Source organism: Cyprinodon tularosa, unplaced genomic scaffold (assembly GCF_016077235.1).
Source record: "Cyprinodon tularosa strain WSP-4 unplaced genomic scaffold, ASM1607723v1 ctg926, whole genome shotgun sequence".
Classification (NCBI taxonomy): Eukaryota; Metazoa; Chordata; class Actinopteri; order Cyprinodontiformes; family Cyprinodontidae; genus Cyprinodon; species Cyprinodon tularosa.
The window spans coordinates 84,459-217,054 of record NW_024039703.1 but is presented as its reverse complement, the minus strand read 5'-3'; the positions used below and the strand labels follow the sequence as shown (position 1 = coordinate 217,054).

The following is a 132,596-nucleotide window of genomic DNA, read 5'->3' as shown; positions in this document are numbered from 1 at the left end:
GACCACAAAAAACGCCAAGGACCAAAAAGGGACTACCCAAAGGGCCGTTTAAGACCAGCAAAAACTAGCCAAGGGACCAAAAAGGACTAGCCAAGGACCACAAAGGACTACCCAAGGACCAGAGAAGGACTAGCCAAGGCCCCAAAAAGGGACTAGCCTAGGACCCACAAAGGACTACCAAGGCCCAGCAAAGGACAACCGGGGGACTAGCCAATGACCAAAAAGGACTCCAAGGCCACCGAGGACCAGAAAGGACTAGCAAGGCCCAGCGAAGACCAGAAAAGAACACCCTAGGACCCCAAAGGCTAGCAAGGGACCAGCAAAGGACAACCCAAGGGACCAGCCAAAAAGAAAGGAAAAAACCCGGGACTAGCCAAGGGGACCAAGCAAAGGACAAGCCGGGGACAAACCCAAATGCCAGAAAAGGGGGGCTACCAAGGCCCAGCCAGGACCAAAAAGACTAGCCAATGCCACCAAAGGACTACCCAAGGGACCAGCCCGAGGACCAGAAAAGGACTCAAGGACCAGCAAAGGACTAGCCAAGGGACCAGCTGAAGACCAGCAAAAAAACACCCAAAGGGACCGGGGAAAGGATAGCCAAGGACCACTGAAGACCAGCAAAGAACTACCAAGGACCAGCAAAGGACTCCAAGGACCACAAGGACTACCCAAAGGACCACAAAGGACTAGCCAAGGCCCACAAAGGCCCTAGCCTAGGACCAGCAAAGGACACCCAAGGACCAGCAAAGACTAGCCAAGGACCAGCAAAGGACTAAGCCAAGGACCAGAAAAAGGACTAGCCAAGGACCAGCAAAGGACTACCCCAAGGACCAGCAAAGGACTAGCCTAGGACCAGCAAAGGACTAGCCAAGGACCAGCAAAGGACTAGCCAAGGACCACAAAGGACAAGCAAGGGACTAGCCAATGACCACAAAGGACTAGCCAAGGACCAAAGCCGAGGACCAGCAAAGGACTAGCAAGGACCAGCTGAAGACCAACAAAGAACTAGCCTAGGACCCGCAAAGGACTAGCCAAGGACCAGCCAAGGACAAGCCAGGGACCAGCAAAGGACCAGCAAAGGACAAGCCAAGGACCAGCCGAGGACTAGCCAAGGACCAGAAAAGGGGACAAGCCAGGGACCACCCAAGGACCAGCAAAGGACAAGCCAGGGACCAGCAATGGACAAGCCAGGGACCAGCCAAGGACCAGCCAAAGGACAAGCCAGGGACCAGCAAAGGACAAGCCAGGGACCAGCCAGGGACCAGCAAGGAAAAAGCCAGGGACCAGCCAAGACCAGAAAAAGGACAAGCCAGGGACCAGCAAAGGACAAGCAAAGGACAAGCCAGGGACCAGAAAAACGACAAGCCAGGGACCAGCCAGGGACCAGCAAAGGACAACCCAGGGACCAGCAAAGGACAACCCAGGGACCAGCCAGGGACCAGAAAAGGGGACAAGCCAGGGACCACCCAAGGCCCAGCAAAGGACAAGCCAGGGACCAGCAAAGGACAAGCCAGGGACCAGAAAAGGGAAACAAGCAAAGGACAAGCCAGGGACCAGCAAAGGACAAGCCAGGGACCAGCCACGGACCAGCAAAGGACAAGCCAGGGACCAGCCAGGGACCAGCAAAGGACAAGCCAGGGACCAGCCAAGGACCAGCCAAGGACCAGCAAAGGACAAGCCAGGGAACAGCAAAGTACAACCAGGGACCAGCAAAAGGACAAGCAAAGGACAAAGCCAGGGACCAGCAAAGGACACGCCAGGACCAGCAGACCAGCAAAAGGACTAAGCCAGGGACCAGCCAGGACCAGCAAAGGACAAGCCAGGGACCAGCCAAGGACCAGCCAAGAACAGCAAAGACAAGCCAGGACCAGCAAAGGACAAGCCAGGACCAGCAAGACAAGCCCAGGGACAGCCAAGGACCAGCAAAGGACCAGCCCAACGGACAAGCCCCAAGGTCAAGCCAAGAAAAGGGGGGGGGGGGGGGGGGGGGGGGGGGGGGGGGGGGGGGGGGGGGGGGGGGGGGGGGGGGGGGGGGGGGAGCCGAGGACCAACCAGGGTCCATCCATGAAAGTGGGGAATTTTGAATACTACTACTGTTTTATCTCAGAGTTTTTTCAACAGCTGGTTTTCAACACAGATGCGCGAGAGCGCGAGTGTGTTTTAAACGTGTTTTTTCAACATTTGTTAATGCAATACCGGTTTTTTGGAAAAAACCCCCCCCCTTTGATTTAAATAACACCACTGACCCTCCCCCTGTTTCAAAAGGCAGCAGCCTCCACTGATAAGCGTGCATTTTGCTCTCCACTTTAGAACAGGTTTTTCAACAAATGGGCCCCCACTTACATGCCACTCGGTTATCCAGGTATTGCTGAAGAGTAAATCAGGAACTCTATAAGCTGTTACCAACTGAAAAATAATGGCTCAGAAGGTTTCATGGCTGCTTTAAATTTGGTGCACTGCAATAGCAGAAATACTTTATGTGGCTCTATATCTCTCAGATCTTTCATATTTATTTATTTTCAGCGTTATCTCTCTGCTGGCGTGAATCAAGACTTGCTCTCTGGGCAGAAAAGCACATCGTCACCGCTACACCTCCTCCCAGCCAGAGAACTGCTCTCTTCCCCTTGCCTCCTCCACTAGAGTCCATCAAACCCCATGCCTGTTGGCCACAGAGGAGATTATAACATGTTACCATAATGGCCAAGGGGTCATCTTCTGCAAATGCTCAAGCAAGCAACAACAAACTCTGAGTTACAAGGTGGAACTCGAGGCAGGGATGGTCCTGGGATGGGATGAAGGATGGCCACACCCAGATAATGACATCCTCTGCTTACTGGAGCGTTAAAAGGGTCAGAGGAAGAGGTGATGTTCAGGACGTGGCCAGTAGGAGCAGCAGTCAGGCACAAGAGGATTAGTACGCCTTCTGCCTACACAACCTGACAGAACCTCTCTGTATCAGCCATGCAGAATGTTCCCATGGAGAAGTCTGGTTTTCGCGCTGCTCCAGGAACAAATGCTGTATAAATGTGTGAAGCAGGGGTAGATCAAGGACTGGGTAAAGAAGAGAATCCTCTTCCTCATGGTCTTCCCTGTGAAGTTCTTCCATTAGATGAGAACATACGATGATCTGGGGCAGATAGTCCTTATATTCCCACCAAAGATATCCAAAATGTTTGCCTTTGGTCAGAAAAAGAAAAAGGGAAAGCCATGATAAAGAGGATCATGAAGATCATGTTGACACTCACCATCCCACCTCCTGGGCTTCCTGAGATGTCGTGTCATCGATGCCAGGAGTGCGCAGCCCGCTCAGCACGGGGAGCTCTGAGGTTTTCCTCCCTTCAGGACCTCCACCTCTTCAGCTCAAGAGTCTCACTTTAGAGATGAGGGAGAATCATCCACTTGGCCAAACTAAGGCAAGCAAATGGCTCAGGGCACACAAGGCAGAGTACCAGAGCAGATTGAGAGTAAGGAATTTTTGCTGTATATGAACGTTTAACATCCATTTGTCCCCCTTTCCTAATTACCCTCTATGACTATCCTCACAGAACTTGCCAAGGTCTAGAGGTACCCCACCACTTCTTACTAATAACATGGTAGGAAAAACAGTCCCATGTCTGTCCTGACACACACACACAAGAACTTTCAGCGCGTGCGAGGTACACTACAAAAGAAGGGTTCAAACCTGTGTTTGAAAAAGGCATCTTAACAAGTAGTTACAAAACTCAAGGAAGGACATACATTCGAAATCTAGTTTAATTTATCAAAAAATTAGTTTCATCATCCAGAAAAATGTCTTTGGTTGGACTCAGTGCTGCCCCAACTTGTTTTTTGTTTTTTATTCTTTATTTTCGAACTTGCAAGAGTAAAAACAAAAAAAAACAATAAAACAATGTTTAAAAACATTGGGAAGAGAAAAACAACAAACAGGTGCCCTTCCTTTCTAAATAAATATACCTCCTTACATGTGCGAAAAGAGTAGGAAGAAAGTAAACCTTATTGTACTCCTACCCTTTAATACTTGTATTATCTTTAATTTACAATATATATAATTATGTTGCTTATAATATCCATAATAAATACATACCGCCTACACATATACATACATAAATATGTAACAACAAACCAAAATAAAAATTTTTCAAGATGATTTGCAAAGTTAAATGTGACTCTTTTACCATCATTATAAAACTAATAAAAATTAAGTCTAAGGAAGTTATCATCAGAATTTGTAGAATTGTAATTTTAATAGGGTAGAGCAGTACAACTTCTGGCCCTTAACTTTTTTCTCCTGCATTACATTACTTATTTTTATACTTGATGTAGTTTTAAATAATAGTAATTTAATTTTTAAACTAGTAAAAAGCTGAAGTTGATTCTGTAAAGAATCTATAAAAGCCTTTTAAACAGCAGATTTATATTTTTCTCTTGAGTAATTAACATCAAAGCTTCCTCTGTCATTAACATTTTTGAAAAGGCTGATAAGGGTGGTAAGCTTCACTGCTACGACGGAGGTATGGAAGGCCACACATGAAGAGAAAAAATATCTTTGCCATGACGAGTTAAAGTCGACACGTCACATTAAACTCACATTCGAGAATAAAGTTGAAATGTCATGTGAGTTAGATCTCGACGTGGTCGACACCTTTAAACTCGTTTTTCCCCCCCACCACCCATGGCAAAGATAGTTTTTCTCTTCATGTGTGGCCCTAATACTCCGTCGTAGCATGAAGCCTTAACCACCCTTATCAGCCTTTTCAAAATGTTAATGACAGAGACGCTTTGATGTTATTACTCAAGAGAAAATATAAATCCTCTGGTTTAAAAAGGCTTTTATAGATCTTACAGAATCAACTTCAGCTTTTTACTCAGTATAAAAATGTAAAGTACTATTTTTAAAAACTACATCAAGTATAAAAATAATGTATTGCAGGAGAAAAAGTTAAGGCCAGAAGTATGTTACTGCTCTACCCTATTAAATTACAATTCTACAATTCTGGATGATAACTTCCTTAGACTTAATTTTATTAGTTTTATAACTGATGGTAAAAGAGTCACATTTACTTGCATCAATCTTGAAAAAACTTTTTATTTTTGGTTGTGTATACATATTTATGTATGTATATTGTAGCAGGTATGTATTTATATGGATAATATAGCAACATAATTAATAATATTGGTAAATTAAAGAAATACAAGAATTAAAGGGGTAGGAGTACATAAGTTTACTTCTGCCTACTCCATTTTCGCACATGTAATGGAGTATATTAATTTTAGGAAAGAAGGGCACTTGTTTGTTGTTTTTCTCTCCCAATGGTTTTTAAACCATTGTTTTATTTGGTTTTTTTTTTGTGTGTTTTACTCTTGCAAGTTCGAAATAAAGAATAAAAAAACAAAAAACAAGTTGGGGGCAGCACTGAGTCCAACCAAAAAGACATTTTCTGGATGAAAACGAATTGGTTTTGATAAAACCAGATTTCGAATGTATGGTCCTTCCTTGAGTTTTTGTAACTACTTGTAAAGTTGCTTTTTTCAACACAGGTTGCAACCCTTCTTTGTAGTGTACCTCGCCTCCTGAAAGATTTCAGCAATCAATCAGGACGACAATGGGACTGTTTTTATCCTACAGTTATTTAGAAGAAGTGGGGTACCTCAGACCTTGGCAAGTTCTGAGGAAGTCATAGAGGTAATAGGAAAGGGGGACAAAATGGATGTTAAACGTTCATATAACAGCAAAAATGTCCTTACCTCTCAATCCTGCTCTGGTACTCTGCCTTTTGCTGACCATTTGCTGCCTTTATTTTGGCCACCAGTGAATGATTCTCCCTCATCTCTCATGAGACTCTGAAGCTGAGAGGTGGAGGTCCTGAAGGAGGAAAACCTCAGAGCTCCGCCGTGCAGAGCGGGCTGAAGCTGATGACAGAACAGGAACCCGGAGCTGGGATGGTGAGTGTCCAACATGATCTTCATGATCATCTTTACATGGCTTTCCCTTTTTTCTTTTCTACCCCAAAGTGCAACATATTGGATCTCTTTGTGGAATATAAGGACTGTCTGCCCCAGATCATCGTGTTCTTCATCTAATGGAAGAACATCACAGGAAACCCATGAGGAAGAGGATTTATCTCTTCCTTACCCAGTCCTGATCTACCCCTCTTCACACATTTTCAGGCATTTGTTCCTGGAGCAGGCGAACCGAGACTTCTCCATGGGAACATCTGCATGGCGTGAGACAGAGAGGTTCTGTCCCAGGTTGTCGTAGGCAGAAGTGCGTAACTAATCATCTTGTGCCTGACTGCTGCCTCCTACTGCCACTTCCTGAACATCACCCTCTTCCTCTGCCCTTTTAAACGCTCCATAAGCAGAGATGTAAATCTCTGGGTGTGGCCATCCTTCATCACCATCCCCAGGACCATCCCCTGCCTCGAGCTTCCACCTTGTAACTCAGAGTTTGTTTGTGCTGCTTGAGCATTTGCAGAAGATGACCCTTGCCATATGGTACTTGTTTATAATCTCCTCTGTGGCCAACAGCATGGGGTTTGATGGACTCAGTGGAGAAGGCAAGGGGAAAAGCTGTTCTCTGGCTGGGAGGAAGGTGTAGCGATGACCAGGTGTCTTTTCTGCCCAGAGAGCAAGTCTTATTCACCGCCAGCAGAGAAGATACAGCTGAAAATAAATAAATTTGAAAATCTGTTTATAGAGCCACATAAAGTATTTCCTGTATTAGTGCACCAAATTTAAAGCAGCAAGAAACTTCTGAGCCATTCATTTTTTCAGTCTGGTAACAAGCTAATAGAGATCCTGATTTAACTCTTCATCAATACCTGGTACCAGTGCATGTGGCCCATATTTTTGGAAAAGCCTGTTTCTAAAGTGGGAGCAAAACTGCACGCTTATCAGGGCGCTGCTTGCTTTTCTGAAACAGGGATGGTCAGTGGTGTTATTTAAATCCAAAGGTAACAGTTGCATTAACAAATTTTGAAACACGTAAACACATTAATGCATCTGGTGAAAACACTGTTGAAAAACTCTGAATAAAACAGTAGTAGTCATCAAAATTTCCCCACTTTCATTGATGGACCCTGGTGGTCCTCGGCTGGTTCTTGGCTTGACCTAGGCTTGTCCTGTGGCGGTACCTTTGCTGGTCCTTGGCTGGTCCCTCGGCTTGTCCTTTGCTGGTCCCTGCTTGTCCTTTGCTGGTCCCTGGCTTGTCCTTTCTGTCCTTGGCTGGTCGCCTGGCTGGTCCCTGGCTTGTCCCCTTTGCTGGTCCCTGGCTGGTCCCTGCTTTGTCCTTTTGCTGGTCCCTGGCTGGTCCCCTGCTTGTCCTTATGCTGGTCCTGGCTTGTCCTTTGCTTGTCCTTTGGCTGGTCCCTGGCTTGTCCCTTTGCTGGTCCCTGGCTGTCCCTTTGCTGGTCCTTGGCGGCCTTGGCTGGTCCCTGGCTTGTCCCTTTGCTGGTTCCCAGGCTGGTCCCTGCTTGTCGCTTTGCTGTTCCCTGCTGGTCCCTGGTCTTCCCTTTGGCTGGTCCCTGGCTTGTCCTTGCTGTCCTTTGCGGTCCCTGGCTTGTCCCTTTGCTTTCCCTGCTTGTCTCTTTGCTGGTCCTTGGGCTGGTCCCTGGCATGTCCTTTGCTGGTCCCTGGCTGGTGCCCTGGCTTGTCCTTTGCTGGTCCCTGGCTTGTCCTTGCTGGACCCTGCTGGTCCCTGCTTGTCGTTTGCTGTCCTGGCTTGGTCCCTTTGCTTGTCCCTTTGCTGGTCCTGGCTGTCCTTTGCTAGTCCTTGACTAGTCCTTGGCTGGTCTTTTGCTAGTCCTTGGCTGGTCCTTGGCTGGTCCTTTGATAGTCCTTGGCTGGTCCTTTGATAGTCCTTGGCTGGTCCTTGGCTGGTCCTTGGCTGGTCCTTTGCTAGTCCTGGGCTGGTCCTTGGCTGGTCCTTTGCTAGTCCTGGGCTAGTCCTGGGCTGGTCCTTTGCTAGTCCTGGGCTAGTCCTTGGCTGGTCCTTTGCTAGTCCTGGGCTAGTCCTGGGCTGGTCCTTTGCTAGTCCTGGGCTAGTCCTTGGCTGGTCCTTTGCTAGTCCTGGGCTAGTCCTGGGCTGATCCTTGGCTGGTCCTTTGCTAGTCCTGGGCTAGTCCTTGGCTGGTCCTTTGCTAGTCCTGGGCTAGTCCTGGGCTAGTCCTTGGCTGGTCCTTTGCTAGTCCTGGGCTAGTCCTGGGCTGGTCCTTTGCTAGTCCTGGGCTAGTCCTTGGCTGGTCCTTGGCTGGTCCTTTGCTAGTCCTGGGCTAGTCCTGGGCTGGTCCTTTGCTAGTCCTGGGCTAGTCCTTGGCTGGTCCTTGGCTGGTCCTTTGCTAGTCCTGGGCTAGTCCTGGGCTGGTCCTTTGCTAGTCCTGGGCTAGTCCTTGGCTGGTCCTTTGCTAGTCCTGGGCTAGTCCTTGGCTGGTCCTTTGCTAGTCCTGGGCTAGTCCTTTGCTAGTCCTGGGCTAGTCCTTGGCTGGTCCTTTGCTAGTCCTGGGTTAGTCCTTTGCTAGTCCTGGGCTAGTCCTGGGCTGGTCCTTGGCTGGTCCTTTGCTAGTCCTGGGCTGGTCCTTTGCTAGTCCTGGGCTAGTCCTTGGCTGGTCCTTTGCTAGTCCTGGGCTAGTCCTGGGCTGATCCTTGGCTGGTCCTTTGCTAGTCCTGGGCTAGTCCTTTGCTAGTCCTGGGCTAGTCCTGGGCTAGTCCTGGGTTAGTCCTTTGCTAGTCCTGGGTTAGTCCTTTGCTAGTCCTGGGCTAGTCCTGGGCTGGTCCTTGGCTGGTCCTTTGCTAGTCCTGGGCTGGTCCTTTGCTAGTCCTGGGCTAGTCCTTGGCTGGTCCTTTGCTAGTCCTGGGCTAGTCCTGGGCTGATCCTTGGCTGGTCCTTTGCTAGTCCTGGGCTAGTCCTTGGCTGGTCCTTTGCTAGTCCTGGGCTAGTCCTGGGCTGATCCTTGGCTGGTCCTTTGCTAGTCCTGGGCTGGTCCTTTGCTAGTCCTGGGCTAGTCCTTGGCTGGTCCTTGGCTGGTCCTTTGCTAGTCCTTGGCTGATCCTTGGCTGGTCCTTTGCTAGTCCTGGGCTAGTCCTTGGCTGGTCCTTTGCTAGTCCTGGGCTGGTCCTTTGCTAGTCCTGGGCTAGTCCTTGGCTGGTCCATGGCTGGTCCTTTGCTAGTCCTGGGCTAGTCCTGGGCTGGTCCTTTGCTAGTCCTGGGCTAGTCCTTGGCTGGTCCTTTGCTAGTCCTGGACTAGTCCTGGGCTGGTCCTTTGCTAGTCCTGGGCTAGTCCTTGGCTGGTCCTTGGCTGGTCCTTTGCTAGTCCTGGGCTAGTCCTTGGCTGGTTCTTGGCTGGTCCTTCGCTAGTCCTGGGCTAGTCCTGGGCTGGTCCTTTGCTAGTCCTGGGCTAGTCCTTGGCTGGTCCAAGGCTTGTCCTTTGCTAGTCCTGGGCTAGTCCTGGGCTGGTCCTTTGCTAGTCCTGGGCTAGTCCTTGGCTGGTCCTTTGCTAGTCCTGGACTAGTCCTGGGCTGGTCCTTTGCTAGTCCTGGGCTAGTCCTTGGCTGGTCCTTTGCTGGTCCTTTGCTAGTCCTGGGCTAGTCCTTGGCTGGTCCTTTGCTAGTCCTGGGCTGGTCCTTGGCTGGTCCTTTGCTAGTCCTGGGCTGGTCCTTGGCTGGTCCTTTGCTAGTCCTTGGCTGGTCCTTGGCTGGTCCTTTGCTAGTCCTTGGCTGGTCCTTTGCTAGTCCTGGGCTAGTCCTTGGCTGGTCCTTTGCTAGTCCTGGGCTGGTCCTTGGCTGGTCCTTTGCTAGTCCTGGGCTGGTCCTTGGCTGGTCCTTTGCTAGTCCTTGGCTGGTCCTTGGCTGGTCCTTTGCTAGTCCTTGGCTGGTCCTTGGCTGGTCCTTTGCTAGTCCTGGGCTAGTCCTGGGCTGGTCCTTTGCTAGTCCTGGGCTAGTCCTTGGCTGGTCCTTTGCTAGTCCTGGGCTGGTCCTTGGCTGGTCCTTTGCTAGTCCTTGGCTGGTCCTTGGCTGGTCCTTTGCTAGTCCTGGGCTGGTCCTTGGCTGGTCCTTTGCTAGTCCTGGGCTGGTCCTTGGCTGGTCCTTTGCTAGTCCTGGGCTGGTCCTTGGCTGGTCCTTTGCTAGTCCTTGGCTGGTCTTTGGCTGGTCCTTTGGTAGTCCTTGGCTGGTCCTTGGCTGGTCCTTTGCTAGTCCTGGGCTAGTCCTGGGCTGGTCCTTGGCTGGTCCTAGATAAAGTCTGTTGTGTCTGTGGGGTTGGGTCTGGGGTGGGGTGGCCCGTTTGGATGACACAGACTGGAGGTCCCCTAAAAGTCTGGTTCATGTACAAATTAGCAGGTAAATGTGTTTAAACAACATTTCTACTGCATAAATTCAGCCTCTTGTTTAGAACTAATGGGGTAAACTGTAACCAGAACCGGACAGCTCCAGCTGGACCTCTGAGACCAGAACCTGGACCTCTGAGATTAGAACCTTGACCTCTGAGATTAGAACCTGGACCTCTGAGACCAGAACCTGAACCTCTGAGACCAGAACCTGGACCTCTCAGACCAGAACCTGGACCTCTGAGACCAGAACCTGGACCTCTGAGACCAGAACCTGGACCTCTCAGACCAGAACCTGGACCTCTGAGACCAGAACCTGGACCTCTGAGACCAGAACCTGGACCTCTCAGACCAGAACCTGGACCTCTGAGATCAGAGCCTGGACCTCTGAGACCAGAACCTGGACCTCTCAGACCAGAACCTGGACCTCTGAGATCAGAGCCTGGACCTCTGAGACCAGAACCTGGACCTCTGAGACCGTCTGTCAGAACCAGCATAGATAAAGAACATCTCTGAGCTCTGATAGCTTCAGCCTCTGAATACAAAACCTCCAATAAGTGTTAATAAGTATCAGTGATTAAATATGAATCAGAAGCAGCACTGTGTGACGGCAGCCACTAGGGGGCGCTTCTGCTGCTAAACATGTTCAAAGGCTTATTCTTCTGATTCCAAAAGTTGATATGTCATATCGTGATATATTTGTGTGGAACTGCTTCCTGTTTATCGTAAAGCCGTATGTTTGAAAAAGAAGCTCGAGGCGGAGAAACAGCTAGAATAGAAAAATGCTAATTTCAACAAAAGTAACTGAAAAACGAGGAATTCAGGACATGGCTTCAGCATGTAGTCTAAAGACTAAGAAGGATTTTGCTGTATTCTATGAGTCACAGGAACTTGTTGAGGGCATTAAAATGATTTCTAAGAGCATTAAATTAGAGTAACCCTGTATAAACCCTGTTAATGTAGCTGGCGGGTAACGGAGTTGCCACGGTAACGGTGCTGTGATGTTAGCGTGACCTGAGGGCGGCTAAATGAAAGGCTGTAGGTTGACTGTGTTTATGTACCAGGACCACGCTCTGGGTTACGGCAAGAGGAACAGTCGCAGCAGCGTGTTTCGCATCGTTCCCAAGTTCAAGAAGGAGAAGGCGGCCAAGAAGATGAGCCCTCAGTCAGGTACGGACGCACACGGCCACCTGGGTCAAAGGTCAAAGGTTCTTTACTGACATGGAGGACAGAGGATGAGTGTCATCATGCATAACGTTGGTGTGGTTGAAGTGTTACATCCCACCGTGTCACCCCCCCCTCCCCCCTCCTCATTCATGCTCCCATGGAGTTTCTGGAAGGAAGGTCTGCGCTCCGATAGACTGTCTGAGTTCATATCCGCTATGCAGACAGAAAGGGCCAAAGGTCTTCCTCTCATCTCCGGCTGAACTTCCTGCAGACCAAACAAGCTTCTGCCTCCTTTGACCTTTTGCTGTGTTCAGTTGGAGACATGCATGAGCGCCTCCTCCTCCTCCTCCTCCTCCTCCCCTCCTCACCGTCAGCCTCTCCATCTCCTTCCCTGCCAGCCGCCACCTCTGCTTCCTCCTTCCTCCTTCCTTGCCTGTAATTTACCACAGCCTGTGTCCATCTGTGAGCTCCTCTGTGTGTGTGACACAATTTCCATACCTGTGTGTGAAATGAGTGAGGATCAGGTGAAGTGGTTCCTGTGAGGCGCTCTGAGCCCCCCTCTGCTCTGCTCTGTGTGTGTGTGTGTGAGTAGTGGAGAGGTGGGGCACAGAGGAGGTGGGCGTCTGGCTGGAGCAGCTGAGTCTGGGCGAGTACAGAGACACCTTCACACGGCACGACATCCGAGGCTCAGAGCTGCTGCACCTGGAGAGGAGGGACCTGAAGGTAACCCCCCCCCCCACCCCCATCCCGACCACACACACAGCAGCTCTTCTGTCTCCTCTTTCTTTTGTCCCGTGGTCTCTTCCACGTCTCCCTGTTTTTGCCGCCTCTTGCATCGCTGTGCTTGGCTTTGAGCGCCTGATCGCTGCTGTAACCCCCTAACGCTGTGTCTGCCGCCCAGGAAGGGAGTCCCAACCTAGCTGAGCTGTTCGTAGGGCGTCCAGCGTTCATGGCTGCATACGCCACGTTAATATTTACTCTTATTTGTGGTTCTGGTGGGGAAATAATCTCTGAAGGATCAGAATGAGCGAGTTTCAACTGCTCTCTCACTGTGCAATAACCCATTCCAACTACTGTGCAGTCAGTGAAATAGTTCACTTATTTCAAAGCTCAGTGCATCTCTGCAGTATAAGTGCAATAACCCAAGCCAACTACTCTGTAGTCTTTCCGTAGCTCTCCTACTGTGTAGATACACTATATTGCCAAAAGTATTTGCTCACCCATCCAAATTATTGGAATCAGGTGTTCCAATCACTTCCATGGCCACAGGTGTATAAATTCAAGCACCTAGGCATGCAGACTGTTTTTACAAACATTTGTGAAAGAATGGGTCGCTCTCAGGAGCTCAGTGAATTCCAGCGTGGAACTGTGATAGGATGCCACCTGTGCAACAAATCCAGTCGGGAAATTTCCTCGCTCCTAAATATTCCACAGTCAACTGTCAGCTGTATTATAAGAAAATGGAAGTGTTTGGGAACGACAGCAACTCAGCCACGAAGTGGTAGGCCACGTAAACTGACGGAGCGGGGTCAGCGGATGCTGACGCGCATAGTGCGAAGAGGTCGCCAACTTTCTGCAGAGTCAATCACTACAGACCTCCAAACTTCATGTGGCCTTCAGATTAGCTCAAGAACAGTGCGCAGAGAGCTTCATGGAATGGGTTTCCATGGTCGAGCAGCTGCATCCAAGCCATACATCACCAAGTGCAATGCAAAGCGTCGGATGCGGTGGTGTAAAGCACGCCGCCACTGGACTCTAGAGCAGTGGAGACGCGTTCTCTGGAGTGACGAATCGCGCTTCTCCATCTGGCAATCTGATGGACGGGTCTGGGTTTGGCGGTTGCCAGGAGAACGGTACTTGTCTGACTGCATTGTGCCAAGTGTAAAGTTTGTTGGAGGGGGGATTATGGTGTGGGGTTGTTTTTCAGGAGCTGGGCTTGGCCCCTTAGTTCCAGTGAAAGGAACTCTGAATGCTTCAGCATCCCAAGACATTTTGGACAATTCCATGCTCCCAACTTTGTGGGAACAGTTTGGAGCTGGCCCCTTCCTCTTCCAACATGACTGTGCACCAGTGCACAAAGCAAGGTCCATAAAGACATGGATGACAGAGTCTGGTGTGGATGAACTTGACTGGCCTGCACAGAGTCCTGACCTCAACCCGATAGAACACCTTTGGGATGAATTAGAGCGGAGACTGAGAGCCAGGCCTTCTCGTCCAACATCAGTGTGCGACCTCACAAATGCGCTTCTGGAAGAATGGTCAAAAATTCCCATAAACACACTCCTAAACCTTGTGGACAGCCTTCCCAGAAGAGTTGAAGCTGTTCTAGCTGCAAAGGGTGGACCGACGTCATATTGAACCCTATGGATTAGGAACGGGATGTCACTTAAGCTCATATGTGAGTCAAGGCAGGTGAGCAAATACTTTTGGCAATATAGTGTATTTTGTATATCGAGGAGGAACAGATTCCAGGACATTACAACTGTTTCTTTTTTATGCCTTTTTGTACTGTATACACTATTTTTATATTGTCTGTTATATTTTTTATCTTTAATGGCATCTTGCTTTAACTCTTTGTACTCTACATAAGCTACTGGAAGCAGAATGTCCCTGAAGGAGTAATCCCAAGGGATAAATAAACCTTAGTCTGAGTCTAAATGTTCTCTTTCTGACTGGAATAAATATGAAAACGATCAATTCATCCATCCTTTTATTAAAGAACCAATTAAAGTAGAAATTATCTGAATTTGAATGATTAAAAAGCAGAACTAAGCAGATTAAAGTAATGAAAAACCTGAAACAATGTTTACACGCTGCTGTTTCACTGCAGAAGTTTAAAATATGCTAGGAGCGAACCAGTCTGAGCCAGCGGTTACGAGTCTGAGCCAGCGGTTACGAGTCTGAGCCAGCTGTTACCAGTCTGAGCGAGCTGTTACCAGTCTGAGCGAGCTGTTACCAGTCTTAGCCAGCGGTTACCAGTCTGAGCCAGCAGTTACCAGTCTGAGCCAGCAGTTACCAGTCTGAGCCAGCGGTTACCAGTCTGAGCCAGCAGTTACCAGTCTGAGCCAGCGGTTACCAGTCTGAGCCAGGTGTTACCATTCTGAGCCAGCAGTTACCATTCTAAGCCAGCGGTTACCAGTCTGAGCCAGCAGTTACCAGTCTGAGCCAGCAGTTACCAGTCTGAGCCAGTTGTTACCAGTCTGAGCCAGCGGTTACCAGTCTGATCCAGCTGTTACCAGTCTGAGCAAGGTGTTACCAGTCTGAGCCAGCTGTTACCAGTCTGAGCCAGTGGTTACCAGTCTGAGCCAGGTGTTACCAGTCTGAGCCAGCGGTTACCAGTCTGAGCCAGCAGTTACCAGTCTGAGCCAGCGGTTACCAGTCTTAGCCAGCAGTTACCAGTCTGAGCCAGCGGTTACCAGTCTGAGCCAGCGGTTATCAGTCTGAGCCAGCAGTTACCAGTCTGAGCCAGCGGTTACCAGTCTGAGCCAGCAGTTACCAGTCTGAGCCAGCAGTTGCCAGTCTGAGCCAGGTGTTACCATTCTGAGCCAGCAGTTACCATTCTGAGCCAGCGGTTACCAGTCTGAGCCAGCAGTTACTAGTCTGAGCCAGCTGTTACCAGTCTGAGACAGCTGTTACCAGTCTGAGCCAGCGGTTACCAGTCTGATCCAGCTGTTACCAGTCTGAGCCAGCGGTTACCAGTCTGAGCCAGCTGTTACCATTCTGAGCCAGCAGTTACCATTCTGAGCCAGCGGTTACCAGTCTGAGCCAGCGGTTACCAGTCTGAGCCAGGTGTTACCATTCTGAGCCAGCAGTTACCATTCTGAGCCAGCAGTTACCAGTCTGAGCCAGCTGTTACCAGTCTGAGCCAGCAGTTACGAGTCTGAGCCAGCGGTTACGAGTCTGAGCCAGCTGTTACCAGTCTGAGCGAGCTGTTACCAGTCTGAGCGAACTGTTACCAGTCTTAGCCAGCGGTTACCAGTCTGAGCCAGCAGTTACCAGTCTGAGCCAGCAGTTACCAGTCTGAGCCAGCGGTTACCAGTCTGAGCCAGCAGTTACCAGTCTGAGCCAGCGGTTACCAGTCTGAGCCAGGTGTTACCATTCTGAGCCAGCAGTTACCATTCTGAGCCAGCGGTTACCAGTCTGAGCCAGCAGTTACCAGTCTGAGCCAGCAGTTACCAGTCTGAGCCAGTTGTTACCAGTCTGAGCCAGCGGTTACCAGTCTGATCCAGCTGTTACCAGTCTGAGCAAGGTGTTACCAGTCTGAGCCAGCTGTTACCAGTCTGAGCCAGTGGTTACCAGTCTGAGCCAGGTGTTACCAGTCTGAGCCAGCGGTTACCAGTCTGAGCCAGCAGTTACCAGTCTGAGCCAGCGGTTACCAGTCTTAGCCAGCAGTTACCAGTCTGAGCCAGCGGTTACCAGTCTGAGCCAGCGGTTACCAGTCTGAGCCAGCAGTTACCAGTCTGAGCCAGCGGTTACCAGTCTGAGCCAGCAGTTACCAGTCTGAGCCAGCAGTTGCCAGTCTGAGCCAGGTGTTACCATTCTGAGCCAGCAGTTACCATTCTGAGCCAGCGGTTACCAGTCTGAGCCAGCAGTTACTAGTCTGAGCCAGCTGTTACCAGTCTGAGACAGCTGTTACCAGTCTGAGCCAGCGGTTACCAGTCTGATCCAGCTGTTACCAGTCTGAGCCAGCGGTTACCAGTCTGAGCCAGCTGTTACCATTCTGAGCCAGCAGTTACCATTCTGAGCCAGCGGTTACCAGTCTGAGCCAGCGGTTACCAGTCTGAGCCAGGTGTTACCATTCTGAGCCAGCAGTTACCATTCTGAGCCAGCGGTTACCAGTCTGAGCCAGCTGTTACCAGTCTGAGCCAGCAGTTACCAGTCTGAGCCAGCTGTTACCAGTCTGAGCCAGGTGTTACCATTCTGAGCCAGCAGTTACCATTCTGAGCCAGCGGTTACCAGTCTGAGCCAGCAGTTACTAGTCTGAGCCAGCTGTTACCAGTCTGAGCCAGCTGTTACCAGTCTGAGCCAGCGGTTACCAGTCTGATCCAGCTGTTACCAGTCTGAGCAAGGTGTTACCAGTCTGAGCCAGCTGTTACCATTCTGAGCCAGCAGTTACCATTCTGAGCCAGCGGTTACCAGTCTGAGCCAGCGGTTACCAGTCTGATCCAGCTGTTACCAGTCTGAGCAAGGTGTTACCAGTCTGAGCCAGCTGTTACCATTCTGAGCCAGCAGTTATCATTCTGAGCCAGCTGTTACCAGTCTGAGCCAGCAGTTACCATTCTGAGCCAGCGGTTACCAGTCTGAGCCAGCAGTTACCAGTCTGAGCCAGCTGTTACCAGTCTGAGCCAGCTGTTACCAGTCTGAGCCAGCAGTTACCATTCTGAGCCAGCGGTTACCAGTCTGAGCCAGCAGTTACCATTCTGAGCCAGCTGTTACTAGTCTGAGCCAGCTGTTACCAGTCTTAGCCAGCGGTTACCAGTCTGAGCCAGCTGTTACCATTCTGAGCCAGCAGTTACCATTCTGAGCCAGCGGTTACCAGTCTGAGCCAGCAGTTACCAGTCTGAGCCAGCAGTTACTAGTCTGAGCCAGCAGTTACTAGTCTGAGCCAGCTGTTACCAGTCTGAGCCAGCTGTTACCAGTCTGATCCAGCTGTTACCAGTCTGAGCAAGGTGTTACCAGTCTGATCCAGCTGTTATCATTCTGAGCCAGCAGTTACCAGTCTGAGCCAGCAGTTACCAGTCTGAGCCAGCGGTTACCAGTCTGAGCCAGCAGTTACCAGTCTGAGCCAGCGGTTACCAGTCTGAGCCAGCAGTTACCAGTCTGAGCCAGCGGTTACCAGTCTGAGCCAGCTGTTACCAGTCTGAGCCAGCAGTTACCAGTCTGAGCCAGCAGTTACCAGTCTGAGCCAGCTGTTACCAGTCTTAGCCAGCGGTTACCAGTCTGAGCCAGCTGTTACCAGTCTGATCCAGCTGTTACCAGTCTGAGCAAGGTGTTACCAGTCTGAGCCAGCTGTTACCAGTCTGAGCCAGTGGTTACCAGTCTGAGCCAGGTGTTACCAGTCTGAGCCAGCGGTTACCAGTCTGAGCCAGCTGTTACCAGTCTGAGCCAGCGGTTACCAGTCTGAGCCAGCAGTTACAAGTCTGAGCCAGCAGTTACCAGTCTGAGCAAGGTGTTACCAGTCTGAGCCAGCTGTTACCAGTCTGAGCCAGTGGTTACCAGTCTGAGCCAGGTGTTACCAGTCTAAGCCAGCGGTTACCAGTCTGAGCCAGCAGTTACCAGTCTGAGCCAGCGGTTACCAGTCTGAGCCAGCAGTTACAAGTCTGAGCCAGCAGTTACCAGTCTGAGCCAGGTGTTACCATTCTGAGCCAGCAGTTACCATTCTGAGCCAGCGGTTACCAGTCTGAGCCAGCGGTTACTAGTCTGAGCCAGCTGTTACCAGTCTGAGCCAGCAGTTACCAGTCTGAGCCAGCGGTTACCAGTCTGATCCAGCTGTTACCAGTCTGAGCAAGGTGTTACCAGTCTGAGCCAGCTGTTACCATTCTGAGCCAGCAGTTACCATTCTGAGCCAGCGGTTACCAGTCTGAGCCAGCGGTTACCAGTCTGAGCCAGCTGTTACCAGTCTGAGCCAGCTGTTACCATTCTGAGCCAGCTGTTACCATTCTGAGCCAGCAGTTACCATTCTGAGCCAGCGGTTACCAGTCTGAGCCAGCGGTTACCAATCTGAGCCAGCGGTTACCAGTCTGAGCCAGCGGTTACCAGTCTGAGCCAGCAGTTACCAGTCTGAGCCAGCAGTTACCAGTCTGAGCCAGGTGTTACCATTCTGAGCCAGCAGTTACCATTCTGAGCCAGCGGTTACCAGTCTGAGCCAGCAGTTACTAGTCTGACTCAGCTGTTACCAGTCTGAGCCAGCTGTTACCAGTCTGAGCCAGCGGTTACCAGTCTGATCCAGCTGTTACCAGTCTGAGCAAGGTGTTACCAGTCTGAGCCAGCTGTTACCATTCTGAGCCAGCAGTTACCATTCTGAGCCAGCGGTTACCAGTCTGAGCCAGCGGTTACCAGTCTGATCCAGCTGTTACCAGTCTGAGCAAGGTGTTACCAGTCTGAGCCAGCTGTTACCATTCTGAGCCAGCAGTTATCATTCTGAGCCAGCGGTTACCAGTCTGAGCCAGCGGTTACCAATCTGAGCCAGCGGTTACCAGTCTGAGCCAGCAGTTACCAGTCTGAGCCAGCAGTTACCAGTCTGAGCCAGCAGTTACCAGTCTGAGCCAGCGGTTACCAGTCTGAGCCAGCAGTTACCAGTCTGAGCCAGCAGTTACCAGTCTGAGCCAGCGGTTACCAGTCTGAGCCAGCAGTTACCAGTCTGAGCCAGCAGTTACCAGTCTGAGCCAGGTGTTACCAGTCTGGGCCAGCGGTTACCAGTCTGAGCCAGCGGTTACCAGTCTGAGCCAGCAGTTACCAGTCTGAGCCAGCAGTTACCAGTCTGAGCCAGCTGTTACCAGTCTGAGCAAGGTGTTACCAGTCTGAGCCAGCGGTTACCAGTCTGAGCCAGCAGTTACCAGTCTGAGCCAGCAGTTACCAGTCTGAGCAAGGTGTTACCAGTCTGAGCCAGCAGTTACCAGTCTGAGCCAGCTGTTACCAGTCTGAGCGAGCGGTTACCAGTCTGAGCCAGCGGTTACCAGTCTGAGCCAGCAGTTACCAGTCTGAGCCAGCTGTTACCAGTCTGAGCGAGCGGTTACCAGTCTGAGCCAGCGGTTACCAGTCTGAGCCAGCGGTTACCAGTCTGAGCCAGCAGTTACCAGTCTGAGCCAGCAGTTACCAGTCTGAGCAAGGTGTTACCAGTCTGTACTGTACCAGTTCGTAGTGGCTGGAAGTGAATAGAAAGAGTTTTTTAAGTTTTGTGTATTTTTCATCAGCAGGTTTTAACATTTCTTGTTAATTTGGGTTTTTATAAACAGTTTCTCCATAGTTGATAAAAAAATCTTTTAGTGCAGCAATAATGATCAGAGCTGCTCTCTGTTCCTTCTTCATAGCAATCAATTCTTTCAGCTTTATTTAACCTTTGGAGTTTAATATTTATTTAATTTTCACATGCAAAATGTCTGCAGACGCGATGACAGCTTGCAGGTAGAGTCCGTCTCCCCCGAAAACTCCTGCATCAGCTCTTCTGATTGGTTGATGCTCCGGCATCCAGCGGCTTGGATGCGCCGCTGGACCTCTCTACACCGTCCACAATAGACTTTGCATGTAAACCAGAGTCTGTGACTCCCAGAAGGCGCCCAGTGAGAACGCAGCATTAGTTTGATCAGTGGACGTTTTTACACAGGATTCCTACTCAAATGGCAAAGAAAATATTATTTTTGCTTATTGATTAATTAGTGAACTTTTTTTATCATCTCTATTATTGTTTGGATAGGAACTAAATAGCTGAACCAACTGAAGCTAGATAGAATCTAAAATAGAGAATAAAACGGGACGTCAGAGCCTGGATAGTGGTAGTGATACCAGTGACTGGTGCGGAAACTGGTTTCAGTGGTGGGACCGTCTGGCCTGGCCGGGAGCGCAGTCTGACTCTAACTGTTTTATGGTCTGGATGTCCTGCTGAGCAACGATCCTGGATTCAGAAAAGCAGCCAGTTTAGCGGTGATCATGAAGTTTGGGTTATTCTAAATGAGGAAATCTGTTTTATCCTGATAGAATCTCACCTGATAAAATCGCTTCTCCTTCTTTGTCTCAGGATCTGGGGATATCGAAAGTGGGTCATATGAAGAGAATTCTCCAGGGAACTAAGGAGCTGGCCAAGGCCTTCATGGTTGACCTCTGACCTGGCAGTAAACCCAGCAGAGAGGGGAGGGGGGCCCCGTTCCCCAACGCGCCTCGGAGCGACACAGAGGATGGAGGATGCTGAACCCCTCTGCTGCCACGGACAGAACCAGGACCCGTTCATGCTTCGGTGTCAGGATGGCGTTCCGGAAAAGTCCGACAGCGAGTCGCCATTCTTCACCACAACTTAAGCTTTCTGAGAGTAAATCTGCTCTCACAGCCGTCAGGAAACCATCAGGCATCCAGTGATCCGGGCTGCGGGGAACCAGTAGCATAACTAAGGCTTCCAGGGTGACGGATCGCAGCCGCATCCGAGCGCGACAGCAAGCGGCTGGACTCTGCTGCCGCTTCGCCATCCGCCGCTGCATGCTACGCTTGCTAAACCTTAAGTATCTTTTACTGCATGATAAGTGTCTTGATTTTTTTGGTGTGTGAGAAAACACTTGAAGTATTGCGACGCCATTCGTCACTACTGAACCCGACCTGATGGGTCTGAACCCGCGTGTCGTTATTTATTTTTGCTTGCATGACGGTGACGTGTCAAAGGTTCCTGTGGAGTGCCATACGTTCAGTGGTTTATGGTGAAACATGCTTTATCTCAACCAGGATGTGAAGATGAAGCCAGAAAGGTTTGGTTTCTGCTGGGGGGCCTGGTTCCCGGTGGGACCAGCAGAATCCCGTTCCAGGCGGTTCCCAGTAGACCTGTGGGTCTGTGCCATCAGAGTCGCTCGGTATTTTTTAGGAATACATAAAAAGGCACTTTTCACATCTTGCTTTATGCAAGAATAAATCCTCATATCATTATTTAGAATAAAAAGTCACCTCAACTTTGTACCTTTTGGCCGATGGCTGATGTACGGAAGTGTACTGCATTCACCAAAGAAAAAAATCAGACAACTTATCTCATTATTATGAGAAAAGATCTCATTATAACGAGTTCTTGTGAATATATGGAGTCATGAATATTTGAGCCAGTAATGAAGCATCGCTCAGAAAACTGGTCTTCATCATTAACTCTTAAATTCGTAGGGAAGCGGCTGTTCCAAACGTCGCATTTCCGAATTCTCCCTTAGTGGTGCCCGACTTTACACGAGTGAATAAAGTGAATGTGATCGGTCGATTATCAAGGGGGCGGGATTGTTGTGGCGGAAGGTTCGCAATCAAGTCTGGTTTTGGTCGGTTTGCTGCTAACCAGTTAGCAACTTAGCGCTAGCAGGTTCCCAATGGGAAATTTCATTGGGACCAAGTAGCACTAAATAGGTGACTTAGAAACGACGCTGTCAAGGAACGCTATGGACAGAGGAAACACGCAAGAGGAGGAGAGTTTAGTGTCGGATGGATGAGTCTCCTCCGTCATCCATTTTTTATTTAGAGGAGGAAAGCGGGGACGAAGATGTTGTGGAAGAGGACGCCAGGGCGGCAGAAGCTTGGTTTGGTGTAGAAGGCTTCCAGCCGTACATGTTTGAGCCCTTGCCTCGCAACGCTGCCAGTTCTGTTAGCTCTACGCCTGCCGAAGACACAGACGTCCATCCCCGTGAACACTGGGACGCAACTCAATGGGAAAGGAAAGGATTCTGGTTTCAACCGTTGCGTATATTAGCTGCGACAGATGAATCAAGATGCTATGACTGAAAAATGTGATTGACAGATGACCGTTGATATATGATTGGATGAATTTAGGTGTTCAGGCTGACGTAGAACTAACTGGCCTGCAGAAGATAACGGAAAAAACACAGATTTTAAACCAAATTTTGAAATAGAAATCTTCTAAGTTTTGGGACAATCTGGTCTGATAAAGAGAACATTTATATCCATGTTTAAGCCAGAACGATTCGACATTTAAATATAATTTCCCTACAACTTTAAAATCTCTGCATCTGTTTCACTGAACAGTCTCTCTGTACCGAGGTCTGATCCGCGTTGGAGCTCCGCTCCTGTTTTTCACTTCGTCTGTAAAGTACGCAGCTATAACCCTGGATTACCACTAGTGGAGTTAGCATGCAGCCTTTTAACCATGCATGAAAATCTGTCAACAGCTCCATTAATCCAGATTCTGTTTAGTTTTAGTTTTTCATATGAATCGACATGCTGCATGATATACTGGTATATTTAAACGATGCTGAAGCCTCAGCTCTAATCCTTGAGGATCTTGGATTTTGAGAAGGACAGTTCTCTGGATGCCACCAAGCCAGCTGGAGCATTTCAGATGCATTCATTTATAGCCATAAAGCATCCAATGCTGCTTTAAATGCTCCTGCAGGAACAGAGCGACTTCCAGCAGGTCAGAGTAGAGTGGACCTACTGCACAATGCTCACAAATAAAACTAATTCCATTCACACTAAGGAAACTCAGGATTTCCCAGCATCGCTCCACTAAAAGGAAATAAAAGCAGATTAAATCTGACAATCCACTCATTGTTCATGTTTCATGTAGCGTAGCTCAGCAATGACTGTCCTTCCTCATCTCCTAAACATAACATATTATAACTATGAGATCTTTTCTCATAATCACAAGATAAGATTGCATGATATTGAGATCAGGATCTCATAATTACCAGATACCGACCTTTTAACAGGTACAGTCTAATGGTGCATATCTACTGTAGTTGACTTTATTTTCTATAACTTGTCTGTGATGCAGGAATTTTCCTGATAAGTTGAAATAAAATTCCTGCCAACATCACATCTATATGTACAGAAGAGGATTAGGGCCACTGAAAAAATTAAAAAAGTTAACAGATTTTTTAATTTTATTTCTGTATAATATAAGAAAAAAGTCAGAATTCTGTGAAAAAAGTCAGAATTCTTAGAAAAAAGTCAGAATTCTGTGAAAAAAGTCAGAATTCTGAGATTAATTCTGAGATAAGCTGTCTGATTGTTTTTCTATGGTGAATGCGATATGCTTCCATATTAATGCAAATAGAAAGCGTTTTTTTGTAAGGAAGCGGCTGACCTGCAGCCTGCATCACGTTTGCTCAAGTGCAGCTTTTCTTCTTCTTCTTACACCTCGATAGAAACTTTAACCTGCTAGTTTCTGACTGATGGCGTTACAGGGTATATTTCTAGGTGTGATGCTACGTTTGTACATACTTATGCACTGTACATACAGTAAATAAGTGGATGCAAACCATGTTTGTAGGTGTTGTAGCCTTATGCATTTTGTAGTTTGCTGACCTGGCATGTTCCTCTTTCGGACAGAGTATAAAACTCTAACAGTTGTGCATCGCTGGTTTTCCTTCTAAACTCTCTTACTTAACATTGTGGTATTCTAATGGTGCAATATATGATCTCTAGTTTTGTTCTCTGAAGCTTTGCAAAACGACTTTTATCTGTGGGAGAAATGCAGAGTGTTTGCTTTCTATTTTCTATATTTCTGGGTGAGGATTTGTAAAGTCAGTTTCCTCCACATTTCTTCCAGTGGTTGATTTTTTTGGTAGATTTTCTCCTCTGTGCTTCCAGGATGATGCGCTACTAAGACTGGGGGGGGGTGTGGGGAATGAGACGCCGAGCGGACCTGACTGTTGTCTTATGTGATGATTTAATGTGGTTTTTAGGACAAACGGTGACGGTTTGTAGCACGTTCAGCTGAAAAGCAATCCTACTTTGTTTGGTCTTTTTACTTTTCCTAACAAATATTCTCAGTGTATTAAATTATGTAACATTAGTGCAGACAGTAATAACAAAAGATATTTATGCTATGCTGAATTCTATCTTTTATGCATTCCTTTATTGCAGACCTATTTTAGTAGAAGAGAAATCCCCCAAAGACGCCATTTTGGGAGATAAAAACCAGCTGATCCTCCGTTACAACCATCAATGTGTTTGATTCAAAGTTTCTGTGATGAACCAACAGGAAGGACGCCTGTTTTAACACCATGCAGTCTGAAAAGTGCGGCATGTTTTTCTACTCCGCCTCCTGAGACGATCCTTTATAGAAGCTGAGTCATAAAATCCATTTTTAATCCTAAATGTTGGTCTGATGTGACCAGAACCCCCGTCTTCCATGTTTGATGCTGAAGGAGGTTTTCTACTAATTAATTTTAACAGAAACGAACGCATTAAATGCACCATGAGGTCCCCTTGGTGAGGAGTTTGTTGGGCTGCGGTTTTATTTTGATTATTCTATCAGAGTTTAGCCCTGCAGATTTTTATGTGTAAAATGTTTTCCTGATTTACTTTTCTTAGCGCAGATAAAGACGCCCTTCTTTCTTTTCTTTCTTTTTTATACCTGAAATCCTGATAAAAGGAGCTTTAATGAGGTTTAAATATAAAATGAGACTAAATATGAAAAACTAAAGCTTTGGAAAAAGGGCTGAAACAATTAATTTAATTAATTAATTATTGAAACAATCATTAAATAATTAGAGCTCTATCATTAACTGGAGTATAGAGACTCTAAGAAATGCCTTAAGCTGACAGAGCGGCCCAATTAGAGCAGGAATTATACCAAAAATGTGAAAAAATATAGAAATATTTTGCATTTAAGATAAAAAATATATATTTTTCCTCTGTCAGTCTGCTCTATCCAGAACTCCTAAAGTGGAAAAGATTTAGTTTAACCTGTTTTAATTAAGTAAAAAGTCTTTGGCTATCTGATTATTTATCAATTAATTGAAAAATTAATCGACAGATGAATCTATTTTCTAAATAACGGTTAGTTGCAGCCCTAATTAGTCGTTTTTTCAGAGCGCAGTAAAGACACGTCAAATTTTAGGTTCATATTTTCTGCTCATAATTTATGCATAAATAAAAATCACAAAATCAAGACATTATTTTTTAATAAATCTGGTTGGGCAGTCCTCATCATGTGTTAGCTATAATCTCCCAGCAGGGGGCGACATTTCCCAGCTTCAGCTCAGTTTCCTTCAGAGACAATCAGTTCAGTTGACCGGAGTTGCTCCCTGATTTGATAAAACAAACTAATCTGTGTTTTCCCTTCCTGTTAATCAGCCAAAGATCTTTATTTATGAGAAATGACGTCATATTGCAGGAGATGGTTTCAGTAGTTTAACTAAACAATGAATTTGTACATATTATTGATAAAATGTCTCCTTCAGATCCCAACCTTCTGTTGGTTTATTCTCTCCAACCCTGGCATCATGGCGGCCCTCTGCCTGCTCAGACCAGAAAGCTCCTCCCCTTCCTGTTCACTAGTGGGAGTGGCCTCGTGCCTCCCAGGCTGTGTTTCCCACTGGTCTGTAAATAATGCTGCAAACTGCCTGGTTTTAACAAACCCACACAGATCCAGAAAAAGATGCTGTGTTTCCCTAAAGGAGAAGTTTCATTTGTTTACATTATGTTTACAACGGCACAGGTTTCCTTTTTAAGACTATATATGTAGCTACAGACATATTTGCATATTTATTGCCTAAGGTTTTAATGATATAACGCGTATTGTGTTTTCACAGTTGGAATATAATGTTACAGTTCTCACCTGTATTACTATCTGGATGATTTTGGTAAAGTAGTTGATCATTTCTATGACTACTATAAGTAACTGTTTTCTGTGCCTTTTTATGGTTAGAATGCATGATTACCTATTTATTACCATTTGGAGTCACAGATGTGTATTTTTGTATTGGGAATTAATAAATGATTCAGCCCTTGTTGTATATTTTAGGGTGCCTTGAAACAGGCTACTTGTTCATATTTCTCTTTTCAATAAAACCAAATATATATGCACCATGTTTTTCTGTCTCCTTCTGTTCAGACCGGGGTGGGGGTGGGGTTAGGGGTTTACCATTAGGCAATACTAGGCAGCTGCCTAGGGCCCCAAGTTCCTGGGGGCCCCATAAAACTCTGTTTCCATGTATGGTTAATACAACTATTCCTTATTTCTGCACATTAATTATGTTTTTGAGAAAAATCCTTTCCTCAAAATGCCATCAGAACGCTGATAATATTAACTGTGTCTCAGCCCCCCCCCTTCAGTGTCCACCATATTGGATCAGTCCATTTGCTGCACATGTTCAGAAAGGTCCAAACAGACAGCAGCAAACCATTTGAAAACAAACCATGCAAAGAGCAGTGTTGCCAACTTAGCGCTTTAGTCGCTATATTTAGCCACTTTTCAGACCCCTCTAGCACTTTGATTTCTAAAAAGCTCCTAGCGCCAAATCTAGAGACTTTTTTCTGCAACTGGAGACTTTGGAGACAACATCTAAAAGCAGCGAACTCTGCTCTCCAGAGCGAGTAGATTGGTAACCCCGCCTCCTGCTCTCCTCTATCTTGTCTGCTGTCATGATTCATGCAGCTATTATTTCATCCAAATGAAACATGGAGAACAGATAAGCAGATCATGGCTTGTCTACAGTGAAAAGAAGGACTGGGTTATTTACTTTGGCCTTTTTGGAAACACAGGAAGGAGCAATCAGCTAAGTGAGCTTAGTGCTTGGAAAAAATCTTTCATTCCTTTAGAGACAGCATGAAAAGTCAGCTGAGTACAAAACATAGAGAGGAAAACAAGAAGAAAAGGGACAAGAAGAGAGGGACACAACCTAGAACAGATAATGGATGTCTATTCTATTAACATTTCTCTATCTGGAGAATGGGGCTGTTTGATGTGTTGTCTTCTCTATTCAGAGGGCCCCCTGCCTGTCTTTGCCTAGGGCCCCAAATTTTCTAAATCCGCCCCTGCTTATCACTCCCAGGAAAAGGACCAGAACCGAGTAAAACCAGCTGGTTCTGAAGATGCTGCAGTTATCAGCTGCTTTCAGACGGATTATACTAAAAGTCCTGGACAGAAACGTCACTCATGGCTCATTTTGTGAAGTCAGCTGTATAATTCCGGTCGGGACCTTTTATGGGATCCTGTGGATGGTCAGGCCAGAGGAGGGTTGAACCTGCAGCTTCTCCATTTCCTGGGCAAAAGCTTACAAAATAGAAAAATGGAGCATAAAACTTCATGGCAAACGACTTCATGAAATGACAAAAAGCATAAAACCATCATCTTAAATGAAGAGTTGTCTTATCAATTCAGAGGGCCCCCTGCCTGTCTTTGCCAAGGGCCCCAAATTTCCTAAATCCGCCCCTGGGCTTGTTTTGCAATGACCTCCTTATAATAAAGTATTCTAGAGTGTAGACAGCTACAGTTTGACCCAAACGAGGTCATCAGTGTGACATCGATCCCAAAGAACAGCATCGTATTTATAACAGACACGCTGGAAGAGAAATAAACATTTTAAACCTGAGTTGAATGCTGTGTTTGGACCTGAAGGACGCACTTCTGTACCTCCCAAACATTCAGCTTCATTTTATTCTACATTTATCAAGTTATTATTAACAGTTTTTATTAAATAAAATTGGAATTAATTGTACTTCCTCAGCTCGTGTTTGATTATTTTGCCTTAAACGGGGCGACGTCTTAATTCTATCTGTGTTCTGCTGCTCATGCCTGACTGTTGTTTTCCTGGGAAGACTGTGGGAAACAGGCCGTGAATGTGAAGCTCGCTTCGATTCTTGGAGCCGTGTCGTTCGGTTCTCGGTAAATGAACGGTAACATCTGGCTTTCAGACAGACAATTGTTTTCCATTTTTAATCAGAATAAATCAAAAGCGTCTGAGATGTGCATATAGACGGTAGATCCCGGCTCCGCTCTGACAGGATGATCCCCGTTCCTCCTTTAGGTTAGATGAAGCCTAAGCTGTCTAATCACCATCGGGCCGCCCATCCCAGCCAGCGGCTCCCTCCGAGCTGCTGGAGTCCGACCAAGAGGTAAGCTCTGGCGGCTTTCTGACGCCCACCGGCCTTTCCTACATGTTTAAACGCTCGCTGTGTTTTAATGGAGGCAGGCGGTTTCCACGCGTGTCGATGTCAGCGTCGTGTTTTGGGCCCAGCTAGCCAGAGGTGTTACGCGGACAGCTGAGCGCGCGCGGCCTGCCTGCTCGCGCTGCTAGCTCCGTGATTGACAGCCCACCGGGCAGCGGACTGATGTCATTTTCTAGAAGCGTCTGGTCTGTTTGGACCTCAGCTCTCCATCACCATCCGCAGCGAGGCTCCTCCGTGGCCTGCTGCCCTGCTGCCGGGGCCGACAGGCGGCTGCTCCCCCTGAAGCAGCCGCCTGTCCTGGTGGGAGCCTCCCGGCCAGCAGCGCAGCCATCCGGCCAGGATCGATGCGATGTTTGCGGCTTCTTCCCACTGTGAAGTATTTCCTGTCTGCCTGTTTGAGTGGATTTTATTTCAGTGTTAACATCACCTCTCCAGACAGCAGCAAACACGTTCTTTATGCTTTATGGACATAAATATTAGAAATTAAATGGAGTCCAGTTGAACTATTTTCTATTCAGTTTATTTCTATAGCTCCAATTCACATCATGTCATCTCAGGTCACTTTCCAGTTCAACCAGATCATCCAGTCAGATTGATTCAAAGTTTTCTATCTAAGGAAAACCAGCTGATTGCATCGACTCATTGACTCTTCAGCAATCCCTCACACTAAGCATGCTTGTAGCGACAGTGGAGAGGAAAAACTCCCTATTAACAGGTAGAAACCTCCAGCAGAACCAGGCTCAGTGTGAGCGGCCATCTGCTGAGGCCCACTGGGGTTCAAGGAGACAGAAGCAGACATAGAAAAAGAAGCATAGATACAAAAGGCAACTGTCAACCAGCTCCACAGGCGGCCCCGTCCAGGAAACACAAAGCCAGGCAGACGAGCTCCGAGCCAGCTCCCATGTCAGAGGATGAAGAGAGCACATCCAGTTAGTCACAGTCAGAGAAACAGGACTACACTGGAAAACAGGCCGATCTCCTGCATCTATAAACAAAGGTGTTGATGGCAGCAGCACAGCTGATATTTCTCTCCAGGATGGAGTCACAGCCAAACAGGAACAGACCAGATGAAGCTACTATGAGAAAAGCAGAGAGAGCAGAACGTTAAAGATTGAACTAACAGATTCTGCAGAGTGGGAGAATAGAGATAGAATGAAGCAGGATGAAGAAAAAGGGGTCCCTATGTCCTCCAGCAGTCTAAGCCTATAGCAGCAGAACTATAGAGATAGATCAGGATAACCTGAGCCACTCTAACTAGAAGCATTATCAAAAAGGAAAGTTGGTATCCTGAAACGTTTACATCCAACCGAAGGCACATCTAAAAGTTGCAGGAGCTGGAAATACCCAACCCTGCATTAGATATTGCGTAACATTTAGGAGGACAGAGGAAGAAGACAGAGGTGGTCTCACAATGAGCACCATGTGTTTTATGTTTTTGAACTTGACGAGTTTCAGGTGAAAATAGCTGCTTTCTGCAGAGAGAACTTCCTCTGTCTCTGCTTGTTGGAAAACGGCACCAGATGAATCTAAAACGTCGGTTTTTCCTTCAAAAGCACAATGATGATGTTTTCATGCGTCCCTGCCAAAACCAAAGCGGCCACCAAAAAGTTCAACATTTTCACTTCAAAAATGAACTGGACATAAGAAGCCATTCACCATTAAAAGAGAGATATCATCAAATATATGGATGGAAGGTGATGTTCAGCTTCTGATGATTTAGACCAGTGTAGCCTGACCTACGAAAAACCTGGCAAAAACAAGTTATGGGGATGTTTGCTATAAGTTATGAGCTTCTGAAGCACAGTGAAAACTCTTAAGCACGCTGAAGTATACTGAAATACGCTGAAGTATACTGAAATACGCTGAAGTACACTGAAGCATGCTGAAGTACGCTGAAGCACATTGAAATATGCTGAAGTACACTTGAAGAATGCTGAAATACGCTGAAGTACACTGAAATACGTTAAAGTACACTGAAGCATGCTGAAGAACGCTGAAGCACATTGAAATACTCTGAAATACGCTTGAAGTACACTGAAATACGCTTGAAGTACACTGAAATATGCTGAAGTACACTGAAATACGTTGAAGTACACTGAAACATGCTGAAGTACACTGAAGCACGCTGAAGAACGCTGAAGCACATTGAAATACTCTGAAATACGCTTGAAGTACACTGAAATACGTTGAAGTACACTGAAATACGTTGAAGTACACTGAAACATGCTGAAGTACACTGAAGCACGCTGAAATATGCTGAAGTACACTTGAAGAACGCTTGAAAAACGCTGAAGCACATTGAAATACTCTGAAATACGCTTGAAGTACACTGAAATACGCTTGAAGTACACTGAAATATGCTGAAGTACACTGAAATACGTTGAAGTACACTGAAACATGCTGAAGTACACTGAAGCACGCTGAAATATGCTGAAGTACACTTGAAGAACGCTTGAAAAACGCTGAAGCACATTGAAATATGCTGAAGTACACTTGAAGAATGGTGAAGTACGCTGAAGTACGCTTGAAGAACGCTGAAGCACATTGAAATACGCTTTAAGAATGCTGAAGTATGCTGAAGCACACTAAAGCACACTGAAGTAAACTGAAACACGCTGAAGTACGCTAAAGCACATTGAAATACGCTGAAGAACGCTGAAGCATTTTGAAATATGCTGAAGTAAGCCGAAACACGCTGAAGTATACTGAAACATGTTGAAGTACGCTGAAGCACATTGAAATACGCTGAAGTACGCTTGAGAAATGTTGAGCGTCCCTGAGCATCCAGAAGGCAAAGTGAGCTGAAACTGACCTTAAAGAGAACAGAGGAGCTTAATCATCACACAGAGACACGGTTCAGTAAAACGTTTGATGAAATCAGCAAACAGACGATGTTCTGCTGGAGGCTTTGTGTTGGCTCGCCCTGTCACCATCATGCTTCCTGCTGTCAGTGGCGGTGATGTCACACTGGGTGTGGCGATGAGCGCCGAGGCTGTGAAAGCAACTCTTTAATATTTCAAATCAAAGGTTGCAGTTTTTCCTGCTGCTACCAGAAAACGATCCTTAATCCTTGAAAGGCGAATCCAGAACGACTGTCAGGTGTTCCTTAAGCTCCGCCCCTCTCCCCTGACCCTCTGTTTCTCCGTCTCCATGGCAACCTGCCTGGTTCAGGTTAAGTTTTTTTTAGGGATGCACGATATTGAGATTTTGGCCGATATCCGATATGCCGATATTTTAAAACTCATGTAGCCGATAACCGATATCGATACCGATGTTAAAGCTGGACAAAAATAAGTAATCATTGAAAATAGCAGTTTTGTTATCCATTTCTGACACTTTGAAAAATAATATACTCAAATATATTTCCATATGCTGATATCAAATAGATTTTTAAAAACGCGGTATCGATCTATTTTACTTTTAAAATCTGGTGAAATTTCATCGTTCTGTTTTAAACTCGTGATATTTTGCAAATTCTTGTGAGATTTTGTTAGTAAAATAGATCGATACCGCGTCAATATATCAACATATAAAAATATGGCAACATTTGGTGAATTTTCGGGGGATTTCGTAGCATAACGATGACATATAGCAATATTTCATTAGTAAAAGAGATTGATATGGTGTTTTTAAATGGCAATATATCAACATATGAAGATATTGGGATATTTTAATGGATCAATATTTTTTCCTTCGTCTTTAGAAGTTTTTAAGCCTGTAGAAAAGAAGTTTTTGAGGAAGAAGAAGAAGTAGTATTAATTTTTTTTTTTTTAGACTTTAGAAACTCAGAAGCTGATCAAATATCGTGTTAAATATCGGTGGGGTGGCCGATGTCCGATATTCAGTTTTAAGGCCGATACCGATAGGGGGCCGATTATATCGTGCATCCCTAGTTTTTTTGCTTTCGCTGTGAGATTCAAAACTCCTGAGCATTGATAGATTTGCTCACAATCACTGATTGCATTGGTGTGAAAGTTTAACTTCATGCCTTGAATGAAGATGGCGTGACTTTGGCGTCTTCCGTTGATTGAACCTGAGGCTGCGCATAGCTGAGGTTTGGCTCTTATTTAGAGCAGTGAGGGAAGCAGGAGGTCGCGGAGCAGCAGAGGAAGCTGACTGCGCCGGTTGTTCCCCAGCAGCCGCTCAGGATGCAGGACGGACTCAGACGCCCCACCTGCCCGCATCTTGACTCAGCCGACCGCTCTGGATCGCACCTCAAAGGAGAGGTTTGGGTTTCATGGGAAAACTTCCTCCTGTTTCACTGTAAATATTTTGCCTCCTCTCTCCATGCTCAGCAGTCTGTTTCCGTTCGCTCTGACACACACAGAAAAGCCTCCGTTTGATCGTCCAGGCGGGTCACAGACCTGAGGTACTTCTCCGCAGCATAATAGTGATTCATCAGGGTTTCTCACGGTTGGAAGTGAACTTAAACTTAAACCAGAGTTTGAACCTTGAAGTCATTCTTTCAGTTTGACAGGACAAACATGGAGGCTGAGGTCAGATGAGACCGCATCTTTTTTTGGTCTGCATCAAACCACATCAGGTTGCAGAAGACTTTGGACTGAGGTTGGACCTTAAACATGCAGCCAGAAATGCGGTGAAGGATCAAAGCAGAATCCTCCTAGAACGGCCTAGTTAAATCCCCAGACCTACATCCCATCGTTAAGAGTTCCGTCGTGTCTGATTGTAAAGCTACTAGATGCTAACGGCTAAACTCCTGCAGATCAAACCTCCTGACCTCTTCCTGTTTTTATTTGAACGTAAAGGTTGCCGTTTATGTTGACGACACTGATCTCTATTTATTCAACGGCCGCCATATTGGTACTCCCCACTCCCACAGAGACACGCAGTAAAAATACCCACCTGTGAAGCATTGGGAAGACGTTCCACAGGTAATTTCACAGTCATCGGATTTGAGAGGGGCATGAAGGGACGCCATCTATTCCTTCCTGCTATCGTTGCACCCCAGGTGAATAAATGGAGATCAGTGGTTGACGGTGCTTCACGGAGGTGATGTCATGGAGGAAGGGAGGGCACAGCAGTTCTTCTTCTGTTGATACTCACGATATCAGGAGGTCATTAACAGTCCATGCTGTTTCTGTTTCCAGGTGAACGTACAGTCGGACGACCAGCGGCTCTCCGTTGTCATGGACGCGGGTGTTCGTGTCCGAGGAGTCCTTGTAAGGTCCAGGGCGCCCATCAGACGAGAGGTTTGTCTGCCAGGATGTTTTATTAAAATGATTTGTCTAAAAGATCCGTTGTGTGAAATGTTAGGTAACACCGTTAGGAAGGAGAATAATGATCAGACGCCCTCTTAAGACCTCGGCTGGACCGCCTCTCTGCTCACCGGTCCGCTAACACAGAGAAAGAAAAGGATTCGACTCATTATGCAAATTATCTGCTTCCAGATCTATTAAATAAATCCCTCCTTAGTGCAGTTTCCTGGAGTCCAATCCTGGGTGGTTGTGTTTATTCACGATGCTAAAGATTGAATGGTACGTTCAGACCGCAAGCAGCAGAGGCAGAAGAAGCAGCTAGTTTACATGTTAAAGGAATAGTACACCCAAAACATGATTAGCCTTCATTTTCTACTCACCCCCATGCTTTTCAGGAAATCCTATACACTACTGTTTATGCTCTAAAAACATTCTAAATGACTTCATTTCGAGTAAATTCTGGATGCTACCCACTCAGGACACTTGGAATACATTGGACGAGCAGTATGGAGGAATATTGACACGTTTTTTGTGGACTTTTATGGACCTTTCTGCCTCGGGCGCCATAGACCTCCATTATTTGAATGTCAGCAGACAGCAAGAAGCCTCCCAGATCTCCAGATGCATTTGAGATATCAAAAAAGTACTCCAGAGTGTTGTTCAGCATGGGAGTGAGTAGAAAATGAAGGCTAATCATGTTTTGGGTGTACTATTCCTTTAAGTCAATGGTTGACGCGCATTAAGGTGCAGCTAAAGGTCCTTCAGCGTCTAGACCAGCAGGAGCAGCGGCGCCTCATGAGCATCTGAGGCGCTTCACAAGCATTAGCTGCTGGATGCGCTGCATCAACCAATGAGAGAAGCTGATCTGGGAGCTGGCAGGGAGTCAGACGCAGCACTGCTGATGCAGAGCGCTATGATCACTCCTCTGAAACCGTTTATTAACGCCTAAATTAACTTCAAATGTAGAAACCTGCCGGCAGAATATGTTGGCTTTTATTATCCTGCTGCCTGCAGTTTGTAGCACAGACCTGAAAAACGCTAACATCTACTTCCAGCCGCCACCAACAGGAGGGGAAAACCCTGGAGAGGCGAGCGGGCCTGAGGCAGCTGCTGCTGGGGATTCCCAGTGACAGCGCAGCGCCGGTATGTGGGGGTCTGAGCGGCTCCCACAGAGAAATAATCTTTGAAGGCAGGATGGTAATCTGGATGAACTTTAGTTAAGGAATTATCCCCAGTTCTCTGAAACATTAGTGAGGTATCTCACTAAGGGACACGCCCCCAGCGCCGTCTCCAGAAGCTCTTTAACATTACGCCAGTCATGACTGGCTCACAGAGGTGATGTCTGCTGCTGGGGGAGGGACTTATCCTCAGTATAAGAACCTGACATCACGTTGGTGATCCTCAGCCTAGTAAGCACACCTCTTCCTCGCTCCAGGTAAGGAGGGTGATCTGGTGAGATACGTCACTGATGTTTCAGAGAACCGGGCTTAATTCCTTAACCTAAAGTTCTCTTTCAACATTTGTTTTGGGATCTCACTATGGGATGCTGTAACTCCCGTATTGCCAGATAAGCTTACTTAAAGACCTAACTTATAAAGGTTAAGGTCCCACACCCAGAACCGTGTGGGCCAGTGTAGCCCCACAGATTTCCCAGGATGATGCCATACCACAGGTGGAATGAGCTGGCAGGCCTGCAGGGGGCGAGAGGCCCTTAACCTCATTAGCCATGATAATAGCTCCCACTATCCAATGTGAGAGACGTTGCTTAGTGAGGGTTTTCCTTTATGTGGTGGGGACCATGATACAAACAGCTGATCAGATTTGCAGAAACCAGCTGTTTTCTCCACATGCATCCACAGAGCTCACACTGGGCAGAGCGAGTGGAGTCGCTCCTGCTCCAGAGAGGGAAAAGGGAGGAGGGTAGAAGGCCACCAACTCAAGAGGGCGGCATGATGGAGCAGGGTTAATAATCTTTGGTATAAAAGCAGGGTTGGGTTTCAGTTCCACCTTAGAGTCCCCACAGCGTAGATTCACTGAAAGCACATGGAGATCGCTCACACGCTTAGCAGAGACAATTAACAGAGCCGTCTTAAACGACAGTACTTTGAGCTCAGCCTGATGCAACCCTAACGCCTGATGAGTGGCGCCTTGCATCTCGTGCTACAGACCACCACAATGACTTCAAGCCAGACAGCTGCAAATATAACCAATAGGTTGACTGAAGACAAATGGAGGCTGACCAGCAAACACCCTGTAGTTGTTACAGACAGCGCTGCTAATATGGTTTGTTCAGTGCAGATAATGCAGCTCATGCATGTCTGCCTGCTCGAGTGAGGCTTCACTTTTTCACTTTTCACAAACAAGTTTGCACTTTTGAGACAGTTTTGTTAACATCTCAAGTTTAAACTGTCTGATTTACAAGTTTGCACTTTGTGTTTAATGTGACAGGGAAAAAAAATAAACAGTTGAACCACTTTCATTATTTTAAAAACAGATCGAATCGAAATGAATCGATTCAGGACTTTGGCCAAAATACCCAGCCCTAGTAGGCACCATAAACTATATACATAGACCCCTCATTGGACGCTGGCCGACGTGCCTAGAGGGCGGCCATCTTGGGTCAGACCACAGTTCAGGCAGCTGCTGTCAGAATAATTAGGAGGCGCCGTAGATCTCATTTTAATCACAGGAAAGACCAGGCAAAGATGATATTACAATAATCTCTGATATTTCACCACTTAAAAGACCAAAACTAGTTCTAAAATAGAAATATACAAATATATATTATATATGACACACATTGACTGATTAAAAAACAAGCGTTCACATATGCATAAAAAAAATTTAAGAGTTTTGGAAGAAGTTTAGACAAACTTATAAGGACAAAAGGCTTTTAGTTAGACACGGCATATATTTACCCTTCACTACAATTTTAGAACAAAGTATGGACATTGACAAAAAATAAATATAAATGTACATACATTTAATAAAAAAAAACTTGACTCTCTTTTGTAAATCGCATTACAACAAATTTTCCTCCATAGATCATAATACTCATTATCAAAGAGCATTCCTTTAAAATACTGAATAACAATAATAATACACTATATCAATATTTAATATTTGTAAAAACAAATAAAACTTTTAAAAAGTTGCAAAATATATAACTGCATATATCTAATCCAGATTTAGTTCAGTTTAAATAGTTTTTTCTGAATAAATCTGTGTAATCTAACTGAAAGGTCATTTTAAAAATGCTTTTGGTCTTTCAGTGGTTGTTACCTGGAAGAGATTATTATAATATTATCTCTGAATCGTCTTTCATGTGATTAAAATGAGATCTAAGACGCCTCCTATTCATTCTGACAACACACTGGAAAACCGATCTAGAAATAAGTACAAATTTCTGAAATAAAGTGTATTTACCTTTAATTTGAGTAGATAAATGAGGTAGTTTGCCAATGGAATGAGTAATTTTTCTCTTAAAATAAGATAATTAGATAATTAGCCCTAGAAATAAGACAATGTAATTCTTATTTTAAATGTAAGTATTCTTGTTCCGTTGGCAAAATGTCTCTTTTACCTCCTCAATTCAAGAAAAAATGCATTTATTTTGGGAAAAAATGACTTTAGTAATTTTTTTCCAGTGCAGCTCTCTGAATTTTGGTCTGACCCAAGATGGCCGCCCTCTAGGCACGTCGGCCTCGCTGCCGACAGCGTCCAGTGAGGCGTCTACGTTTATATCGTCTATGGTAGGCCCTAGCAGTATGACATCACAGCTAAGATGGCCGCCTTTAGTTGATGTCTGGATGAGTTCTCTGGCTTGATGAGATGCTCGGTGAAGATGGCTGGAGGTAAACATCCGACCACATTCAGGAAGCCTTTTTAAACAGCCAAACCTTCCTGGGTTGTGGTCTACTTTCCGTGTTCTATAGGAATGCAGCGGGGGTTAAAAACGGCCTCAAATATCAGCTGAAGCAAAATAGAAGCGCTGCTTCCAGCAGCGACGCTGTTAGCGTCATTCTGCCAGCAGGGATCCAGAACCTTTGCTTCCTCCTCAGCCTGTCCTGCATGTGTGCTTGCAGACGGTGCGTGACTCCGGAGCGCAGTCTGCAAAGAGCCTCCTTAGGAACAAGAAGGAGCTGTGCAGCGTTGGCCTGGAGCTGCCGAGCAGAGACACCACGCGGCTGTCGGAGGTTAGCCACACATGCCAGCCTGCTAATGAAGCAAAGAGAACATGATGCTGACCTTAATTTCTGATCTTTCAGATTCATTTTGTGTGTCTGCCCAGGCACAATGAAGGAGAGGATGTCACCCAGCAGGTAGGTGACCCTGAACGGCTGCTTTACCGGCTGTTTTGTTGTTTTTTTTGTTCTGATTGTGTTTGTTTATTTCCCCAGGCTCTATCCTCCCTGCCTGGGGGGCTGTGTGAGCTCCTCAGGTCTCTCCACGCACACAGCCTGAAAAATGACGAGGTTCTGCTGCTCAGAGACTCGCGCAGGCTGCCGGAGCACAGGGACCACGGCCCTCAGGTTGGTGGGACGTTTTCTGCTGAGTCGCCAAGATGAGTGAAGCAGGAATAGGCAGAAAGTTAAGGAAGGAGAGAGAGCAGACAGGAAGGGGCAAAGGTCAACACTGCTGAACTGAAGATGTAACCTCTGTCTTCTATCAGGAACGTTCTTCTGATCCGGATGAAAACCACTGAATTCTATTCAGTTTATTTCTATAGCTCCAATTCACATCATGTCATCTCAGGTCACTTTCCAGTTCACCAGATCATCCAGTCAGATTGATTCAAAGTTTTCTATCTAAGGAAAACCAGCTGATTGCATCGACTCATTGACTCTTCAGCAATCCCTCACACTAAGCATGCTTGTAGCGACAGTGGAGAGGAAAAAATCCAGCAGTAAAATAAATAATCTTCATGTTCTCCCTTATTTTTCTGCAGTTAACATTGAAGCAAAGCACCCCCCCCCTCCCGTGAAATTGCAATAAATGGTTTGGTCCTCAGGTCCTGCATCGCATCGGTTCTCCCCGTCTATCACCAGCAGCTCGCTCGATCCGGGGCTTAAATGCCGCCTCATTTGACGCAGTGATAATAAAAGAAACTAATTAACAAGAAAATGTGTAAATAAGCAGCAGTTTTGTAAAAACATCTGCAGGGGAAAAATGGAGCGTCCCAACGTCTGGGTTTCAAAAAGGAAGAAAAGGAAGAAGAGGAGAGAGAGAAGGCATCCCATACCCTGACCCAGACTTTTCCCTCCTCTCGTTTCTTTCAGAAAGGTTTGTTACCTGAATAATTCAGATTAATAATAGATTATTAACCTGTTGAATAAATTAAGATCTGCTGGATAGAACTACTTAGTTATTCTCCTTAAATGTCGGAGCAGAATCACTTCATTAATGATGCCGCCCAGCTGGGTGCGTCTGAAACGGAGCATGATTGCAAGTTTTTTATAGTTATTGTGTTTTGGTTTTAGTTTTAAAGAAAAAATAAACCAGGATTAATCCAGAGTTTATTGAGCCTATTGGGTGTCTGTAAATAACACAGAGGGCTGAGAATTTACATCTACAAACCAGACGGACAGCAGGATAAACGCTGCAGTCCTCAGAGGGTTAACATCAGCTAAATATTAGATGTTTGGCAAATTGAGTTGAGGGCCCAATAGTGATGTCTTTCATGGGGCCCCAAATTCCTGACAGCCCCCCTGAAAGTGTCAACCGCAGATTGGCTGAATGAAACGGAGGGAAGGCTCTGAGTGGGAAGCGGCTCCATCACAACATTCAGATTTTATCCACGTTTCAAACTGTTAGATCAGGAATAACCAATTAAAAACCATTGGGGTCCGAATAAAGAAAGTCATCAACCAGTAAAGTTCCGGAGACATTTTTAACGATCTGTTACTTTAAACAGAATTTAACACTGAAATAAAATGAGGCGTTTATGCATCCATGTTATACTTTGAATTTTGAAATAAAAAATCAATAACAGGGTTTATACATAAATGAGTAACTTTTATTTAATGCTCTTAGAAATAATCTTAATGCCATCAACAAATACCCATGACTTGTGTATATATATATATATATATATATATATATATATATATATATATATATATATATAAAAAAAACTGTTTTCTCACCCCTCGTGGGGTGGTATGTGTCATCCTCAAGCTCGGGTCCTCTACCAGAGGCCTGGGAGTTTGAGGGTTCTGCGCAGTATCTTAGCTGTTCCTAGGACTGCGCTCTTCTGGACAGAGACCTCTGATGTTTTACCTGGAATCTGCTGTAGCCACTCTCCCAGTTTGGGGGTCACAGCCCCCAGTGCTCCAATTACCACTGGCACCACTGCTGCTCTTACTTTCCACATCTTTTCTAGCTCCTCTTTCAGCCCTTGGTATTTCTCAAGCTTCTCGTGTTCTTTCTTCTTGATGTTGCTGTCGCTTGGGATTGCCACATCTATCACTACTGCCTTCTTCTGCTGTTTGTCGATCAACACGATGTCTGGTTGGTTAGCCATCACCTGTTGGTCAGTCTGGATCTTGAAGTCCCATAGGATCTTAGCTCGGTCATTCTCAACTACCTTAGGAGGTGTCTTCCATTTTGACCTTGGGACTTCCAGCCCATACTAATGGCAGATGTTCCTGTACATTATGACAGCTACCTGGTTGTGGCGTTCCATGTATGCACTTCCTGCCTGCATTTTACACCCTGCTGTTATGTGCTGTATTGTTTCAGAGGCATCTTTGCACAGTCTGCATCGGGGGTCCTGCCTGGTGTGGTAGACCCTGGCCTCTATTGATCTTGTACTGAGTGCCTGTTCTTGTGCTGACATGATTAGTGCCTCTGTGCTGTCCTTCAGTCCAGCCTTCTCCAGCCACTGGTAGGATTTTTTGATATCAGCCACTTCTTCTATTTGTCTGTGGTACATGCCGTGCAGTGGCTTGTCCCTCCATGATGGTTCTCCTTCCTCTTTCTTGTCCTCGCTTTCGGTTTTCTCCTGCCTGAGGTATTCACCAAGCCATTTGTCTTTGGGGGCCATCTTTCTGATGTACTCCTGGGTCTTAGTTGTTTCATCCTGGACAGTGGTCTTGACACTCACTAGCCCTCGGCCTCCCTCGCTACGCTTGGCATACAGTCTCAGGGTGCTGGATTTGGGGTGGAACCCTCCATGCATTGTGAGGAGCTTTCTTGTCTTGATGTCAGTGGCCTCTATCTCCTCCTTTGGCCAGTTTATTATACCAGCGGGGTATCTGATGACTGGTAGGGCATATGTGTTGATGGCTTGGATCTTGTTTTTCCCATTCAGCTGACTTTTCAGGACCTGCCTTACTCTTTGTAGGTATTTAGCTGTGGCAGTCTTTCTTGCCATCTCCTCGTGGTTTCCGTTAGCCTGTGGCACCCCAAGGTATTTGTAGCTGTCCTGCAGACCATGCGACCGCACTTGTCCAGTCCGAATGACATCCCAATGTCGTTGCTGTAGATCCTGGTAGTGTGGATCAGTGAGTCGATGTCTCGCTCACTCCTGGCATACAGCTTGATGTCATCCATGTAGAGGAGGTGACTGATGATTGTTCCGCTTCGGAATTGGTATCCGTAGCCAGTCTTTGTGATGATCTGGCTGAGGGGGTTCAGGCCTATGCAGAACAGCAGCGGGGATAGTGCATCACCCTGGTATATGCCGCACTTGATGGTGACTTGTGCTATTGGCTTTGCATTGACTTCCAGACTGGTTTTCCACAGCTTCATTGAGTTCTTGATGAAGGCTATTAGAGTCCTGTTGATCTTGTACATTTCCAAGCATTCCAGTATCCATGTATGTGGCATTGAGTCATAGGCTTTCTTATAGTAAATCCAGGCAGTGCACAGATTTGTCTGCCTGGTCTTACAGTCTCGAGTGACTGCTCTATCCACTAGTAGCTGGTGCTTGGCTCCTCTGGTGTTACTGCCTATTCCCTTCTGGGAAGGGTGCATGTATTGAGCCATGTGCCTATTCATCTTAGCCGCTATGATGCCTGACAGGAGCTTCCATGTTGTACATAGGCAAGTTATTGGCCGGTAGTTGGATGGGGTTGTTCCCTTCTGGGTATCCTTCATGATCAGGATTGTCCGTCCTTGGGTTAACCATTCTGGGTGGGTCCCATCCATCAGCAGTTGGTTCATTTGTGCTGCGAGGCGTGCATGAAGTGCGGTTAGTTTTTTCAGCCAGTAGGTGTGGATCATGTCAGGGCCTGGTGCTGTCCAGCTCTTCATACCTGCCGCTCTTTCTTGGACATCTGCCGTTGTAATGGTTACTGGTTCTTGTTCTGGGAGATTGCTGTGATCTGTTCTTAGATCTTCCAGCCACTGAGCATTGGTGTTGTGGGATGCCTCCTTCTCCCATATGTTTCTCCAGTACTGTTCAGTCTCAGCCCTGGGTGGATCAGATCTTGAATTACCCTGCCACTGTGAGTACACTTTGGATGGGTTGGTGGAGAACACCTGGTTTATTCTCCTGGCTTCTGCTTCTCCCTTGTATCTCTTTAGGTGGGTGGCCAGGGCGGCGAGTCTTTGTTTGGCAGTTTCTAGAGCCTCAGGAATGGACAGCTTGTTGTACTTAGGTAACCTTTTCCCTACACCTTTCTGCAGGTCTGAGAGCTGACTAACCTCTCTTCGTGTTGCCTTGATCTTGGCTTCCAGCCTTCTCCTCCATGGGGGCTCTGCTTTGTGGCCTGTGGTGTTTATCTTATAGCCAAGCATCTCTAGGATCACTGTAGCTGTGGCGTAGGTCAGCTCGTTGGTCTCAGTTATGTTTTTAGTAGGGATAGTATGTAGTGCTGCATTTACATCTTCTAGAAGACTTTCAGAGGGTACTCTGTCACTTAGCCTTGGCAGTCTTTTGGTCATCGTACTAGGGGATCCAGTTTGGTTATGATCTGCTGTACGTTTAGTGGGCTTGTTGTTGTTGGGGCTGGGGACCCAATCTCTGTGTGTTGGGATGATGATATTTCCCTACTGACCTGTTGTCCTGACTCCTCCTTGCTGCAGCATGTCAGTTGTACCTCATCAATTTCTAGTTGCGATAGGAGCTGCCGTTTGCGGATGTTAGAACACTGAGTTAGTAGTTGTTTCTTTGTCAGTGTGGATGATGGTTGTTGGAGCTGCCATAATTCCCATAGTCTCTGCATGTAACCTCTCTCACTGGGGACGCTTGTATAGTAGCATTTCATCAGTACCAAGTTTTCTGCTCTAGTCCATCTATGTCTTGTTCCAGTAGCCAATTTGTCATCAAGTTGCCCTGGTTCCCTAGCAACTGACGCGGACCTTGTTAACCCGGGCGACGTCCGAGCCGGTATGGCTCTTGTATTTGCGTGTGTATATATATATATATATATATGGGGGGACATGGCTGCAGCCTGTCCATGGTGAAGATGACGAAGGATTTTGCCGTGTGTATATATATATATATATATATATATATATATATATATATATATATATACACACGGCAAAATCCTTCGTCATCTTCACCATGGACAGGCTGCAGCCATGTCCCCCCATGTCTCCTCTTCTTCCTTTTCTTCCTTTTTGAAACCCAGACGTTGGGACGCTCCATTTTTCCCCTGCTGATGTTTTTACAAAACTGCTGCTTATTTACACATTTTCTTGTTAATTAGTTTTGTTTCATTATCACTGCGTCAAATGAAGCGGCATTTAAGCCCCGGATCGAGCGAGCTGCTGGTGATAGACGGGGAGAACCGATGCGATGCAGGACCTGAGGACCAAACCATTTATTGCAATTTCACGGGAGGGGGGGGTGCTTTGCTTCAATGTTAACTGCAGAAAAATGAGGGAGAACATGAAGATTATTTATTTTACTGCTGGATTTTGTTTTTATATTTGAAAAATGTAGCAGGACAAATCTTTTGTTCTTCTCTTGGGCAGTCAAGGGCCCTTAAAATGCGGCGCTGTTCAGAGACGGGACAGCAGGGGGAGCTGTTGCAGTGTAAGTCCGTGGAATTTAGGCCACATGTTGATTAAAAGGCTGCAGGAAATGATGCCAGCTTGTCTCTTAAAAACCCAAATGCTGCAGAATAAATGAAACCGTAGCAGATCAGGTCCAAAATGTGAGATTTAGATTCCCACATGCATCCAGTGCAGCAGCCCGTCACTTTAAAGCTGTTCACCTATTTAAAGAATTAGGTTGTGCAGCTCATGCTTCACACAGAAAACCCTCTGCAGATGTTAAGCTCTGTGTTGAGGCAGCTAATGGTTGGTCCTCTTAAAAAACGGCGGTTTTACGGTTTAAAATCCAATCTAATAACGGTTGTTTGTATTGTTTTTTTTTCTACTGAAGCTCTGAGACTTGAAGTAGGTCATTTACTCGACCTCACAGAAAATAATTTGTTCCATGTCCTCCAGCGGTTGTTGATAAAATAATGTTGGTCATGTCGGTCCAACAGAAACAGAGCTTTTCTCACGCCTCGGAGGAAATGCAGGTGGGACAGATGTTGTTGTTGCAGCCCACCGCTGCAGCCTCGTCCTTCCCGGCCCTCTGCGTCTTGTTTGGGTTCACAGAGGCCCTGCAGCTCATTCTGTGGGTTGTCTTTCCATTTCAGACGGAGAGACCTCCCACGGATGTGAGTTATAAAGTGTGGCCTTGCAAAAAACGTATTTTGTGTTCTAACAGCTTGCACAGCGCAGACATAACAAAATGGCTCTTATCCCACTCCTGTAACATTGAAGAAAATCCCCGTTTGAGCTCAGCTGAACTGGATCAAACACCTGGCCTGTCCGCAGGATGCACAGCAGTTTAACACAAACGCTCTATTCTCTGTTTTTTTTTTTCCATAATCAGCCTGAGAAACTTCTCTCTTTTTGTCTCCCTCAGTGCTGGCTGAAGGCTGTGTGCGTCCTGAGGCAGAACCCCAGCTCAGGCGCGCACGCTCAGGCCAGCGTGGCGTCTCTGGTGGGCTTCCTAGGATGCTACATAGCAGGGGTCCGCTATGTGCTGGAGCTCCAGGGCCTTCAGAGGGGTCTCAGTGAGCCCAGCCAGCCAGAGGAAGACGACACCAACCTGTCGGTCTCCTCCATCGAAGATGATTTCGTCACCGCGCTGGAGCACCTGGAGGAGGAGGACGCTAGAGACAATCCCTGTAGGTTTACCCACAGAAAGGGTTTCATTAGCTCTGGGCTTAAAACGAGACATGAAGTTAGAGCTAAGGTGGAAGGAATGGGTTTGATGCTTAAAGCAGTCATGTCTGGGATTAAAAGTTAACACACCTCTAAAAATGAAAAGCTGCTTTCAGTTTAACAGAATCATCTCGTCCTCAGAGGCCAATAGATCCACATCTTTACTATAACTCAAGCTAATTAGGACTGAATAAGTTGAAGCATGTTTGTTCCAGAGAGGTTTTAGTGGGCAGTGTGATAGGAGGGAATGGGAGCACAATGCCAAACGTGCAAAAATGCATTTTATAAAAAGGGAATCTGGTCAAACAATTATGCTGATTTAAATTAGTTGAGACCTTCTCCATAAGACAAAGCCTTTGCTCCTGAGATTTAGTCATTAGTGTTTACCAATAAAATCACCAAACTGGATAGAAAATAAGAATAACAGAGCAGCTTATATAACGCATGCGGGTTACATCACCTGGAATGCTCACACGATGACCTCTGACCCCTCGCTGAAAGGTCAGAGCCTCTAGTTTCCAATTATGCCGGCCATTAGGGGGCGGGGCTAACAATGATTACCTGCTGTTGCATTACTCCCTCAGAGTCACACGTCAGGTGAAATTTTAAATCTCATTTTATTTGTTTGCACAGCTATTAAACAAAAATTATTTATGAAAACAAATTTTGAAACATGTTTGTGAAATTTTAAAGCCCCATTTGAAAGGCGAGTGGATAAAACACCACGTGACTGTGTTTTGGCAATTAATTAAGATGTGTTCAGCTTAAACCAGAACACATCGAATCTGATTTTGTATCCGATCCAACAGAACATTGTGTTAGATCAGGTCGGGACGTTTAGCGCTGATTGAAAGTCAATGAGGATGATTTCCTGCAGGGGGCAGCGTGGCTCCGACTGAGATAGAACCCAGGTCTACTTTAGTCAGACTACGCAGCAATTTAGCAGGAATTTCATTGGTCTGAGAGGAAGAGAGATGCGGTTACAAAGTAAAACACATCCACTTTGGGGCAAAATAAAATGAAATATGTTAATCTCATGGGAAAGGGTTCTCTTTGGAGTGGCACATCGTGTTTATTGTGAGCAGGACAAACTGGAGCAAAAACAATGAATGAAACATTAAAATAGAAAAGTTTCCCCATGATGGGAGTTCAGGAGGACAGAAAACAGATAAAGTAGTGATCCTCCAGAATAAGGAGGAGCAGACAGAGCAGGTCAGCGAAGCGTATCTCTCTCACCTCTTTTTGGAAAAAAGAAAGAAAAACTTGGATAAACTTCCCAGCTATCAAATTAAATGTGTAGGTAAAAAGCCATTTGCTTTACATGTTCATCCTAAGATATTGATCATTTAGTTATTTTGGTATCCAAGGTGTTTGGGGTTTGAGTCAGCCAACGTATTCCACTGTGACTGCCTCAACTACAGATATGGCGCTGCGCCGCACAGCGCTAACTGCCTAGCAGCGCGGAGGTAGCCCATTTTTCCTCATTGTTTTAGGTAAAAATGTTTTGAATAAAAAAAATAAAAATCTATACTAGGAACTGAAACATGTATATTTTATCGGGTGGTCGAAAATCACAATGTATCCCCAAATCAATTTTTTTCCTACACCCCTAGTTTATTACTCCAATAGAAGTATAAATCCTGGTGTTTAAAAACACTTTTATAGAAGTTAAAGGATCAACTTTAGCTTTTTGATCCAGTAAAAGTGTAAAAGTAACATTTTTAATACTACTAAAAGTATATATGTAAATTCAGTAATGCAGGAAAAACTGTTAAGGCCAGAAGCTTTACTGCTCTACTCTATTAAAGGAAGAATTTTCTACAATTCTGGATGATAACTTCCTTAGACTTCATTTTCTTAGTTTTATAACTAATGGTGACAAATTTAACTTTGCATCATCTGGAAAAACTATTTATTTTGGTAAGTGGTCAACAACAAGTTGGAGCAGCACCGAGTCCAACAACAAAGAAATTAATTGTCTGGATGAAACTAATTATTTTTATATATTACTTTTATTTTAGGCCATAATGAAAATGAGCTTAAATGAAACAAAACTAACGAGTCTATTTTTAAAATCTAAGGAGTTGAAAGTAGAAAGTTGTCTAAAAGATAATTACTCCAGTAACATATAGATAGCCTTCTACTTACGTGAGGTAACAAACTATTTGTATTTTTGAACTTGATACCTCTGTTCCAAGCCCGAGGTATCAACTGCCGTCTTCTAACGTCTCATCTAAGATTTTAATGCTTCCTGCAGTATCAGCATCCACAGCGTGGAGTGATACGGTTTCTGGGTTTGGGACCAGTCCGTGGGGGTTTTCCACCAGACTGGCCCTTTTCTGTTTTCAGTCAGGGTTTAGGTTGCGATTAATTGCGATTTAAACAGTTTGTTCCTATATTTAGTCACTAAAGCATCCATCAATTAGTCCTGAAATGTTTGACTTTTCTCCTCTTTTTGTAATGAACCTTCTTTACGGGCACATGAAGTTCTGATTAATAGTTTTCTTCTTTTAAATATCTCCCCTCTAACGCTTTCTTTCTTTCCTCCTCCTCAGCTGCTGCTGCGTTCGGCCATCTGAAGAAACGCAACGTTGCCTCACAGACAATCCCGGCCCACAGGAGGAAGAAGGAGCTGTCCGGCTCCCGCGTCATCATCAGCTCGTCTTTCCAGAAGCATTCAGCCAAACACGGACCTGCTCCTGACGTTTCAGTCACAGTGCAGCGGTCGTCGTCTGATGTGGAGTCACAGTGGACCTACTGCAGTCCTGGAGCTCGTCAGCCTTCCCCTGCTGCTCATATTAGCGAATCAGAGGAGTCGGACTGCTCCAGCCCCAGTCCAATCATTTTCCTGGATGAAGTGGGCTACCAGAAGAGCCTGTTGGCCAAGCTGGACATCCCCCAGGTGCCAGGGGGGCCCAGGGAGCCGGTAGAAGACTCAGACTCTGAAGTCAGTGAGTTCTTTGACAGCTTCGACCAGTTTGATGACCTGGAGGAGCTGAGCTCAGAAAGCTGTACCCTCGCTCTACCGCTGGACTCCATCAACGCCCCGGCTGCACAAAAAAACCCTGAGTCTGGTGGCCACACGTCCAAGTTTGTCTCCCGGGGATGCTCAACCAAGAGTATGAACCCTCAGCGCTTTGACCAGCCCACTCTCCCAGCCAATGTGAAAAAACCCACTCCTCTGAAACCAGGCTCTCCCTACTCTCCTCACCCTGACCTTCCTGACAACCCTTGGGCTACGCAGACCCCCTCTGAGGAAAATGGAGGACCTCTCTTCAGTCCCGTCAGCTCCTCCGCCTTCAGTCCTTTGGTGGAACCTAGTGGACCGCTGGAATACTTCTGGAAAGCGGAGGGGAAAGGGGAGGAGAAGTCAGAGCTCCAGAAACCTCAGGACCTCTGCTCCCTCTATAAGACCTACTCAGACTTTGCCAACAATCTCTCCAAAGAGATTCTGGGCTCAGTGTGTGGTTTCCAGTCTGCAGTGGACATCAGTGACAACAAGAACCTCAGCTGCGTCTGCCACAAGGAGTTCAAGAACCCCTCAGGCTATCTGATGAAGCTGTCGGACATCCAGGAGGCCGTCACTGTGGCCAAGCTGCAGGAGACGTCCCAGTCTCTGAAGGATGGCATTCAGAGGTTCGCCTCAGACCTGGTGGAGATGAGCCTGGGCAGCGCACTGCGAGACCTCCAGAAAGGCGTGTCCTCCTGCACCACCACCTTATGCCACCTGGCTGCCAGACTCACCACCTCCGTTTTCCAGATGGCCTTCCATGAAATTGGCATGAGACGTGCCTGTGTGTTGAAGAACCGGGCGATCAATGGATTAGCCGGTTTCCTGGTCGGCGAGGCCGTTTCTGGGGCCCTCAAAGAGTTCCTCACTGTGAAGAAACAGATCTTCCACAACACAGTGACGCAGTTTGCTGCCGATCTGGCCGAGGAGCTGGTGTTCGAAGGCATCATGGAAGTGTGCCAGTTTTCCCACCCCTCCACCCCCATAACACCCAGCGACTGGGCTTTCGGCCGCGGCTGTGCAGAGGAGGAGAAGGAAGAGGAGGAGGTGGTGTCCTCCTACGCCTCTCATCTGTCTGAGTCTGTCATTCAGGAGGCCTTCATAGAGCTTTCTCAGGCTGACGTCGCCTTTACGAGCCGGGCCGCGATTAGCGTGTCCTTGGATAACATCTGTTATGTCAATGCTGAGAACTCTGGCTGTCACACCAGCATTACCTTCACTAACCAGGTGTTAGGGTCCAATTCCACTGCAGCGGCTTCAGGAGAGCAGGCCTCCTGCACGGTGAAGAGCGCTCTGTTCACCGTCTCCGGCATGGCCAGCTGTATCTCTGTTCCCAATGCTGGACACGCCCTGTCTGGCTTCCAGGATTCACAAGAGGCTTCTCCTCACAGGTCCGGTTCGTCTAACAGCCCCCAAAGATTGACGCTAACATCCGCCTCTGACCAACCCCACGCAGACCTCCGTCAGAGCCAGACCACCGTACCTGTGGGAGGCTCCTCCCAACAGAAGGTATTCCAAAGCTTCTCCGGTAACATGGTGGATCTGATTGTGACTGAGGCCTGTGAACTCATTACCGCCTCCAAGATGAAGAAAGGTTTGGGTGACTGCGCTGACTTCTTGACCAAGACCATGGGAAGCCAAAGGAACTCCTCCTCAAAGCTGGATGCCCCAGATTCACATTCAAAGCGCGGGGCGGATGGCAAGCATTTTCAAGGTGATGTCCAGCCAGGCGATGCGGCCCAAACACTTCCTGTAACCATGGACAGCCTGGATGTGCCGATCACCGCTCCGGCGGGACGGGGCAGGGATGACCCGGCTCCACGGCCCATCCAGGGGTCCGCCGGGACTCCTGGTACCCCTCCCTCCACGCCTCAGCAGGCCAGTGAGGTCTCCCAAGAGAAGCAGATAAAACGGTTTTCTAAGAAGCTGAAAAGCAAGCTGGCCAACGAGTTTTCTCCTGCGACTCCGCCCCCAACACCTCACTATCAGCCGGAGCCTGGAGACGCCGCCGCTAATGGAGAGTTCATGCTCCACCTCATGAGGTCCCTCTCTGAGGAGGCACTCGGCGATGAAGACGTTGAGGAGGAGGAAGCGGTTGAGGAAGGAGGAGTTGTTGGAGCTCAGAGAGGCGTGGGGGCGGGCCGCGGGCGGCGGGACCCAAGTCATAGGACGTCCCACAAGGAAGCTCTACACTATGCAGAGCGCTTGGCGTGTCACATTATTTCCATGGCGACGGAGATGGACACATTAGGGGTGTCTGAGGAAGAGGGGGAGAAGCAAAAAGACAGCGTGGCCCAGTTCTCGGAGCAGACTCTGAACACGCTGTGGGTTTACGCTGGCGAGGTGGCGGGGCAGGTCATCAGCGACGTGAAGGCCATGGTGGGCTCCGGACTGCGGTGTCCTTACCACAAGGCCCAGCGTCTCCGCAGGAGGAGTCTGGACAGATCAAGCTCTGAAGGCTGGCATCCCCGACACCGGCATCGCTCTCAGCCCGGGACCGACCACAACCGGAACTCAGGGTTAGCAAAGCTTGCAGAGCGATGGTCCAACAACCTGATAGCTTCCGTCTCTCAGTCCCCCACCTCCACGTCCAGCTCCGGCCTGTCCTCAGAGTACCCCAGCTGTGAGAGCGTAACGGACGAGTACGCAGGCTACCTAATCAGGGTGCTGAAGAAGGAGGGTGGCAGCAGGGAGCTGGTCCTGGACCAGTTTGCTAGCCGCCTAGCGTACCGCTCTATTAAATTAGGCCTGGCTCATGCTAGCCGTAAGAATAAGCAAAGGTCGTCCAGCAGCCGCCTTCTCTCCTCCAAGTCTCTGCCAGATGAGTGGAAGGCTTCCGGCAGCGAAAGCTTATTGTCCACAGATGGATCCGGATCTGTGGGGTTGTCGGGTGAGGAGCAGCAGTGTTGTTGCTCAGCCTCCAAGAAGCAGAGCAAGGCAGAGAACGTGGACCTGGTCAGCTTTGCTGAGTCGTTAGCCTACAGCATCACCTGTGATGTCACACGAAAGCTTCGTCTATCTTCAGTTCGCCTTCCCAAGTCTCTAACCGACTCCTGTCTTTATAAAAAGACCAAACTCGACGGTGTGGCCGATGACCTCATCAGGAACTCTTTCTCCTGCCCTCTGCTGTCCAAGGAGGACCCAAGCAGACCGTACCACAGTACGGGGAGTCTGTGCGATGGCGGCTACAGCAGTAAGGCCATGCAGGTCATAGAACATTACGCCAGGAAGATCGTTGATGACACCATCAAAATGAGTCCGGCTTCGGTTGGGCGTTTCTCTTGGGAGCATCTACAGACCGACAGCCATGATAGGCACTCCCACGCCCTGAGGCTGTCCGAGGGACCGGCAGCACTCCCGTCTTTGGGACAGAGGACCTGCCGTTACTGTCTGTCTCAGGAATGTCCTCACTGCACTACACTGGGCAGACGCTGCTACCGTCCCGTCCTACAGAGACGGGCGGCGGCATCAGACAGCCATCAACCGTCTGAGCCCCTCTCTGCCCTGGAGATCCCCAGGATCCACATCGACCTGGACCACAGGGCGGCATTTGCAGAGGAAGTTGTCTCTCTGGCGATGGAGACGGCGAAACGAGAGCTGAGCAACACCAGCCTCAACGCAGACAGCGGGATCGGCCACGACGGCGCCAGCTACGCCGAGAGCCTGACGGCAGAAATAATGACGTCAGCGCTGACTAACGTCTGTCAGGCCCCCATCATAAGGTTAGTCTATGCATCCTTTCCGATGCTCCCACTGGGAAGTGACTAGTTTCTGTGGCAAAGAAGCATCTTTGGGTTCTTTCAAAGCAATAGATTCTGCTTTCTTTTAGTTCTCCAGGTCGGGAGCAGACAGAGTCCACCGTGTCCCAGCAGCTGAGCGTGGGGGAAGACAGTCTGGGCAGCTGGTCTAACCTCAGCTTTGAGGAAGATCACCCGGACGACAACAGCAGCTTCCTCCATCTGAGCGACAGGTAACCACCCTCCTCTCTGGAGACCTGCTGGATCTGCTATGTTGTTGTTGGACTGAGCAGAGCAGTGGGTCAGCCACAGGCAGCTGGGCGCTATGTTAGCGAGGCTTTTCACCAAAGGTGCTCTGCTGGGGAGAATTCTGGGTCGTTATCGTTCCAAGTAGTGTTGCGCCAATGCCATTTTTTGGCACCAATACCGATACTTGGCTGTGCAGTATTGGCCGATAACGATACCATAAAATTGAAAAAAATTACACTACTGTTCAAAAGTTTGGGGTCACATTGAAATGTCCTTATTTTTTAAGGAAAAGCACTGTACTTTTCAATGAAGATAACTTTAAACTAGTCTCAACTTTAAAGAAATACAATCTATACATTGCTAATGTGGTAAATGACTATTCTAGCTGCAAATGTCTGGTTTTTGGTGCAATATCTACATAGGTGTATAGAGGCCCATTTCCAGCAACTGTCACTCCAGTGTTCTAATGGTACAATGTGTTTGCTCATTGGCTCAGAAGGCTAATTGATGATTAGAAAACCCTTGTGCAATCATGTTCACACATCTGAAAACAGTTTAGCTCGTAACAGAAGCTACAAAACTCACCTTCCTTTGAGCAGATTGAGTTTCTGGGGCATCACATTTGTGGGGTCAATTAAACGCTCAAAATGTATGTACTACTCCCTTCAGAGGACAGCACAGACAGGCTACTGCGGGTACCATTTAATGAAGATGCCAGTTGGGGACCTGTGAGGCGTCTGTTTCTCAAACTAGAGACTCTAATATACTTATCTTCTTGCACAGTTGTGCAACGCGGCCTCCCACTTCTTTTTCTACTCTGGTTAGAGCCCGTTTCTGCTGTCCTCTGAAGGGAGTAGTACACCGTTGTAGGAAATCTTCAATTTCTTAGCAATTTCTCGCATTGCATAGCCTTCATTTCTAAGAACAAGAATGGACTGTCGGGTTTCAGATGAAAGTTCTCTTTTTCTGGCCATTTTCAGCGTTTAATTGACCCCACAAATGTGATGCCCCAGAAACTCAATCTGCTCAAAGGAAGGTCAGTTTTGTAGTTTCTGTTACGAGCTAAACTGTTTTCAGATGTGTGAACATGATTGCACAAGGGTTTTCTAAGCATCAATTAGCCTTCTGAGCCAATGAGCAAACACATTGTACCATTAGAACACTGGAGTGATAGTTGCTGGAAATGGGCCTCTATACACCTATGTAGATATTGCACCAAAAACCAGACATTTGCAGCTAGAATAGTCATTTACCACATTAGCAATGTATAGAGTGTATTTCTTTAAAGTTAAGACTAGTTTAAAGTTATCTTCATTGAAATGTACAGTGCTTTTCCTTCAAAAATAAGGACATTTCAATGTGACCCCAAACTTTTGAACGGTAGTGTATGTGAAAAAATTTAAATTGGTGTGTGTATATATGAAGAACTGCATCCTACTTGGTTGTAAAATAATTGCCATCATGGCTTCATGACAAGCTGCTGCCTTCCTTTGTGAAGCAGGAAAAAGACTACAACAAAGTGAGTCCAGTAGAACTTTTTATTGCCTACCTGGAATGGGTGACAATAGTTGAAGAAACTTTTGGCTCTAAAATGGTATCGGGGCCCCATTGATTGGTACTCGCTGATACCGATACTGGCATCAGTGTCGGTGCAACACTACTTCTAAGCAAAGAACACAAATGTAAAAAAAAAATGCTTAGAAAATGTTCTAATTAAAAAAAGGATCTTGCATATTTGCTTTTTTCTCAGAATTTATTTCCATTTTTTTTTCTAAGAATGCAAATCATAAAGCTCAATCTGAAGAAATGTTGAAACAAAGTGAAAAAATAATAACATTTGAATAATCAGAGAAAACTGCAAAGTTATTTCAACATATTTTCATTTCTAGATCTCCTTTATTTCCAAATTTCACTTTGAAAATACACTTCATAATAATTCCTCATTTCCTTGGTATCCAAATTTAGGGCAGATAGAGTTATTTTTAGATTATTTTCTGCAAATAAGTCCTTGTTCCTTCCTCTCTTCAAAACCTGGAGATCGTCCACCATCCTCGTTCTTCTCACAGTTTCTTTCCTCCGGATCTGAAGCTAAAATGGAAGAAGGTTGATCCCGTGTCTGCATTCAGTCACATATTTGGATCATTATCAGGAAGAAAAGGCGCAGCGATGAGCAGCTTTCTGTTTGCTGTCAGACGCTGCCAGACTGACGCCGTGTGGGTTTTTATTTATAGGATATCTGAACGAACATTCTCCATCTATGATTCCATACTTTTGCCTCCAGGTCGTAGTTTCAGTTGAGATCTTGTTTCTAGGTGACTCCTCTGGAAAAGAGGCCTGAGATACCAGAACAACACGGCCAAGTTAATGTATCATAATATTTTCTAAAGGCGTGACTGTTCGCTTCAGGCTCTGTAAGTCCATCATGTGTAATGGTTAGAGCCATCCGGTCCGGAGCCATTTTCCACCCAGCAGATGAGGCGACAGAGGAAAGAAAAACACCTCAGTGAGCCTGTTTAGACCTGGAGCCTGATGGTAGAGGGAGCTCTTCTCAGCAAGTGTTGCTTCATGAAACCACAGGAGAAGGCTGAGGTAATGCTGATCGCTGAGGGGATGTTTAGCTATCAGTCATCATCGCCTCGCTGAGATGGATGAACACCACGGTTCAGGGGATCCTGCCAGCAGGGTAATTATGGACTGAATTACAGAGATCTAGGATTGTTGTGCCTCTGTTGCCTGCTGGTTGTCCTGGCAGGGCCCCCGTGGCTGTGGAAGGACGACAATACAATGATCTCACACCTGAAGCCTTCAGCAACAAATGATTCAATGATAGAGATATACAGGAGGAAAATCTGCCTCATTTGGAGAAGCCTCCTTTGTTTTACCCCCCACCTAACAGTTAAAGGACTTTGTTCCAAATCTCAGGAATAATCTCCAACCCCAAGTACTGTTTATGTACAATACATGCTGGATAAACCCACAAAGGAACTGGTCATTATTGTATCACTGGGCTCTGATTTGGGCATGTTACCTGTTTCTTCTCCTCAGCAGCAATGGGAACAGCAGCAGCTGGAGCAGCCTGGGCCTGGAGATGGAGGCGTGTGAGGAGCGCATGTCGTCCTTCTCCCCATCCGACAGGTCGGTCCTACTTCTTAACTGACAAACTCGAATCAGAAGAAGGTGTGGCTTAGTATTACATGCAGGGATTCATACAGGAACACTTTTCAGAGATATTAAACTCTGTCAGGTTCAAATGTTCAGCCTGCATGAATATTTCATGCTCCACTGCACAAGACTTAACTATTGGGGGGGAGATACATAAGGGGAATTACTTACAACGCCATTTGACTCAAGAGAAACCGAAGTAAAACAAACAGGAAGGATAGGGTTGATTCCCAGGAAGGAAGAGATGTTGTATTCCTGTCTGAATACCAGCCAATGACCTGGAACTCTGAAACAAACAACCCCAGAGAAAAGGCCTTCGGCTGTAACAGTCTGTCCGTGTATAATCATTTCATGCAAACCACTTGGCATGCAGCATAATCCCTGCAGGAATGAACAAACGTATATGAGATTTACCATCAAACACTGTAGTGGGTTAGTGAACCCCCTCAGCATCTTCTGCAGGGACCTGCAGTCTGGCACATTCAAACTTTAGAGCAAAAGCTGTTATCGGATTTGGCTGATTGTTCTGAGGATTCTACCCAACAATGGTGAACTTCTGATGTGCAGCTTGTATCATCTGTTCCCCTCAAAGTGATCAATCTCAAACTCCCCTCCAAAGCAGCTTTGCACTGAATTAGAAAATGTCCCATATTTTTTGCCTCTGTAAACCTGTTTTGAATAAATGGGTGATTGACATGCTTCTACAGCCCTGAAGAGGGATGCAATCCTTTAATGTAGGCGTGCTGGAGCTGAGATGCATCTAAACCCTGCAGAACAGCAGGATTTCAAGGAAGGAGTTGGAAAAACTCTGCTCTAGACACAGATACTACCTGCAAGCTGTCATAGATTCTGGAGACATACTGAATATTAGGGGTGGAACGGTTCACAAAATCCACGGTTCGGTTCACGGTTTCGTGGTCATGGTTTTCGGTTCGGTATATGTTGATTGTTACAAAGAAATCCTATAAAAATTAATTAAGATAATGAAAAAAATCCCAAAAAATGAATGAATTGTAATTATTTTTAATGATCCGCAGAAACCCTGGATCATTTCCGCATGTTTTGCTGCTTTGAATTTAATCATCTGGAGCATGCCCTCTACCATCTCCAAGGAACCACAGCGGAGGGTGTAGGCTTTGCTTTGAGCAGCCGGTCTGGAGCGCAGCGGGGCGGAGTATGTGGGATTTCGGGGTTAGCATGACATGTTGGTCATGTTGATATTAGCATAAACAAAACGTGTTGCATAGGGTGACCATATTTTCATTTTGACCTTGGAGCGGGGGGGAGATCTCTGTTCCCATGCATAGAGGTGTCTGTGGCATGCACTCACTTAACATAGGCCTACGTAATCCTACAATAACATGATATTAACAGTTGATTTATTAAAAATGCTTTTCAGTAAAAGTCAACAGCAATAACTCCAATAACAAATGATAATTTTATTCAAAATGTATTAATTAAAAATGCTTAACAATTCCTGTAATTAATGAATAGCACAATGAAAGAAATAATGTTTCATCTAAACATCCCTCACATAACAATAAAAGTTAACAATAACTCTCAGCTCCCAATAACAGATGATACTCAGCCTCAGTAATGAACGAAATAATGTCTGTTCTGTAGGCTATTGGAAAAAATAAATTAACAAATGAGCTAATTAAAAAAAAATACCTCTTGTGTAGCAAAAATAACTCAAAATGTACTAAAAACTAACAAACATATCAATAGACTATCTTTACTTTCGGAGTCCAGGTGGCTTTTCAGATCCCTTGCACCTCCATTGGACACCGAGACATATGTGCCTGCTTTGCACGCTGTGCACAAGGCCTCCCATTTGTCTCGACCCGCTCTGAAAGCGGGGAAACTCTTTTGTAAATCGTCGGTAAACATACATTTGTGCTTTGGCATGTTGTTGGGGTACTGAAAATGGCAATCTATATTCTGATTAAGAACAGGGCTGCCCGCACTGACGCGGCTCAGGGATTACGTCACACGCAGCGCAGTGCCCTAGTGCCTGTAAATTTAATGGTCCAATGAAGGTAATTTAAAAAAACAGGTTATTTCCTCACTTTCTGAAAAAACCTGGGACGCCCAGGACAGGACGTGAAATACGAACGTTTGGTCACCCTAATGTTGCACAATGCTTGCACACTGTTGCACTTTTATCCACAACTTTCTTTCCGCTGTCATCGTAGGTCACTCTAAATGCAAAGTGGTCCCATACAGCAGACCTATAAAGTGCTGCTGGCGCGTCTTCCAACTCCTGTTCTTTCCCACTCGCCATACCCACACAATTCTCCACAACTACTGATTTTTTTCTGCTACACCCGGCTACGCTGCTTCACTTCTTCTTGTTTACTACTGGTGGTTGGCTTTAGTCGCACTACCGCCACCTTCTGCTCTGGAGTGTAAACGCTTCGCCTATGAGAAAAAGGAGCAGCGCATGAACCGAACGAAACACACGCGAACCGAAAAGAGACAGTGGAACCGAACGGTTTGGATGGTTTTCATAAACCGCTCCATCCCTACTGAATATGAAAAATAAATACATCTCAAGGGAATTAAACTCCAAAGAAGAATGGATTGTTATGTAGAAGGAGCAGACAGAGAAGTCTGATCATTTTTGCTACACTAGGTCTGCAGTCCATCGCAGGGCAACACAGAGACAAACAGGACAAACAACCATTCATTCACACTCACACCTAAGGAGGATTTAGAGAAGCCAATTAACCGAACAGTTTTTGGACTTTGGGAGGAATTCCTGAGAGAACCCACACATGCTGAGGGAGAACATGCAGAAAGATCCGGGAGTCAAACCCAGAACACTGCAAAACCCACCTAAAAATTAGAAAAAATGTCTTAAATCAAGTGTATTTACCATTAATTTGAGTAGGTAAATAAGATAATTTGCCAATGGAATGAGTATTTTAAGTCTTAAAATAAGATAATTAGATAATATGCACTTGAAATAAGACAATGCAATAGTGTTTTCTTATTTTAAATGTAAATTGTCTTGTTCCATTGACAAAGCGTCTCAATTATCTCCTCAATTCAAGAAAAAATGACTTATTTAGATTTCAATTTTTTTGCAGTGAACGTTCTTTCTGCAAGGCAGCTGTGCTACCCACTGAGCAGCCCAAAGTGGTCTAGTCAAAGTATACAGGTGCTGGTCATAAAATTAGAATATCATGAAAAAGTAGATTGATTTCAGTAATTCCATTTAAAAAGTGAAACTTGTATATTATATTCATACATTACATACAAACTCATATATTTCAGATGTTTATTTTGTTTAATTTTGATGATTACAAATGACAACAAATGAAAATCTCAAATTCATCATATCAGAAAATTAGAATATTGTGAAAAGGTTCAAAATTGATGGCCCCTGGTGCCACACTCTAATCAGCTAATTAACTCAAACCACCTGCAAAAGCCTTTAAATGGTCTTTCAGTCTAGTTCTATAGGCTTCACAATCATGGGGAAGACTGCTGACTTGACAGTTGTCCAAAAGACGACCATCGACACCTTGCACAAGGAGGGCAAGACACAAAAGGTCATCGCTAAAGAGGCTGGCTGTTCACAGAGCTCAGTGTCCAAGCACATTAATAGAGAGGCGAAGGGAAGGAAAAGATGTGGTCGAAAAAAGTGTACAAGCAAGAGAGATAACCGCACCCTGGAGAGGATTGTGAAACAAAACCCATTCAAAAATGTGGGGGAGATTCACAAAGAGTGGACTGCAGCTGGAGTGAGTGCTTCAAGAACCACCACACACAGACGTATGAAAGACATGGGTTTCTGCTGTTGCATTCCTTGTGTCAAGCCACTCTTGAACCACAGACAGCGTCAGAAGCGTCTTGCCTGGGCTAAAGAGAAACAGGACTGGACTGCTGGTGAGTGGTCCAAAGTCATGTTCTCTGATGAAAGTAAATTTTGCATTTCCTTTGGAAATCAAGGTCCCAGAGTCTGGAGGAAAAGAAGAGAGGCACTTCATCCACGTTGCTTGAAGTCCAGTGTAAAGTTTCCACAGTCAGTGATGGTTTGGGGTGCCATGTCATCTGCTGGTGTTGGTCCATTGTGTTTTCTGAGGTCCAGGGTCAACGCAGCCACATACCAGGAAGTTTTAGAGCACTTCATGCTTCCTGCAGCTGACCAACGTTTTGGAGATGCAGATTTCATTTTCCAACAGGACTTGGCACCTGCACACAGTGCCAAAGCTACCAGTACCTGGTTGAAGGACCATGGTATCCCTGTTCTTAATTGGCCAGCAAACTCTCCTGACCTTAACCCCATAGAAAATCTATGGGGTATTGTGAAGAAGAAGATACAATACACCAGACCCAACAATTCAGAAGAGCTAAAAGCCACTATTAGAGCAACCTGGGCTATCATAACACCTGAGCAGTGCCACAGACTGATCGACTCCATGCCACGCCGCATTGCTGCAGTAATACAGGCCAAAGGAGGCCCAACTAAATACTGAGTGCTGTACATGCTCATACTTTTCATGTTCATACTTTTCAGTTGGCCAACATTTCTATAAATCCTTTGTTTTTATTGGTCTTCAGTAATATTCTAATTTTCTGATATGATGAATTTGAGATTTTCATTTGTTGTCATTTGTAATCATCAAAATTAAACAAAATAAACATCTGAAATATATGAGTTTGTATGTAATGTATGAATATAATATACAAGTTTCACTTTTTAAATGGAATTACTGAAATCAATCTACTTTTTCATGATATTCTAATTTTATGACCAGCACCTGTAAACTAAAATCTGACTGGGATTTTGCGGGATTCTGCTTAAAACGCTTCCAGTATAAAGCAGACTGTGCCAGAACTCCTCCAGTCATGTTTAAGACCGGCTTCCAGTTATCAGTGACTCACCAAGTAGTTCTTAGGTTTAGGGACAGTTACTGTCTCCCTCTAGGCTCCGTTGGTTTGCAGAGGAACTCATCAGATCTACATTCTTAGATCAAACTGAAGGAACAAACCCTCCACCAGCCTCTAATTACACAACTTTCATCCAAAGCTCTTCAATTTAATATTATGCCTTTTCAAGAGCCAACTAGTCCAGCGGAGCTGTTTGGGCTCTCGTCTGAATAACTGGTAGCCTGCAGACAACAGGAACGCTCCTAGATGCTGGGTTGGATATAGAGACCATCCATGTGTATATTTAGTGTTTTCTGTTTCTTAGCGCCTTAAAAAAAAAAAGCCTCCCCAGTTATTTTCAACTAACAGAGTCGAAGAGTCTGTAGCTTCAGGCTGTGTCAACAGGCCTGTGATTAACAATGCAGTAAGAAGGAGAAATGACTGTTTACCCGTTGGCATAACGACAGAAAAGATTTGCTAAACTGGCAGACGAGATATTAGACTGAAAGGAAAATGAAAGTGTGAATTTTTTATTCATCTAAATTAACTTTAGACCCTGAACCAAACAAACAAGAGGCTCTGATCATTATTAGTCTTCAACAGGGGGCGCGTGACCCTAAGGGAGGAAAGTTTTGGTTGATTAGACTTTTTTTCTTTAATATGTCTCCCTGCAATTTTTCCCACTAATTAAAATGTCTTTAAATCCACATTAACATGAATTGAACAGACTGTAGTAAACAGATAAATGGCGGCAGAAGATGTCTTTCAGTCATCAATGCTCACATTCAGAGACACACAGGAGCTCTTTCAAGCTGGGCACCGTTTCATTCACAACACCTGTCCCATCAACCAGGAATCAGAATCAGAAAAACTTTAATAATCCCAGGGAGGGATTACTTTAGTTAATTTACTCCATCTGTAATAGAGTGACTATAGTTATATCATAAATTACATATATTGTATGAAATAGCAGTATATCAAACTGTAGTTTGATATACTGCTATTTCATACAATATATATAATTATAGGGTCCCTGCTCCATCTCGTCGTCAGGTTGGGGGTCCTTGGCCTGGAAAAAGTTGAAGACCCCTGGTCTAAGGTGTTCTTGTTCTTTTATGCATTCATTAGTTCCTGGTCTGCTCTGTAAACTGGTCTGTGCTCATCATCATCATCCCAAAAAAGTAAAAAACAAAAAACAATCTACTGGACTTTGTCTCCAAGTTTGAAGACTTTTCGCTTCCCACCCAGGGAGCTTTTTGAATTCAAAATGTAAGGAATAGCGTTGAGTTCGAGGCTTAAAGGAATAGTACACCCAAAACATGATTAGCCTTCATTTTCTACTCCCCCCCATGCTGAACAACACTCTGGAGTACTTTTTTGATATCTCAAATGCATCTGGAGATCTGGGAGGCTTCTTGCTGTCTGCTGACATTCAAATAATGGAGGTCTATGGCGCCCGAGACAGAAAGGTCCATAAAAGTCCACAAAAAACGTGTCAATATTCCTCCATACTGCTCGTCCAATGTATTCCAAGTGTCCTGAGTGGGTAGCGTCCAGAATTTACTCGAAACGAAGTCATTTAGAATGTTTTTAGAGCATAAACAGTAGTGTATAGGATTTCCTAAAAGCGCGTTCACGAGTCTACGGTTTTTTTAGCGCGGGTGAAAAACTCAGAGCGGAAGCACTGTTGGTTTTTGGGTCGTGTAGTTTTTTTGACTCGCATTATAGTGTAGGCTTCAAGGAAAAAAACTACAAAATGGCGGCGCCAGTACTGGATTTTTTTTCTTTCTATTTTATTTTATTTTTTGGCGTTGATCCTAGTTTTTTTTATTTACTATTGGTTTGCTCCCGCTCCCGTCTGCTCCCGTTAATGTTTGATCCTTTACCGTCCCAATCACGTGATCGTTACTAATACTGCCTTCCCGAAAAAATGTTAGTCTCTAGAGTGAACCAATAAAATCTTGTTTTTGCCTGTTTTCTAAGCCTAAGCCTTTGTTTTGCTACTTTATAAAGCCTCGAAAGCAACACCAACTTTGACATTTTGAATTGAAAAAGCTTCCTGGATGGAAAGCGAAACGTCTTCAAACTTGAAAACAAAGTCTAGTTGATTGTTTTTTATGACTATGAGCTGAATGACTGAGAATCTTCACCAGCATGTCGTCATCATCATCATCTTCTGTGTTTCTCTGCATGCTCTTTCATACCTCTGAAAGTATTTATGCCCCTGAGGTTCTTCATATTTAGTCACGTTACAGCGAGCAGAGGTGGGTGGGGGGGGTCCCAGACATTTGACTCAGGTAACGCTAGCATTACTTCATCATGTTTTTACTAAAGAGGAAAACGTTAATGGTATGAAGGGTACTTAAGTACTGAGTAACTCACCGTAACAGTTGATATTTTAAATTGTCATAAGATGAACCAAAAAGTAAAGTTATAAGCAAACTCTGTATGCTGGGAGAGAAAAAACATTTCCCAAGCATTTTATGTTTTAAAGGAAAAGTCCGGTCAGCAAGGAATGATCAATGGATTATTATTTATACCTAAAACTAATACATTTGCAGGGTTTTAATTAATTTAGCTTTAATCAGTAAAACAATAAACTCTGTTTCCATGTATGGTTAATACAACTATTCCTCTTTTGTGCACATTAATTATGTTTTTGCTAAAATGCCATTTCACTTTATCCCGTCACTTTACTCTGTTCCAACAGGAAAATGAATGAGCACAACTGTATTTTCTAAATAAAAACAAACTATACTTTCCTGCAGCCTTTGCTAACAAATAGACGCATATATTTAAACATCCATGATGTCTAAATTAAAGGTGTAGTAGACAAAATACTTTCAGGTTCGAATTCTGGTCATTACTAACATACTTTTATCATTAATCTTTCTACATAAAATTAGTAATTACATGTACTTTATATCTAAATTGAATGGATTATTATTAAAGTAGTTATTTATCTCTAATTTCACTTAAAACTCAGAGGTGACTTGGAAAGACATAATTTTCTCTTCACCCCTTAAGACAAATTTTATTCGTGAAAAGAGCATGAATTCTGTATTTATCATCTTTAATGTTAGTTTATTAATGAGCATAATTAACCACAGGGCTTTTTTTAAAGTAATTGTTGATATATGAAGAATTAAAATATTAAACTAGTTGGATCTTTCCACTAAAGAGTATTACTGCTGCCACCGTCTGTATTAGAGGGAAGAAAAGGTAGGGGGGACCACAGGGGTGGCCAATGATTGGCTAAGGGTGGCCATGGCCCCTCCTGGCCTCCCATCTAGCTCTGCCCCTGTAGGTCACCAGTCTGTCGTGGGACAGAGACAAACTGGTGATGTTCACCAATGATCTCCATCTGCTCTGACTGATCCTCAGCTGCTCTGAGAGCAGAATTAGATGAAAATGTTGTTTCTTAGCAGACATCCCAAGCTTCCCGGAAGTTCCAGGAGTCTCCCTGATATAGATAGTTGTTCACGCCCATGACTCGGATAAATTATCCCAAATTTTACACTCTGCGAGGTGGTGTTTTTTAATGCTAATGAAAGCAATCAGGCAGTATAATAATTAATGCCTCATGTGCGGATTAGAACTACTGCGATTGCTCAGACAGCAAGAGAGAGCGGGGGGTGGGGAGGAGGTTGATGGTGAAACCTGTGCAGTGTTTCTGTCCAAAGCGATGCTCTGATCAACCAGCGTTCCAGGCGACTGGTTGATCAGAGAGCTGATTGGATCAGTCCCATAAGTTTCTCTGGTTCCTCTCTGGCAGTCACCTAGTTACCACTCAAAGCAGTGCATCCTGGGAAACGGCAGAGGTTCAATCCTCCAGTAAAAAAACAAAATATAGGACTAAATTTACAGCAGAATATACTAAAGTATATCCGCATCTAGTGAAAGGGAGGAACAGTGGCGGATCTAGACCAGATGTACCAGGGGGCCAGGAGGGGGCCAGCATGTTTTCATGGGGGCCCTGAAAAGCATGAAATAAAAAACAGGGCAAGGGATTCAAATATATTAAGAGAGCTGCATGAAGGGAAATTTATTTTCAATTAGGTTCAATAAAAATGTTTCTATTTCTTATGAGGTCAGCATACATTTATAATTCAGGAATTTTACATATTTTTGACTTAATTTAAGTTAAAACTACTGTTTTCTATCAAATTTGAAGTAGAACTCAACATAAACATTTAAATTCATCAGTAAACATTAAAGGATTTTTTTTATTTGTTTGTTAGCAGATGAAAACTGAGAAAGGATCCCAGCACCACTGAAGCTATCACCTTACTGTTTTTGTATAATTAGTCAAACAGAAATTGTAAAGAAATAGAATGAAGTAGATCCAAAGGACCTATCAGTAACCATGTCTGTTCCAGCGCAGATCATTAGAATTTCTGGCCCTCGTTGGCCCCTGTCTAGAACCGGCCATGTTGAGGAATGATGACATCATGGCGAGGTGCACTGTATGCTAGGTTCCATGAAAAACAGAAAGCACAACCGATTTCCTGTTTGCTCTATGACCTGTGCTGACCTGTGTCCCCCCACAGCGATAACACGGAGGACAAGGAGACGGAGGCCAAGGAGGAGTCCACTGGTGAGGACGTCCTCCTTTACTGCGTTCTGTAAGCTGCGCGATTCTGTAAACCCAGTTTAGATATGGGGATGTGTCTTCTTCTCGACCTGCAGGAACCCTCTGTGCAGACAGGACCCCGGTGCAGACCCCCAGGACCGCTCTGCTCATAGTGAACTCTGAAGTCAAGGAGCCGGGGCACGGCCCGTCGCCCGGCACACCAGACCCCCAGCTCAGGAGCATGCTGCAGTGGGCGGCGGCCTCTGTGGTTGACGTCCCTCAGATCCAGCTGGATGTTGGCAGAGAGCTGCAGCAGGTGAACACATCACCACACCCACTCTGACACGATGCACCAAATCACTGAAATGACTCAGAGGGCATCACGTCATCAGGCTTTTAGCTAGCAATGTATATGGGCGTACATTGGAAAAGATAGAAATCTAGATAAGTCATTTTTTCTTAAAATTAGTGTATTTGTTCTTGGATTGAGGAGATAAAGGAAACATCTGGCCAATGGAACAAGACAATTTACACTTGAAATAAGAAAACTCAATTGCATTGTCTTATTTAAACTGCATATTATATAATTATCTTATTTTAAGAGTAAAAATACTCATTATATATACGCAAACCATCTCAATTACCTACTCAAATTAAGGGTAAATACACTTAATTTAAGACATTTTTTGATATTTCTAGATCGTTTTTCCAGTGTAGAACCTTTTACTGAAAAAATTACTAATTTACGCCCTGTTTTTGGAATGTATAACTTTAGTACGCACTTTTTTAGCCCTGTAAACTTTGCGCAAATGTTCAAAATTTCAGAAGCAGCAGCTGCTGGAGTTGGAAAAATTTAACTGAAATTGAAATATTGTTCTAGAGAGTATAAATGCTGGTGAAGATTCTCAGTCATCCAGGTCATAGTCATTGCAAAAATTTAAATTAAATTTAAAACACATGAGCTTTATATTGGAGAAACCAAACAACCTCTCCACAAACGCATGGCTCAACACAGACGGGCTACCTCCTCTGGACAAGACTCTGCTGTCCACCTACACGTTAAGGACAAAGGACATTCGTTTGAGGACCAGAATGTTCACATTTTGGACAAACAAGACAAGTGGTTTGAGAGGGGCATGAAGGAAGGCATTTATGTCAAAAACCTTAAACAGAGGGGGGGGACTCAGGTTTCAGCTCTCAAAAACCTACAACGCAGCGATACAGTTGATTGCTTCCCAATACCATCGCAACCCCCGTCGCTATGCAGGGGAACAAAATATCTTGCCAGGTGAGCCAGGCCAACAATAACCCTTAAAGTTGTAGGGAGGTCATATTGTCCCAAAATTTAGACAATTTCTATAAAAAAGTCATTCCTGTCTTAAAATCTGTTTTTTTTATTCCGTTATCTTCTGCAGGCCAGTTAGTTCTACGTCAGCCTGAACACCTAAATTCGGCCAATCATATATCAGCGGTCATCTGTGATTCAAATGTTTTTGGTCATAGCATCTTGATTCATATGTTGCAGCTAATATACGCAACGGTTGAAATCAGAATCCTTTCCTTTCCCATTGAGTTGCGTCCCAGTGTTCACGGGGATGGACGTCTGTGTCTTCGGCAGGCGTAGAGCTAACAGAACTGGCAGCGTTGCGAGGCAAGGGCTCAAACATGTACGGCTGGAAGCCTTCTACACCAAACCAAGCTTCTGCCGCCCTGGCGTCCTCTTCCACAACATCTTCGTCCCCGCTTTCCTCCTCTAAATAAAAACTGGATGACGGAGGAGACTCATCCACGACCTCCGACACTAAACTCTCCTCCTCTTGCATGTTTACTCTGTCCATAGCGTTCCTTGACAGCGTCGTTTCTAAGTCACCAATTTAGTGCTACTTGGTCCCAATGGAATTTCCCATTAGGAACCTGCTAGCACTAAGATGCTAACTGGTTAGCAGCAAACTGACCAAAACCAGACTTGATTGCAAACCTTCCATCACAACAATCCCGCCCCCTTGATAAACGACCAATCACATTCACTGTATTCAAAGTCGGGCACCACTCTGGAGAATACGGAAATGCAACGGTTGGAACGGCCGCTTCCCTACGACTTTACCGACTGCCTTTTCAGAGGAATGGGCCAGTATCGGGTTTGCAGGCCAATGAAGACCTCAATGTCTCCCATTATTAAGGGGTGCAGCTGGTTTTCCAGCTTCATGGTGGATGTTTTCTAAGCCATTACAAGGCTTTTGCTGAGCTACGCTATAAAAGCCTTGAACTTAATGCTAATGCAGACATTTTGAATTAAGAAAGCTTCCTGGATGGGAAGCGAAACATCTTCAAACTTGGAAAACAAAGTCCAGTGGATTGTTTTTTTGGATCCCCCCTGACCCCCCTACGCCGCGCAGAGCCTAAAGATGGGATCCACCAGGGTGGATACCCTATGAAATATTCCTAGCTAAATCATTCCAGAAGCTTCAGGCCATCCATAGCAGGCACATCTACAAAGTCCAGTTTGTTCCAGCAGTAGCTCCTTTGCAACCGATTAGACCCATCAAATCTATAAATCTCAGTTCATCCTGAGCAAGCACAGCGGGGAGGAATGACTCACTCTGGGCTGGAGCTGTAGAAGCCATCTGCCTCGAAGCTCCACAGGAAAACACTGAAGACTTTGTGGAACACTGAGACTTTAAGCCTCTCTCCCTGGAGGAGGTCACTGTCTCATTCTACTTTAGGTTTAAGGGTTAGATCCATCTTTACTGCAGACGTGACGGGTGCAGTGCCATGGCATGCAGGTTGCTTCCTGCCAGAAGTGTTGATAAATCTTCAGATATTTACAAATCAGCACAGGAATTTATTCACAAATCCCTGAGGATACAGCAGCTCAGAGGTCTGATGATAGAAATGAATGAATATATGGGGTTCGGTAACACCTGCAGGATCTGTTTGCAGTACCAGTCCTCCCAGACATGGTTTTCCATTCAGCCCAGATTAGGCTGTGAACCTAAAAGACATTCCAGAACTCAGCCGGGAGTGTGCCAGTCTAGTGGAATCGTCCAGGTAGCAGATCCAGCCTCCTTATGGGTGTATTTTGTCATTTTGTATACACAACTGTAACAAAAAGAAATTTTGTTTAGAACAGCTCTATAGACAGTTCCATTTATAAAACATTGTGTATAGGATCTTGGCATCCAAATGGGATTTTTACCCTGGATGAAGGGGATCTGATGCTGGAGCTTTAGGGGCCTGTTGCCTGGGCTTCACCCATCAGTTGTTGTTGAGCTGCTACTACTGCCTCCAGCTCCTGAAGCACTCGCTTGGGGTCATGATTGGACTCTAACGTCTGAAGGAAGAGCTGGAAGTCAGACTGCTTATTTAAGATGCTGTAGCTGAAGCTACTACCCCCATTTACACTACCCGCGCCGAGAGCGGTCCGAGCTCAGTAACTGAGATAACTTATCGTGTGTAAATGGAAAGCAAACTGAACTGAACCGAGCTAGACACAACCAGACCGAGCTAACTGCAGACCAGTTCCAGAGGTGGGCTCGGCTCGGTTTTTCCCTGGCTCGGTTCTCTGATAACGAGAGCGCATCAGCAGAACGCGTCATCTCCGTCTGGCTGCACATCCCGATTCACACTCCATTCCACTAGTTGGCGATAATGAGAACAACTTCTTCTTAAACTATAAACAACAATCGAAATCTTCTCCACGCAACATTTTAAATATTGGCATTTTAAATAATAACACCGAAGTACAGCAATAATAATCAAGCATTACTTTCTGAAGGTGACAGGCGCCGCCATTTTGATTCGCTTGAGTCCCTCCTTCTACGTCTTCTTCTTCTTGTGTTTTATGGCGGTTGGCAAACAACATTTGGTGCTTTACCGCCACCAACTGCTTGATTTCCTCCTTCAATACTGGCAGTAATACCGCAGATCGTCACTATGAGGCGAGATAGCGTGATGTACAGTCCTGCAACGGGTACCCGACGGGTAACCCGCAAAAGAGCATTTTTGCGGGTGAAAAATACATAAATAAAAATAAACGGGTCAGGCGTCGGGCGGATATTTTTTAAGTGCGGGCGGGTAGTTGGTGATTTTTTTATTTTTTTTATGTGTGTCTATTGTTATGGACTTCAGAAATGTTATATTAATCAGGCACTGGGGTCGCCCTTGTTGTAGCTTAAAGCCCTGTCGGCAGTGTGGGCTTCCCTCCAAAAAGGCCACAGTCAGTGCATACACGTCTGCTGCAGTGTTAATGGCACTGTCCTGCAGCGCAGCGTACTATAGCCTATTACTTGATGTGTTAACGGGTCAGGTTGCGGGTTAAATATCAACGGGTCAGATCGGGTTCGGATTTGAATTGAAGATATCCGCGAGTGACGGGTTGGGTTCGGTAGTCATCCTAACGGGTTCGGGCGGGTGCGGGTTGGTAAAACTCGACCCATGCAGGACTCTAGCGTAAAGTGTAAACGGTCGTCAGAACCGAGCTTGGCCTGGCTAACTGATCCGAGCTCGGACCGGTCTCAGCATGGTTTGGGTTTTCAAGGGTAGAGTAAATGGGCTATAAGAGGAATTTCTCCAAACACAAGGTGGTTTGAAAGGGGCGTGATGAAAGCCATTTATGTTCTGAAAGACAAACCAACCTTAAACCGAGGTGGTGGACTCGGGTTTCAGCTTTCAAAAACCTACAATGCAGCAATTGAGGTTATTCCTTCCTGCTATCATTGCAACCCCCACCCCCATACAGGCTGAACAAAAGACCTCACATATTCAGCCAGGCCAACAATTCCCTCTAACGACCCCCCTTTCAGAGACATAGACAGGTATGGGGCATTGCAGGCTAACAAAGAAGCCAAACGACCCCCATTCCAAAGGGGGGGACCCGTTCATCCGTTTCTATTTGCCTGGAACTCAAAGCTAACTTCTTTGGATTCAAACAGATAAAAGAGCAAAACTATAAAGCGCACTGACTACGCCCTGGCTTCCTTACATTTTACTCTTTATTGTTTACTTTCCTGATTTCTTTTATGACATCATCAACACTAACACAGCATGATGATGTAACCAAACATGCAGTATTGGTCAGAGGCCATGCAGCTTCCAGTGAGGGGTTAGACCAACTTTATTAGCCAGTGGGAAGAAGCCAGATGCTGATTGTTAACGTGTCAACCCATGTTTAAAAACCAGTACATTTATAATAAGACAAGAACAACAATAGTCTCTCATTTTAAGTGCATCTTATCTAATTATCTTATTGTCAGGGTAAAAATCCTAATTTCATTGGTAGATCATCTTATTTACCTGCTCAAAATACAGTTATTTTACAACGCTCCTAATAATTGACAGAAAAAAGAAACCGGATTGTTTCTTTCATAACGTAGCTCCTCATAGGGGTGCCATCCATCAGATTTGTTCATTCTTCGGTCACAGACTTAGAAATAAAAACTGTAAACCTTTTTTTTTTTGGTGAAACATAAAATTCCTCTGGGGTTTCAGGTTGCCATGTTGGGTGTGCTTGTTTTCAGCTCCCATCATGATACATGTAGCCTTCCGCTACACAAAGTAGTGCCAACAGAAACATAGCAGTGGCAAGCATCGTTCTCAGCAAGCCAAACATTAAGACAGCGACGAGTCTAACAATGATTGACAGGTAGTGGCAGGAAAGGAGCTTTAAAACGATGGGTGGGACTAATGGTCGGCATTCCTTCCTGACTCTTCATGCATAAGGTGACAAAGCTGCTTAAAGCTCCTGTCACACCTTGATGAGTTAGACCAGCGTATGCCTGATGTACAAAAACTCTGGCATGCATTGGATAAGTTATGAGACACTGAAACACGCTGGAACACTTTGACAAAACGCAAAAGGAGAGAAAGTGGTGGACAGACAGTGAACTATATGCTAGCACTGCCACAGTAAACTGCGATACAACACGGGAAACACAAGCAATATGCAAAGTCATCTGACGACTCATCATCCAGAAAAGTTTGCAGATTGTCTCACATAGAATGTCCTGTCGGTTCAAAAAACCCTGAAGGAGGCTTTTTTTTTTTCTTGAAATGTAGATCTTTTGATCTTTCTGATGAAAAACGTGAACATAAGCTAACTGATAGGTCAGTGTTTTTTTAAAAGGCTTTTTGACTATTTTATTTAAGTTTAAGTTATGTTCCTAAATACCAGTTTTAAAAGGCTGCTTTTACTTGCCTTGCACATTTAAACCTGACTTAACTTGATATTTGTTTGCACTTAAAGGGAATTCCCTAATGTTTACAATTGTTCTGGTTGCTTCTTAACGGGAACATTGCACAGAAGAATCAACAGAATATTGATGTTCCTGACTACAACTTTAAAAGCACGATGTGATCAGCGTTTTATGTTGGAAAGATCCAGAAATACAACAACAATTTGCCTTTTGACTGGCAAAAGCAAAAAAAAATTTTTTTTTTGCTATTATCATTAAAAACACTATCGTGAGCTATTTAACAGTACCGTGAGCTTTTCCATAATATCGCAATAAATATCGTACCGTGAGATTTTGATATCGTTACATCCCTAGTAGGGATGTACGATATAATCGGCCCCCTATCGGTATCGACCTTAAAACTGAATATCGGACATCGGCCACCCCACCGATATTTAACCCGATATTTGATCAGCTTCTGAGTTTCTAAAGTCTAAAAAAAATAAAATACTACTTCTTCCTCCTCAAAAACTTCTTTTTTACAGACTTAAAAACTGCTAAAGACGAGGGAAAAAATATTGATCCATTAAAATATCCCAATATCTTCATATGCTGATATATTGCCATTTAAAAACACCATATCAATCTCTTTTACTAATGAAATATTGCTATATGTCATCGTTATGCTACGAAATCCCCCGAAAATTCACCAAATGTTGCCATATTTTTATATGTTGATATATTGACGCGGTATCGATCTATTTTACTAACAAAATCTCACAAGAATTTGCAAAATATCACGAGAGTTTGTAACAGAACGATGAAATTTCACCAGATTTTGAAAGTAAAATAGATCGATACCGCGTTTTTAAAAATCTATTTGATATCAGCGTATGAAAATATATTTGAGTATATTATTTTTCAAAGTGTGAGAAATGGATAACAAAACTGCTATTTTCAATGACTACTTATTTTTGTCCAGCTTCAACATCAGTATCGATATCGGTTATCGGCTACATGAGTTTTAAAATATCGGATATCGGCCAAAATCCCAATATCGTGCATCCCTAATCCCTAGTATATCATGGATGCATAAACATTTAATTTTACTTCATTGTTAAATTCTGTTTAAAGTAAAAGATTATAATTAAAAATTCCTCCGGACCTTTACTGGTTGATGACTTTCTTTATTTGGACCCTGCTGATTTTTAATTGGTTACCTCTGCTCTATTTAATGTGTATTATGCAAACTTTGTGATTCTCCTCTAATCCTGTAAATTTCTCACTAGTTTTATCCACGTTAACCTGAGACGTGTGACTGTGTCCCTGCAGCTGCCGGCGGTGGTGCAGAAGCTCCGAGAGAGAAGGTGGAAGGTGTCCGATCTGCTGCACATGCTGCTGCGCTACCAAGAGGAGAGCCTCCGTCAGCCGCCGCCCGCCACCGGAACCCAGCACCCCCCCCTCTTCCAGTGGCTGCTGGAGAACGCTTAAAGCTTATTTTAGGATCTCCTCCACCACCAGGGGGCGCCACAGAAACCATCTCCCACCCGTGTGACTTCCTCTGCTGTGCAGTCTGTGGGCGGCGTGCGTCTCTGTCACAAAGGCCTCCTTTAGTCCCTCTTTTTCCTTCCAGCTTCCTTCTTTCGTTGCTGCAGATTGATTGTCGAAATCCCGGCCGGATGAGCGCCGTCTCCTGCGCCCGCCCACGCCGCCGAGCCTCACTGTGTTCCACTGTGTGAGGAAGAGTCAGAGACCCACCCCGTGTGTTTCCAGACAGACACACGAGAATAGAGCCGGGGGAGAGAAAAGGCTTTAATCTTTCTCTCTCTGACAGGGAATCCCCACAGCTGCTCAGCAGATGATATCATCACATCCACTGCTCACCTCAGTGGTGCTTCCACATGTTCACAGACCCACACACACCACACCCTTTAGGATCAGATCCCATTCAAAAGGTTAATCCCCCCCCCCCCAGTGTTACTCCTCCATGTCGATAAAGACAGAAGTGTTGCGTTGCTGTAATCAGCCGGAGCGGCGGCTTCAGAACCAGTAAAAATGAAGGAGAATTTACTTTTTAGAGCCGTTTGCTAAATGAAAAGTTCCTCCTCTTTCAAACTTTGAGAGATATCCAGAGTGGAAGGTGTTATTTCATAGAGAAAATCCTATTTTTATGTATATATAAAGTATTTAATGGAACATGAAATGCTGCTCAAAGCATCTCCATGGAAACTGCGTGGCTCCGGTCCAAAGGCGGCGGCAGGTTCAGTTGGGGAAGACGGTGATTAACGATGCCCACAGAGCAGCAGCGTGCGCACGGCTAACACACGCACGGTTTGACACCCTCAGGAGTGAAGCGGCTGCTGCTAACAGCCCCCCCCCCAAAAAAAAAAAAGAGTACAGAAAAAAAAGAAAGTTGAATGTTTGTATTTATTTATTGCTTTGATACACGGGAGCAAAGAGTGACGTCTATGCTGCGCGGTTCTGGGTCCAGGACCTCACCTCTCTGATTAACTCCAGTGTCGGTGCCGTCGGCCTGCATGATGCGGCCGCACCTCGTCTGCTCCCCGCCTGCGTCACCCCAGCTGCAGTGCATGCAGGCCTCTGCAGACGCCTCCATTCTTTCCCGCTTCTCCTCGCCGCCAAACCCTCCAGTAAAGGTGTTCGCTCTGTGATTCCTTCGCACGGGAAACATGTTTGTGAAAAGTGATGATCACTACAGTAGAATGAAGAAACGTTGAAGTATTACACCCAGAGTTCAGTTTACAATACAAGGAATGTACGAGGAGGCGCGGAAACTCCTCGTGGTGTGTTCGGACGTTTGTTTGCTTCATGCAGCGGCTTTCTGAGGGCGTTTTTATTTTTTATTTCCTGAACATTCCCCGCCGTTCCCCAGATGGCCTCTGCAGCTTCGCTGTTGTGTTTGTGAAAGCTGAATGTCGTCCTGAGCAGAGAATCCACTGATTTACTGTAAATCCGCTTTTTTGCTGAATTGTTTCTAGTGTCCCTCGTCTCACCAGCTGCATCACGAACAGAAACGGAGAGAAATCCTCCTCTTCACCTTCATCATCAGCGTCATGCTTCTTTCCGAGACCCCCCCACCCCCCTGCTAAATGAAGATATTCGGTAGTTCATGTTCGGTTCTATGATGGTGAATTTGTTCTACTTGGTGACACTGCTGACTAGTTTCCACGCTCTAAGCTTGAACTTTGTTCATGTTAAGGCTTGATGTGACAATAAAGCTTTTTATGTGCTAAGAGGCTCCTGTTGATGATGTCAGAGCTGTTCTCCAGTGGAGGGAGACCAATGGCCCGACAATTTTAAAGGAAAAGTCCTAATCAATGCATCATTAAACCTAAAACTAATACGTTTGCTGTGATTTAATGAATTTTGCGTCATTTTCGTTGCGATCCCTGAGTCTGGGAGTGGCCATTTTAGCCCAAATATAGTAGCCCCTCCCTCCTGCCATCTTCCAGCAGTGACGTCACGGTGCGGTAAGCCTAGCGCCATTCTCCCCGCTTTACAAGCTAAATCAATGGGAACTACTAGACACATCTGCAATCAACAACAATTATTGAAGATTTCCAGAGGACTTCACCATTGAAATTCACCAGAGCTATAGTGAAACTGACAATGCCCACGTGCATGGCAGCTGGATGCTGGAATACATCGGGTAAAAGTGAAAGAAAGAGTTATTCCACCTTTCTGATTCCTGATCCTCCACGGACGGGTTGGTCGTTGGATCGCCAACTTGAAGAGGGAGGATTTGCCATCGAACTTCTGGCCAGAGAAAAAACCCGTAATATGTAGCCAACATTTGGAAGAAGAATGTTTTCAAGATGACTTGGATAATAGCGCGTTGTGACAAACACCAGATACAGCACTGGGACTTGATAAACAGCCGATACCGCACCGTGACGTCACTAACCAGTAGGGGGCAGTAGTGTTCTTTGACAAACATGGATGCCTCCAGTAAAGCACATTCACATGAAAATTACTCTGAATTAAAAACACTGATCATTTATTGAACGGGATGGAATCATTTCAGATTTAAAGAACTTTCAGAAGTTTGAATTCTGAATATAAGTGGACTTTTCCTTTAAACTTATGTCTAATTACTCAAACCACTCAAATCTACACCAAAGAGAGGGGGGAAAAAAATCTTGTAACCAAATACTTTCTCATATCAGAGAACTATCTCTTTGTTTACTTTTAATCCATTTTGGAGACATTTTGTAAACATCCATCTTAATCTGTTCAGTTGTTAGCAGTTGCGTTTGAATGTCACAAAATAATCAAGTTTTTGTGTTTCCATTGGGGCGAAATAGACCACAGGATACATTTGCAGGGATGTCTTTGTATGGGAGCCCAGATGGAAAATAGAGCCTAATTATTTCATTTACATCATTTTAATGTACACTCTTCGAAATACTGCGAGAAAGTATCTGGTGCGCACAAGAAATTTTTCATTATTTTTTTTCTCTTCAGCGTCCCTTTAGGGGTTCTGTATAAATTCGATTACATGGAGACATTTTTTTTTTCTTCAATATTCATAAAAAGCAGAGGTAAAGTAACAAAGTTTTGTTACTGTACTTAAGTACACTTTTTAGGTACGGTATCTATACTTCATTATTTATATTTCTTCCTACTTCTACTCTTTACATTTTCAAACTAGTGAAAACTAGTGTGATTGGATGAGTCATAGAACGCAAACACTCATTGGTTAGCTAAAGGAAATCATCAGAAACAAGCAGGTGTTCTTCAAACTGCTAACGTGAATTGTCTATGCCATGCTACAATATGGGATTCAGAAAAAGATGTTGAAATGTCTGAAAGGTCGGACACAGGCGAGAGCGTATCGGGAGACGGAGACCAACAAGACCTCCCTCATCCTTGGCCCTATCTCAGAGAATTTAGAGAAATAGTTGAAAATTTGAGTTCATATAGCGGCATCTGGCTGTTTTTTAAAGGTTACTTTATACTTTTATACTTTAAGTAGTTTTTGGAGCACATACTTTTTCACTTTCACTTGAGTAAAGAGGTCAAGTTATTACTTCAACTTTTACCAGAGTGTTTTTAAAGTGCAGTATCTACAGGTGCTGGTCATAAAATTAGAATATCATGAAAAAGTAGATTGATTTCAGTAATTCCATTTAAAAAGTGAAACTTGTATATTATATTCATACATTACATACAAACTCATATATTTCAGATGTTTATTTTGTTTAATTTTGATGATTACAAATGACAACAAATGAAAATCTCAAATTCATCATATCAGAAAATTAGAATATTGTGAAAAGGTTCAAAATTGATGGCCCCTGGTGCCACACTCTAATCAGCTAATTAACTCAAACCACCTGCAAAAGCCTTTAAATGGTCTTTCAGTCTAGTTCTATAGGCTACACAATCATGGGGAAGACTGCTGACTTGACAGTTGTCCAAAAGACGACCATCGACACCTTGCACAAGGAGGGCAAGACACAAAAGGTCATCGCTAAAGAGGCTGGCTGTTCACAGAGCTCAGTGTCCAAGCACATTAATAGAGAGGCGAAGGGAAGGAAAAGATGTGGTCGAAAAAAGTGTACAAGCAAGAGAGATAACCGCACCCTGGAGAGGATTGTGAAACAAAACCCATTCAAAAATGTGGGGGAGATTCACAAAGAGTGGACTGCAGCTGGAGTGAGTGCTTCAAGAACCACCACACACAGACGTATGAAAGACATGGGTTTCTGCTGTCGCATTCCTTGTGTCAAGCCACTCTTGAACCACAGACAGCGTCAGAAGCGTCTTAAGAGAAACAGGACTGGACTGCTGGTGAGTGGTCCAAAGTCATGTTCTCTGATGAAAGTAAATTTTGCATTTCCTTTGGAAATCAAGGTCCCAGAGTCTGGAGGAAAAGAAGAGAGGCACTTCATCCACGTTGCTTGAAGTCCAGTGTAAAGTTTCCACAGTCAGTGATGGTTTGGGGTGCCATGTCATCTGCTGGTGTTGGTCCATTGTGTTTTCTGAGGTCCAGGGTCAACGCAGCCACATACCAGGAAGTTTTAGAGCACTTCATGCTTCCTGCAGCTGACCAACTTTTTGGAGATGCAGATTTCATTTTCCAACAGGACTTGGCACCTGCACACAGTGCCAAAGCTACCAGTACCTGGTTGAAGGACCATGGTATCCCTGTTCTTAATTGGCCAGCAAACTCTCCTGACCTTAACCCCATAGAAAATCTATGGGGTATTGTGAAGAAGAAGATGCAATACACCAGACCCAACAATTCAGAAGAGCTAAAAGCCACTATTAGAGCAACCTGGGCTATCATAACACCTGAGCAGTGCCACAGACTAATCGACTCCATGCCACGCCGCATTGCTGCAGTAATACAGGCCAAAGGAGGCCCAACTAAATACTGAGTGCTGTACATGCTCATACTTTTCATGTTCATACTTTTCAGTTGGCCAACATTTCTATAAATCCTTTGTTTTTATTGGTCTTCAGTAATATTCTAATTTTCTGATATGATGAATTTGAGATTTTCATTTGTTGTCATTTGTAATCATCAAAATTAAACAAAATAAACATCTGAAATATATGAGTTTGTATGTAATGTATGAATATAATATACAAGTTTCACTTTTTAAATGGAATTACTGAAATCAATCTACTTTTTCATGATATTCTAATTTTATGACCAGCACCTGTATACTTCTACTTAAGTAACAAATGTGTGTACTTCTGACACCACTGATAAAAAGCAAAAATGGTTTGATTCGAACTGACCCCAACCCTGGGACGGTAGCACTGTCATAAATCCACTTTTTGGTGTTCTTTTTGTTTCCCAAACTGAACAAAATAGCAACCTTTGAATCTGAACAGTTTACAGAAAAAAAAAACGTGGAAAATAAATCAGAATTACTTTAATAATCCCAGGGGGAATTATCTTTCATATACACCAGGTATACAAACAATATATTGCAAACATTCATAAACTAAAGAAATAAAATACAACAACAATAAATACAACTTTCCACACTGAAAACAAAACTATATACACTACCGTTCAAAAGTTTGGGGTCACATTGAAATGTCCTTATTTTTGAAGGAAAAGCTCTGTACTTTTCAATGAAGATAACTTTAAACTAGTCTTAACTTTAAAGAAATACACTCTATACATTGCTAATGTGGTAAATGACTATTCTAGCTGCAAATGTCTGGTTTTGGTGCAATATCTACATAGGTGTATAGAGGCCCATTTCCAGCAACTATCACTCCAGTGTTCTAATGGTACAATGTGTTTGCTCATTGGCTCAGAAGGCTAATTGATGATTAGAAAACCCTTGTGCAATCATGTTCACACATCTGAAAACAGTTTAGCTTGTTACAGAAGCTGCAAAACTGACCTTCCTTTGAGCAGATTGAGTTTCTGGAGCATCACATTTGTGGGGTCAATTAAACGCTCAAAATGGCCAGAAAAAGAGAACTTTCATCTGAAACTCTTCAGTCTATTCTTGTTCTTAGAAATGAAGGCTATTCTATGCGAGAAATTGCTAAGAAGTTGAAGATTTCCTACAACGGTGTGTACTACTCCCTTCAGAGGACAGCACAAACAGGCTCTAGCCAGAGTAGAAAAAGAAGTGGGAGGCCGCGTTGCACAACTGAGCAAGAAGATAAATACATTAGAGTCTCTAGTTTGAGAAACAGACGCCTCACAGGTCCCCAACTGGCATCTTCATTAAATAGTAGCCACAAAACACCAGTGTCAACATCTACAGTGAAGAGGCGGCTGCAGGATTCTGGGCTTCAGGGCAGAGGGGCAAAGAAAAAGCCATATCTGAGACTGGCCAATAAAAGAAAGAGATTAAGATGGGCAAAGGAACACAGACGTTGGACAGAGGAAGACTGGAAAAAAGTGTTGTGGACGGATGAATCCAAGTTTGAGGTGTTTGGATCCCAAAGAAGAACGTTTGTGAGACGCAGAACAAATGAAAAGATGCTGGAAGAATGCCTGACGCCATCTGTTAAGCACGGTGGAGGTCATGTGATGGTCTGGGGTTGCTTTGGTGCTGGTAAGGTGGGAGATTTGTACAGGGTAAAAGGGATTCTGAATAAGGAAGGCTATCACTCCATTTTGCAACGCCATGCCATACCCAGTGGACAGCGCTTGATTGGAGCCAATTTCATCCTACAGCAGGACAATGACCCTAAACACACCTCCAAATTGTGCAGAACTATTTAGAGCAGAAGCAGACAGCTGGTATTCTATGGGTAATGGAGTGGCCAGCGCAGTCACCAGATCTGAACCCCATTGAGCTGCTGTGGGAGCAGCTTGACCGTATGGGACGCGGACTGGAGTCGTGACAGGCAGCCCGGGCCACAGGCTGCTACGCTCTACCCCTTCTATTCATTCTAGCTAATCTAAATCGTTCATTTGGAGAGCGACATCATCTGTGGTAGCAGCACTAGACATCTTCCAGGCATGTGAGGAAAACTAGCAGCAGTTCAGCGGACAGGATGAATGAACGGTAGCCGGCGCGCACGGATGACATCATACACGCGCCGCTTTGTTTTAAAAAAATATAACCTTGGATGTCTGGGGAACAGCGATTGGCCTCCATGTTCTGAATGCTGGCGTACCATAAAGAATAAATGATGAACAGTTTCGTTTGTGCCTTCAAGTCGTGGCCCATAGGAAGACGTTACTGGATACGGAATATCTTCAGAACGGCTCCAAATGACACTAAAATCATATGGGTGAGTAGAACATGATGGAATAACGGAAAAAGGAGATCAAGGACCAATGGAAAAAAAACAGTGTTCCCCTTTAACACGGAGCCACTATGCTTCGCTCTAATCAGCCTTTCTCTAATCTGCCAAATAATCCTCAACAAACCAGACATGACTCGACATGCCTCCTTCAAAATCATTTCCTGCATTTCTATGATTCCTCTGACTTCATTCTAAATACATCAGTCACAGCTGCCGACAGCACCAAAGGTCAACGGGGTCAGTTCAGTCAGTTAGGTATATGTAATAGGTTTTCTTCAAATAAGGGGCCATTAGAACTCCCACCACCCCAACAGTGGTTTAACCAGAACAACAACAAGCTGCAACTTTAAAAGATTCTTTTGCTGCAAACTCAGACAAACTCAGACATCCAAAAGTTCCAAAAACTCATTTCAGGCAGATGCTTATCGAACCCTTTTTAAAATATAAGACTCATTGTTAAAATTAGTCTTATGTTTTTGTTCTTTACTCGAGGATTCGACCTATTTCACAGGAACAGGTCCAGGGATGGAATTGCAGAAGAATGATGCTCATTCAGAGCCAAGTAAGAAGCAATGAGTTTATCAGTGTGATTTTAAAGGGAGAAAAACAGCTTTCCTTTTCTAGAAATACTAGAGCTTAGCTCCAGAAGAGCAGAAAGGTGACAGAGGTCGAGGTGCAGGGTGAATGAGAGAGGAAACTGTGGCTTCGAGGGGCGTTTTGAGGAGGAGACAGAGAGCCATCCCTACTGAGAGACAGATCAGGTAGCAAAGCTGTCCGTTTTTATAGAAATATGAAAAATTCTCCTTCCACACTGCACTGCAAAAACAATCCAGAAATAAGTAAAAAATGGCTTAAATTAAGTATATTTAGCCTTAATTTGAGCAGGTAAATAAGATGATTTGCCAATGGAATGAGTATTTTCACTCTTAAAATAAGATAGTTAGATAATATTTACTTGAAATAAGACGATAAAATAGTTTTTTCTTATTTTAAAAGGAAATTGTCTTGTTCCATTGGCAAAGTGTCTTACTTACCTCCTCAAATCAAGGAAAAACACACTTATTTTAAGAAAAAATAACTTATTGAGATTTATATTTTTTGCAGTGTGGCAATCATGATGAGGATCTATAGGCGCTTCTATCCATGAGTCTTATTCTGAAATAAATCAGTTTCCTGAAGTTCTGAGCCTTAAATCAACATAAAAAGATGTCTGATTCGTCACAAAGTCACAACTTTCCTTTAATGCTTTTAATCAGAGACGTAAATAACGTGACCAGTCAAAGTAATGGTTAACAGTTTTTTTCTGTCTGGCACAGCTGAGAGAAACCAGTCCAACCAGTTGGTCTTGGCACCTCATCTGAGCGACTCGTTGACAGCAGAGTAAAAGTGCTGATTTCCTGAAGATAAGAGACCTTTTGTGAAAGTCAGTGATAACAATCAGAGACAATCAAAGCTTTGATTATTCTATGACTAACGCAGATTTCTCCCCTCTGGAGAGTTTTCTGTGTTACTGGTGCCAAAGAAAACCTAAAGGACTGTTTATAAAAGATGGATTTGATAGCAGCGCTTCATTGCCTGCATTCACTGGAGATCCCACACTGCAAAAAATATAAATCTCAATAAGTTATTTTTTCTTAAAATAAGTGTGTTTTTCCTTGATTTGAGGAGGTAAGTAAGACACTTTGCCAATGGAACAAGACAATTTCCTTTTAAAATAAGAAAAAACTATTTTATCGTCTTATTTCAAGTAAATATTATCTAACTATCTTATTTTAAGAGTGAAAATACTCATTCCATTGGCAAATCATCTTATTTACCTGCTCAAATTAAGGCTAAATATACTTAATTTAAGCCATTTTTTACTTATTTCTGGATTGTTTTTGCAGTGCAGTGTGTGTAATTAAACGACGGCTGCTGAAACAGCCACTCAGCATCTCGCTGGTTGCTGGATGAGTGGACCCAGTGGATGAATGGAGGCGGTTGTCCTCCAGACTGGAGGAGGAAGGCTAATTGAAGGCTGTACAGTGATACAGAAGGTGAGGAATGTGTCTTTGATGCTCTGAGCGGCAGAAAACCTGCTGACGGAGCCTCACGCCGCAGCCGTTCTTACAAATGCTTCAGCGTGGGAGACCTTACTGAGGGAAGTCATTCCCAGAAAGCTTTAAATTAGATCCGTGCCACTTCCCCGCCAGGTGAGCAAGAAAGGCGTGGGCACGCTGTGACTCCACCACTACTGGCCCTGAAGGAAAACTTAAGAGTATGAGAATAAAACACCCGTCCTGATTGATGGAGCTACTTTGAGACAGGAGCCAGTGGTTCCCAACCTTTACTGACCTGAATAATCATTTTATCATGTCATGACTACCACCTTAGTCTAACGTATTATTTACCCGAAATAGAAAGTACAACTGATTACAATTACATCTGCAGGTTTACTAGTGGTTCCTAGAATTTCTAAAAGTAGAATGGGAGGCAGATCTTTTAGTTATCAGGCTCCTCGCCTGTGGAACCAACTACCAGTTTTAGTCCGTGAGGCAGACACCCTGTCTACTTTTAAAGGAATAGTACGCCCAAAACATGATTAGTCTTCATTTTCTACTCACCCCCATGCTGAACAACACTCTGGAGTACTTTTTTGATATCTCAAATGCATCTGGAGATCTGGGAGGCTTCTTGCTGTCTGCTGACATTCAAATAATGGAGGTCTATGGCGCCCGAGGCAGAAAGGTCCATAAAAGTCCACAAAAAACGTGTCAATATTCCTCCATACTGCTCGTCCAATGTATTCCAAGTGTCCTGAGTGGGTAGCATCCAGAATGTACTCGAAACGAAGTCATTTAGAATGTTTTTAGAGCATAAACAGTAGTGTATAGGATTTCCTAAAAGCGCGAGCCTGAACGTTCATGACGCTACGGAAGCCGGCAGACCAAACCAGATGAAAGTGCGCATTCAGCGTCTGCTCTGCCGATAATGCAAGCGTAGAAGAAGAAATTAGCTGTTTACCTGTGCAAAGAAAGAAACAACGAAAGAAAAATGTCTGAGGACTTCAGTGTTGAGGAAGAGCATGAGTTCTTTGCCGAGCTGAATGCGCACTTTCATCTGGTTTGGTCTGCCGGCTTCCGTAGCGTCGTGAACTCGCAGGCGCTCGCTTTCAGGAAATCCTATACACTACTGTTTATGCTCTAAAAACATTCTAAATGACTTCGTTTCGAGTAAATTATGGACGCTACCCACTCAGGACACTTGGAATACATTGGACGAGCAGTATGGAGGAATATTGACACGTTTTTTGTGGACTTTTATGGACCTTTCTGTCTCGGGCGCCATAGACCTCCATTATTTGAATGTCAGCAGACAGCAAGAAGCCTCCCAGATCTCCAGATGCATTTGAGATATCAAAAAAGTACTCCAGAGTGTCGTTCAGCATGGGGGTGAGTAGAAAATGAAGGCTAATCATGTTTTGGGTGTACTATTCCTTTAAGGCTAGGCTTAAAACTCTCCTTTTTGATAAAGCTTCTAGTTAGAGTGGCTCAGGTTATCCTGAGCTATCTCTATAGTTCTGCTGCTATAGGCTTAGACTGCTGGAGGACATAGGGACCCCTTTTTCATCATTCTGCTTCATTCTATCTCTATTCTCCCACTCTGCAGAATCTGTTAGTTCAATCTCTAACGTTCTGCTCTCTCTGCTTTTTCTCATAGTAGCTTCATCTGGTCTGTTCCTGTTTGGCTGTGACTCCATCCTGGAGAGAAATATCAGCTGTGCTGCTGCCATCAACACCTTTGTTTCTAGATGTTGGAGCTTGGCCTGTTTTCCAGTGTAGTCCTGTTTCTCTGACTGTGACTAACTGGATGTGCTCTATTCATCCTCTGACATGGGAGCTGGCTCGGAGCTCGTCTGCCTGGCTGTGTGTTTCCTGGACGGGGCCGCCTGTGGAGCTGGTTGACAGTTGCCTTTTGTATCTATGCTTCTTTTTCTATGTCTGCTTCTGTCTCCTTGAACCCCAGTGGGCCTCAGCAGATGGCCGCTCACACTGAGCCTGGTTCTGCTGGAGGTTTCTTCCTGTTCAAAGGGAGTTTTTCCTCTCCACTGTCGCTACAAGCATGCTTAGTGTGAGGGATTGCTGAAGAGTCAATGAGTCGATGCAATCAGCTGGTTTTCCTTAGATAGAAAACTTTGAATCAATCTGACTGGATGATCTGGTGAACTGGAAAGTGACCTGAGATGACATGATGGGAATTGGAGCTATAGAAATAAACTGAATTTAACTGAATTTAAAAAATGTTAAATATTTAATTGATTTGCTTGATATGAATGTTAAATTCTAGACATTTCATTCTTTGAAATTAGAATAAAAAATAACATATGTTGCCTGGAAAGAGAAAAAGTAATGACATAATTAAGTTACAAATTCACAGAGATCTCCCCTATAAAAACATCTGAACTTGACAAATCAGGGGGAAAAAACCCTAAACATTCAGATTCACTCTGATCTGATTTTTACTTGGTTTTCGTCGTTCACTGTGTTAATAATTCTCCTTATTCCCCAGCAGTGAGCTGTTTTAGCCATTTATCCTGCAGGTGATTTGGTGCGTTTCTTCTCCTGTGATCTTTGTCTTTCTCCCTGTCTTCACGCTCTCCGTCACAGAGAAGTTTTCCAGGTGCACCAACACCTACTCTAGTCTTTCAGGAAAATTTTGAATGGGAAAGTTTTTATAATCTTTTTGATTTATTTTGCAATTGGGTCCTTAGAGAACAAAACCCATCCCGGTCCAATTTTATTATATTTAGTTATCAAGGAAATAAAATACTGAATTTTTCATGTACTCTCTGCAATGCATTACTGGACCACTAGGGGTGCTAGCATCCCTGGTTTGGAATCACTGGCGGATGAAAATCTTTATTTCAACACGCATCTGCAGTGGTATAAATCCAGCACCAACATATGCCGAAGAGTTTGGCTTTGGATTCAAACAGGTCCGTCCCTCTCCGCCTTTCACCGCCCGTTAGCTCTGTTGCCTAGCAACCGCTTCAGATGACACACAAAGCAGCCAAATGACATCATCGGCAGAGGGATTTGGCCTTCAGCGGACGGGGCCGCTGGATTAGAACGCAGCAAATGACTGGATGTGATCAGCTGGTTTAGAAACTGACTGCGATAATACGTGTTGTTAATTAGTGCGATTTAAATAACCGACTGTTTCAACAAACATCTGACAGAATGAAGACCAACCAGGAGCTCAGTGGATTGCTGGTATTACAACTGTACTGAATATTCCCATGTAGTTTTTTTTTATAAAAACAAACATTGAACATAATTGGAATTGAAGCTTTGAAACTCTGGAGCCTCGCAGTGAAGGAAAGTGTTAAAAGTCTGTTTGTTTAGCGCCACATTACCCATGAGGCGTCTGTTCATTGTGTCGTTATAATTTTACATAGCTAAGTTGTTTTTTCTGTGCTTCTGGGTGGCATAAAAATAGCAACGGACAAAATAGCAACGGACAGCATCTATCATAAATCCTTCCTTAATTCCGGGTGTATGAAACGTTTGTGTGTTTTTTAAGATATAACCACACACACACATACATATACCTACAAAACCAAATATAAGCACCTCATCATCATCTGTTCCATCATCTCCAATGTACCTGCTTCAATTCCATAAATAAACCTTCAAAGCTGCACCGATGGAGTCGATTTATTCCTTCTGATTGAGGAAGATTCAATTGATAAGAAATTTAAAATTAGTGCTTATTAAACGTTCACATGTGTTTTTCTTCTGGGCAGGAAAAAAAGAAAATTATTATTTTATAACAATGGATACTTTGCAGTGCCGTAAGCAATAATTCAGCATATATCTGGATAAAGTTGACTATAAAAGCAGGAAATAGGACCGCTAACATCCCCAGTACACAAAAAAGTCTTTACAGCCTCGCCTGGTGCATTTACAATGCGCCTTACATTAGTAGACATTTTCAAAGGTGTAATTTCCCTGCCATGCCACTAGTAGGCAGTATCTTCTTTGAAACTCATCAATGTGCAGACCGTACAAACAGTCTGTTTGGAAAATCTCCACCGCTAAAGCTCGATCTGAATACGGCAATACATGAAGTCTAAAGGGAAGCGTGTCTGCGGCTGCCATGATAGGAGCTGTCTGAATAGGGATGGCAGGAAAGGAAGTAGCAAGGAAGAGGCAGCAGGATGCTTCCTATCATAATTCCTGCAGCATAGGAGGCTCCAATGTTCCTATCTGCATATAAGGAGATATGAGGAATCCCACAGGACGTATACTCTGCAAAAACATCTAAAAATATGTAACCATTTGTTAATTTAGGTGTATTTACCCTTAATTTGAGCAGGTAAATAAGATAAGCTGTCAATGGAATACGTATATATACTCTTTATATAAGATAATATATCCAGATTAGCGCTAAGGAAACCAGGCTGGATGGATGTCAGGAGAATCTGAGCTTCTCTCCTGGACTTGTGGCCTCTGTGACCTGACCTTTGGTGACCAGAATACAATGGATGGATGGCAGGATGGATATTTATAGTCAGCATGTCAAAAAGTATTTATATCCTTTTTGACAAACCAATGGAAAATATTTTATTGTCATTACAACATTGTTGTTTCCTTTTGGCTTCAAAGGAATGCTTACTTCGAATTCACATGGAGAATGCAGAAAGTCTGCTCCGAAAATAAGCTGGAAAGTCCAAAACACAAATAGTACTCGCTGCAAATTGTGAGTAAGCACAAAAAATAAGAATACAAATCAGGAAATGCTAGAAGTTTCCAAAACACTAGGATTGGCAATGCATCTTAGGAGAAAATAATCTAGAAAAACAAGGAGAAAAAAAATGCGCTGCTATCGTCAAATTCGTTACAGAAGCTAGAAAACCTCAAAACCCAATGAATAGTTATTATTCTATATGCAAATGAGCTGAAAAACTTTCCATTCAGCTGCAAAACACATCATGAAGAAAGATTATCATCAATTCGCTCTCATCACAGGCACAGACATGGATGCATGGATGTTCTCATAAAAACTCAACACTGGGAGGTTCACATTGTGGCTGCACGTCTCTGCAAGTTAAAAACACTCAGAAATACTTTAATTTGAACTTTTCAGTGAGTACCTGAGCTAATATTTAGTTTAGTAACCTCTGACGACGGCTTCGCCTCTCTGCTGCATGGAGGCGACCTACTTGTGGGACGTAAGTGGCGCTCCAGCCCAGAACCATCAATCGTTTCCTGATTCTGCCTCAGAAACAGCATGTTCGATGTCGCCGCACAACTTTTAATCTGATTAATTTCAGAGGGTTGGGTTAATTGCTGAGCGATGCATCATTTTGGTCTGGAGTCAAGATGCTGTGGTGTTTTTTAAGTGCTTCCCTTTGAATCACTGAGCATATTTCCTCCTTTGCATAAGGAAACATTTCCTCTTCAAGTCCTCAGATGGATTTAAATGGATCATATCCACCATATGCCCAGTACCAGAGTCAACAGCTTGAACCCTGAGTAGCCTTATCGACGGAACTTTGAAGCCCATTAGAAGCAAAATGGGGAAAATAAAAAGGTAGCAAAAGATGTAGAAGTTTTTCTGGGCTCTTTAGTTTCCATTCATGTATCCGTCTCTCTGATTAGTCATCAGTTTTCCTCCTGCAGAGGAACATCAGCTGCTTGGAGACGCTCTGATAACCTGAGAAAATTCTTTCCTTGTCTTCCTCTGGTCCATGTTGAGTGTGGTACACACCACGTCACCAAGCAGTGATCACCTGATTACTAGCCTGTGATGCTGACCAGCGGACACGCCATTTCATGTGTCCCTTTAGTCACAATGTTCTCAGACTTTTCATAAGGAGCATCATTTTAGTCCAGATCTCTTTATTTTTTGCAATCAATTTGTTAACGCATGGTTAAAGGGAAAATATCTCTTTCAAAGATTTTTGATTCATTATTAATTCTTTCAGGTTTAAGTTATTTCTTTGTGACTATAGTGGGATTTTCCTTCATTATGCAAGCGATACCACAGATTTTTTCCATGTGTGTTTCATATTTATCTCTATATTGTCATAGGGCAACCAAAAAATGACTCAAATAAAAGACTCTTCTCAGAGAAATGAAATCAATGGTCCTTTAATACAGACCAGAGTCTTCACACCGACTGGGAGAGACTGGCAACAAGTCCACAAAAGCAAAGGCTGGTCAGGAACAAGTAGAGCAACAAGACCCAGGTGAGGAGTTTCAGAAAGGCTGATTAAAGGGATGGTTTCCCCCCCAAATCTCGCTATAGGTGCCCTGTCCCCCATAGCATGATACTACCACCCCCATGCTTCACAGTAGGGATGTTTTTCTTGGTTTGGTTCTCGTCATTTAATACTATTCCAGGTAAATAAAGAGTCAGTATCGCCGATATTGATGCCGATACTTTTTACATCTAAACTTGATGTTTCACGGAACTGTTGACCTTTCCGTGTTTTTGTGATTTTTATTTTATTGTTACAATTAAATAATAACAATACTCATAATGTTCTTAATCAGGAACCAATAACCTTTAGTTAAATTATTATTTACCCTTGTTGAAATAACTAGCAGCAAATGTTAATTAAATTCATTTTGGTTATAATTTAGTAATGGAAATGAAATGGGCAGGTGAGAAAATGTTAAGAAAAAAAAGAAAATGTTAAGATAAAACATGGACTTTGGTCCTCAGTGTCAAAATCTTTATCATGGTTTATGTCCCAACATTGCATTTTCTAATGATTGCTACAACAGTGGACCTCTTTCGTCCATTCCATTCCATTTTCCAGCCTGATGGAGGTGTACAAATTAATCTCTAGAGTCTTTGGACAGCTCTTTGGTCTTGGCCATGTTAGTAGCTGGATTCTCACTGATTGAATGGGTGGACAGGTGTCTTCATGCAGTTAAAGACCTCAAACAGGTGCATCTAATTTAGGATATAAATGGAGGTGGACATTTTAAAGGTAGACCAGCAGGTCTTTGAGGGTCAGAATTCTAGCTGATAGGCAGGTGTTCAAATACTTATTTGCAGCTTTATCGTATAAATACAGTAGCAGCCATGCAAAAATGGCCGTTCCCGGTCAAACATCAGCAGAGCAACTACCAGCAAAATCCCCTCCAACATAATGCATAATTTTTTACTCTGACTCCACCCTTTCACGGAATTACAGGGTCTGGCCAGGAGATGGCGCTTCTCTTTAGATCTTAATGTTTACAAATCAGGAGAGAACGAATATTTTAGTACAAAGATTGATGTTTAAAAAGTAATTGAAGGGGGCCGGCCGAGGAACATCCAAGGACCAGCCAAAGGCCAGCCAAGGACCATTCAAGGACCAGCCAATGAACAGCCAAGAATCAGCCAATGACCAGCCAAGGGCCAGCCAAGGACCATTCAAGGACCAGCCAATGAACAGCCAAGAACCAGCCAATGACCAGCCAATGACCAGCCAAGGGCCAGCCAAGGACCATTCAAGGACCAGCCAATGAACAGCCAAGAATCAGCCAATGACCAGCCAATGACCAGCCAAGGACCATTCAAGGACCAGCCAATGAACAGCCAAGAACCAGCCAATGACCAGCGAATGACCAGCCAATGACCAGCCAAGGGCCAGCCAAGGACCATTCAAGGACCAGCCAAGGGCTAGCCAAGGACCATCCAAGGACCAGCCAAGGACCAGCCAAAGGCCAGCCAAGGACCAGCCAATGACCAGCCAAGGGCCAGCCAAGGACCATCCAAGGACCAGCCAATGAACAGCCAAGGACTAGCCAAGGACCAGCCAATGACCAGCCAAGGGCCAGCCAAGGACCATCCAATGAACAGCCAAGGACCAGCCAAAGGCCAGCCAAGAACCAGCCAATGACCAGCCAATGACCAGCCAAGGACCCGCCAAGGACCATCCAAGGACCAGCCAATGAACAGCCAAGGACTAGCCATGGACCATCCAAGAACCAGCCAAGGACCAGCCAATGACCAGCCAAGGACCCGCCAAGGACCATCCAAGGACCAGCCAATGAACAGCCAAGGACCAGCCAAAGGCCAGCCAAGGACCAGCCAAGGACCATCCAAGGACAATCCAAGGACCAGCCAATGAACAGCCAAGGACTAGCCAAGGACCAGCCAAAGGCCAGCCAATGACCAGCCAAGGGCCAGCCAAGGACCATTCAAGGACCAGCCAATGAACAGCCAAGAATCAGCCAATGACCAGCCAATGACCAGCCAAGGGCCAGCCAAGGACCATTCAAGGACCAGCCAATGAACAGCCAAGAATCAGCCAATGACCAGCCAATGACCAGCCAAGGACCATTCAAGGACCAGCCAATGAACAGCCAAGGGCCAGCCAATGACCAGCCAAGGACCAGCCAAGGACCAGCCAAGGGCCAGCCAATGACCATTCAAGGACCAGCCAAGGACCAGCCAAGGACCATTCAAGGACCAGCCAAGGACCAGCCAAAGGCCAGCCAAGGACCAGCCAATGACCAGCCAAGGGCCAGCCAAGGACCATCCAAGGACCAGCCAATGAACAGCCAAGGACTAGCCAAGGACCAGCCAATGACCAGCCAAGGGCCAGCCAAGGACCATCCAAGGACCAGCCAAGGACCAGCCAAAGGCCAGCCAAGAACCAGCCAATGACCAGCCAATGACCAGCCAAGGACCCGCCAAGGACCATCCAAGGACCAGCCAATGAACAGCCAAGGACTAGCCATTGACCATCCAAGAACCAGCCAAGGACCAGCCAATGACCAGCCAAGGACCCGCCAAGGACCATCCAAGGACCAGCCAATGAACAGCCAAGGACCAGCCAAAGGCCAGCCAAGGACCAGCCAAGGACCATCCAAGGACAATCCAAGGACCAGCCAATGAACAGCCAAGGACTAGCCAAGGACCAGCCAAAGGCCAGCCAAGGACCAGCCAAGGACCATCCAAGGACCAGCCAAGGACCATCCAAGGACCAGCCAAGAACCAGCCAATGACCAGCCAATGACCAGCCAAGGACCCGCCAAGGACCATCCAAGGACCAGCCAATGAACAGCCAAGGACTAGCCATGGACCATCCAAGAACCAGCCAAGGAAAGTGGGGAAATTTTGAACGGCTACTACTATAAATTGTTAAAAAATCATACATTGGGTTTTCTGGATGTACTCTCCAGTTGTCATGCATCTACGATCACAATTTCAGACCCCTCTGTGATTTCTAATTGGGAGAACTTGCTAAATAGCATGGTGTTCAAACAGTTATTTTCCTCGCTGTCCTGAAATTGAGAGAAAATAACCCTGATTGGAGAAAGTTCGGGGCTGGCTCATGTTTCATGAGAAACGTTTGCTTCAAACAGAGAAGTTTAAATTTAATGGCCTACCAAATGTGGCTCTTCTGGAGAAATGTTCCAGGACACAGATATGTTCTCCCCACGCCCCGTCATGCCTGGTATCCATGGGAACCTATAGAGTCATACCATTCCTACAACCTGCTGCATGTCAGTTTAGGACATGGCCAGAATTTCCATGAGCAATGGATATCATCCAAGTAGTGTTTGCTTTTATAACCTCCATGCAAAGTTAGTTTTATGAACATAGCTGATGAAACGGCATAAATGACCAAAGCTCCACCACAGACTGGGTCTGCAAACAGGAATCAGATCTCCTTTTTTAAGGTGCAAAGTATTTTAGGTAAAGTTTTGGTCCATTTTGCTGAATTGTTCCAGAGTGAAGACTCCGTCTGGCGAAAAGAAGCCCCTGAAGGATTTATTGGCCTGATCGGATCCTAATCTGGTGCAGTTATTGTAAAGGTGTGCCATGGCTGCACTTTTTGACTCTGTTTAAGTTTTCTTTCATGAGTTTTTAGTGATACTTTGATTCATGTCTTTCTGAATTCTCTAGTCTATTGGTTTTATTTCCATTTTGTGTTACTCTTGTTATTTTTGATTGTAATTGTGTTCTTAGGTCTTGTTTGCCCTCTGCTGCCCTCTGGTGTCAGTCTCCTTCTCCTCGCTCCCTTCTAGACTCCTCTGTCCACACCTGCTCCCAATCTGCTGATGAGTCTGGTCTTTGTTTCGCCCTCCCATATATTCACCTCTTGTTCAGTCACTGTTTGCTGGTTCCTTGTTGTTGTTAGTCAGTTCTTCATCTCTGGATCCCCACGTGAGTTTTCCCTGATGTTTTTGGTTCTTTGTCTTGTGGATTTTTGCATGTCTGCTTCAGTTTTTTTCATTAAACCAACAAGAACTCATCTCTGCATTTGGGTCCTCAAGCAACCTCAGCCCCCCTAGTTGACAAGGCGTCATTAAATACAGTCTGATGTGCCGCCTTGGTGTTCAACACAACTTTCCTAACTCTGTGTTTATTCATTGTTGATTCAAACAAAAACTTGAAGGAAGCCTCCACAACTTATATATTTTTTCCTTTGTTGTATCAGAAATAACAGTGGTTCCACTAAAGCTTACCTTCAGACCTAAAAACTAAGGAAGTATTTATGATTTATTTCAGTTGTAAACTAGAAATATCTTCCTGAAACCCTCTGGGCTTAAGCTTTAACCAAGTATACAAAACACTGATATTAGGAAACCGGAATAAAACCTCAAAGTAACCAACAAGAAGTATTTCCAGATAAGAAAAATGATCCTGTCATAAACGGCCAAAGTTAAACATGGTTTTTCTATCCTGGTTTCCTTTGTTTTTTAATCATCATCTTATTTAAAACCACTCTTTACAAACCTTTCTTCTCCAGGTATAAATTCAATCAGTTTAGACATCCTAGTGTGAGAAAACATACCAGTGATTATGTGGTTGAGTGGCACAGACCAAATCTAATGTGAAGTACGTCAATTGATACTCTACGAGGCCACAGCAGAGCGAGCAGCCAGGATGAAGCTAGGTAACTCTCTCACTTAAACACAACCACAAAACCCCCGATCCAAGAGAGCAGCAGCGTCACAGCCACAGGAACGCTGCTCCGACAAAAGGGAACTTTACCAAGAATTGATAAGCTGATATTAATCCATTCTGACGGATGTAAAAACACAATGAAGCGCTTTGTTGTCGGCCCATATGGTGACAGAGAAGTCTTTCCTTATATTGAGTCAGCCGGCTTATGGGGATAGAGACCGGGGTGCGAAACAGACCGACCTCTGCTTCTGGATGGTGCAGGCTGATGCTGCTGATTAGATCTGTCTGGTCCCCGGCTTCTCTCCCCCCACTGAGATTCACTGACATCACTTCCCTCCCAAACAGCAACAAATGGATGGGTTGTTGGGAGAGTCCAATGAATAAAAAAAAAAAGAAAAGGTTTCTTGAGTCAAGCTCTTGGAATCCATGATAAACTGAGATGAGCTTTGTGTTAGAAAGGGGAAAACCGGCTACATCATCCCTGTAAGTCTTTTGTTTTGCTCGACCATTTGGCCAACTCTTTTTTTATACCCATTAGCTCTGTCTGTCATCACAATGGACTAATAGGTGTGAAGTGAGGGGCGGAACCGCATCACCGAGGTGCTTCTGAGATCATGCTGGGTGACCTTTGGTGTGACTGCAGACAGAACAAAGAGGTTCCTCACACGGGAGCTACTTCTTTTGATGGGGCTCAGACATCCGACATGATTTCCTGCCAGGATGCATGAAAGGAACATACGTTTGAGTCATTCATTCAAAACTCCACATCAATTAAATCACTTTTGTTTTTAGTGCTTTGACCCAAACAGGAACGTTTTGCTGTCTTTAGTAGTCATGATGTAATGAGGAGCTGTACCCTCCCCTTATAACTGTCTATTCATGACGTTTAAAGAGATTGAAGGGCTGCACTCCTCTTACATTAATCTAATTACTGTTCTCTGTTTCTATGGGGCCGCTGGTAAAGCTAAGCAGTCAATAATTAGGAGCAATATTTTTAGTTATTTAGTATGTTTTAAGAGAAAAATTAAGGGGTTATTTTTTCCCCCAGAGGATGAAGTCGGGGATGGGGGGGAGGCCGAAGAACAGGCAGGAGACCGGACCAAGCAGACGAAGGAAGGCAGGATAATCCAGAGGGCGAAATCAGAGCCGGTGTTTCGGTAATGCTAAAGAGTCTGGACCAGGAGATCAGAGATATGAAAAGATAACAAAGGGTAATCCAGGACGGTGTCAGGGGTCACTTCCAGGGTCGGTACACAGGCAGAGTCCGAAGACGGGTCAGGCAAACGGATCAGAACGGGAACAGGCTGCCTCGGAGGTCCAAAGGCAGAATGGGTCAGGATCAGGCAATCAGAAACGGCTACAGTAGATACGCTCAAAAATTCTCACCTAGCCTCAAATAATCTGGCACTGATGACCGCTAGCAGGCTGGTTAAATTGGTAGTGTAGGAGCCTCAATGCAGTTTATTTGAGTTAGAATATTTATTTTTTATTTTATTTAAGAATATGCAAATTCATAAGTAAGATAAATATTGTTTTTGATTTAATGATTCAAAGGGATTTAAAAGGATAAAAAAATGCTATTTTGCTATGTTCAGTTAAATGATATTGCGAGTAAGATATGACTTTTATTGTGACATTTAAAAACCCTCGAAGGGGAGTGGTTTATCTTCACGCCAGGTGAGGAATGCGGTGGGAATCAGATGGAGATTGGAGCGCAATAGTTTTTTGACCTCACCCTTCCCAGGCTCCGTTGGACTTTAAAAGGACTTAATTTCATGGATATATTTTATGTTTTCTGTAATGCAGCGTTAAGTTTTCAAGTAAACCGTTAAAATCAGGAAGTGGACTCATGGATTTATTTTTGGAGTGTTTTGGATACAAGGGAGTCTGACGAGCGTCAAGCTAAAGTTTCAATAAGGACATTAAGAACCTACAGGTAGATCAGATGAACGCTAATGAGGAACTGAGCAGAGCTACGCAGATGAATGAAATAATCAGGCCAGTCATCAGCTCCAAGATCTTGACCATTTTTAGTTTACTTTGATTTTATAAATAAATTATAGTGAAAAAATACGGAAGATGATTAGGGCCACTGGGGAAAAAAAAGTTAACAAAATTTTTTATTTTATTTGACTTTAATGCTATTTATTTTGACAGGAAAGGAAGCTCCCAGTGTTGGTGGTGGACTTTCCGGCTGATGGGACTCTTTCTGCTTTGGTGCACGATGTTCTTTTATTCTTGTTTGGTTGCTGTATTTCTTATGTAGGTAACTACCCTGGTTTGTTGAGCCATAACTGCTGTTATAATGTGTGAGTGGTTTTAATTTGGTGTATTGTCTTGACTAGAATGAAAACAATTTTGCAATAAATAAAGGTATTGAATCGGGTGAGATTGTCTCATCCGTAGTGGGCCTGTGTGCCTTAAAGGTTAACTTTCTAAGTGGAATGATTGCAACCTTATATTTATTAAATCACTGGCCGTAATTCAAGTTTTCCATTTGGACCACACTGGTATCGCCACATGTGCCTAAATGAGTCACAGGTCTTTATTAATAAACTGCTTTAGCCAGAAGCAACATGAGCAAGTTTTATATATTGGTTCCTTTGAAAAGGTGCGACCTGCACTAAGCTTATTATCTCACCTTAACTATATTCACAGGTTAAATTACCTCCAATTCAAAAAGCTGCTCTCTTGGGATGAAACTGATGCTGTGATGTTTTAGCAAATGTCATGGCAACAGAAGCTGTGGTGGGCATCCTTAATTTTGTTGACTTTGTGAGAGAGGCCTCAGCTTAAGAATCGCTGTCAGGGAGGGGTGAGCACTGGCCGTGATGTTTGCAGCCTATTGTTTGCTGGTTTCCATGCGTGACCACACAGCCACGCCGCTGCTGGGAGTGTGTGCGTGAAGCTGGACAATAACTGGGTACTTTAATTCCCAAACCACCGGCATGGGGTAAACTATCAGCGTGGGAAAGAAGGGATGGACAGAGGACAGAAAGAAGGAAGGGCGGCGGAAGATAAGAGCTTATGTCAAAAAAAGGGTGTTGATTGGTCCTAATAATACATCAGTAGAGGAGAGGAAAGGAGGGGTCATAGTGGAGAGGGGTTCCCAAAACAACAGCTCTGTTTTGACTCTTTGGAGAGGAGCATCAATCTTGGTGTGGACTCGGTAACCTGGTAAATAATGTTGGATAAAATCTGTGAACCTGAGAAGGGATCCTGCCTGACTCACAACAGACACCCCTGCGCTGGCGAGCTGCCGTCCCCACCCAGGATGTACAGAACACAGGGGCTGGCTGATCTTTAATGGCTTGCCTCATCTTCTGTTGTGTCTCTGCTCATCTTCTGCCAGTTTACACCCACTGCTGTGTTGACTCAGGTGTGTGCCTGTGTGTGTGTGAATAGGAATGAAATAGGAATGAGGAAAGATCTTGGAAAATCCTTTTTTTTCTCTCCCCTCAATGATCTCAGAGCACTTCCTCCACACCCACCTTAGAGATGACCACACTGTCCTCTCCAAGGGATCCAGGTCAGGTCCCGGAGATCCGGAAGAATAGAGGTGCCTCCTGATAATAAGCTTTAAACACCGAACTTTCCCACTGACTCCATATTTCTTCATTATCTGGGTAGAAGATGATGATGCAAAGATGAATGGCTTAATAAAGATTTAGTTTGGACGTTACAGGAAAGTTTCAAGACGTCAGTAATAGTTTTTGGTGTTTTTCACGCGACTTCTGATTGATTAAGAAATGTTTTGTCACAATAAAACCACAAACCCTGATATTTTATATGCTACACAGTCTAAAAGCAAAGATTATTGGAAGTTGTTAGCACTAAGTCCTGAGAGGCCAATAGGGAAGCGTATAGTGCCCCTCCACCACTGTGACTCCCTTAAACCCACAGATTTATGGGGCTTATTGCCTTTATAGAACAGTTACCCTACCTACTGCCCATTAAATAAAGAAAAAATAGCATAACCACTTAAAGAACAATTTGTTTATAAAAATAAAGGGGTACAACGACTGAGTGAACAGAATGATTACCAAGCAACCAAGTTTCCGGGCATCAAGGCTGTCTAGGCTTGGTGGTAAAGATTCTGTCATCCAGGTCAGAGTCATTCCAAAAAAGTAAAAAAAATAAACAATCCACTGGACTTTGTTTCCAAGTTTGAAGACGCTTCTCTTCCCATGATTTTTGGGATTCTTTATAAATAAGATTGATTTTATTAAAAATAAGATCATAAGCACTCCTCTATCCGCGATTGTATCTGAGGTAGTCATGGAAACTGCTTTGATCCAGTTGAACTTTCTGAATTAGCAAAACTATTGTCTTCATCTAAGCCTTCAACTTGGATGTTAGATCCATTTCCAACCAGGTTATTTAAGGAGGTATTCCCTTTGATCTCCTCCTCCATTTTAGATGTGATTAATCTATCTCTGTTACAGGGATATGTACCTAAAGCTTTTAAGATTGCTGTAATTAAACCTCTGCTTAAGAAACCGTCTCTTGACCCAGATGACTTGGTCAATTATAGACCTATATCCAATCTTCCTTTCTTATCCAAAATTCTTGAGAAAGTAGTTGCCAAACAAGTTTGCGATCACTTCCACCATAATGAACTTTTTGAAGAGTTTCAGTCTGGCTTTAGAGCTCATCATAGCACTGAAACAGCTCTGGTGAAAGTCACTAATGATATTCTCATGGCCTCAGATAATGGACTTGTATCTGTGCTCGTCCTGTTGGATCTTAGTGCTGCATTTGATACAGTTGACCATAATATTCTTTTAGAAAGACTTGAATATTTTGTTGGAATTAGAGGAACAGCACTAGACTGGTTTAAATCTAAGTCGCATCTAAGTCTATAATCCAGATGAAGCTAACCCATTACATAGATTACAGGCATGTCTTGAAGACATAAAAACCTGGATGACTCTTAACTTTCTGCTTCTGAATGCAGACAAAACAGAAGTTATAGTCTTTGGACCAGAGTCTCTGAAAAAGAAACTGATTAGTCAGTCACTTCATTTGGATGGGATTAAACTGATTTCAGATAATAAAGTAAAAAATCTTGGTGTTGTTTTTGATCAGGACCTGTCATTTAAATCCCAGATCAAAGAGGTTTCTAGAATTTCCTTCTTTCATCTGAGGAACATTGCAAAAATGAGCAATCTCCTGTCCAGGGGTGATGCTGAGAAACTAGTCCATGCATTTGTTACTTCAAGGCTGGACTATTGTAATTCTTTACTATCAGGAAGTCCACAAACTGTAGTTAAAAGCCTTCAGCTGATCCAAAATGCTGCAGCCAGAGTTCTAATGAAAATAAAAAAGAGAGATCATATCTCTCCTATCCTGGCTTCTCTTCATTGGCTTCCTGTTAAATCCAGAATAGAATTTAAAGTCCTCCTTCTCACATATAAAGCCTTAAATGGCCAAGCTCCATCTTATATCAGAGATCTGATTGTTCCTTATGTTCCTAACAGAGCACTTCGCTCTCAATCTGCAGGTTTACTAGTGGTTCCTAGAATTTCTAAAAGTAGAATGGGAGGCAGATCTTTTAGTTCTCAGGCTCCTCTCCTGTGGAACCAACTACCAGTTTTAGTCCGTGAGGCAGACACCCTGTCTACTTTTAAGGCTAGGCTTAAAACTTTCCTTTTTGATAAAGCTTCTAGTTAGAGTGGCTCAGGTTATCCTGAGCTATCTCTATAGTTCTGCTGCTATAGGCTTAGACTGCTGGAGGACATAGGGACCCCTTTTTCATCATTCTGCTTCATTCTATCTCTATTCTCCCACTCTGCAGAATCTGTTAGTTCAATCTCTAACGTTCTGCTCTCTCTGCTTTTTCTCATAGTAGCTTCATCTGGTCTGTTCCTGTTTGGCTGTGACTCCATCCTGGAGAGAAATATCAGCTGTGCTGCTGCCATCAACACCTTTGTTTCTAGATGTTGGAGCTTGGCCTGTTTTCCAGTGTAGTCCTGTTTCTCTGACTGTGACTAACTGGATGTGCTCTCTTCATCCTCTGACATGGGAGCTGGCTCGGAGCTCGTCTGCCTGGCTGTGTGTTTCCTGGACGGGGCCGCCTGTGGAGCTGGTTGACAGTTGCCTTTTGTATCTATGCTTCTTTTTCTATGTCTGCTTCTGTCTCCTTGAACCCCAGTGGGCCTCAGCAGATGGCCGCTCACACTGAGCCTGGTTCTGCTGGAGGTTTCTTCCTGTTCAAAGGGAGTTTTTCCTCTCCACTGTCACTACAAACATGCTTATTGTGAGGGATTGCTGAAGAGTCAATGAGTCGATGCAATCAACTGGTTTTCCTTAGATAGAAAACTTTGAATCAATCTGACTGGATGATCTGGTGAACTGGAAAGTGACCTGAGATGACATGATGGGAATTGGAGCTATAGAAATAAACTGAATAGAATCTGTCACATAAAACCCCGGATAATTTCCGCCAAGCTGTGACAGAACTCAAGGGGACAACTTTAAATCAATTTTGGCTTTTCATTCACCAGCAGCTCTGCCTGCAGACTGAGGGATGGCAGTTAGGGAGTAGGTGGTCGCTGACGGCTTGTTTAGCTTTGGGTCAGTATGTTGGACTCCATGTAGAGGAACCACATGTGTTTAGAAACAGTTCCACAAACAGAAAAGTCTGTCCCTGCATCAAGGCTGCACAGTACAGCAGGAAGATAATTCTGATAATTTTATGATAAAATGCCTTAGATTGTATTTAATATTAAAATCCAGTGGAGAAAAAGGCTTGGTCTTTAATCTGTTCAGATTCTGAATAATATTCTGTTTATTACACATTTGTTCAAGTTCAACCACAAACTGCAGTGTATATCTCTGGGTATTATTTGATAAACCTTTCATCATAGCTGCAGCTGCAGGTCTTTGGCTGCGGGGGTGGGGGGGCGGGGGATGCTCTTCACCTGGTTTGAACATCGAGAGATGAAACTGTTGGGCCCTCATGGCTTTATTATTCAATCCATTCACCTGTCTAACTCTTTCTGGTTACTAATCCCTGCCCATCCGATCCACCTGCTTATTCCTCTATTTAAAGTGCTTGCATCCAGTCATCAAGGCCAGATTATTCTTGTTCTCTCATGCCAGTGAGAGGGATTTTAGCGTCCTGACCTGTTCTGCCTCTCAACCACTGGGCCTGCCTGTTCCATTCTGATCTGTTTGCTTGAACTGTCTTTGAACTCCTGGACCTTTGAGCCTGCCTATTCCTGTTCTGGGGGGGCACAGAAAAACCTGGACTTCCTGCGGAGGATGAGGAGAGCCCACCTCCCCCCCCCATCCTCCCCACCTTCTCCAGAAGCACCATAGAGAGCGTTCTGAGCAGCTGTCTCACTGTGTGGTGTGGAGGCTGCAGCGCCTCAGACTGGAAGAAGGTGAGAACAGCAGAGAGGATCATGGGGGCTCCTCTTCCCTCCATTAAAGACATTTCATCCCAGCGCTGCGTGTCCCGAGCCCATGACATCATCAATGACCCCCTGTACTAAAGGAAATTTAATTTTGTGTACACTCTGTGTATACAAAATGACAATAAAAGTTGTCTAAGTAAGTCTAAGTCTGATCTGTTTGCCTGACCAGGCTTCGGACTCCTGCTTGTTCTCCAGCATCTGGGACACTCTGGGCGGCGCCCGCTGCATCTTGTTGGCAGCCCATCTGCTCGATCCTACCTCGTTCTCAGGACACGGGCTGAACAGTTAAACCAGGTTAGTGACTCACACGTTCATATATCCTTTCCATGGTCACTAACGTGTTTTTCCTTTCACAGAGTGTCCTTTGATAGACGCCGTAGCTGCTGCTACTCGGATTATTATAACACTTTTAAATTATTCCACTGTCTGTCTGGCCTCGAATATTGGTTCCTCTGTTCTGAGTCATGACAATATAAGGTCTTTGACATGGCTGACCTGGGTTACAGTCTGACCTGTGGTCCTTTGCCACAAGTCTCTCCCCCTCTCTCGTACCTCCTTTCCTCTAAGCTCACTGTACCAAAACTGCAAAAACCTCAGAATTTTTTTTTTTAAAGCCATACAACCATTTCCACATATGAAAATGTGCTTTGATTTAAACTTATTGTGTACCAACTTTTTGTCAAGTTTGATGTTTTAATATTGAAATATATTTTACATTTTGTTTGATTTGGTTCATATTCTCCAATGCTCCAATATTTTGACTGGAAAAACGATCTAGAAATAAGTAAAAATTTCTTAAATTAAGTGTATTTACCCTTAATATGAGTAGGTAAATGAGATGTTTTGCCAATGGAATGAGTATTTCTACTCTTAAACTAAGATAATGAGATAAAAATTAATGCACTTGAAATAAGACAATGCAATTGTGTTTTCTTATTTTAAATGTCTTGTTCCATTGGCAAAATGTCTCTTTTACCTCCTCAATTCAATAACAAATGCACTTATTTTAAGAAAAAAAATACATCTAGATTTTGAGTTTTTCCATTGCTGTTTAAAGGGAGTTTTCCTCTCCACTGTCGCTACAAGCATACTCGGTGTAAGGTATTAAAAAGTCAAAGATTCGATGCTATCAGCTGGTTTACCTTGATAGAAACGTTTAACTATTTGACTGAAATGTCTCCGTAAAGCCTTTTAAAATGACATTTACTGTGAATTGGCACTATAGAAATAAACCGAACTGAAATTAGTTGAATGCGGTGAATGAAATAAAAAAGTTTCCATGTTCAGGATATTTCCTCTTCTGGCTTTCCTTTGGTTATGACATCCTTTCTGTCAGTTTGTTCAAAGGCTAAATTTGTGACATAGTTTAAATATGTTGGTATTAATCAGAGAAGATGGGGAATGTAGCGTAGCGACCATTATTACTTTCATGAGGTTTAAGATCTCTTCCATCAAAGGCAATTTATGGTTTTAGCTTCCACTCAACTGCAAGATCCATGCGAAACAAACGTCATCATCTGCAGGGATATGCCAAAGTCCTCTCGTACTATTTAACAACACTGCGTCTTTATGCTCATATTTCGGTGTATATAAACATTTTAAATTTCCCACAAGCTCTTGGAGCTCTACCAGAGTGCTGGCTGCTCATGGGAAATCCTGGCTTTCTCTCTCTCTCTCTAACATGTAGTCGTTTTCTCAGCCGTGTCATCACCAAAAGCATGCCTTCATATCCCCATGTTCATTACAGAATTTATAAGGCATTGATTCCGCTGCCAGTTCAGTTACTGTCACTCATTATTTTCCTCCACAGAGTCCAGAAGTGCCTGCTTGCATCGCTGCTCCGTCTTCATCCCAACTATCCCACAGTCTCCAACCCACACACACATCAGCTGAAACTCTATCCGCCTAATGGCCTGGAATACCCCTGCTCAGGCGGATCATCACTCCAATTTTCTCTTGAAACGGGCAGTTTTGATCAAACCACTGGATGGTGCGATGTGACGGGAGAGGTGGAGGTGGGCAGAGGGGTGTAAACACTGGAGTTACCATGGAGGCGGCGCACCAAGAAGTTGAGGTCTGAAAGCCTGTGTGTGTGTCTCCGAGTGTTACTGTAGACTTGGAATGACCCTCTCACCGCAGAGGATGTGGGAGTGAAGGGGAAAGAGACAATTCTCAGTTTTTCATGCTCTGAGTTTTTGAAAATGCAGAAAGATTAAAGGGCCCAATAATAAACAGTGGAAAAATCTGGGTATGTTTTACCTTCTGTCTGTTTTTCTCCAGCAAGTGGAACCGGAGAAGACATGCAAACGTCTCAGCGTACACGTTTAATCAAAGACTAATAGGGCGGCTCCGTCAGGATGTCAGGAAGCGTGCCATCAAATATTTATATGCTCAACCATTTCCTCATATCTGGCTTTACTAATCCCTGCATTTCTCCCCTCGCTGGTTTAAAAACGGGCTGAATCCAGTGGAATCATGTTGGTCACTTTGTAGCTGAAATAGCCTCGACCAGAACCAGACTAACCAGGCCCTGATCATTGTGACTCCACAATCTGTTTGTGCACCCTGAACCTTAACCCTTGACCCCAGAGACCTCAGGAGGGATATTCTGCTTACGTCAGGCTACATGGTGCAGAGTTTAACACCGGTGTGAACACAGGGACACGGTTAAAAAGGAAAGCTTTGCAGATTGCTGCAGGTGGGGTATGAAGTTTAATCTTTGCATGCAATACAGCAGACAAACATTTCTCTCCTTATTTCTTTTTATTTACTTTAGTTACAAGCCTGTTGTCAATCTGCCATCTTCTGCAGGAGCATCAGGTTCCACTTCCTGTCAGGCTACCTTGAGCAGGACACAGCGGCGTGAAGAAGAATCAGCAAATACACACACAGATATACATGCTTACAGTATCAAGAGAAAATAAGAACCTCCTAACTGATTCCTCCGTTTCTGTGCTGTTTGGCAGTTTTAATGCTTTCAGATCAGAAAACAAAACAAAAGCCAACCAAAGGAAATGCAAAAAGCAGCTACCATACAGTAATTGTATTGAAATATGATATTCTAAATCTCTGATATCAAATTTGTTTGAGGATCTGATGCAATTTAGTAAGGCAATGTTTTTTTTACAGGCCTGTGTTTAAGGGATGAGACCAGAATTATGCTTTAACCTGTGAGCAGCCTCGTCTGCAACACAGCTCAGATCACCAAAGATCCTGGATGTACATTTCTGAGGGCATATGAAACCCACAGGTTTGCATGAATGATTCCTGACCAAAAGAGGAGTCTAGCTCATGGCTGCATAGCTCTACTTCCACAGTCAGCGCCAAGACCAGGCAGTTGAGCCAAGCGCAGGAGTCGGCTGGAGCCATAATGAGGGTTCAGAAGGTCCATACTGAGAAACTCCAATCCCTGTGCAGCGTCTTACAGGCATCAGCAGGCCTATGCAAGTCAGAGGGGGTAATGTGGTACTACTACAACATAACCAAAATCAAGTGAGTGGTTTTATGAAGTTTAATGATGGAGTATTAAATGATTGCGTTGGCTTGAGGTTGGGGAGTAAGGGGTGTGTGTGTGGAGGGGGGCGTGTGTATAAAAAAAAACAGCTTTCTCCTATGAAATCCTCTGCCGACTTCAAATATATTTGAATTTCGCAAACTTACCCAGCCTACTACAACCTGCCCTCTTTTCCCATTGTCCCGCTCCTGCCTAAAATAACCACACATTCTGCAATATGCTCATTTCCTGCTGGCTTTCTGAAATCCGGCTCTGTCGTCCTGCTGGGGGGGGTTGATGGGGGCCACCTCTGGGTTTACTCCAGCTGGAACTGCAGATCATGAATCCCTGAGACACAGCATGCAATAAAATGCATCATCTTACAAGGCAAGTTTATTCACATAAAAAATAATATTTAGAAAAGACAATTGCTTTACAGGTGCTGGTCATAAAATTAGAATATCAGGAAAAAGTAGATTGATTTCAGTAATTCCATTTAAAAAGTGAAACTTGTATATTATATTCATACATTACATACAAACTCATATATTTCAGATGTTTATTTTGTTTAATTTTGATGATTACAAATGACAACAAATGAAAATCTCAAATTCATCATATCAGAAAATTAGAATATTGTGAAAAGGTTCAAAATTGATGGCCCCTGGTGCCACACTCTAATCAGCTAATTAACTCAAACCACCTGCAAAAGCCTTTAAATGGTCTTTCAGTCTAGTTCTATAGGCTACACAATCATGGGGAAGACTGCTGACTTGACAGTTGTCCAAAAGACGACCATCGACACCTTGCACAAGGAGGGCAAGACACAAAAGGTCATCGCTAAAGAGGCTGGCTGTTCACAGAGCTCAGTGTCCAAGCACATTAATAGAGAGGCGAAGGGAAGGAAAAGATGTGGTCGAAAAAAGTGTACAAGCAAGAGAGATAACCGCACCCTGGAGAGGATTGTGAAACAAAACCCCTTCAAAAATGTGGGGGAGATTCACAAAGAGTGGACTGCAGCTGGAGTGAGTGCTTCAAGAACCACCACACACAGACGTATGAAAGACATGGGTTTCTGCTGTCGCATTCCTTGTGTCAAGCCACTCTTGAACCACAGACAGCGTCAGAAGCGTCTTGCCTGGGCTAAAGAGAAACAGGACTGGACTGCTGGTGAGTGGTCCAAAGTCATGTTCTCTGATGAAAGTAAATTTTGCATTTCCTTTGGAAATCAAGGTCCCAGAGTCTGGAGGAAAAGAAGAGAGGCACTTCATCCACGTTGCTTGAAGTCCAGTGTAAAGTTTCCACAGTCAGTGATGGTTTGGGGTGCCATGTCATCTGCTGGTGTTGGTCCATTGTGTTTTCTGAGGTCCAGGGTCAACGCAGCCACATACCAGGAAGTTTTAGAGCACTTCATGCTTCCTGCAGCTGACCAACTTTTTGGAGATGCAGATTTCATTTTCCAACAGGACTTGGCACCTGCACACAGTGCCAAAGCTACCAGTACCTGGTTGAAGGACCATGGTATCCCTGTTCTTAATTGGCCAGCAAACTCTCCTGACCTTAACCCCATAGAAAATCTATGGGGTATTGTGAAGAAGAAGATGCAATACACCAGACCCAACAATTCAGAAGAGCTAAAAGCCACTATTAGAGCAACCTGGGCTATCATAACACCTGAGCAGTGCCACAGACTGATCGACTCCATGCCACGCCGCATTGCTGCAGTAATACAGGCCAAAGGAGGCCCAACTAAATACTGAGTGCTGTACATGCTCATACTTTTCATGTTCATACTTTTCAGTTGGCCAACATTTCTATAAATCCTTTGTTTTTATTGGTCTTCAGTAATATTCTAATTTTCTGATATGATGAATTTGAGATTTTCATTTGTTGTCATTTGTAATCATCAAAATTAAACAAAATAAACATCTGAAATATATGAGTTTGTATGTAATGTATGAATATAATATACAAGTTTCACTTTTTAAATGGAATTACTGAAATCAATCTACTTTTTCATGATATTCTAATTTTATGACCAGCACCTGTATATATAAAAATAAAAAATAAAAAATAAATAAAAGCAGAAAGTAGAGATAAAAGAAAATTACAAAAGCAGGAAGTAAAACAAACCAAACAATTTTAAACTAATAATCCCTCAGCTAACAGCTTATCTCCATCAGTCAAAGGCAGATCTAAACTAACCGGTTTTTAACTCTGACTTCAAAGATCTCAGGCTTTCAGCTATTTTCCAGTCTGATGGGAGTTTGATCCAGATCTGTGGAGCATAGATGCTGCTTCTCCATGTTTGCTTCTAGTCCTGGGTGGACAGAGGAGGCTGGAACTAGAAGACCTGAGGGGTCTGGAAGGTAGATCCACTGACAACAGATCTGTCATGGATTGAGGAGCTAATCTATTTAGCGATTTCTAGACTAACAGAAGGATTTTAAAGTCTATTCTCTGAGCTAAAGGAAGCCAGAGGAAGGACTTCAGAACCGGGCTGATGTGCTCTACTTTCCGTTTCTAGTGAGGATGCAGGCAGCAGTGCTTTGGATCATCTGCACCTGTCTAATCTACTTTCTTAGTTCTAGTGAGAAGCAGCAGCATCTGGATCAGCTGCAGTTGTCTGATGGATTTTTTTAGGCAAACTATGAAGACACAATGCAGTGATCAATTCTATTATGGATAAATGCATGGATGAGTTTCTCTAGATCCTGCTGGACATTAGTCATTTAATCATGGAGATGTTCTTCAGGTGATCAAAGTCTGACTCATTATCTGCCTTTCTGATCCTCTGAAGGTTTAGGTCTGAGTCCATCCTGATTTCAGCCATAATCAGTGGTTTCTAGCTGCAGCAGCTGAAGCTGGGAGCTAAATCTGGATCTCTGCTCCTTTGGTCTGAAGATTATTACCTCTGTTTGGTTTTCATTCAGCCGTAGAAAATGATGGTTCATCCACATATTGATCTGTTCTCAGCATTTAACCTACGCTCTGATAGTTCATAGTCACCTGCTGACATTGGGATGTAAAGCTGTGTGTCGTCTGCATTGTTATGCTAATTTATATGATTGTTTGCTATAATCTGAGCTGAGGGGACCATGTTGAATTGGAAGGGCCCCAGAATAGAGTCTTGAGGAACCCCACATGTGATTTTTTTCTGGTCTCTGAGGCCCCGTCCACACGAAGTCAAACCCTGGCTAAATGCACTAATTTTTCACCAAACCAGCCTCTCATCCATACGAAGCCGGCGTTTCGGGGGTCTGTAAACGATCTTTTTTTTATTCAGCCTTCAGAGTGGGAAGATTTTGTAACGCCGTTTTCGCGTTTCCATCTTCAAGTTCTAACCGCATTTTTTTTCTTACACGCATGCGTCATAGCGTCGCCTCTAAACACGCATGCGCGACACAGTATCACAACAACAATGGCGCCGTACTGTGTTGAATGGTTGCTGCTCATGCTACTCACCCTGCTGTCGGGCTTACAACAGAATATTCTTCTTCTGGAATATCTCCAGGAAGAACAGAGCAATATCGACCACATAGTTCAGCACCTGAGTTTGACTGAACCACGAAAATGGACCCGCAGGGCAACCATGTATAAATATTAGTGCGCATGCCCAACATTTCGTCGCTTATTTTTGCTTTGGTACCACAGCGCCACTTACAGGCCTGGCATACATTTTGCAGCGTTTTCACGCATTCGTGTGGTCGATCACATTTATTTTACGTCTCCGTCTTTACGACAAACGTTCTGGGAAATATTAGCGTTTCGTGTTCGTTTTTTGACTTCGTGTGGACGGGGCCTGATTTAAAGTTCACTACTGACAAGTCCCTGACCTTCAGGTAGGATCTAGTCCAGTCCAGATCTGTACCAGAAAGGCCGACCCAGTTTTCTAGAAGCCCTAAAATCAAGTGTTCAGCTGCATCAAACGCTGCACTGAGTTCCAATAATACCAGCACTGCAGCTTTTCCACAGTCTGAATTTATATGGATGCCATTGAACACTTCAACCAAATACATTTTAGATTATTTTATCTTGTTTTTGTGTTGGTGTGCTGCTCCTACTTGACAGATACAACGAGCGAAGCTGCTGAGCAAAGACGCATCATAGCAACAAGCACTCACTCACTGAAACATCAGATTGTTGATATGGTAGGGGGACCAGATGTCCTCTTTTTCACGGACATGTCCGACTTTTGAGACCTAAAAAAAATGTCTGTGGGGAATTTGAAAATCGTCTGGGATTTTGGGCGACTACAGTGCAGCACGTAGTCGAAACACACCGGGCACTCAAACCGTCAGCTTGGGTGGTTGGTTCTACAACCCCGGTGGACGGGGGCAGGGAGCCAGTGGGGGACGGAGTGACCGAACCCGACCCGGTGACAGTAGCCTGGACACCGGCGGCCCCATGCTTTCCCCCGCCTGCCTTACAGGCCCCCAGGCTAATAGCTCTCTGCTGAGGTCCGGTCCAGTCAGCGGCCCCCAACCCCCTGAGTTTACGTCAACTCGTTGCTTCGTTTGGATTCACCAGTTTTATGGTGGAAGTTTAGAATTGTGAGATTTGCAGAGAAAGGAGGTGTTGATGGGTTTGAACTTCTCTTAACGTCCATTTCACCCACTGAACTATCGTTATTCATCTATGACCATGGAAACTCAGATTTGCAATCTATGACCCCTTTAAAAGAGAGCTGGGTAGGTTAGTAGGTTATTGCTCACCGAGTTCTAAACATGCCTACACCTCTTTGTTCAGTCTGCTTCTGTCTCCTTGAACCCCAGTGGGCCTCAGCAGATGGCCGCTCACACTGAGCCTGGTTCTGCTGGAGGTTTCTTCCTGTTCAAAGGGAGTTTTTCCTCTCCACTGTCGCTACAAGCATGCTTAGTGTGAGGGATTGCTGAAGAGTCAATGAGTCGATGCAATCAGCTGGTTTTCTTTAGATAGAAAACTTGGAATCAATCTGACTGGATGATCTGGTGAACTGCAAAGTGACCTGAGATGACATGATGTGAATTGGAGCTATAGAAATAAACTGAATAGAATTGAATTATAGATGCAAAACTGGACGAGTCTTTGGAGGAAAAACCCGTGTTTGTTCATGCTAGCACCTGCAGCAGATATGGTTGGAAAGCCAACAGATCCCAGTATTTGTTTCTTAAAATAAGTAAATTCTTTCTTGAAATGAGGAGGTAAGTGAGACACTTTGCCGATGGATCAAGATAATTAACATTTAAAATAAGAAAAAACTATCGCATTGTCTTATTTCAAGTGCATTTATCTAATCATCTTATTTTAAGAGTAAAAACACTTATTTCATTTGTAGATCATCTTTTTTCCTGCTCAATTTAAGACATTTTTACTTCTTTCTAGATGATTTTTGCAGTGCTGTGGTACCGGCTACTGAGGCGCATCTCAGGCCTGGATGAAAAGCATCCTGTAAAAATGGATTAGGACCACCTTTAAGTGACAAAGGCTAATTTATTTCAGGCAGCTGTGGAGGAAGAAGCAGCTAAAAAACATGACGGACAGAAACCTGCAACCTTGTGGTTTTCCTTATATCCACATGTGGTCAATTGAGAAAGAATCCTTAAGTGAAACATCCAGTAGGAAGCCCAATCTGCGACAGCTGTGGCCAGAATCATGAGTCAGTGCAACATGACGCTGGCTGGGTGCATTAGTCTCTCTGCTTAGTGCAACACTGGAATTCCAGGTTTGTTGTCATCTCTTGCCCTTTTTTACTTCCTTCATCCTTTCTTTATTATAAGTATTATTATTTTATTATTACAATAAGTCAAATAAGAAATTATTTTGGTTTTAGGAATCACTCGATGCCTTTCGATTCCTGCAGCTTCTATGCAAAATAAACAAGGAAATGTTTCCCGCCTTGCTGGGCTGTAGGGGCCTCCCCAGAGTGCCTGCTTGTCACAGCTTGTCACTGTTAAAATGAAGCAAATTCATGCAATCTTTCTGACTCTATTTATCAAACCAAATGCAGAGAGAAGTTCAGCGCCTGCTGCTTTTATTTCTACTCTGGCATTGAACTCACTGCGTTCACCTCAGGATGTTAAAATGCTCTTTTATCTCCTAGATAACTGCGGTTTGATGATATCGCTCACTTTAAACGGCCTCTTTAGAAGCAGATAGATGTGATCAAAGATGCAGCTTCATCTCCGAAGGCAAACAGACCTGTTTCCCAGGCAGCCTGGACTCCTGTTATAACCCAGCTGTTGCATTCGGAATGAGCTGGAACCCTGCCAGGGGCTTTCTTTGCCAATTCAAGTGGAAAAATATTTGATGCATGTAGAAAACATCCCAGATATCCACAGCATTCATCTCTCACCCTGTCTTGTGTTAAACAAGGTGAAAACACATCAGTCTGTCAGTGTCAGTAGTTTGCCCCGGGTGAAGTCAAAACAAATCATAAGATGCGGCATTTTTAATACCTAAGATACAAAACTTGGAGTAAAACTTTTAAACAGGAAAATGTTTTTGATAAAAATGAAAAGAAAGTAAATCTGAAAAAGAATGCATTAGAAATAAATCCAATTAGATCAGTTTCTGCTGTTAGTAGGTGCTGAATTTGTTTTTTCACTTTATTATTTACGTTTGTTTGTCACAAAATAAAAAAAAACACAATCCAAGTTTTTAAATGTTTATTTTCCTTAAATAGCCTCATTGAAAGCTATCCAAAGCTTTATGTAAATTAGAAAGTGCTTTCTGAGCCTAACTGGAGCCTAACTGGAGCCTAACTGGAGCCTAACTGTGCCAACTGCTGCAATAACCTGCAACGAATGCTTTACGTCACTGGGAAGGAATGTTGTCCCAGTATCATTTTAAGTGTCCTGTTTGGGTGTAACACTAAGAACAGTTGTCTGATTGCCAACAAGAAGCCCAGCAGATGCGAAAGAGAAGAAGAAGAAAGCAGGGGAATAAACAACAAACGCAGGCCATCAATCTATAAACTCATTGTTTGTTGGTGAAGGACTGAAGCTGCAGCGGGACGTGAACATACGGCATACCAGGGAAGCAACACAAGATTTAATCATTATATCAATGATTGAGCTCAAGGTTTGAACATAAACTCAGTGAGTTAAGATGAAACGAGAGGAAAAAAAAATACTCAGATGCTTTGAATGAGCAGTTGGACCTGATGGGGAAGGTCCATCATTCAGGGATCCAGAGGAAGTTCATCTTAGGTTGTCCATCTGAGGTCCTGGAGCCTCCAGCAGCCTATGGGCTAAACGAGGGGTACAGCCTGCTGGACAGGCAGTCTCTCAGAGGGCTACACACACTCACACCTAAGGACAATTTAGAGAAGCCAATGAACCTAACAGCCATGTTTCTGGACTGTGGGAGAAAGCTGGAGTACCTGGAGAGAACCCACACATGCTCAGGGAGAACATGCAAAGACCCGTGCAGAAAGACCCAGAACCTTTTTGCTTCAAGGCAACAGCGCTACCCTGCCCTACCCAGCCGCCCGTTCCGAGATCCGTAATCATCTTCAGGCTGGGTTATTTCCTTCTCGCTCTCCCCTGCTTTGCTCCGCCCTCTGCTCATTAGCTCTCATCACATCCACCTGTTCCTGCTGCTATTTAAGGGGCTCTGGACCCCAGTCTCTTATTAGCGAGACTAACTCTAGCGTTCCCTGTGTTTAGATCTGCCGGTTCCTGATCTGTTTCTGCCCTCGGACGTCTGAGTTTTCGCCTCTGTTTGCCTGTTCTGTGTGTTCAGGGCTGTTACCTAGATTCTGCCCGCTGCCGACCCTGGACCTGTCCTCTGACCACGGCTTGGATTTACCCTCCTGGATCCTTCGGTTCCTCTGCCTGCTGCACAACGCTGCTCCTCTTCTCTCCTGGATCTCTGCTACTGACTCAGTAAAGAGTAAAGGAGCGCCGCTCCTCCTGAAAACACCCCTTTCCCTTGGGCAGACAAATTTTTTCCCCGCTTGGGGTTTCCCATGTCATTATTATCCACGTCTGACCCCTTTACCCCCGAAAGAGGGGCGTGAGTGTGCCCAGAACGGGGCATTGAAATAATATCAAAAAACTTTTTTTTTAAAATATATCCGTGCCCTGTCTGCGGGAATTCGGGTCCTCGGGTTTCTGACCTGGTCCAAGTTTGTTATTTTTTTGATGTTTTTTCCTCATTTTTTGGAAAAAAATAAAAAAAAAAAAAACCAAATCCAGCAGAAATTCCCTTTTATGATATAGCTAAATTGGGAAAGCAAAAAAAACCGGGAAATTTTTCCCAATCTGGGGCTGCGGGGCAAAAAGAGAGTAGAGGATGGGGGGGGGGCCCCAGGGCCAATAACCCCCCCCTTTCCCCATGTGGATGAAATTCACCGTTTGGTAAAGCAGTTCTTTAAAAACAGGGGGGGCGCACCCGACACTCCCCAAGGGAAAGGCCCTGTTTATTTTGGGCCTTTTTAAAATTTGTGAGTATATTAGTGTAAAAAACTTAAATGCTTTCACCCCGTTATAATTTTATTTTTTTAAAAACATTTTTGAAGAATTTTGGGTTTAAAAATTTTAAACCCCTTTTTTATTAGAAAAAGTGAAAAAGTATTTTTTTTAAAAACTATGAAAGTAAAAAAAGAAAATAAGGGAAAACTGTGTGAAGGCCAAAAGTTTTTTACTGCTTATTTAAAAAAAGGGGGAAACATTTTTTTAAATTCGGGGATGAAAACTTCCTTAAACTTTATTTTTTATTTTTAAATAAGGGATTGGTAACGGGGGGGGGGGGGGGTCACCTTTAAAATGTTGGGGGGGGGGTTTTTTTTCTATTTTTTGGGCCGGTTCCCGGGAATTTCCTAAAACCCTTTTCAAAATTTTTCCTAAAACTACCCCCGTCCGGGGGTTTCCCCAACAGGGGGGAAGGGGGGAAAGGGGGGTTCAAAGGGGGGAAGGGGGGGCCCAAAGCAGCATTTTTGGGGCTCCTGGGGGGGGGGAATTTTAGGTTAGGTGTTTTCCGGGGATTTCATTCCGGGGGGAGGGCCCGGTTTCCCTTTGGGGGCAGTAAAAAGGGGGCTTTTTTGAAAAGTTGGGAGATTTTTTTCCTGTTTACAAAAACCCCTTTTTTTAAACTCCGCGGGGAATAAATTGCCCTGATTTTCCCGCATTTTTCCGGGGCCAATTTTAAAAACGTTGCTTGTCCCCCGTTTGCCCCTTTGCCAACCAAATTTGGGGGGTGGGGGAATTTTAACCGGGGGGGGGTTATGGGGGGGAGAGCCAAAATAGCGTAAATAATTGGCCCCTAATTAGCTTTATAAAAGGGGCTAAAACCCCGGGGGGTTTCCCAAAAAGGGGTCGGGCTTGGGATTAAAACCCTCTTCATATTGGGTGAAACCACTATTTTCAAAAAAATAAATTTTGGGCTTCGTAAATTGGCAGCCAAAAACAAGGGGGCCGCAAAAAGGCCCCCTTTTAATTTTTCCCCCTTACTGGGGGAATTGGGACAAAACCCTTCCTTTTTAAAAAAAAAATTTCGCAAAGTGATGTTGGCTTTATTTAAAATTTAAAAAAAAATTTATAGAATTATTTATTTTTCTTTTCATTATTTTTTAAAAAATTCATTCATAAAAAAAATTTTTTCCCATTTTTAAAAATATCTTTAATTTATTTATCCTAACACAACAAAAAACCAAAAAGGGCAAATCGGGGGAAGGGAAATAAAAATTTAATTACCAAATAAACTTGGGGCAGGAAAGGTGTTTTACTGCAAAAAATTTTAAGGGGGGTTTTTAAAATTAAAAAACCCACAAAAACTTTATTTTACCAAAAAAAAACGGCCTATCCAAAACTTTGGGGGGTTTTCTAAAATTTAAAGGGGGTGAAGGTTGTTTGGGAAAATTGGGGAAAAGGGTTGGGGAAGGTAAAATTGGAAAAGCCTTTTCCCTCCCAAAAAGGAGGTTTTCCGATGGGGGAAGTTTAAAAATTTTGGGCGGTTTTTTTAAAATTTTTGGAATACGCTTTAAAAGGGAAAAATGGGGGGATTTTAAACATCAGATTTTTCAAGGGGTTTTGGAAAGGAAATTTTTTGAGGATTTTCTTTTTTCAGGGGGGGGAAGGGGGGGGGGGGGGGGGGGGGGGGATAATTGATTTTTTAATTTTTTTGTTTTGTTTTTTTTTTGGGTTTGGGGGTTTTTTTTGGGGGGGAGGGGGGGGAAAAAAAAAAAAGGGGGAATTTTTTGGGGTTGGTTTTTTAGAAAAAATTTTTTTTTTTAATTTTGGGAGGGGAAAAATTTTAAGTATAATAAGTTTATTTTTTTGGGGAAATTTTTGAGGTTATTTTGGTTAAAAAAAGGTATATTGGAAAAGTTTTCCACAAACTCTTAAATACTTTAACACTAAAAACCCAATTAAAGAACATAAAAAAAAAAAACCCAACGAAGTCACAGAAAACAAGGAAAAAAAAAAATTAAAAAAGACTTAAAACACAATGTCGTCTTTTATCATCGTGCAAATCGGGACTTGGATTAGGGCCCCCGAGCAAAAAGGGGGTTGTGAAAAAAAAATTTAAAAGGGGGCTATGATGGGTTTACCCTTTAAACCTTTTCCCGCAAATAAAAGCAAAAATTCTTTAAATTTACCCTTGCTCCCTTTCAAAGCCCCTTTAAATTATTCTGGTTTGTTAAGCCCGGGGGTATGTTTGAAAATCACAAAAAAATTGCATTTAAAAAAAGTTGTTCTTGCAAAGGTAGGCAAGATAGGCTAAAGAAAGGTTCTATTAGATAGCTCAGGCTGGGCCCGTTTTTAAAGCTTAGCAAGGCAGTAATCAAAACCAATTTTTAAACCGCTAGACCTCTTTCTTTGGGGTTGTCTTGTTGGGATCCCAGAGCCCGCCACCCGGTAAGAAGATTTTTAAAACCCGAAACCCCCACATATCCGTTGCCCCCCCGTTTCCGCTGCGCTCCAGCCGCCGCGAAAAGCAAACCCAAAAACCCCGGCCGTGTTTTTTTCCGTCCCCCCGCTTGATTTCCCTTGGGTTTCGTAGGGGAAAGCGCCAGATAAAACCCGGGGTTTTTCCGGGTTCTTTAAAAATAATTACAATTCAAAATTTCTTTTTTTAAAAAGGGCCCAAATTTGGGCAAAAAAATTAAATTTTAAATATTTTTTATCGTTGTTTTATGATTTTTAAAAAAAATGCTTTAAAAAACAATTTGTCAGATATTTATCGCTTTTAAATTTTTGCGGGGAAAATGTTTAAAACCCGTATGTTGGGAAAAGGAAGCTGAGGGGAGAAAAAGTTTGAGAAAAAATAAAAACGTTTATTTTTGTGTGTGGTGTGTTTTAAAAACCCTACGGGAGTCATGGAACTTGCGGGAGCCCCTTCATTTTAAATGTCCCCCTAAAAACTTGTGTAAAAGGTTTCTTGTTGTGGCATTAAAAATCATTTAAAATAGCTTTAAAAAGCTTTAAAAATTAAAGAGCACTCAATCTGAATAAACCCCTGTGAGGCTTTTTTTTAATAGGGAAAAATTAAAAAAATCCCCCCTCCCACTGTTGTTTTTGGGGAAATATAAAAATATATTTTTTTTTAAGGATTTTTGTAACGGTTAAGGGTTAAAAAAAACCTCTTTTTTTTTTTTTTTAGGGGAATTTGGTTTCCCCCTACACTTAGCATCTCTTTTCATTCCTGTAATAAGAAGTTTCTTTTAACTGGATTTGATTAAACTTTAAGTCCCTCGGTATAAAATAAATATTTTAATGGAGATGAGAAATCTGCTTCCTGGTTGGTGAATAACCAATAGTTTGGATCCAATCATTTAAATAAACGGTGTTAGTTTTTTTTTTTTTTTTTTTTTTTAGATATTTATAAGAATTGTGCTATAATTTCTAGTCACCAATCTGTTGCTGCTATATTTTAATTTGACGAACCGGAATTTGTCGATGTTCTTTTTCCTGTTTGGTGCAATTGCAATTGCGGATCTTGACCTGGCCGGACCTTATGACCACAGTGTACCAATCTTCTGATGGCTACTTCCAACAGGATAATGCGCCATGTTATAAAGTGAATCATCTCAGACTCATTTCTTGAAACTTTTCCACTTAAGTAATTGTGAATTGAGCATATTACAGACAATATTTTATTTTTTTATCTTAAATGCAAATTTTTTTTAAAATAATTACTGCTCTAAATGTATTGCTCTGTCAGCTAAAGATCTGTTTTGGTCTCTATACTTTAATTAAATAAATCAATTCAAGCTAAAATGTGAGAGGCTATACTAAGCCTGATCTCTTTGTATCAGAGATTTTCTTCCTCAGAAAGATGTCACTTGGGGTAAAACCCCCCCTGCAACCCTGGTTTGCATTTGTATAGCTCACAGCATGTTCATTTACATGTTAAAGCCTCCCCTAGAATTCCATGGGGGGGAGGCATGGGGGGAACACTGCCTAAGAAATTCCACGTCAATTTCTGACAATTTACGGGAGTTTTCGACGAAGCCTGCAAATTGCCGTAAACTGCCGCTAACCTGAAGTTCCACGACAATCTACAGTGCCGTATATTGACGAAAATCCCACTTTTCATGCAGTGGTGTTTGTCTTCAAACTGGTTCCAATGATCTGGTGAACCAACGCGGTTCCTAACCAGCGGACGTCGATGCCAGTCGCTTTGTTTGGCTTTTCATGATAGATTTAATGAGTTCTATAAAGAAGTTTGAGATTTCATCTCCAGTTCAGGGCAAGGGACGTAAACCAGGGTCGTTTTTGTTTTGGTGGACCGATGGTCTGAATGGTCTCACTGTCTCCACCCCTGGACCACCTGCTGGGTGTAGGGGTGGTTGCCCCCACTGAGGTCCTCAGTTCTCTGACTTGGGGATGCAGAGTGTGCATGGAGAGTCTGAATGACTGAACAAAACGTCACTGTTTTCACTTAAATCTGTATTTGTTTTTTTTTTTTTACAAACAGCAGTGAGCTGCTTTCAGTGGCGACTGTGGCCAATAGAGGGCGCCCAGGCGCCGCTCACTCACCTAACAAGCTTGATTAAGAAAATAAAAAAAATGAATAAAAATGGAATTATAAAAGTAAAATATGTCGAAATATATTATATTTTTTTTAGATGCGCAACATAAATGTTTCATCTTAAACGACGAGTAAAACGGTTTCTTTCGTCGTCGGATTGGTGACGTATTTCCAAAGATAGGAGCATCCTGGGGAGCAGCTCTCCGGCACTCAGAGCTGATAGCAGCGTTATTTGCACCCCACCTCCCTCCACAGCGCTGACATCACAGTCGTCTGTTAGAAAGTACGGCTGATTGACAGGTGGATAGAATTATTTAGCTCCAAGGCTAGGCTAACTGCATGCAGCGAGGCCAACTGCATGCAGCGAGGCTAACTGCATGCAGCGAGGCTAACTGCATGCAGCGAGGCTAAATGGATGCAGCGAGGCTAACTGCATGCAGGGAGGCTAAATGCATGCAGCGAGGCTAACTGGATGCAGCGAGGCTAACTGGATGCAGCGAGGCTAACTGGATGCAGCGAGGCTAACTGGATGCAGCGAGGCTAACTGGATGCAGCGAGGCTAAATGCATGCAGCGAGGCTAACTTGATGCAGTGAGGCTAACTGCATGCAGCGAGGCCAACTGCATGCAGCGAGGCTAACTGCATGCAGCGAGGCTAAGGCTTTATCCTCCTTTCCCTGCCTCCTTTTTCAAAGGTCAGGATCTCATCCAGCATGGATACAGACAGCTAGGACTGATTTAAAGGATGAACAATCTGGGATTCACATGGAAAATAATAGAATATCTTCTACTTTTTCTACATGTTTGTTCATTTGCATATTTGCTCCTGAATAAACACATTCTCAGAAAGTGAATAATTTCTATATATATAAAAATATCTAAAGCTGACTAATAGCTTCCTCATTGTTAAATTGGTTCATTATTTTTTGTAGGTTTGTGACTGAATATTGGACCATGCAGAACACACAGATTTACCTTCACAGCCTCAGAAGGGCAAGATTTATGGACATGAAATTATGTTTTTTTAATATAGTGTTTTTATAATGTTTTTTGTTGTTGGCATTCATATAAATATACTGGTGTGATAACTTAGTCTACATTTGATTGGTTTCTGGTATACGTCTATTTTGAATTTATACACCCCACGACCTGGCTGTCCTCTATCATTCCTACAATTTGGTCAGTTTGGTCAATTATTATTCCATCCAAATTCTTCTGTGCCTGAATTTATATACATAAAACAAATGTGTGTTTTTCTACATTAGGGTTGTTATAACCGTTATAACAGTTTACAGGAAAAATCGCTCATATTCAGAATTCAAACTTCTGAAAGTTCTTTAAATCTGAAATGATTCCATCCTGTTCAATAAATGATCAGTGTTTTTAATTCAGAGTAATTTCCATGTGAATGTGCTTTACTGGAGGCATCCATGTTTGTCAAAGAACACTACTGCCACCTACTGGTTAGTGACATTGTCACGGTGCGGTATCGGCTGTTGATCAAGTCCCAGTGCTGTATCTGGTGTTTGTCACAACGCGCTATTATCCAAGTCATCTTGAAAACATTCTTCCAAATGTTGGCTACATATTACGGGTTTTTTCTCTGGCCAGAAGTTCGATGGCAAATCCTCCCTCTTCAAGTTGGCGATCCAACGACCAACCCGTCCGTGGACGATCAGGAATCAGAAAGGTGGAATAACTCTTTTTTTCACTTTTACCCGATGTATTCCAGCATCCAGCTGCCATGCACGTGGGCATTGTCAGTTTCACTATAGCTCTGGTGAATTTCAATGGTGAAGTCCTCTGGAAATCTTCAATAATTGTTGTTGATTGCAGATGTGTCTAGTAGTTCCCATTGATTTAGCTTGGAAAGCGGGGAGAATGGCGCTAGGCTTACCGCACCGTGACGTCACTGCTGGAAGATGGCAGGAGGGAGGGGCTACTATATTTGGGGTAAAATGGCCGCTCCCAGACTCAGTGATCACAATGAAAATTATTATTTCTATTTTTTACTGATTAAATTCCTTAAATCCCTGCAAACATTAGTTTCAGGTATAAATAATGATCCATTGATTATTCCTTGCTGAACAGACCTTTTCTTTAATATAGCAAATACGCTGTAAAAATAAAGGAAATTGAGATAAAAACGAATTAATTAAAAGCCATTAAAGTTGCTAAATGAATGATGTATTAGAAAAAATCCAAAATTGGGTTTTAAACAGTTAAACTGCACAGATTGATAAAGCTGAGATTACAGAGACTTTTGGTCTTAATCCGTCTGATCTCATCTGTGCTGCGCAGATAATTCAGCCTCATCTCTGTGTCATCGGGGGGTGGGGACCCACGGGAGGCGTGGGCTGCATGACAAGCCCGCTGGAGCCTCGGGGGCCATAAAGAGCCCCGCATCACCTGCAACGCTCAGGTCGGCCGGTTCCTGCGCTCTATCGCTTCATCTGACTGACAGCCGCAGGGTCGCTGTGATTGGCTGAGCTCGGCTTCAGCCAACCCACCGCTGACTTCAGGGACTCTCTCTGACTCGGCTTCCTTCCTCGCTGTGAGTCTGGGACCTGTCCCCGGAGCTGATCGGAGCAGAGACGGAGCGCGCGCCATGGCAGCTACGCACAGCAGCGAGTACCGAGCCTACCTGCGGAACACGGTGGACATCGAGGCGGCGCAGCCGCGCTTCCCGCCGGTTCCGAGCTCGGAGCCCACGTACCGATCGCTGCTTATCGGGACCCTGGCTGTTATGGGACTGCTGCAGGTGGCCTCCAGCGTCGCGATCTTATTGCACCTGACCGGTTACCTGCAAGAGGTAGGCGCCACTGGCCGCGCGGGGCCCGGGGCCTCTGCTCTCCTCTGTGAAACATTCACTGGCCCCCCCACCGTGACAGGAGTTTGGCTCCAAACCTGTTTGTTTGCAGATTTACTCACCGACAGAAAGTTCACATAGTGCGGCAAAATGGGGGCTCTTTGCGCAACCGAACGGCGCCATAAAGTTGGAGATAAGCTGCAGCTTTTTGCAGCTTTCTGAAGTTTTCTGCAGCTTTCTGAAGTTTTCTGCAGCTTTCTGAAGTTTTCTGCAGCTTTCTGAAGTTTTCTGCAGCTTTCTGAAGTTTTCTGCAGCTTTCTGAAGTTTTCTGCAGCTTTCTGAAGTTTTCTGCAGCTTTCTGAAGTTGTGTCAGAGGTGAGGCAGACGGATCTGCTGCGCTTCGGCTTGGAGCGCTGCGCTCTCTGCCTCTTTGAAGGCGCTGATCGCATCAGGAGCCCCCAGAGCAGATGAATGATTTGCCTGACATCGTTTTTTTTTTTTTTACAAGGTCTGCGCTGCGCTCGGATGACATCAAGCAGGCGTCCTCTGCTAAGGCAAATGTCAGCTCCTGCCTTGCCTTGTTTGCAGATTGCAGATGTTTTCACTTGAAGCTGCCGTCCCTCCTGCACGTGTTTACATGCCATCAGCGGCTATTTATGAGGCACCAGTTGTAAACTTTGGAGGAGAAGCAGAGCTGTTTTTCCAGAGAGGTCTGGTGGAGTTCAGCTTGTTATTCTTGTGAGGAATGCAGTCAGTCTTAGGATGCTCTCTGTCCGGGTGACAGCTGTCTGGGGTTGTCTGACAACCTTGTGGCGGTTTTGTAGCTGAATAATTGTCAAGTCAGAACAAGCAAACAGAGCAGACTGAGCAGTCCTCCAGGTGAGTTCACCTGAGGAGCGTCTGTTCCCATGTGCTGGCAGAGAGAGAGAAAGGGAAAGGAGAGTTTGTATCTATGCTTCTTTTTCTACGTCTGCTTCTGTCTCCTTGAACCCCAGTGGGCCTCAGCAGATGGCCGCTCACACTGAGCCTGGTTCTGCTGGAGGTTTCTTCCTGTTCAAAGGGAGTTTTTCCTCTCCACTGTCGCTACAAGCATGCTTATTGTGAGGGATTGCTGAAGAGTCAATGAGTCGATGCAATCAGCTGGTTTTCCTTAGATAGAAAACTTTGAATCAATCTGACTGGATGATCTGGTTGAACTGGAAAGTGACCTGAGATGACATGATGTGAATTGGAGCTATAGAAATAAACTGATTAGAATTTAGAAGGAAAGCTGAAGTTTCAGATGTATTTCTGGATTCTCATGCAGGATTGAACAGAGTTTTATAGTGTTTGGAGTTTGGAGCCACCGTCTCTCCTGGAAGCCAAACTCTGAAGGTGGCAGAACAAAGCAGGAGACTTTTTTTATGGGCGGGTTTGACTTTGTTGCAGAGGAATGCAGAGAAACATGAGAGATAACGCAACCTTCTCCTCAAACATCACAAACCTTGTGAAAGCCATGGTGAAAAGTGCCTTTATGGTGATGTTCACCTTTCTAACCTTCTGTTTCTCCTCCCTGCAGGTAGATCTGTCCCCAACTCCTCACCATCCAATGGAGGTAAATCAGGCTCCCTGCCTTCAGCATGTCTCCTCTTAGCTGACAGTGCTTTGCTAAAATATGGCTACTCCTTCAACCTGTTCATATTTTATTACAATCGCAAACTTCACTGCATTTGATTTGGATAGTATTGGATGCAGAAACAAGAAAGGTGCATAAATGCAAGGAGTCAATTAAGACACTTTGTTTTAGAAAATAATCTGGAAAAGGGATATGGGTTTAAGCCCTGTTTATTTCAGGTAAATAAAACAACAGTAATGTTCATTTTTATGGATGCAGCTGTGATCTGATCTGGGCGTTCAGCCGACAGGTCAGGGAGGAGATGTTAACCCTTTATAGGGACTCAGTGAAATATTTTGAAAATCCAAATTTCAACCATTAGTGTTTTTGGAATCCAGGAAAATAACTTCTTACTTTTGTAACATTAAAAAAATATGGATATTTAGATGGCAGAAATTAATGTCAATGTAATAAAAAGAAACGTCAACTTGTTCGAACATATTAAGAAAAATAACAAAAGTGCTTCTAGAAGAAATTTATGAAAAAGATAACCCTTAACATTAACCTTCTTAAATTTTTACTTTACTTTTTTTAGCTCTTTACCTTCCTTTTCTTGGTAACTTTTTTCCCCAACTTAATTTCCAGTTGGTAATATATAATTCAAGGGCTCATCTAATTGATCAAATGCCAAAATAAGTAGGTTTGGGACTTGATAAGATTTTCACGATTCCGATTCCTTATCGATTCTGTGAAAATATTCGATTCCTTATCGATTCTGTGAAACAATGAGCTCGTTAAGTTCACGGTGACGTTCGTTTACCTTCTCCTGGGACGTCCTATCTCTGCCTGCCTCGGTGGAAACAGAAGGCAGTGAACGGGAGCTGCAGCCTCTGATCCAGCCAGGCTGCCCGTCTCCTCACAGTCATCTAAATCTAATGGAGAAGGAATCCGTTTGATTAAAAAGTTTTACTGGACAATTTCTGGAACTAAACTCATCTCCCCCTGATTTAAATAAATGAGCGCCACCTTTCTCTCGCTCCCTGAACTGCGGAGCAACTTGGTAGCATGTTTAATGACCCCAAAGAGAGGCAGGAAACGGGTTTATTTCCAGAAAAGATTTACTAGGAACCACATTAAGCTCAGCCAGTGATCCATGCTGGTCGTAACTTTAGCTTCCGTCTGGAAGCATCAAAAACACGACATTCGTTAAAATGAACGCTGTGTTGTGCGCAGGTGTTTCTGCATGTTGGATGTATTTCCTCCCGTGGATGTTATCGCCACTTTGCATCCAAACTTTCGATCGGTTTACCTGATGGGACGCCATTTTTTGTTGTTTTGCTTTTCTAGACTGACGCCTGGTCACGCTGTACTTGCTTACTGAATGCCGTGTGCGTAACTTGCGTATAAAAGGTGACGTAAGTCGTGCTGACCAGCGCTGTTAAGAGAACTTTAAAGCGAGCTGCCAAACACTGCCATGAAATTGGAACACACAGAACCGGTTCTGAACAGGAACCGGTTTTCGATTCCCATCCCTAAAAATAAGATGTACAGCCATGTAGCAGCGTCTATGCTGAATGGCTGGATATAGATCTTGTGCTTCTAGACCTCACTGAGGTACAGGGGGATTCTAGGGATGAAAATATTAACTTGCTCTATAAAGGGTTAGGCAGGTTTAAGTTAAACAAACCGATGGAAATCTCACAGAGATGGACTTGAAATGGATTCCACTCTGCAGAGTCCACGTCATGGGAGGGGATGAGCAGCTAAATGGGTAGTTCTGCAGCATGCACAGCGACCCGAACTATAGATGGAAGAATCTGTTGACAGGAAAGCTTATGAGTTTGCAGTTAACACTTTTAATTATTGTAGAGATGTGGCATAAAGAAGCCATTGTTCAAAAAAGGTCTTAAGGTTTTGGGGGAATCAGAGGCGAGACAAAAATTCCTGGAGGAGGAAGATTCACATCTTCCCAGCTATGAAGCATGGTGGTGGCAGCATCATGCTCAGTTCCGCAAGAAGAAGTTTGGAATCTTTGACAGAACAGAAAAGGAATTTTGAGGAAAAATTCCCCCCTTGTAGTTTAATGTTTCTCATGACATGCCTGTAAAACGCGTTAATGTGTGAAGCTGTGCTTCAGCTGCGGCTGTCGGAGTAGAAATGAGAGCAGGATACGCTGCAAACCTCGCAGTATCTGTACTGGGGCCAAAAATAACGACCCAAAGATGAATCTGGCATCAGGTCTGATCCGATGCTCGGCAGTTGCTCCTTCTCATCACCGTCCAACGAGGATGTACCTTAAAAGAAACGCCGTTCTTATAAGAAAAGAATTAGCAGAAGCAGTTTTTTTGGGGTCATGATTTTCCCACGGGTGTGTTTCCTGTGAAACTGATGCTTAACCCCCCCCCCGAGCCCCCCCCCCCCCAGCTGGTCACACAGAGCTGGAGAAAGTTCAGACCACAGCAACAAAAACACCTTCAGACACACAGAAAAAGATTTTTTTTCCTGAACTCCTCCTGCTGGGCTCTGGACAGTAAGTTAGCGGCGCTGTCGGTGAGCCGCTCGCTGGCGTCAGTCGTTTGGAGCATCAAATGTTCAATTCTTAATCTTTAAATCCAGCCTTTAAATCTGGCTGTTCTAACCTGAAGTGAAAATCCTGCAAGAGAATCAAACAAACACAAAACAGGCTTTACTTTCCTCGGTTTCCCACAGCGCTGCTTTGGTAGCCGGGTGTCTCCGGGCCGTCCAGCCTGTCTTCACTCAGTAGATCGCAGGAAGCTGCTCTGATCTTCATGAGGCGGCAGGGTCACATGGAGGCTTCCATGTCAGAGTCCGGGTCTTACATGGAGTCGTTATAGAGTCCGCTGCAGGCCTGGCCCGCTCCGTACCGGGCCTGTGGTCGGTGGTGAGAACGCAGGGCCGTGACTCGGCCGCGGCTTATGATCTTAGTGTTTATAATGTGCAGAGATGAAGTCCACACAAAGACACGATCTGCTTTGGTGGCCGAGCTGCAAGTGAGAGGAGAAACTCAGAAACCACTCATCAACATAATAGACATGTTGAATGATGTATGCGGTGAGTAGCTGATGCCTGAGTTGCAGCCTGCATGCACTGCGCTGATCCAGGACCAGCGAGTGCAACCAACAAGGTTTCTGGAGAAACAATCCAGGATTTATAGAAGAGAAGAGTGCATCTCACCTTTTTCCATTCTGTGAAATCCAGGGGCGAGTTTAGGAAATTTGGGGCCCTGGGCAAAGACAGGCAGGGGGCCCCATAAAGCAGCCCCATTCTCCAGATAGAGAAATGTTAATAGAATAGACATCCATTATCTGTTCTAGGTTGTGTCCCTCTCTTCTTGTCCCTTTTCTTCTTGTTTTCCTCTCTATGTTTTGTACTCAGCTGACTTTTCATGCTGTCTCTAAAGGAATGAAAGATTTTTTCCAAGCACTAAGCTCACTTAGCTGATTGCTCCTTCCTGTGTTTCCAAAAAGGCCAAAGTAAATAACCCAGTCCTTCTTTTCACTGTAGACAAGCCATGATCTGCTTATCTGTTCTCCATTTTTCATTTGGATGAAATAATAGCTGCATGAATCATGACAGCAGACAAGATAGAGGAGAGCAGGAGGCGGGGTTACCAATCTACTTGCTCTGGAGAGCAGAGTTCTCTGCTTTTAGATGTTGTCTCCAAAGTCTCCAGTAGCAGAAAAAAGTCTCTAGATATGGCGCTAGGAGCTTTTTAGAAATCAAAGTGCTAGAGGGGTCTGAAAAGTGGCTAAATATAGCGACTAAAGCGCTAAGTTGGCAACACTGCTCTTTGCATGGTTTGTTTTCAAATGGTTTGCTGCTGTCTGTTTGGACCTTTCTGAACATGTGCAGCAAATGGACTGATCCAATATGGTGGACACTGAAGGGGGGGGGGGGCTGAGACAAACTTAATATTATCAGCGTTCTGATGGCATTTCAGAAAAAGGATTTTTATCAAAAACATAATTAATGAGCACAAATAAGGAATAGTTGTATTAACCATACATGGAAACAGAGTTTTATGGCACTTGGGGCCCTAGGCACCCGCCAAGTATTTCCTAATGTTATACCCCCCCACACTGTTTATTTCATTAGCATTTTATGTTATAGAGCTCTGCTAAGCACTGCGCAACTGGCCAAGACTTGACCTCTGACCCCAAACTAAAGTTTAGATAAGTGTTGTTAAGGGAAGCAGCCTTAGTTATTGCAGAGGAGCTGATCTCAATCTGAGGCATTTGTTCCGCATTCCAAAAAACAATTTATTGACTTTTTGTTTTGCATTCCAGTAATTTGGCCTTAATAGGAAAGGAAAAAAGAAACACTGTTTAAGAGAAATCAGTTTCCAACAAACTACACGGTAAACATTCAGAGGAAAAGCTTTCTGCATTTCATGACAAAATAACAAACTTCACCATAAATTAGATTTCCTCCCTAAAAATAAGTTACATTTCTTAAATTAAGTGTAATTACCTTTAATTTGAGTAGGTAAATGAGCTAATTTGCCAATAGAATTAGTATTTTAACTCTTAAAATAAGATAATGAGATAATATGCACTTCAAATAAGACAATGTTTTCTTATTTTAAGTGTAAATTGTCTTCTTCTATTGGCAAAGTGTCTCTTCTAACTCCTCAATTCAAGAACAAATTCACTTATTTTTAGGCAAAATGACTCATCTGGACTTTTATTTTTTCCGCTGCATCTGCAGAAAATAAAATCGTTTAATCAGGGCACCTCACCACAAATCAGGACTGACCCTCCGATCCAAACGCAGCTCTTCCTTAACCTCGGCTACATCCTTCCTCCCACCGCATTCCGAGACGCCGCTCTCTAAAACTGTTTGTGTTGTAAATTGTTTTTGGAAGCCGGCCGGCGCTAATCATAAAACTGAAACCCGCACCGATTGGTCTGAACCTGTGAACTAACTCGAACACCAAGTCGCTGCATCGTTTCCAAACCGTGTTATCAGTGTTTTTGGAGCCGCTGACTGTGTGGGGCTTCAAGTACTAAAAAAACACTAATCCTTTCATCTACACTTTCCATTCCAGCCCAGTTTTTGAGTTATGGTGAGATAACAGTGCCAGGATTCCTGAAATGACTGGTTTGAAGGAAACTACCCTCAACCCATAAAACAAGTTTAAACATCTTTAGGGATGTAATAACAGCCCAATTTGTCAGTCAGTGGGTATCCTGCACACGGGTTTTACTCCTGCGAATGGGAATACATGCAGTGAAGGGAGACGAAGCTCAGATGGCTCATGCTTGCGGTCTCTGGGGTAAACTCAGTCATGTAGGTAGAGGCAGAAAACAACACTTCAGCCTGATGTGTTAATCTTCTGCACAGGAGTGTCGGAGAGTTGGCAGCTCCTGCGCTCTAAGTGTTTACTTGCTTGGAAACAATGTTTTTATCCCGTGTATATGCTCAGTCTTGCCTGAAGACATCCCAGCTCAGACCAAATACAGTTGGAGCCAAAGGCAGGGAGAAGCGCAGTCTCTCTCTAACGACAGGGATGTGGATGGGAGTTAGCGGGGCAGCCTGGGAGGGAACATGATATAAACAAACATATATTCCCCTATGCTTACCGCCTGCTCACCAGCCTTACAGGGCAGCCTGTCATTTAGAGTGAAAGCAGAGCTAAGCTGTGGTAGGTTATGTCCAAATCCTTCTGTTGCTTTAGGAAAAAGCTATTTGTTAAAGCAGGTTTCCAAATGACAAACTTCAGAACCGTTTTGCTCTTTCGTTAGTAAATCGATGTCTGCTAAAATAGTCTGTGCTTCTTTTTTTTTTTTCTTTTTCCCTGCAGGAGATGCAGACTGAACCTGTGCTTAATGCCCTGAAAGACCCGAGGAAAAAAGGGCGGTGCAAACCTCCCAAAGACGCAATGTCCACGTCGGCCCATCTACCAATCAGAGCCCATCAGGATTTCCCTAAGAGTGAGTCGACTTTTCTCCTCTCTAGATCTACATCATCCAGATGTGGTGTGGTAGTGAGGGTAGCGTCAGGCTCTAATCCTAAATATTTTTCCTCTGTTTATTAGCGCTGAACGACTTTGCAAAAAGTCTAAATTGCGATTATTTTTAACCCTCATTGAGCTTGCAGATGTTTCATTTCCAGGCGTTCGATTTTTTTAAAGTTTGCCAGAGTCCATTGTTGCAGAACTTTACCGTAACCAGGGTTTCCGCGGGTCATTAAAAATCATTAAAAGTTACTAAATTATATAATAATTATTATGCCTTAATTGGTATTAAAATTCGTTAAATGTGATAATTGGGCATTTAAAATGCTTTATTAAAAAAAAAGTTTATAAAAACAATTTCATCAGGAACATCACGATATATTTGCGTGTAACTGCTTCTGGTTGATTGTAAAGCTGTACGTTCGTAGCAGAAGCTTGAGGCGGAGAAAAAGCTAAAGAATGGGGAAAATGCAACCATAACCCTAACGATTTCACTCCCTAACGATTTCACTCCCTAACGATTTCACTCCCTAACGATTTCACTCCCTAACGATTTCACTCCCTAACGATTTCACTCCCTAACGATATCACTCCCTAACGATTTCACTCCCTAACGATATCACTCCCTAACGATATCACTCCCTAACGATTTCACTCCCTAACGATATCACTCCCTAACGATTTCACTCCCTAACGATTTCACTCCCTAACGATTTCACTCCCTAACGATATCACTCCCTAACGATTTCACTCCCTAACGATTTCACTCCCTAACGATTTCACTCCCTAACGATATCACTCCCTAACGATATCACTCCCTAACGATATCACTCCCTAACGATTTCACTCCCTAACGATATCACTCCCTAACGATATCACTCCCTAACGATATCACTCCCTAACGATTTCACTCCCTAACGATATCACTCCCTAACGATTTCACTCCCTAACGATATCACTCCCTAACGATATCACTCCCTAACGATTTCACTCCCTAACGATTTCACTCCCTAACGATATCACTCCCTAACGATATCACTCCCTAACGATATCACTCCCTAACGATTTCACTCCCTTAACGATTTCACTCCCTTAACGATATCACTCCCTTAACGATATCACTCCCTTAACGATATCACTCCCTAACGATTTCACTCCCTAACGATATCACTCCCTTAACGATATCACTCCCTTAACGATTTCACTCCCTTAACGATTTCACTCCCTTAACGATTTCACTCCCTTAACGATATCACTCCCTAACGATTTCACTCAGCCTGTCGATGGGTACTTGTTGATGGCATTAAAAATTATTTCTAAAACAGCATGAATTTTGAGTTAATCATTCCTGTATAAACCCTGGTAACCTTTTTTTCATCTGAACCATCAAATTTATTTCATGGATGTATTTTTTTTAGCTTTTCTGCTCAGTTCCATGAAAATGTCTCGCTCTTTTGTTTTATCAGGGCTGCTTCACTTCTCTACTCCGATACATTAGTTATGGTTGACCCGTTCAGGAGTAGCTGTCTTCATATCAGTAGTAGATTCCATTCCTAGATCATTTGGCATTTTTTATTTGCCTGGACCTGTAAAACTGAAAACATGTAGTCTTAGAAAAGACAAAATCGCAATAGTCCGAATCCGTTTTTGATTCATGCATGACGCCTCTTCCAGTGGGAGCACGCATAAAGAAATGTCCTCGTTCTTTTCAGGTTTAGGCCTGTGCACGGGAAAAGAAACCTAATTTATCTGAATTCCATGTTTAGTTTGTGTCCCAGAAAAGTTATCGGCATTAGATCTTTTGGTGTTTGTTGAGTAGCAGAGTTGATCTACGAAAAACCAACCAGAAACTATCTGCTTTGGATGGAGGCAGTATGATGGTGTGGGACGACTTATTTCTCCCTGAAAAAGCAACTGTTGTCCTGATTGGAGGCAACTTTGGTGCAGAGAGAGATGAGATTCTGCAAAAAGCACAAGAACATTTCTCCTCTCAGATGTTGTAGCTCGCCTCCACAGAGAGGACACCGGAATATCGGAGAGAAGAAGACGTGATGGGCTTATTTTACCCCCATTAGGCAGCCATTGGATCTTTGCTGTTTGCATCACAGGAACCAGAGTGGCTGCTTGAGTCTAATGCTGGTTAGAATGGGATGGCATCCCACTGCAGTCTTTGACCAAACTGGTGACCATTATAAGGAGCACGTGCAGAGGGTTGACCCATGAACTAGTGATAAACGGTTAAATTAACAATTACTTTTTTTTTTTTTAAGTTTGAATATTCCAGTCCAGAATAATCCAGTTAGAGTCGATAGCAGAATGAGTCATTTAGATTTGGAAGACAGATCTTCCTTTGAAGATCCCTTAATCTACATCCTGAACCTTCAAAATCCAAACGTATTTTTTTCTGGACTAACGGATTAGGATGGATTGCAGATTAGCAAAGGTTCCAGGAATCACATGCTATAGTGAACCTGATGGGACATGCTGCCTGAGAAGGATTCCTGTTTGACGCTTCTTTGACGCGTTGCAGCTGCCATTAAAACGCATTAGAAATAATAACGTTTTCTTCCAATCTTCTGAATTATTTTTACTTTCATGTTGAATTTAGTAACTTTTTTTAACCAAGAGAGAAAAATATTTTAAATTCCAACATGGCTGCCAAGTTTATGCTTAAGGATAAGAGAGTTTCTAGTCTGAAAGCCGTCAGTTTGGTCCTTCCTTCCTTCCTTCCTTCCTTCCTTCCTTCCTTCCTTCCTTCCTTCCTTCCTTCCTTCCTTCCTTCCTTCCTTCCTTCCTTCCTTCCTTCCTTCCTTCCTTCCTTCCTTCCTTCCTTCCTTCCTTCCTTCCTTCCTTCCTTCCTTCCTTCCTTCCTTCCTTCCTTCCCTGAAAATGCAACCGTTTTTGGCATTAGCTCAATCATATTTAGTTGCTTTAACACAATTGTTTCATGTTAGCAGGGTAGGACATAAAATAATTGTGTTACTAAATATAATATTATTAACTAAACTAAATATTATTAACTAAATGCCAAAAATGGTTGCATTATTTTTTTTAGGTGTTCTTTACTCTGATCGTTTGTCCCTTCATCAAATTCCAGATTTTCTTGCTGAATCTTTCAAATGAAATCCTGAGAAGTTGTTTTCTAAGCAGCAACCGAAGGCTCCTCCTCTGTTTAGAAAGCAGCAACCTTCAGTTTAACCAAAGTCTCTGCTGTTCTCTTCATCCCACAGAGGTTTCCAGCATGGTTAACATCGAGTGGGATCAGCAGCATGGGAACCTTCACAAGATGAGCTATCAGGATGGAAACCTGCTGGTGTTGGAATCGGGCCTGTACTACGTTTACGCCAAGACCTGCTTCCGCTATTACAACATCCAGGATGAGGGCCGCGAGGCCCGGACGCACGCGCCGGACGTCAGCAACGCCCAGCTCATCCAGTACGTCAAACACAAGAGCATCAAACAGAACAACAGGAACGTGCTGCTGATGAAGACGGGCAGCACCAAGCAGTGGAACAACATGAGTTATAACATGTACTGCGCCCAGCAGAGCCGCGTGGTTCGCCTGGTTGAGGGAGACGCCTTGTTTGTCGAAGTGTCGAATGCTTGGATGCTGGACCAGGAGGCAGAAGGGACGTATTTTGGGGCCATAAAGTGGGGTAACTGAAACTCTGTCACAGGTGGAGCAAACATGCTACTGAACATTTTTTCTATCTGATGGAACCACTTTAAAGGACGTTGAATTCTTAAACCGATGATTTTGTTCTTTTTTTTTTAAACTCTGCACGTGTGTTTTGGTTTTATGTCACACTGACCTTCATCAAAGAGCTTTGGAGTCTTCCATCAGGCCAACTAACAGAGGGAGGTAACCACCTTTTGCCTGAAAGCGTACCTGCTCACTTTCCCACAGAGCCTCTGATTAACCAGAAATAGCACTGGAGTGTTTGTGATTTTTATGCAAATCCAGTCTGGTTCAGATGGTTCACACCTGCAGGGCAACCAGTCGGTGTGCGTATACACTAGTAATACACAGACATGAGGGAAGGAGTGAGACGGCGAGGACGGATTAATCAGCGTTTAGAGTTGGGAAAGAAAAACACTGAGATAGAGCGCACCTGCTCACGATCAGAGAGTCATTAGACGAGTCTCACCTGCTCACAATCAGAGAGTCATTAGACGAGTCTCACCTGCTCACAATCAGAGAGTCATTAGACGAGTCTCACCTGCTCACAATCAGAGAGTCATTAGACGAGTCTCACCTGCTCACAATCAGAGAGTCATTAGACGAGTCTCACCTGCTCACAATCAGAGAGTCATTAGACGAGTCTCACCTGCTCACAATCAGAGTCATTAGACGAGTCTCACCTGCTCACGCTCGGAGAGTCATTAGACGAGTCTCACCGTCTCAGACACAGCAAGCATGAATGTTGGCCTGAAAAGTTTGAGGTAGTTTTAAAAAAACATTCTAACAGTAACTCTGCAGTTCAGGGGATGTTAGTTTTATCTGCTCAAAACTCAAGCTTGTAATTAAAGCTGTAAAGGTTTCATCTAACTTTTTTAACTTTTTGTCTCTGTTGGCCAGTAGTAGCCTTTCAAAATGTCCTTGGCTGGTCCTCTAAGATGCCTTTTTTAAACATCAATATTTGTACTAAAATCTTCTTTCTGTCATGAATTGTGGACATTACACTGCAAAAAATCTGAATCTTGATTAGTCATTTTTTTCTTAAAATAATTTGTTCTTGAATTGAGGAGATAAGAGACATTTTGCCAATGGAATAAGACAATTTAGAATTAAAATTAGAAAACACAATTGCATTGTGTTATTGCAAGTGGATATTATCTAATTATCTTATTTTAAGAATAAAAATACTGATTCCATTGGCAAACATTTACCTAATCAAATTAAGGTTAAATATACTTTATTATTACATTTTTACTTATTTCTAGATTGTTATTCCAGTGTAAGAGAAGTTTTATTTCCTGGTCAGACGCTGTAATTCAGTGAAAGGGTGGAGTCAGAGTAAAAACTATGCAGGAGGGGGGTCACTCCAGTGGCTGGAAGTTAGCAGCCATTTAGCTGGAGTTTGACTGGGAAGGGTCATTTTAAATGGCTGCTACTGTAGAGATATTTCACATCTTCGCTAAAAATAATTAGAACTGTAAAGTAGTGGGAGCTGATAAGCTAGTCAGATAAACGGTTATTATTCTGCCTCTCATCTGATCCTGATTTAATGAAACAGCAGATGCTGAGTCTGCCAGAATAAATTAGAATCAATGAAAGCGGGAAAACATGGGAACAAACTACATTGGCAGATATGATGGAGAATGTGCAGCTTAAGAGTGCTGGGGGAGTCGCAGGGATAGATCCGGCTCGCTCAGTCAACAGATGCTGCTCAGAACCAGACCTCCCAGCTGTTAATTTAATTCTATTCAGTTTATTTCTATAGCGCCAATTCCCATCATGTCATCTCAGGTCACTTTCCAGTTCACCAGATCATCCAGTCAGATTGATTCAAAGTTTTCTATCTAAGGAAAACCAGCTGATTGCATCGACTCATTGACTCTTCAGCAATCCCTCACACTAAGCATGCTTGTAGCGACAGTGGAGAGGAAAAACTCCCTTTGAACAGGAAGAAGCCTCCAGCAGAACCAGGCTCAGTGTGAGCGGCCATCTGCTGAGGCCCACTGGGGTTCAAGGAGACAGAAGCAGACATAGAAAAAGAAGCATAGATACAAAAGGCAACTGTCAACCAGCTCCACAGGCGGCCCCGTCCAGGAAACACACAGCCAGGCAGACGAGCTCCGAGCCAGCTCCCATGTCAGAGGATGAAGAGAGCACATCCAGTTAGTCACAGTCAGAGAAACAGGACTACACTGGAAAACAGGCCAAGCTCCAACATCTAGAAACAAAGGTGTTGATGGCAGCAGCACAGCTGATATTTCTCTCCAGGATGGAGTCACAGCCAAACAGGAACAGACCAGATGAAGCTACTATGAGAAAAAGCAGAGAGAGCAGAACGTTAGAGATTGAACTAACAGATTCTGCAGAGTGGGAGAATAGAGATAGAATGAAGCAGAATGATGAAAAAGGGGTCCCTATGTCTTCCAGCAGTCTAAGCCTATAGCAGCAGAACTATAGAGATAGCTCAGGATAACCTGAGCCACTCTAACTAGAAGCTTTATCAAAAAGGAAAGTTTTAAGCCTAGCCTTAAAATTAGAATTTTCCCCACTTTCCGTGATGGGTCCTTGGCTGGTCCCCTACAATAAATTTTTAAACATCTAAAATATTCTTTCTGTCATGATTTGTGGACATTAAGATCTAAAGAGAAGCGTCATCTCCTGGTCAGACCCTGTATTTCAGTGAAATTGTGGAGTAAAAATATGCAAGAGGGGGTGACTCCAGTGAGCTGCTTTGATTCCCGGCCGGGGGTCTCTCCCTGAGCATGCA

General features: G+C 44.0%; 3 protein-coding genes across 5 annotated transcripts; all 3 read left to right on the top strand.

The window, feature by feature from the left end:
• The first annotated feature begins 11,207 nt into the window (after nucleotides 1-11,207).
• On the top strand, nucleotides 11,208-21,619 carry LOC119776339 (diacylglycerol kinase eta-like). Its single transcript, XM_038274708.1, has 3 exons — nucleotides 11,208-11,489; nucleotides 12,079-12,209; nucleotides 20,221-21,619. The coding sequence occupies exons 1-3, from the start codon at nucleotides 11,348-11,350 to the stop codon at nucleotides 20,305-20,307; spliced, it is 360 nt and encodes a 119-aa protein (XP_038130636.1). The 5' UTR covers nucleotides 11,208-11,347; the 3' UTR covers nucleotides 20,308-21,619.
• Nucleotides 21,620-27,705: 6,086 nt separating this feature from the next.
• Nucleotides 27,706-71,734, top strand: akap11 (A kinase (PRKA) anchor protein 11). Of its 3 annotated transcripts, none has more exons than XM_038274705.1 (13): nucleotides 27,706-27,789; nucleotides 27,932-28,019; nucleotides 33,182-33,283; nucleotides 37,375-37,485; nucleotides 37,558-37,611; nucleotides 37,690-37,821; nucleotides 44,163-44,427; nucleotides 47,020-51,196; nucleotides 51,304-51,444; nucleotides 54,506-54,595; nucleotides 64,051-64,097; nucleotides 64,190-64,389; nucleotides 71,576-71,734. In XM_038274705.1, the coding sequence occupies exons 3-13, from the start codon at nucleotides 33,221-33,223 to the stop codon at nucleotides 71,732-71,734; spliced, it is 5,439 nt and encodes a 1,812-aa protein (XP_038130633.1). In that variant the 5' UTR covers nucleotides 27,706-27,789; nucleotides 27,932-28,019; nucleotides 33,182-33,220. The 3 variants fall into 3 exon arrangements, with proteins under 3 accessions (XP_038130633.1, XP_038130634.1, XP_038130635.1); XM_038274707.1 differs by having other exon boundaries at nucleotides 27,738-27,800; XM_038274706.1 differs by having other exon boundaries at nucleotides 27,732-28,019.
• Nucleotides 71,735-118,184: 46,450 nt separating this feature from the next.
• Nucleotides 118,185-130,511, top strand: tnfsf11 (TNF superfamily member 11). Its single transcript, XM_038274709.1, has 4 exons — nucleotides 118,185-118,582; nucleotides 120,138-120,173; nucleotides 125,998-126,127; nucleotides 129,381-130,511. Exons 1-4 carry the CDS (start codon nucleotides 118,379-118,381, stop codon nucleotides 129,812-129,814), a joined length of 804 nt encoding a protein of 267 aa, XP_038130637.1. The 5' UTR covers nucleotides 118,185-118,378; the 3' UTR covers nucleotides 129,815-130,511.
• The last annotated feature ends 2,085 nt before the right edge of the window (nucleotides 130,512-132,596 follow it).

Coding starts and splice junctions, on each gene's coding strand:
- tnfsf11 (XM_038274709.1), top strand. CDS start 118,379: ATGGCAGCTACGCACAGCAGCGAGTACCGAGCCTACCTGCGGAACACG. Junction 120,174..125,997: donor CTCCTCACCATCCAATGGAG/GTAAATCAGGCT, acceptor TTTTCCCTGCAG/GAGATGCAGACTGAACCTGT. Junction 126,128..129,380: donor CCATCAGGATTTCCCTAAGA/GTGAGTCGACTT, acceptor TTCATCCCACAG/AGGTTTCCAGCATGGTTAAC.
- LOC119776339 (XM_038274708.1), top strand. CDS start 11,348: ATGAAAGGCTGTAGGTTGACTGTGTTTATGTACCAGGACCACGCTCTG. Junction 11,490..12,078: donor GAAGATGAGCCCTCAGTCAG/GTACGGACGCAC, acceptor GTGTGTGAGTAG/TGGAGAGGTGGGGCACAGAG. Junction 12,210..20,220: donor TGGAGAGGAGGGACCTGAAG/GTAACCCCCCCC, acceptor TCTTTGTCTCAG/GATCTGGGGATATCGAAAGT.
- akap11 (XM_038274705.1), top strand. CDS start 33,221: ATGGACGCGGGTGTTCGTGTCCGAGGAGTCCTTGTAAGGTCCAGGGCG. Junction 33,284..37,374: donor GGGCGCCCATCAGACGAGAG/GTTTGTCTGCCA, acceptor GTGTGCTTGCAG/ACGGTGCGTGACTCCGGAGC. Junction 64,098..64,189: donor GGCCAAGGAGGAGTCCACTG/GTGAGGACGTCC, acceptor CTCGACCTGCAG/GAACCCTCTGTGCAGACAGG.